Here is a 144,179-nt window from a genome sequence, read left to right as displayed (position 1 = left end):
TTATCTCAGGGAATGTAAATATCCCCTATGATAGCAATAGGTAGTGACGGGTACTCTTTTTTGAAAAAATTGGGGTCTATTAGACCCTAGATCTCTCCTCTGTCCTCAAAGCATCTGACCACACCAAGATTGGTGTGATAAAATGCTTTCCCAATCTCCCAATGGCGCTGTTTACATCCGGCGAAATCTAAGTCATGAAATGCTCGTAGCTTCTGGTTTCTTAGGCCATAGAGATGTTTGGAGCCACTCTGGTCTCTGATCAGCTCTATGGTCAGCTGGCTGAATCACCCGCTGCATTCTCAGGCTCCCTGTTGAGACAGGAGAGCCAGAAAAAAACATGGAAGACGGTGGGGGCATTCCCTCCCACTGATTGTAAAAGCAGTCTAGAGGCTAATTATCCGCTAGGATTGCTTTTACATGAAAGCCGACCGCTGGCTGAAAAGAATGATACCAAGATGATACCTAAACCTGCAGGCATCATTCTGGTATAACCACTCAAAGTCGTGAATGGCGTACCTGAAGACAAAAAAATGGTTAACAATAAAACACAGTAAACGGTAAAGTATAAAAAATTGCATACCTGAAAAGCAAACATGATAAAACATAATAACAATAAAACATTGCAGAATAAATACAGTAAAAAAGAGCAGAACAATAGAGAGAGAATAGAGAGAGAGAGAACAATAAAACGACAACTATTTTTTTTATTCTAATATTTTTTTTGTGGTTTTTTTTTTTTTTTTTTTTACACTTTTTTTTGTAACTGTAACTTTCATAACTGTAACCGGTTCCAGGTTCGGGTCTCTCAAATGCGATGGCATCTTGGGAGACCCTGTGAAAGTGTGCCTAGTCTGTGCAATGCTGTACCCTACGCTAATACTCAACTAGTGTATGGTAGCGTTCAAAACATTCACCAATGCAAAGACCAGCATTGCCAGGACAGGAGGTACAATAATAGCGGGTGTCACGCCTATATCCGCGCTTGCTGCAGACACAACATCTTATTGGGGGGGTTCGTTGGGTAGGGGTACTCGGAGGACATAAAGAAAATGCCTCTCATGCAGCCGACTGCATTTGGTTGGGATGTGAATGGGGGAACGGGCGCTGCAGAAGTGGTGGGTTCCCAATTCGGATTGGCGAATGCAACAGGAAGGGCATTATGGGCACGACGGGCCTGTGTTTGTCTTCTTCTTGGTGGCAGCGGGACACTACTTGAGCTTGCCACCTCACCAGCTTGAACTGCACTTATGGGACTCGCCACGTCACCAAGTGTTACTGCAGTGCTGGTTTGATTATGACCGGGGTGTACTAGGCCGCTGGTGCTTGCCAGTTCACCAAACGCTACCAAAAAAACTGTTAGCGATCGCAGGGATCAGGCTGACTCTTGCGAACGCTGCAGTTATGCGTTTAGTGTTTTGTAAGTGACAGTGATCGATCGATACTGCACTTGGGTGGGCTGGGCGGAGGGGCAAAATGCAGTTGCTGCCAGGTATCTGGGCTGATCCCGCTAACACTGCGTTTTTGGGAACCCTAAACTGCTGGGGACGCTAGTATAGATCTGGTCGGATCAGATATTGATCCGTTCAGATACTATACCACTAAGGAGGTGTACGGTGCGTGCGTGGGTGTTATCGCTACTGGCACTAACCTGATGCTGCCTGGGGCTGGTGCTTGCCAGTTCACTAAAACGCTACCAAAAAAACTGTTAGCGATCGCAGGGATCACCCTGACTCTGCGAACCCTGCAGTTATGTGTGTTTAGTGTTTTGTAAGTGACAGTGATCGATCGATACTGCACTTGGGTGGGCTGGGCTGGGCCGGGCGGAGGGGCAAAACCGCAGGTGCTAGCAGGTATCTGGGCTGATCCCGCTAACACTGCATTTTTGGGAACCCTAAACTGCTGGGGATCTGATCGGATCAGATATAGATCTGTTCAGATACTATACCACTAAGGGAGGTGTATGCTGCGTGCGTGGGTGTTAGCGGTACTGGCGCTAACCTGACGCTGCCTGGGGCGACGCAAACCCTATTTGACCCTAAAACCTAAGTTATATCACCGCCGGGCAATCAGGGGGCTAAACCTTTATTTGGAAATAACGGCGGGGTGCCCTGACACTATAAAAAATAAACTAACTAACCAGCGTCACCCGTAACAGTTATACGGTGATCACTGGTGAAAGGGTTAACTAGGGGGCAATCACTGGGTTAAAACCTTATTAGGTAGTATATGGGGGTCCCTGATGCTATAAAACGCTGACGGCGAACCTATATACTTACCTCCCTAACTAGCGTCACCAGTGACACTAATACAGTGATCAGAAAAATGATCGCTTAGTGACACTGGCGATGGGGGGTGATCAAGGGGTTAAAACTTTATTAGGGGGGGTTAGGGGGGTACCCTAGACCTAAAGGGGGCTAACACTAACTGCCCTACCACACTAACTGTCACAAACTGACACCAATGCAGTAATCAGAAAAAAAAAACTGCTTGGTGTCACTGTGACGGGGGGGGGGGGGGGGGGGGGGGGGGGGGGTTGGGATGATTGGGGGGGTGATCAGGGGGTGATTGGGGGATGATGGGGGTGTAATGTGTGCCTGGCGTGTTCTACACCTCTGATCGCTCCCGGACAGAAGCCGACCTCCTCGGGCACCGGGGGGGTGGGGTGGGGGTCCGATCGGACCCCCCGCCCACGGGAGGCAGATCACATACCAGGTATGTGATTTTTGCCTCCCCGTGCCATTCTGCCGCAGTATATCTGTGTGAGGCGGTCGGAAACTGGTTAATACTTTTTTAGTCTACTAAAATACGACTAAAACTAAAACAATTGAGATTACTAAAATACGACTAAAACTCAAATGACATTTTATTCAAAAGAGTATGACTAAAACTAAATTGAAATTTAATGTCAAAATGAACACTGGTCTGTAGTGCATGTTCAAAACTTTATACCATAAATAATAACATATTTAATTTTTAACTCCAGCAGTATATAATGAGTTTGGAAATTGTAGAGAAATGCTTAAATAATGCATTACAATTTAAAATGCGTTTTAGTTGACTAAAATGATTTTAGTTGACTAAAATGTACTGAGATTTTAGTTGACTAAAGTGTGGGACAAAACTAAAACAATTGCAGAAGACTAAAATGTGACTAAACCTAAAATGCCATTTAGTCAAAAGACTAAATTGAAATTTGTTAACAAAGTTAACACTGGCAGCTCACAGAGATCACAATAGTGAGCAAGCAGTCATGAATGAAAGCCTTTCATGACAGTTGTGTTTATTTGTTATAATGTGACCAATCACAGCAATCACATGGTACCAGGGCCAATCACAGCGGTCCAGTACCAACCACTGCGATTCACTCTATCCGCCGGACACGGCTATCACTGATCGCATGCCCCAGGAGGCACACAAGCAGGAGGACATCCAGGGACATCCAGGGATGTCCTCCTGGAACTGGAGAGCACCCGCCTGCCATATACAGTATCTCACAAAAGTGAGTACACCCCTCACATTTTTGTAAATATTTTATTATATCTTTTCATGTGACAACACTGAAGAAATTACACTTTGCTACAATGTAAAGCAGTGAGTGTACAGCTTGTATAACAGTGTAAATTTGCTGTCCCCTCAAAATAACTCAACACACAGCCATTAATGTCTAAACCACTGGCAACAAAAGTGAGTATACCCCTAAGTGAAAATGTCCAAATTGGGCCCAAAGTGTCAATATTTTGTGTGGCCACTAGGGTGGATAAAAATCAATGATTTAAAAAAAAAAATCAGATTTTTTTTGGGGTTAAATCAGATTTTTTTTTATTTAAATCAGATTTTTTTAATCTCAATCGGATTTTTTTTATTTTTATCAAATTTATTTTAATAAACTGCTTTTGGAGTAAAATCTATCTAAAGATAGTTTTCCATTTAAGATACATTAATAATTTCCTTTATTCAGCATGAAATGGAGCTTAGTTATGTAGCATGAAGCTGTATATTCTACAATATTTACATTTAAAAATGGTAAACTCATTCAAAGAATCCAAGCTCTGCAAGCTGAGATAACATGCACTGCATTGATGCATTCACACATTTTCACAGTAACTATGAGATAAAACAAAGTTCAGGAATATTCATTATTCTTCCAACTGTTCAATATTCTTCAAACTGTATGATTGTTTGAAGAGAAATGCATCTGTACCAGGCTCTAAGTGTGAGGAGGAAAGGCAAACAGTAAAAATGAAAGTGAAACCTTCCCAGCAGCTTATAAACCTTGTGAACTTTCTGCATATAGCTTAAGGGGTTTATTCCTCCCTTGAGGAGCAAAATGGCAGCAGGCCGTAAAAAAGACCCAGTTTGGGAATATTTACTATATTGACAGCTTATTATTCTAAATAGAAAACCTTCATTTTGTTTGCAAATATTAAAGATTCTAACTACCATCAAGAATGAGTCCTCACATTCAAAGAACACCTGTCATTTCAGATCCATCATGGCAGCACCTGCTAGCAGGCATCCACTCACCTGCTGCTGTCATGTCCCCTTTACGTTGTTGTAAACTAATATGAAAAAAGTACTAATGCACTACCAAAAAATAAATGTAATGATAACAGATAAAGTGTTAATTAAAAAGTGCGTGATAAAAGTGCTGAATAAGGCAAAAAAGCAGCTAAACTTCTATAGTGTTGTCAACACCCCTAAGTACGTTTAAATATGATGAAGTAGCGCTAATTAATAAAACACATCACTAAAGTGCTAAATATGCAAAAATAATATAAATATCAAGGGGTCTCTCAATAAATCTTTGTGAAGAGAGACACATTAATATGTGTTCAATATCCTATAAAGTGTATCACATCCAAGTAATATTATTATTATTATTATTATTATACAGTATTTATATAGCGCCAACAGTTTACGTAGCGCTTTACAACTTGAGGGTAGACAGTACAAATACAATACAATTTGATACAGTAGGAATCAGAGGGCCTTGCTCCTTAGAGCTTACAATCTAAGAGGGAAGGTCAAGAGATACAAGAGGTAATAACTGTGGGTGATGTGCTGATTGAGAAGATAAATGTACAGTTGTTAGGTGGGGGCCAGATAGGCTTCTCTGAAGAGATGAGTTTTCAGGGATCGTCTGAAAGTGGATAAAGTAGGAGAAAATCGGACGGATTGGGGTAGAGCATTCCAGAGGATGGGGGAGGCTCTGGAGAAGTCCTGAAGGCGAGCATGGGATGAGGTGACAAGGGAGTTTGAGAGCAGGAGGTCTTGGGAGGAGCGAAGAGAACGATTAGGTTGGTATTTTGTGACTAGGTTAGAGATGTAGCCAGGGGCCAGGTTGTGGATGGCTTTGTAAGTTATAGTTAGTATCTTGAATTTAATTCGGTGACTGAGTGGCAGCCAATGGAGGGATTGGCAGAGGGGTGTAGCAGACGCTGAGCGGTTTGTGTGGTGGATGAGCCTGGCCGCAGCGTTCATGATGGACTGAAGTGGGGATAGCATATTTAGAGGTAAACCAATGAGGAGGGAGTTGCAGTAGTCAAGGCGGGAGATGACCAGGGAGTGGATTAGAAGCTTTGTGGTGTCATTGGTTAGGAAGGGGCGTATCTTGGAGATGTTGCGAAGACAGAGGCGGCAAGCTTTGGATAGTGATAGAATGTGGGGTCGAAAGGTTAGTTCAGAGTCCAGGTTTACACCTAGGACCTTGGCGTGGGGAGATGGGTTGATAGTTGAGCCGTTGATCTTGACAGGGAGATCAGGGGAAGTGGCACCTGAGGGAGGAAATATCATGAGCTCGGTTTTGGATAGGTTGAGTTTGAGAAAGTGATGTGACATCCAGGCTGATATGTCTGCTAGTAAGTTGGTAATGCGTGAGGAGACAGATGGAGAGAGCTGGGGGGTGGATATAAAATTAAACATAAGTGCAATAAAGTCCAATAAAGTGCATCACATCAAGTATACTTCAAATAAATAGTTGCGTGGGAATAATCAAATTATAATGAAAAATGCCACCAAAGGAATCTGGTGATGCAGAGAGATGGTAGGTCCCAAATTCAGAGTGTAAACAAAGGTAATCCTATGTAAACAAATAGAGATGAGGGGGAAAGTGATGAATGTGGGAGTCCAATTTACAGATGTAAGCTGGTCTTGATAACTTTCTGCAATCCTCCCCCAATAGTGCTAGCCTCTCACCTTATGGATAGACCCCAAACGGGTATAGTGAATTATCGATAAATGACCAGACTGTTGCTGAATCTTCCTCACTGGATCCAAGGAATCACTGCAGCTTTTCTCCGGTCTTCTACGCTCTTTTCCTAGAGGAAAGTGTCTCTCAATCCACGAGATTGAAGGCAAAAAAGAAGGCTCTCCATAGTGTAGTAAGTTTAAAAACTCCAAGCTTGGTGACGTCACTTCCGGTTATGGCCGAGACCGGAAGTTTTTACATTGTTTGACACGTTTTTTGCTGCCTGGCTTTTATAAGCCATTGTTTGTGAAGGAGCATTTTAATTGTTAAAGATCTTTTTAATAAATACAAAGAACTAATTTTTAAATTTACTACACTATGGAGAGCCTTCTTTTGCCATGATTTAAATCGAATTAATTTAAATCAAATCCACCATGGTGGCCACCATTATTTTCCAGCACTGCCTTAACCCTCTTGGGCATGGAGTTCACCAGAACTTCACAGGTTGCCACTGGAGTCCTCTTCCACTCCTCCATGACGACATCAAGGAGCTGGTGGATGTTAGAGACCTTGCGCTCCTCCACCTTCCGTTTGAGGATGCCTCACAGATGCTCAATAGGGTTTGGGTCTGGAGACATGCTTGGCCAGTCCATCAACTTTACCCTTAGCTTCTTTAGCAAGGCAGTGGTCGTCTTGGAGGTGTGTTTGGGGTTGTTATCATGTTGGAATACTGTGGCCCAGTCTCCGAAAAGAGGGGATCATGCTCTGCTTCAGTATGTCACAGTAGATGTTGGCAATCATGGTTCCCTCAATGAACTGTATCTCCCCAGTGCTGGCAGGACTCATGCAGCCCCAGACCATGACACTCCCATCACCACGCATGACTGTAGGCAGTCTCATCAGACCACAGGACATGGTTCCAGTAATCCATGTCCTTAGTCTGCTTGTCTTCAGCAAACTGTTTGTGGGCTTTCTTGTGCATCATCTTTAGAAGAGGCTTCCTTCTGGGACAACAGCCGTGCAGACCAATTTGATGAAGTGTGCGGTGTATGGTATGAGCACTGACAGGTTGACCCCCCACCCCTTCAACCTGTGCAGCAATGCTGGCAGCACTCATACGTCTTCTTCCCAAAGACAACTCTGGATATGACGCTGAGCATGTGCACTCAACCACTTTAGTCGACCATGGCAAGCCCTGTTCTGAGTGGAACTGGTCCTGTTAAACCGCTGTTTGGTCTTAGCCACCGTGCTACAGCTCAGTTTCAGGGTCTTGGCAATTTTCTTATAGCCTAGGCCATCTTTATGTATAGCAACAATTATTTTTTTCAGATCCACAGGGAGATCTTTGCCATGTTGAACTTCCAGTGACCAATATGAGAGAGTGAGAGCGATAACACCAAAGGTAATACACCTGCTCCCCATTCACACCTGAGACCTTTTTACACTAACAAGTCACATGACACAGGGGAGGGAAAATGGCTAATTGGGCCCAATTTGGACATTTTCACTTAGAGGTATACTCACTTTTGTTGCCAGCGGTTTAGAAATTAATGGCTGTGTGTTGAGTTATTTTGAGGGGACAGCAAATTTACACTGTTATACCAGCTTTACACTCACTACTTTACATTGTAGCAAAGTGTCATTTCTTCAGCGTTGTCACATGAAAAGATATAATAAAATATTTACAAAAATGTGAGGGGTGTACTCACTTTTGTGAGATACTTTATATACACTGGCCAGACGGGAAGTGGTTAAAGAAAGTGACCGTCAAGTCCAGAACCCATATGCGAATGCGGCGGAAGGTGGAATGGCTATTGGAGTGTAGAGTGAGCACATGAAAGCACAGATTGAGTTTTTCCTGCAGAAGAAAAACCCTGGACAGAGCAGTATCCAGGGAAAGGCCTAGATCCGGCAAGTGAGTAAGTTCTGGTGCTGACTTCAGGACATTCAGGATCCACCCGAACCTCTGCAGTTTGTTGGTCATTGACTGGTCATTGACTGACAGGATCTGTGCCAATTGTTCCCTCAGAAGGTCATCTAGGTATCCCACTATGGGAATGTCCCCCAGAGTGAAGCAGAGCAAGTACAGGACCTAGCATCTTGGTGAAGACCTGAGGAACAGTGGACAGACCAGAAGGAAGGCAACAAATCAGTAATGTTGGGAAATCATAGATGAACTCTGGATCCTGAATCCTCTCTGGGCAATAAAGAGAAGAGGTCCCTGAGGGGACAGTGATCTGGGCTATCAGCGTTAAGTTCATTAGGATTGTAAGCTTGAAAGGTCTGTGGGACCACTTGCGCTTATAATCTGCTAATAAAATGTAAAGTGACAAAACAACTTTTCAAATAAATATTTGGGGATTAACATGACATGCTTTCTGAGTAGGTGCTGAACGGCTCATGGGAGGGAGGAAACAAGGCAAGAATGGAAATAAAGGTGGCACCCCAAAAGTAATAACAAAATTGTAATTCAACAGGAAGGGTGATGTTCAGGCAGGAACAAAGAATTTCTAACATGGCCTGGGAATAGGTGCCACCTACCCATGACCTGCATGTTCAGGGCAGAAATCTGGTCCCGATACTAGATACTGTACATGAAACACTGCAATAAGACTTCTCATAAAATGAGATATATATTTCAGCCTAACTGTAGCATGGATGGCTTATTGCCTTCGACAGCCAGCCCATAGGCAGAACCACCTTGAGATAAATCAGTCATTCGCTCTTGGATGCATGTTGCTTGTTCTATTGATATTCTTTGAATCCATGTATTACATATTAATCCTCTACAAGGAAAAAAAGAAACCTCTCTGGGTGAAGACAGCAGCTGGTAAGATTGTGATAGCCTAGTCATATTTGTAGGGAATATTCCAGTTCAGTAATCTCCTTGCAATAGAGGTAAATAACTTCAATAGTGTGCACTTCTTGTAAACACGTCATTACAACGAAACTGACGCTATCCAACCGCCCAGTCCCAAATGTGTGATTTCTGTTAGCTATAAGCCTCTGGTTTAGTCATATATGTGATAATGTGACAATGAGCTGCAATGAATAAGGCTTTAGCTAGCTTTGTGCTCATCAATATCAACATGAGACTAGACTTCAATGGTCACAATTCTCCAGTCGTGCTCAGCCCAGTACAAGTAATATTAGCAGTGAGTCAGATGAAACCTCACACTGACATTTCAGGAAAAAAAGGAAGAAAAGAGTAACTCTGAGTACAGGGTCAACTGGAGTTCTCTAAAGTACTGTATAATAGTCAGAACAACTTTAAATTGGTTGTACGAGTATTTAATAATTATTTGGCATAATGGTTGGCAAGCAGATAGAAAGCATTTGTCAACTGTCCACTAAAGCTAATCAGGCACCAGCTGAATGAACTGTCGCTATGCAAAAGTATAAAGTAATTTTGAATACAAAATGTGGGTGGCACTATTACTTATCAATTCCATATACAACTTGACAACTATACTGCTCCTGGGGGCTGTTCCTGGTAACCTTCCAGCAACCAGTCTTAAGCTCTCCAACTGGCCTATTATTAGTTTGATGGCCATACACTTCTGGCAAGTGGTATTTTAATCGTTTTTGTAGTTATGTTTAATCTGATTTTATCGATTTTTCAAAGAAAGAAGGTACAATCCACAGTGTATAAAATATACATCATCAGAGTACAAAATCCACAATGCAAATTATACCACAAAACAGGAAGAAATATACATTAGTTTTTGTAGTTATGATACCAATTCCGAAAAGCACTAGTCTACCCTCCCTAGCCCCTAACTTAAAGGGGTTGTAAAAGTTTGCATTTTCTAAAATACAAATAACAAACATGTCATACTTACCTGCTCTGTACAACGGTTTTGTACAGAGCAGCCCTGATCCTCTTCCTCTGTGGTACCCCACTAGTCGCTCCTGGCTCCTCCCCTTCATCAAATGCCCCCACGGAGATCCACTTTCCATGGGGGCACTCGTGCGAGTCCCCCTGCTGCGTCAATTGACACAGACAGCAAGACTCGGCCCTACCCCCCACCCTCCAATAAGGCTGGAGCCGCTGGGCTTGTGCACATCGCTGGAACGGACAGGTCCAGGTAAGAAAAAGGGGGGGGGGGAGTCTCTGGGGGCAGCTGTAGCAAAGAAGGTTTTTCACCTTAATGCATTGAATGCATTAAGGTAAAAACCTGTGAGACTTTACATCCACTTTAAAGTGTTACTAAACCCACAACAGTAAAATCAGTCTGTATATGCAGTAAAGCATGCTTGTTATACTCACTGTGGAACCTAAGAGGGTTAACCCTCTGCAATGTGTAAAAAGGCTATTTGATCCTCCACTCCTTCCACTGACTCCTAATAATTTCCTGATAACAGAGTTTATGGCGTCAGGCTGCGCATGCTCAGTTTGGTGTGTACTGCTAGAGAAGGATGCATGTGATCAGCACAGGGCCGATCAGCACTGTCCAGACAGAGGGTCAGGGGACTTGCACTCTCATAGCACAGTCAGAAAACCCCTCTACACACTTTAACCAGTGTTTGGCTGGACACTGATAGAAGTCACAAGATTGCTAACTGCTGATAAGAAAAGGTTATGTAACAAGGCTCATTATAATGCCCCATACACAAGATCAGAAATTCTGCCAGCAAAAGTTGGATGTGAGCTTTTGGTCAGAAATTCCGACCATGTGTATGCTCCATTGGACTTTTGCTTGCAGAATTCCAGCCAGCAAAAGATTGAGGGCAGGTTCTCTATTTTTCGGTCGGAAAAAGTTCCTATCCGAAAATGCGTTCGTCTGGATGCAATTTGGACGAGTAAAAAAACACTTTGACACATGCACGGAAGCACTGAACTTCATTTTCTCGGCTCGTCGTAGTGTTGTACGTCACCGCGTTCTTGACAGTCGAAAGTTCAGAGAACTTTTGTGTGTATGCAAGGCAAGCTTGAGCGGAATTCCGTCGGAAAAACCATCCAAGTTTTTTCTGATGGAAATTCTGCTTGTTTGTACAGGGCATTACTGAAATGTGCAGGTTTAGTAATGCATTATCAAAGTTAATCTTTATTGCAAGAAGTTCCCTTTTTCTGCCACAAGATGGAGCTTTGTAAACTTGGATTAATTATCAGTAAGGATGAGCTGAACACCCCCCGGTTCAGTTCGCACCAGAACATGCGAACAGGCAAAAAATTTGTACGAACACGCGAACACCGTTAAAGTCTATGGGACACGAACATGAAAAATCAAAAGTGCTCATTTTAAAGGCTTATATGCAAGTTATTGCCATAAAAAGTGTTTGGGGACCTGGGTCCTTCCCCAGGGGACATGGATCAATGCAAAAAAAAGTTTTAAAAACTGACGTTTTTTCGGGAGCAGTGATTTTAATAATGCTTAAAGTGAAACAATAAAAGTGTAATATTCCTTTAAATATTGTGCCTGGGGGGTGTCTATAGTATGCCTGTAAAGTGGCGCAGTTTTCCTGTGTTTAGAAAAGTACCACAGCAAAATTAAATTTTTAAAGGAAAAAAGTTATTTAAAACTGATCGCGGCTGTAATGAATTGCCAGGTCTTGGCAATATAGATAAAACTCATTGAAAAAAACGTCATGGGTCCCCCCCCAGTCCATTACCAGGCCCTTTGGGTCTGGTATGAATATTAAGGGGAACCCCGAACCAAAAATTAAAAAACAATTGCATGGGGGTCCCCCCAAAATCTATACCAGGACCTTCAGGTCTGGTATAGAAATTAAGGGGAAACCTGCACCAAATTTAAAAAAAAAATGGAGTAGGGGGTCCCCCCCAAAATTCGTACCACACCCTTATCCAAGGACGCATTCCTGGCAGGCCACAGGAAGAGAGGGGGTCGAGAGAGCGCCCCCCCCCCCCCCCGAACCGTACCAGGCCACATACCCTCAACATGGGGAGGGTGCTTTGGAGTAGCCCCCCAAAGCACTTTGTCCCTATGTTGATGGTGACAAGGGTCTCATCCCCACAACCCTTGACCGGTGGTTATGGGGGTCTGCGGGCGGGGGGCTTATCGGAATCTGGAAGGGGGGCGCTTTTTATAAGCCTTTAGACTGAGCACTTTTGGTTTTTCATGTTAAAGTCCCATAGACTTTAACAGTGTTCCACGGCTTTCGAATTTGCCGCGAACACCGCATGTTCGACTCGAACATCGGGCTCATCCCTAATCATCAGTAAAGGGGATTGCGTTTTGGGAGTTGTGGTCCCGGCCAGGAAGAACTCCATGGTTAAAAAGACACAAAACGCCTTCAAAGTCCAGCATTCAAGTTATATAAATTAGAGAACGCAGGAAGCCAGAGAGGAGTCTGGGAAAGACTGGTGTGTGTGAGGAAGAACAGGCCCTGTTGTGTGGGATCATCCTGAGGCCTAGTACTGGAGCCGCTGGAGACCCAGACCTGCTGGTATCTTCTGTGACGCTGCTGAGTCTAAAGGCTAAAGGCTGTTGCTGCAGAAATACACCTGGAATTGTTTCATTTTAAAAGGGGTCCCTGTTCATCACCGAAGGAGACCTGCTTCTACAAATACTGTGCTGTTGGTGAGTGGAATATTAATCCTTTGTGTCACACTGACTGACTCTGTAGTGAAATCTATTGAAAGACAAACCGTACTATCCCTCCTAAGGGCACCACCAACTATCCCTGTATGTTCTGCCACAGTCCTGCTGCTCAGAATTTTAACCCTGAACATCTGAGATACATCTTATATTCTTTGATAACGCCCTGTGGGAAGGGAGAAACGCAGTGCCAGACGCACCTTGCGGCACCGTGGTGACATGTCCGATGCCCGTTCAATTGCTGTTAGGTTGTAAGAGAACCTATTGATTAATGGACTGGTAATTGATGTTCATCCTTTTGCCCTCCACCTTGGAACCTTGTAAAGATTGATTTTATGATTGGAACCTTGTAAAGATTGATTTTATGATTGGAACTTTGAAAAGATTGATTTTAATGAATTAAACAAGACGTACTTTACTATGCGGGCTCTTTCTCCATATGTTTGTGCCTGAAAACACCCCAGCAAGGATCGCACCCAGGAGTTTTTAGCACAGCAGCACTTTTGAAAGGAACTTATTAACTGAGAACTGCTATATGTTTATGTGTCCGTCTTTCTTTGGACTTTCACTGGTCACATGCTTAATATTGATTTGCACTATTTCTAGCACAGCAGCACCTGTGAAAGGAACCTTCCAACTAGAAATGTATACATATTTGCACGTGTTTTTTAAGCTTTCACTGGCTACATGATTGATATATATATATAATTTTTTTTTTTAACAAGATAATATATATATTTTTTTAATTCATTTTGCACTTAATTTTGTATTCACTACAGTTGCACTTTATTGTATTTATTCAAGCTGTCAGTGCTGTGGTACTTATACCCTTTTTTCGATGTTTTGACTTATGTCATGTACAGCAGAGGCAGGCCTAATCAGTAATTCGTATCTTTAGCGCAGGGGATTGTTTTTTCACATCTTATATTATACTCCTGATAACTAAAGCAGGCCATACATGGTCGAATTTTGAACAAATTCTCTTTTCAAAATCAGAAAGTTCATTTTTTTTTGTGATCTGATGGCGCCACCATTGATTTTCGAAATTCGGCAGACCAAGCCTTCAATTTCACCTCATGTTGCTACAGAAAAGACTTTTCGTGGCCGGGAATCTTCTTTTCTCTCCGTAAATTTTCTTTTCTTATTACATTTCTCGCACGATTCTCCCATCAATGATTAGAAAATCGTTAATTTTTCAAAAAATTTCCAACATGTCTGATTCCTCAAATTTGATTGCCGCAAGAAAATCGGCCGTTGCTGCAGCCCACTAATGGTGCGAAATTCGTACGAAAATTCTTTCGAAATTCGAACCGTGTATGGCCGGCATAACATTGCATTTCCATGTTCTGTGTACTGTGGGAGACCAGATATTGTGAATGCAGGGTCCTGGGTTTAATAAACTAGACCCCCATCCCGCTCGACTGCTCTTTTGTTGTACCTTAGCATGACAGCACTGTCCTTTTCCACTGTGTATATTCCCTAGGTGAAAATCCTCAACCCAAGCCTAACCTGCACAGTGAGCTCTCACACTCCTGAATGGGGTTGTACTTTGAGAAAAAACATTTTCCTCTGAATTTTGGTTTTATCTATTGTCCACTGAGGGACATTATAACAATTAAGAAACCTAGGGCTATACTGCTGCCTACAGGAGAAATGGACACTAGGCACACAGCAAACTAAAGGCCAGACCCTAGCAGCTATAACCTCTCCCACCTTACATCTGCTCAGTTCTGCTTAGTGTCCTATAGTCCCTGTTCACATTGGTGCCGCTTTGAAATAGCGCTACTTCAGCCCTGGCGATTTCATTATGGCTTGCAAATTCATTTAACAGAAGTCAATTCAAGTTATTATTATTATTATACAGGATTTATATAGCGCCAACAGTTTACGTAGCGCTTTACAACTTGAGGGTAGACAGTACAAATACAATACACTTTAATACAGGAGGAATCAGAGGGCCCTGCTCCTTAGAGCTTACAATCTAAGAGGGAAGGTCAAGAGATACAAAAGGTAATAACTGTGGGCGATGTGCTGATTGAGAAGATAAATGTACAGTTGTTAGGTGGGGGCCAGATAGACTTCTCTGAAGAGATGAGTTTTCAGGGATCGTCTGAAAGTGGATAAAGTAGGAGAAAATCGGACAGATTGGGGTAGAGCATTCCAGAGGATGGGAGAGGGCTCTGGAGAAGTCCTGAAGGCGAGCATGGGATGAGGTGACAAGGGAGTTTGAGAGCAGGAGGTCTTGGGAGGAGCGAAGACAATGATTAGGTTGGTATTTTGTGACTAGGTTAGTGATGTAGCTGGGGGCAAGGTTGTGGATGGCTTTGTAAGTTTTAGTTAGTATCTTGAATTTAATTTGGTGACTGAGTGGCAGCCAATGGAGGGATTGGCAGAGGGGTGTAGCAGACGCTGAGTGGTTGCAATGAAATCGGTAAAAAGTAGTGCAGGAACCATTTTCATAATTGCTGCGACATGGAACTGTCAAATCGCATGACAAGTCACACTGGTGTGAAGAGGGACTAAGAGAAATTATGTCTTTTTCTGCTTTATTTTTTTTTTTGCTTGAGTTGAAAGAATAGGCCTGGAATGATATGCCCAGCATTAAGAGGAGGGCCTAAATGACTGGTGTGCAGCATAGGCTGTAGTTAGGCAGATTAATAAGTAGTTTTAAAAATAGTAACAGGCTTACCCGATTGGAAGTGAGCAGGGCGTAGTAGGGTGGAGCAAGCTGGGGCAGGGTGGGGCCAACGGTGGTCTAGGCAGAGAGGAGGAGTTTAATGAGGGTCAGTTGGAGTCGGGCGGACGAAGAGAACTTTTCCCTCCCCCCCTCCCCTAAGGTTAATGTTTGTTGTTTTGCCTTTTCTTTTTCTGGTAGCCTTCCCTATTGATGATTGGTCATGGGTGGTGTACGTTATTTGCGATTATATTCTGTGGAGAGGATCCTATGGAGTCATAGCAGTGGGCAGGGGTCTTAGGGTTTTGAAGGTGGGCATGGTCAAAATTGTCTGTGGAGAATGATGGGAGGGGCCCATCTTTGGTATGGGTACCTTCCTGAACAAGTGACGTCAGTAAGGCGATATCAGTATTGGGGCTGCATCAGGTGGTAATGTGGTAACTAATTGTCCCCGAGTCGGTGTATTTGCGGCTGGGGGCCGTGGTGTGGAACTGATGCATGGTACAGCCGATTCGGTAGACCATGTTCGCCTCCAAATACCTGCACTAAGAGTCAGTTAGTGTACATTAGTGGGGTAAAGTTTTTATCTTCATGGAATGTGGTAAAAAGATGTATTGTTAATGGTGTTTTTTGTTAATAAAAGGCTGCTATGGCCATTTAAATCCATTCTACAGTAGTCGTGTCTTATTCATATAAGGTGGGTAAGGTAGGAGTCAAGTGTTGTCATGGCAGCCGGTAAGTCAGCAATACACCAGTCAAGGCGTTTCTACTATCTATAGCTATTGGTAGATGCAGGATGAATAGTGGAAATCCTGGAAATGTCTCCAGTTAGCCAATAAGTGAAGGTTTTCCCAGTTCATTAAAGAGGAAGTAAACCCTGATGAGTTTACTTCCTCTTTGTTTCCCTGCAAAGGTAAAGCATAATGGGCTACTATGCATCGCATAGTAGCCCATTATTTGTCACTTACCTGACAAGGGAGCCTGCGATGTCACCGCTGTCCCTTCTCCTACGAAGTGTCCATCTTCTTTCCGTGTATCGCGGCTCCGGCGCTGTGATTGGCCAGAGCCGCGATGACGTCACTCCTGCGCATGCGCGCTGGTGTCGTTAGAGACGGCATGCTCAGTGCGCCTGCGCGCCGTTGTATACGGCGCATGCGCTGTAGACATCGGTGCCTGTCTTTTGGAAATATCTCATAAACCATGTAGGCTTAGGAGATATTTCTTGCACCTACAGGTGAGCCTTAATCTAGGCTTACCGGTAGATAAAAGTGGTCTGTAAAGGTTTACAACCACTTTAAGCATACAGTGACAACTTATCTGTGTTCCAGTTACACACGCCTTTGCTATTCAGGTCAAGCCAGTATTTCTGGGGTGTTCTTGCAGAGCTATTGTAACAGGTACTGTAGCAGTTGTTGATGTTATTCTGGTTTAGTGGATTTTATAGTGTTATAATATGTCATATAAAAAAATGTTAAATTGCAGCGCTTTAAGCCCAATAAAAAGTGAATAGAGTTCATATAGTTCTTGAACTAAATAAAAATTGTACAAGATCTTCACACTTTTCAGTCAGGTGGATGTCTCACTCACCGGAACTCCAGGCTGCTAAATTAAGTGCAGCAACAATGCATGTAAACCACAGCTCCTGGGAACAACTTAGATCTCCTCTGGTAACTACCAATCTCCAATTTCATTTAAAAAATGAAAGAAGACCATATAGCAGGGGTAGGCAACCTTTTGAGCACAGTGTGCCGAAAAATGTTTTCAAAGAAATTGATTGTGCCGATTTTATAACAAAAAAATGTCAACTTCACACTCTCAATCACGAAAAGGATTTTTTATGAAGTAAATGCTTTAAAGTACTTGAGTAGTAGTGAGAAATTAACATCCTGCACCTTCACACCTCAGATCAGCCCCAATTCATGCACCTTCACACCTCAGATCACCCCAATTCATGCACCTTCACACCTCAGATCAGCCCCAATTCCTGCACCTTCACACCTCAGATCAGCCCCAATTTCTGCACCTTCATGCCTCAGATCAGCCCCAATTCCTGTACCTTCACGCCTCAGATCAGCCCTAATACCTGCACCTTCACAACTCATATCAGCCCCAATTCCTGCACCTTCGCGCCTCAGATCAGCCCCAATACCTGCACCTTCACAACTCATATCAGCCCCAATTCCTGCACCTTCACGCCTCAGATCAGCCCAATACCCGCACCTTCACAACTCATATCAGCCCCAATTCCTGCACCTTCACGCCTCAGATCAGCCCCAATACCTGCACCTTCACAACTCATATCAGCCCCAATTCCTGCACCTTCACGCCTCAGATCAGCCTCAATTCCTGCACCTTTACACTTCAGATCACCCCAATTTCTGCACCTTCACACCTCATATCAGCCCCAATTCATGCACCTTTACACCTCAGATCAGCCCCAATTCCTGCACCTTCACGCCTCAGATCAGCCCCAATTTCTGCACCTTCATGCCTCAGATCAGCCCCAATTCATGCACCTTCACGTCTCAGATCAGCCCCAATTTATGCACCTTCACACCTCAGATCAGCCCCAATTCACCTGCACATCTGTCCCACCAATGTACCCCCCTGCACATCTGCCCCACCACTGTACTACCCTGCACATCTGCCCCACCTCTGTACCCCCCCGCTCATCTGTCCGACCGCTGTAACCCCCTGTAATTTGCTCCACCAATGTACCACCCTGCTCATCTGCCCCACCAATGTACCCCCTTTCTCATCTGCCCCACCACTGTAACCCCCTGCACATCTGCCCCACCACTGTACTACCCTGTACATCTGCCCCACCACTGTACCCCCCTGCTCATCTGTCCCATCACTGTAACCCCCTGTACATCTGCCTCACCACTGTAACCTCCTGCTAATCTGCCCCACCAATGTTCCCCTTTCTCATCTGCCCCACCACTGTACTACCCTGTACATCTGCCCCACCACTGTACCCCCCTGCTCATCTGTCCCATCACTGTAACCCCCTGTACATCTGCCTCACCACTGTAACCCCCTGCTAATCTGCCCCACCAATGTTCCCCTTTCTCATCTGCCCCACCACTGTACCTCCCTGCACATCTGCTCCACCACCGTACCTCCATGCTCTTCTGTCTCACCGCTGAACCATCTTCTCATCTGTCCTAACACTGAACTTATCTGCTCATCTGCCCCACCACTGTAACCCCCTTTTTCATCTGCCATAGCACTGTACCTTCTGCATATCTGTCCGACCTCTGTTCCCCCTGCTCCTCTGGCCCACCGCTGTAAGCCCCTACTCATCTGTCCCACCAATGTACCTCCTTTCTCCTCTTCCCCACCACTGTACCCCCCTGTACATCTGCCCCACCTCTGTACCCCCTGCTCTTCTGCCCAACCATTGTAACCCCCTGCTCATCTGTTTCACCAATGCACTTCCTTTCACATATGCCCCACTGATGTAACCCCTCGATCTTCTGTCCCACCGCTGAACCCCCTTCTCATCTGCCCCAACAGTGAACCCCCCTGCTCATCTTTCCCCCCACTGTAAGCCCTTTCTCATCTGCCCCATCACTGTACCCACCTGCTTTTCTGTCCCACCACTGAACCCCCTTCTCATCCCTCCCACCACTGTACCTCCTGCACATCTGCCCCACCACTGTAACCCCCCTGCTCATCTGCCTCATCAATGTACCCCTTTTCTCATCTGCCCCACCACTGTACCTCCCTGCACGTCTGCTCCACCGCCGTATGCCCATGCTCTTCTGTCTCACTACTGAATCACCTTCTCATCTGTTCTAAAACTGAACCCATCTGCTCATCTGCCCCACCACTGTTACCCGCTTTCTCATCTGTCTTACCAACTCCTGCACATCTGTCTCACCTCTGTACCCCCCCTGCTCTCCTGCCCCACCACTGTAACACCCTGCTCATCTGTCCTATCAATACACCTCCTTTCACATCTGCCCCACTGCTCTACCCCCCTGCTTTTCTGTCCCACCACTAAACCCCCTTCTCCCCTGTCCCACCACTGTAACCCCCTTCCCATCTGGCCCAACACTGAACCCCCCTGCTCATCTGACCCATCTCTTGGTCCCCAATTCTCCCCTGTTGTCTCCCCCCACCCCAATTATTCTTTACAAAATTACAAAATTATCAGCTCAATTGACATTGCATTTATACTACAGCACATACATACACAATAAAGAAAATAAATGTGAACTCCGCATGCACAAAATGACCACAATCGGAATCCTGCAACGACTCCAAAAATCACCTCGTTCATGAACAGTTACACATTTGCTAGCCTTTATATAAGTTTCTTTCTTTCTCTGGATCATAGTGCCCACCTCCTGTCATACTGCCCCTCTAATGTCACACTGCCCCCCTTCATACGGCCCCATCTACTGTCACACTGCCCCCTCCTGTCACACTACTACCCTACTGTCACACTACCCCCCAGCATACTGCCCTTCTACTGTCACACTGCTCCCCTACTGTCACACTGCCCCTCCCCATCATACTGCCCCCCTCCTGTCACACTTCCTAGGTAACCTTCTACTGTCACAATGCACTCCTTTTCTGTCACAATGCCCTCCTTTTCTGTCACAATGCCTTCCTTTTCTGTCACACTGCCCAGGTACCCTAGATGTGATGGCTGCATTGGTTTTCTTTTTTAGACTTTCTTTTTTTCATTTAATGATCCAGCCAGCTCTCCTGCAGATGTAGCAGTTAGAGGGATATGACAAACCATCTCCCACTGACAGAGGTGCATACAATGATCAGCTTTTAATTATTTATGTAATAGCTTTATACCAAAAGGAAAAATCTGTTATGCCCCGTACACACGGTCGGATTTTCCAACAGAAAATGTTCGATGAGAGCTTGTTGTCGGAAATTCCGACCGTGTGTAGGCTCCAATCGGACATTTTCCATTGGAATTTCCGTCACACAAAATTTGAGATCTGGATCTCAAATTTTCCAACAACAAAATCCGTTCTCACAAATTCCGATCGTGTGTACACAATTCCAACGCACAAAGTTCCACGCATGCTCGGAATCAAGCAGAAGAGCCGCACTGGCTATTGAACTTAATTTTTCTCGGCTCGTCGTACGTGTTATACGTCACCGTGTTCTTGACGTTCGGAAATTCCGACAAGATTTGTGTGTATGCAAGACAAGTTTGAGCCAACATCCGTCAGAAAAAATCCATGGATTTTGTTGTTGGAATGTCCGATCGTGTGTATGCGGCATTACTGTGACTAATTATAAAGCGTGAGGTGGAGTTTGGCTTCAGTTTGCTAGTGTATTTAAATCTGCTACTACATTTAACACCCCCCTCCCCCCCAGACTGAAGGTGCCCCTTGTGCTCCTTTATCCAGAGTGGGGGCACTCTAATACAGAAGATGTGTTACTGTGTGTGGCGTGTTTAGCAGGAGGATTGTTGGGGGGATGCTCCTTCGCCTGTGTAGACAAAAAAAATCCTTGCAACAGTCCTGTATCAAGGTTACTATTTTCCCTGTGTCCCCCCCTGATCCCAACCACCCCCCCCCCTACCCCCCAGCGCTGCAAGCTTCCCACCACCCCTTTCCCGCCGGCTGCTGCAGGGGATGTATCAGGATGGAGAGCGGGGCAAGGGGGCGATAAATATGTAGTTTACAGGCCCCTTCCTTTTCTGAACGGACAGAGTCAGTGATCTGTACCAATTGCCCCAGTGCCAATTCATAAAGGAAGCATAGTAAACATAGTTGAATGAACGGAAAACTCCATACAGAGCTATTCCTGTCCATTCATTCGGTGCTGCTGAGGCTGCAGAGATGAAGATTAAGGGCTGTATCCTTAATCTCCTTTCTCTGTTTAGACCCCTGATATTTCACCAAATTCCTAAAAAAATTATTAAAATTGGTAAAAAACTACTGACCACGTCCACTGCCCTACTGACCATGCCCACTGCATTACTGACAACGTCCACTGGGCACTGGTGCTCCACCACTGTGGGGGGCCCCAAGATGGCAGGAAGGGGGCCCGCTGCAAAACTTGTGAAAGGGATCCGACTGTAATAAAGGGCCCCAGGATGGCAGTAAAGGGCTCCTGGCTTGGATGAAAGGCCACATCCAGGGGTCAGGGGGGACTTATTGGTTTCTTGCACCGGGGCCCCGAAGGTTCTAGTTACTCCTCTAAACTTCACCTTGATAAACTTACATCTTTTTTTAACCTTGAGAACTATGTTATCGTGCTTTAATAATTACAATTATGATGGCAATAATTGCACAAATAAAAAGGCTATGCACTACTTCTCTAGTAATAGAAAAAAAACTCATGGTTATATAGAATGGATAGAAGAATAAACATCTATATAGTAATGTTGGAAATCATTAGACATATAAGGTACACCCTGGATGTGTCTTAGTTACTCCCCTCTCCACTAAGTTACCTACTAGTTCTGCTTTATGAATCCCCTAGTACCTGAACAGAAATTTGGATGCAGAAAATCCAAGCCAGCTAGAAAGTGTACAGCTATATGATAAAAATAAACATTATTATAGAAGGACTCATCCACACCCTACGTGTCACAGCATGCTTGCATTCCAACACGCTTTTCCATCAAACTTCAGAGCAAAATATATTTGTATAAAACAGCTGTTCTGATGTACTTTGCATGCATTAGAAAATCCAGATAAATAGATTAAATTGTTTATTTATAACAATTATAAGACATCGCATCATGTAAAGGTAAGACATTTCAACTACTGAAAATACAGAACAATACATAATGAACAAATAAACCTTAACAGGGATGCAAATATGGGTGAGTAAAAGCGACTTCCATCATTGGATCAGCTAAGCAAAATTTCCATACCGTATCTTATATCAAACATAATAATTAACGTATATGTTAAATTAGAACAGAAAGGTAAAGACTATTCAGAGGGTAGTTCTAGGGGGATTAGGAAGTTGGTTATCTGATTAAAGGGGATACACAGAATCATCCCAGGCTTTCTATATCTTATCAAATAAGGGTAAGTTTCCATCGATCTTTGCAGTCAGATGTTCCATCCTACGGATATCTGCTACTATAGAGAGAAAGTGATGGAAAGTGGGAGGGGAAGTAAAGAGCCAATGCCTAGGAATGGCTCTTTATGCAGCCAAGAGTATAAAGGACCCAAGTTTCTGTGATGCTTTACGGATACCCGGGATAGGGAGGCCTAAGAGAAAGTGTATGGGATTCAATTGAATGGGTGTAGAAAGTAATTTTTGTAGAAGATTCTGAATCTCAGTCCAATACGGGCCGATGATGTGGCACTCCCAAAAGATATGAAAGTGAGAGCCTACAGACTCACCACATCTCCAACATAGGTTGGAAATAGTGGGGTTACGGGCATGTAATAAGTCAGGGGTTCTGTACCAAAAAAACAAAATCTTAATGGCAGTTTCTCTCTGTGCTACACATCGTGAGATTTTTGACGACCATTCCCATATTTTTCCCCAGTCTAATAATGAGATTGGCTGGTGCAATATATGGGACCATTTTTTCATGTAATTATGTGTGGAATCCGTTAGAAGGGGAGTCTCATGCAAGATTTTATATATATAGATGAGATCAATTTGAGTTCATAAGGGCCATTGGCACATAGAATCTCAAAATCTGTGGGTTTCTCTAAAGATAGTGACGGCGAGTTAGCGAAGAAAAAATGTTTAAATTGTATGTACGAATACAACAAGGAAGCATGGGGGTTTAGGTTTTGCTTATAAATCTTGGAAGGACAGGCGTCTACGTGTAACCAGGTGTACCAGATGTCTCAACTGAAAAATTCCCACCTGAGTCCATGGGATTGGTCGCATGTAGGACATTCCATCAGGTATGTCCGGATTAAAAAGTATATTCAGGAATGGAGATCAAGGGGAGGAGAGAGAAAACGGGTCTGCACATTTCCTCCAGATAGATAGGGTGAAAAGCATCAGAGCCAAGCAAAGGGATCGCAATTGGGGCATAAATTTATTTGAGAAAGGCCATAACATATAGCAAGGGTGTATTGGAACAGTGATCCCCATTTCGATTTCAGCCCATCTATTTGGAGCTTTCCTAGAAATCCAGGAAATCAATACCCTGAGGTTGGAATCATAGTAGTATTTAATGATATCTGGTGCAGCCAGCCCACCTTTAGTTCTGAGAGCAAAAACTAGACATGTGCACACTGAAATATTTCGTTTCGGAATTTCGTTTTCGTGTGAAAAATAAATTTATTTAGTTACTCCCGAAATTCGTTTTTAATTATTTTGTTTTTCGTTAAAAACTGCATTCGTCTGAAAATACAAATTAATTAAGGTCGAATCTGTCATTGAAGGCTTATGGTGTCTGTCGAATGTTCAAAGAAGATTCGACGGAGCAGCTAAACTGTACGACGCCGTATAGTTTAGCTGCTCCGTCGAATCTTCTTAGGCTTTCGACAGACACCATAAGCCAAAGATTCAACGTTTGTATGTTTTTCGCTGCTTTGTCAAATCTTCCTTGTTCATGTTGAATGTATATAGTTCAAACAGAAAATGGACTGGTGATAGTGATCATTGATCAGACAGGTAACAAGATAGGGTATATAGAATCTATATAGAATCTCAATCTATAATATAGAATCTATAATAATAAATCCCCCCCCCCCCCACAACACGGGCAGCCTCTGAGGCTATCACAACACTAGCATCACTATGAAGTTCACAACACTAACACAATAGCAGCAGATTATTATGAAAAAGTTAAGTTGAACTGTAGCTGCTTGCTTCACTATTGTTCTGCTGCTGTGCTTATGCTTAATTACTAAATAATTCAGGTTCTCTGACAAACGGACCAGCTAAGATTGTCTGTCTTCTGAAATGATTCAGTGTGTGTGTCTCTCTGCTAGCAATCGTAAGTGAAAGTAAGTTGGCTGTACGTGTGTACTTAGTTCTAGCTATTTTACTGCTCCTCCTCTTTGGTTACAATCAGCCAATAACATTCATCGTTATCATTATTTTTATTTTACTTCCCCCACCCAATTCCAGCAGCGTTCTTTTCTCTCTATGTCGAATCTTTTCTCTCTATGTCAAATTTTTTCTCTCTATGTAGAATAATCTTGGACTAATAGAGCTAAGGTTAGGCACATTCGACCACAGGTTCGATAGACACAGATTGTTATTGTCAGCATCATGTCGAATCTCCTATCTATATCGAACTGTTGTCGCAACGAAAACAAAAATAAAGCATTTGTTTATGTCGGATCTTTCGTTTTTCGGATTCTGCACTTTCGTTATCGTTTGTTAAAATGAAACAACTTATAGTCCTGTTGTCGCAGAGGGACCCCCCGGATATCAGGATGAGATCTAATGGCCTATGCAAGAGGTTCAAGACTCAGTATAAACAACAGGAGTGACAAAGGGCATCCCTGTCTGGTGCCATTACTAAGGGTGAACCGCTGCGACATATAAGATGACATCTGAACCTGAGAGGTGGCGTTAGAGTATAGAGCCTGCAGGACCTGTACGAAGGGATCCAAGAATCCATATCTAGCAAGGACCGCAAACATAAATGGCCAGCTTAAACGGACGAAGGCTTTTTGTGCATCTAGGCTTAAAACAATAACGGGTTGTTTAGTTTTAGTCATTAAGTCTATCAAGTCTATGGACCTTCTTGTGTTGTTCCCTGCATGTCTTGTTGGGACAAACCCCACTTGATCTTTATGGATCAAAGTCGTCAGTAGGGGTGAGAGTCTATTAGCTCATATTTTAGTAAAGATCTTGTAATCCAATTTTAATAAAGCAATGGGGCGATAGTTGTCTGGCAGTGAAGGATCTTTACCCGGTTTAGGAATGACGGTTATATATTATTATATATATATATTATGCATGTAAAAATTGTGAGTGTGGGATGGAACCCTTAAGGAGAGAGGAATATAGGAACTGTAAGTAGGGGTTTAGAATCGGGGAGAAGGTTTTGTAATAAATGTATGGGAGAACATCTGGGCCTGGGGATTTGTGAGCCGGCAAGTTGTTGATCACCTCTGCTATCTCCTCTGTGGTGATTGGGGCGTTAAGCGTAGAAATTTGTTCAGTGGACAGTTTGGGTAATATTAGGGAGGACATGAAATCGTCAAACTTCGACTGTGAGAATTGGGAAGTCGAGTCAGAGCTTAAGCAATTATATAGCTGTTTGTAGAAATCACCAAATACCTTAGACATAGCTTTAGGACAATATGTAGGAGTACCATCTGACTGCATCAGGTGGTCAGGTATTGATAAAAAGGGACGTGGTTTTAGCCTGGTAACTAGCATCCTATGTGGCTTATTTGCAAATTCGTAACATTTTTGTCTTGCCCATAACATAGATTTGGAAATCTTATTCATGTCAAATGAATTAATTTGATTCCGGATTAAGGTAACAGCTCTCAATCTTTCCACCATGGGGGATTCAAGTACATGCATTTCTGCAAACTGCAGTTGAGCAACGAGGTCAACTGTTAATTTGGCGGAATCTCGTTTCAGGCGAGAGCTTGTAAATATGCACTCGCCCCTGAAAAAAGCCTTATGGGCTTTCCACGAGGTGGAAATTTCTGCAATCGACCCATCATTTAATTGAAAAAATGTGGTTAGCTTTTGTTGCAAGTGAGCTTGGGATACTGGGTTTTTGATCAGAGATTTGTTAAGACGCCATTGGCACATCTTGGGATTTGAAGCCGTCAAAACAATGTCGAGTTCAATGGATGCATGGTCCGACCAAGTGATAGGATTTATCTCCGAGGAGACTACATAAGGAAGAAGAGGGGCTGTAATGAAAAAAAGGTCTAATCTAGAATATAGTTTAGGGGGGGGAGTAGAACATGTAACTCTTCTGAGTGGGATGCTTCACTCTCCAGGTGTCAATGAGGTTATGTGATCTATTTATTTATTTATTTATTTATTTCAGGTACTTATATAGCGCCGTCAATTTACCCAGCGCTTTACGTATACATTGTACATTCACATCAGTCCCTACTCTCAAGGAGCTTACAATCTAAGGTCTCTAACTCACATTCATACATACTAAGGACAATTTTAGACAGAATCCAATTAACCTACCAGCATGTCTTTAGAGTGTGGGAGGAAACCAGAGTACCCGGAGGAAACCCACGCAGGCACAGGGAGAACATGCAAACTCCAGGCAGGTAGTGTCGTGGTTGGGATTTGAACCAGCGACCCTTCTTACTGCTAAGCGAGACTGCTAGTTAATTTACAAAAAGAAGCGGACAGTTTTTGGGTAGCGATCCATGCAGTATCTTGGAATAAGGCTCGTCTATCCTTGGTCGAGGACATGCACACATTGAAATCGCCTCCCATGATCATAGAAGGCTGAGAAAAGGAATGTAACCTCAAAAACTGTTGTGAGAAAACTGATTTGTCCTACATTTGGAGCATATGTGTTAGCCAAAGTGAATTGAGTGTTCAGATGACTACAATTCAGGAGTACGAATCGACCATGGGGGTCTTGGTAGGATGAGAGAATCCAGATCGGGAAGGATCGTTTGATGAGGATTGCCACACCTGCCTTTCCAGATGGGTCCAAGGCCATATAGGCCATGGGAAAATGCTTGGAAGCGAACTTGAATGATCCACCGGGTCTGAAGTGAGTCTCCTGAATCATAATCACCTCTGCGTTGGAGGACCTAAACTCCCTCAGAGCTTGCCATCTCTTCCCAATGGAATTTAGGCCCTTTACATTACATGAGTATATCTTAAGATCCATAACAAAGCAGGTGTGAATATTGCTAGCATAATATTGAATTTAAACAAGTATATGAACATTCATGGGGTAAAACACATATAGGCATATAGACATAGAAGTTGAAATGGTGTCATAAGATTAACATTGATAACCGTAGAAAGGTCAAAAAAGAGACCTGCAAAATGAAACATCAAGAAACAACAAAAAAAAGAAAAAAATTGAAAGAAAAACACAAAAATATTTTTTGAAAGACCTGAAGGTATCAAAAACTTCAGAATACCCAGGCAGGAGCCAGGGGTTATGGTGAGGAGCATAGCAGCCTGCAGGAACCGACGGACGGTCCTCGTCTCTTCTAAGGTAGCAGTCAAAACCGATCAGTGGTAAGAAGCTAGTTGAACAAAAGGGAAATAATGAGCTTCATGAGAAACATGGGTGGTGAGACTTACCAAATAGGGTAAGGGAGATGTCTCTAAGTAAGAGAGGGTGACCCGTCTCCAATAGGGTCACTGGCATAACCGAATTAAACATTGTCCGGCCATGGTATGAGAAAACTAAAGAGTGATGAGGGAAGGGTCTCTTCAGGTTGGGAATCTGTGAGGGTTAGCCCGCTGAGGGGTGGAAAAGGCCTTCTGCAATCGTTGTTGAACTGGGGTCCAGATCTTGGCCGGGGTCGTGAGCGGCTTGGGATGCGGAACCTGGAGCTGGAATTCTTCAGGGATGGGTGGGAGAGGTTGTGGACAAAAGCTTTGCTTTCATAAAGGTCTCTCAGCGAGAACTGGACTCCATCTTTGGAAGCGGACAAGCGGAAGGGGAACCCCCAGCGGTAAGGCACTTGATGGTTTTGTAGATGAGTAGTAACAGGGCGAAAGCTGCACCTTTTTGCTAAAGTAATTGGGGAAAGATCGCTGAAAATTTGGATCTTGGTTTGTTTCAAGTCAATGCGTGATTTGTTGCGGGTTGCAACTGTGAGGGCTTCCTTACTCTCATAATAATGGAAATGGACAATAACGTCTCTGAGGTTAGAGCCAGGGGGGGTTTTGGAGCCAGAGATCTATGGGTCCGGTCAAGGCGCCAGTCTATGTCTGGGGTGTGGGGAGCTAAGGTAACAAACAGGCCCAGAAGGTAAGGGCGCAGCTCCTTGTCACTGACCGTTTCAGGGATCCCTCGGATTCTCAGATTCTGGCGCCTTTCCCGATTCTCCAAATCTTCCTGCTGTAACTGGAGCTGGGAGACTGTGTGCTTCATGGTGTCATTATCTTCCTCGAGTGCATGGACATACTGAGTTAACTCATCGAACTTGCTCTCCAAAGTGTCAGTGCGCTCTCCCAATTGATCTATCTCTCCCCGAAGCTCTTGTGCTATTTTACCCACCTCTCTTGCAATATTGTGGGTCAGGTCCTGGAGTAGTGATTGCAGCCTGAGATCCAGTACAGCCACAGTCACTACAGCTGTATCGGGTGGTTGGGAATGCTGGGATCTGTGTTCCACCGGAGTTGCACTTTCGACCATCAGGCAGGATTCGATGGTGACCGATGGGCGGGTCAAATCACTCGAGACTGGGGATTGTGGCCTGTACAAGAAGCGCTCAATGGTGTGGTTAGGCCGCGACGGTGGTGGTGGGATAAATCCTCTGTAAATCTCTTTTTGAAAGCTGATTTTTCCCATATGGCACCCGGGAACCACTGGCAGTCGGCAATGTCACTCCTGGAGCTAATGATGCAGTGTGAGCTGAGCAGGAGCTGAGAATGGAGAGACGGGGACCGGGGCTCTTCTCTCACACGTCCGCCATCCTACACGCCGCGCATGCGTCCTCATAAATAGATAGTTCTTAAAAAACAACTGCACCTTTCACTAAACTTTCAGATACTCCCTCTCCCAGCTAGCTAAAATAAGCAAAAGACAATCGGTGCAATCTAAAACAATGTGAATATTTAATAATAAAGTAGCTGCTGTCACTTAAAGTGATTTAATTCCACCTGCAAAAAAATGTATACCAAAAAACAGTGCTGCGCTAAGTGACTCAAAACCAGTGTCAATTTTGTTAACAAAAACGTTTTCGTCATAATTTTCGTCAGAGGCTTTTTTACAGTGATGAAAACGAAACTAAAAGGGGCTGGGATCGGGCGGTTCGCCCCCGGGTGCCACCATTTGGGGGTGGTCAAGCCAGCCGCCCCGCTTCTCCTGGCCCTTGGACAGCACTGCCAGCAAAGTCTTTCATTAGGAAAAAATCATTACCAGCCCCTTCTCCTATACTGCTCCTCCTCCTGCGTCACTCATTGTAAGCTGAAGCTTCTAACCTCAAAAGCTTTGTTCTTATTGGCCCCTCTCCTCCCCCGGGTGTTGCTTTAGATTGGAGGAGGAAAGTGGTTACATGACCATCCATGAATCTTCAGAGGAGAGTAGTCATGTGACCAGGTCCATGCAAGAACGAAGCTATGAAGTAAATTTAGAGACTTTGATTTACAATGAGAGTGACACAGGAAGAGCTGTGTATGAGAAAGGGCTGGCAGTGATTTATTTTTAACTTTAGAGTACGTTGGCAGTGCTGTCCCAGGAGATTGGGGGTCTCCTGGGAATACAGGGGGGGCTGTGTATTGTGGGGGTTTTGTATTGTGCAGAGGGTGGGGGGCTGTGCTGTGTATTGTGGGGAGCTTTGTATTGTGCAGAGGGTGGGGGGCTGTGCTGTGTACTGTGGGGGGCTTTGTATTGTGCAGAGGGTGGGGGCTGTGCTGTGTACTGTGGGGGGGCTTTGTATTGTGCAAAGGGTGGGGCCTGTGTTTTGTGTATTGTGGGGGGCTTTGTATTGTGCATAGGGTGGGGGGCTGTGTACTGTGGGGGTCTGTGTGCTGTGGGGGGCTGTGTAGTTATGCAGGTGGGTCACTAAAATTTAATAAGAGCTATAAGCTAAACAGAAAGCCTTTATCATGTGATTATTCATCTAAAAAAATTGGTGTAGCGAAGTTTAGTGGATTAAAGCTTAGAGGGTTAAAATGTTAGGATAAACACTCAAAAGTTTTTTATCCAAATAAAACATGATTTATAGAAATGATTAGTTCACCTAATTCATCCGGCTATTATGAGTTTTTACCAGAAGCAAGCTTTGATCACAGTAGTAGGAAGTACAATTGAGCCCATCTCTCTTGATTTAACAAGTCACTTAATCTTAATCTTTATCTTGATGAAGAATATATCTTAACCCATTAACCATTAGGCCATACTACTGATGGTAGTGGAAACAGGCCTCAGGGACCAAAGACACTCGTTGTTTTATTGCTATTACTCTACGTGATGTATACTATAAGGTATTTTAGTGCCTGCAGTACAAACAATTAGATGATAAAATTCAAAATGTATTATATAATTTTCTAATTTAAAGAGATGATAATGATTCTAGCTAAGACATGAGCCGCCCAAGGAACAAAAAGGAGTGCCTCCGAAACTACCAGTTCAGAAGAACTCACCTCAAACTACTGTCCTGCCAGGACAAGTTATAGATGCCAAAACCTAAACAAGAGACCTAAACAATATAGGCAGTTGCTTTATGACCCTTTGATTATATTATTTCTACCTAGATGGAAACACAGCTAAACAGCCTTGGGTATGGAATATCCCAGCATACATAGGATCTCATAACGCAAATACACAAGAGGAATGGTCGACTCATGCCTTGTTTATCTATCCATACATTTACTCTTTAATGAGAAACATTGGTGGTTGGGTTCTAAAGCACAAAAAAAAAACACTGACCTAAGGCAACCAATCATATCTGATCAATTTAAATCAAAACATAGAAGTAATTAGACTGGATGCCACAGGCTTATTCATTTATAAACAAAAAATAAATCACACATTTTAATTTATTTAGGTAGTGAGGTAGTGAGTGAAGGTAGTGAGTTTATGTCCTACTCCACACCTGAAAACTCGCAGAATGAGGCAGTGGTGCAGATAACATAATATTGAACTACTGAAGCACCCAAAAAAAATGGAAAGCAACTAGTATAGAATCTAGTACCTATAGTTGGATTGGAGAGGATGCGTTTCTGTACGGCATCCATCCATGGAAGGTCTGTTTACTGGCTCAATTGGAGGCCAAAAGAACATATTGGGCATTGCTGCCATAGTTTCTGGGAGTAGCAGTGGAGCTCTGCTGGGGTAAGAGGGAGGTGAGAATTGCTGTTGTTAAGTTAAGTTGCAAAACCCTTCTGTGGGACTTCAATACCCAAATATTTTTCCTAGTACAAGAAGCCCTCAAACAGTTTGGGATTTGATACTGTGACGCTTACTGCATCTTCTGCAAGCTATGAACTTCAACAAGGTGGGAAAAAGAGCTGATACAGAGTTGTCCTGGAAACAGGCTTGCAGGAGGATGGAACAGGTATAACGAACTACAGAGTTGGGGCATAGCTTATGAATCTGAACATGGATGCACTTCTATCCCCCCCCCCCCCCCCCCAGCACCATTGTTGCTACTGAGGTACCTTATCTGCCTACCAATTGGTCTGGCCCTTTGCTCCTCTGCAGGTGTAGAGCGGGTATAGGGCAGGAAACTGATGCTCTCCTTTTATCCACTACCCCTGTCAAATACCCACTATTTGAAATAATAAACATTTCCAAAAACTGTACTATATTTCCTGTTTTGCTGAGTTAGCCAGTAGAGAACATTCCGTCACTGCATTTTTTCAGGTTAGTAAAAGCCGTACAGAGAATTAGAGAGAAGTGAAAGAAAGGTAGGGATAACTGCAGAGTTGAATATAGGGGAAAAAAAAAAAACTAGATATAAGGGAATTAGGATTATGGTAACAGAGATGGAGAGGGGTGTTTATTAGAATGGGGTTGTAGGGAAGTGCACATAAGTGCAGAGCAGGAAAGACTTGGCTCTTGCAAAATGTGGCTTTAGGGCCAAGAAAAGTGACACAAGTTAAAAAAGAAAGTCAGTAAACTGCTAAGATTATCTAAAAAACTGTAAAGCAATATTGTGTTTGTGTTGAAAATAAATATAAATATAAAAGCAGGAACAAATATTGTGAGATAAAAAACAAAACAGAAATATGACAAAGAAAGATAAGTTGCGCTAAAATCATAAACATAAATGTTCAAAATGTGCATAAAGGTGTAGAAAAGAGTTTCTATGAAGTCCAAACGCACAAAAGACTATGATCACAAAGTAAAATGGCTATGGAACAAACTAAAGTAACTCCTCATAAAGTGTTAAGAAAAGTGAACTTGAAAAGGGATTCCTTCACCTTAAGAGAGCCACCGACACACAAGTTAAGATGTACTCTTACCGCAAAACAAGGACCCTCTAATTACGGAAGGTCACATAAGCCTTAATACATCCACCATTGACTAGGTTCAAGGAAAACAGCGGTGATGGTGTGCAATCCATATGGGGATCTTTTGATTTGGACTCTGGTCATGTGGACAATCCGGCAGTGAACCAAATTAAAACAAAAGGAGCTCTAATAGTGTAAAACCTTCTTACAGGAGTTTTTATTGGGCTAAAAATTGCACTTGCACATTCCCAACGAAGTACAGGCAGGATAAAACCAGCAACAATCTGCAGCAGATACAGGAATGCGATTACAGGTATGTGTTCTTCCGCCCGGTTTAGTTACAAATGGACTTCTTTCGGGGCATAGGAAACAGTTCCTGTCATCACTATTTAAGCAAGGAGATCCAGCCAAGCCTTGCTTTCACTAAAGTAACCATGCAGCTCAAATCCAAGCCTCGTTCTGGACGCAACATTAAATTCAAGCCTCACTTTCAATAGCGGGACCCAAATAAGGGTAAAATATCACTATGCACACCAGACATGACGTCTGTTTACACAAAAACACTGGCTAGGCACACAGTTAACCCTTTGATCACCCTAGATGTTTAACCCCTTCCCAGCCAGTGCCATTAGTACAATGACAGTGCATATTTTAGCACTGATCACTGTATTCGTGTCACTGTTTCCTGCAAAGGGTCAGTTAGTATCCGATTGTGCACCACAATATCACAGTCCCGCTATAAGTCGCTGAATAAATAAATATTCTATAAATATATCCCATAGTTTGTAGACGCTATAACGTTTGCGTAAACCAATCACTATATGCTCATTGTCATTTTTTTTTACCAAAAACATGTAACAGAATACATATTGGCCTAAATTTATGAAGACATTTGATTTTAAAAAATGTTATTGGATATGTTTTATAGCAGAAAGTAAAAAGTATTGGGGTTTTTTTTTCAAAATTGTCTGTCTTTTTTGTTTATAGCGCAAAAAATAAAAAATGCAGTGGTGATCAAATACAACCAAAAGAAAGCTATATTTGTGTGAAAAAAATTACATACATTTTATTTGGGCACAGTGTTGCATGACCACGCAATTGTCAGTTAACCACTTAAGGACTGGAAGGATTTACCCCCTTAATGACCAGGCCATTTTTTGCAATACGGCACTGCGTCTCTTTAACTGACAATTGCACGGTACTGCGATGCTGTACCCAAAAACAAAATAGATGTCTTTTTTCCCACAAATAAAGCTTTCTTTTAATGGTATTTGATCATCTCTGCAATTTTTATTTTTTGCGCTATAAACAAAAAAAGACCGACAATTTTGAAAAAACGCAATATTTTTTACTTTTTGCTATAATAAATATCCCAAAAAAATAAAATGCCTTCCTCAGTTTAGGCTGATATGTATTCTTCTACATATTTTTGGTAAAAAAATAGCAATAAGCGTATATTGATTGGTTTGTGCAAAAGTTATAGCATCTACAAAATAGGGTAATAGATTTATGGCATTTTTATTATTCATTTTTTTTTAACTTAATAATGGCGATGATCAGCGATCTTTAGCGGGACTGCGACATTGCGGCGGACAGATCGGACACTTTTGACACTTTTTTGGCACCAGTGACATTTATACAGAGATCACTGCTATAAAATGCACTGATTACTGTATAAATGACACTGGCAAGGAAGGGTTTAACACTAGTGGTGATCAAGGGGTTAAATGTGTTCCCTGGGAGGTGTTTTAACTGGGAGTACAGTGAGATAGCTGCTCCTACTCACTAGGAAGAGACGATCACTCTGTACTATATGTACTATATGTGCCCTTTTTACGACATACATAGTGTTGACTAAGCATTCAACTTTTGTTTCACCAGTCCACAAAACATTTTCCTAGTAGCGTTATGGTTTGCTAAGCTGCTCTTTGGCAAACTTCAGGCACATAGCAATGTTTTGTTTTTTTTTGGAAATCAGCAGCTTCCTTTATAGTGTCCTGCCATGGACATCCTGCCTATTGAAAGACTTACATATGGTAGACTCATGAACAGGGATGTTTGCCAGTTCCAGTGATATCTTCAAGCCTTTAGTTGTTACTCGTGGGTTCTTCTTTACCTCTTTGAGAATTCTGCATTGTGCCTTGGCAGTCATCTTGGTTGGGCGCCCACTTCTTGGAAGAGTAGCCACAGTACTAAACTGTCTCCATTTATAGACAATCTAACTGTTGAATAATGGATGCCTAAACAATTTGAGAGTGCTCCCTTACCAGCCTTATGCAGATCAACTACTCTTGATCGTATATGTCTTCTTGCGAGGCATGGTTCATGTCAACTGATGCTTGTTATGAACAGCAATCTTATAATGTTTGAGTGTCTTTTATGAATCAATGTAGCTCTAAACCACACCTACAAACTCATTTCATCAAATGGACTCCAGGTGTGCAAATGACTAACTCCAATTAGCTTTTGTTGAAGTAATTAGTCTATTGCCGCGTACACACAATCGGACTTCTCGCCAGAAAAAGATTTGACGGCTGTTCCAACGGGATTCTGCTCAATGCTTCCGAGCATGCGTCGAATTGTTTCCGAGCATGCGTAGGAATTTTCAGAATTGCCACAGACAATCGCATTTTTGGATAGGAACTTTTTCCGACCGAAAAATTGAGAACATGCTTTCAATCTTTTGCTGGCTGGAATTCGGCCAGCAAAAGTCTGATGGAGCATACACGCGGTCGCATTTTCCGACGAAAAACTCTGATCGGTCTTTTGCGGGCCGAAATTACGATCGTGTGTACGCCGCATCTGGGTTCACTTTTTCCTCCAGCACTGTGAATGTTTAATAGGTGTGTATAATAAAGACATGAGAAATTAGAACTGTCTGTGTGTGCAACCCAATGATATCACTGGGTGACTCTGCCCCTTCTCCCTACAGGCTGTTCTTTTCTTTTTTTAATTTTGAGGCCCTCTCCTCATTTTTATAGAGAGTTATTAGCTTTGAACCTGGTCATAGACCAGTCATCCACTATCTTGATGACAATTCTTCATTACTTCATTTATTTATGGGTCCTACGAATTTTGATGTTTGTTGAATGTATTCCCTAACATATGTGAAAAATTCAGTGTCCCTTTAGCTCCTGAGAAAACCAATTTCCTGACTACCTGTTTACAGTTCCTTGGTATCACTAGCGATACAATCAAAATTAAATTTATCAATTTAATAGAAAAAAATAATCATGGGTTCCAACTGCAGTTTTTTTAAGTAGAAAGAAGATATTGCTAAGAAAACTTTGTTATGGTCCTTGGTCTTTGCCCCAAGCATCCTGCCAATGAGCAGAGTTTTCTCACAGAAACCATATCTTGCTATGACAGGTTTTAATGGGGTTGTACACCCTCGTGTTTTTTCACCTATGCATTAAGGTGAAAAAACACCTTGCAGTGACCGCCCTCTCCCAGCCCCCCCGTTTTACTTACCTGAGCCCTGGAACTTCATCCGTCGGGGACACGCTCAACCTCTGCATGGGGTTCTCGGCTCTTGAATGGATAGATTTATAGCAGCACAGCCATTGGCTCCTGCTGCTGTCAATCAAGTCATATGACGTGGGCATCGGGGGCAGGGCAGAGTTATACATTGGACGGCTATGGACACCGAATGACAAACTTGGTAGCGCGCCTGCAAGGTAACCCCCCGGGAGAGCGCTTCTCCTAGGAGGTTATCTGATATGGGGGGAGCCGCAAGAGCTGCCGAGGGACCCCAGAAGAGGATGTTCTGTGCAAAACGAGTTGCAGAGTGGAGGTAAGTATGACATGTTTGTTTTTGTTTTTTTTAAACAAAGCTTTACAATCACTTTAAATCCTTCTTCTCACATTATTATTTTTATTATTATACAGGATTTATGTAGCGCCAACAGCGCTTTACAACATGAGGGCAGACAGCACACCTACAACATAAATCAACACAGGAGGGATTAGAGGGTCCTGCTCATTACAGCTTACAATCTAGAAGGGAGGGTCAAGTGGAAACAAAAGGTAATAACTGTGGGGAAGAGCTGATGGAGAAAATGAAAATAAAGTTGTTAGGTGTGGGTAGGATAGGCTTATCTGAAGAGAAGGGTTTTCAGGGATCGTCTAAAAGCTAATAGAGTAGGAGATAAGTGGACAGATTGGGGTAGGGCATTCCATAGGATTGGAGAGGCTTTGGAAAAGTCCTGGAGGCGAGCATGGGAGGAGGTGATGAGGGATCTAGAGAGCAGAAGGTCTTGAGAGGAATGAAGAGAACGAGTAGGTTGGTATTTAGAGACTAGGCTAGTGATGTAGCTGGGGGCTAAATTGTGGATGGCTTTGTACATAGTTGTTAGTATTTTGAATTTAATTCTTTGGCCAAGCGGAAGCCAGTGAAGGGATTGACAGAGAGGGGTAGCAGACACATGTCAGTATGAATAGGGATCTAAAGGATGAACTGTCTGTTAAAGTTCCCTTAACTGTAGGTCAGTATGGCAAAAGAGTTTTGTGGTAGATTAGCTTTTTATTTTTCTATGGGTGCCGCCAACTCCGTTGGCTATGCCTTCCTTTGGAATGGATATTGATGTTGTGTGGCAATTGCTATAGTAACATGAGAATCATATCAAGGGAGCTATATTTGCAGTTATCTGCTTATCCTTCTTATTCTCTAAATCCCCATTTGTCATTAATCTATTGCAACATCTGGTCTTACTATATCTTAAAAAGAACATTTAGCTAAAGGCTATGTATGTGCCAGGAAAATCAAATGTTACAGCAGATGCTCTATCATATTTACAGATGGATCTGTCCAGGAAGCTAGAGCCTGTTGTGGACCTGGCCAACGTTCACTGCCCAGATTACCTTTGTGATTTGATGTAGGCATTATTGCTTGAAATATTAAAACATCCATATCACTGGGAACACAGTTGCTTGGAGGGAATGGTGTTAATTTTGAAATAACACGGGTATTAAGCCTGTCTAGTGATCCAAAGCATTGGTCTTGTTATTTTAATGCCTACTGAAGGGCTTATTCCAAATCCCACATTGTGATAACCCTAGCTAATGATTACTTTTTTTAGGCTTTAGGGTCTTGCAATAGTTACTTTGTTGTGAAAGGAATGCTGAAGGGTTACAAACAGGCAACAGCCAAACCCAATGGTAGAAGACCTATTATACCGTATAGTCTAACAAAGCTTTATGAAGCAGCAGGCATTGTTCTAGTTATAAGGTAGTTCTATTTAAAGCCGCATTTGTTTTAGCGTTTTTTTTCCACCACTGTGCATTTCCGACCTGACAGCCCAAAGTAGTTTTGCACACATCCAGAAGAAAAGGAACATGGATTAATTTAAAGCAGCATTAAGCCCAGAAGCAAATGTGTATTATATTGCAGCTTTCCAATTCTTTGATGTGATGCCTGCAAAGGTTTTCTTTTTTAAGCTTTCTTTCTTCTATTTTCATCTGGTGATCTGGCCAGCAAGTCTGTTTTTTTTTTTCAAAAGAACAAGCTCTCTTCCAGATGTATCAGTTAACAGGGATGAGACAAACCATTTAACACTAATGGGGTGCTTATAATGATCAGCTTTTATTTATTCATGTAAAACCTTTATCCCCAGTTTGCTGTAACTCATTATAGAGTGTGAGCTGGAGTTTGGCTTCAATTTGTTAGTGTATTTAAATCTGCTAGAGAATTTAACACTCCCCCACCCCCAGACTGACAATGCTGCTGTCTGCTGTGCCCCCTATGTTCATTCATCAAGAGTGTGGGCACTCTAATACAGAAGGTGTATTACAGGCCAGACCACCAGGTGAAAACAGAGGGAAAAAGCCTATAAAAGAAAATTAATAGAGCCATCACATCTAATGATTGGTTAACTGCAATATATTACATTTTTAGTTTGGGATTTAATACTGCTTTACTACTACATATTTCTAGGTTCAATCCTTTGTCCAGTTAATAACATAAAAGCCTTCATAGCAATTAGGCCTCTTGTGCCAGTTAGTTTCTTTGTACATTCCATTCGGGCAGTTCACCCTTAACAAAATTCCAGTTCAATATGGTGTTAAGGAAATGTGTGGAAAACGGTTTTAGAGATTTAAAAATGTCTTCTCACGTCTTGATCAGTACTGCAATCACAGCTAAACTTGGCCAAAGTCAAAACATAATTAACCACCTGCTGACCACTTACAGTAACTATACTGCGAGTGTGCCCTCTACAGACCTGTACTGTGATTGGACACAGCACGAGTTTATGAGCTGATTTCAGCCAATGATATTGGCTAAAGTCAGCTGATAGGCTGTGTGTGATTGGACACATACAAAAACACAGAACTCTGTATACATAGGAACAGCAATCTGTGTGTTTCTTCTCCCTGAAAAGCTGGGAGAAAAAACAGACAGATAGTGAAGTAAAGGAGCACACATTACACATTGTTAGGCATACAGTTAACCCCTTGATTGCGCCTAGATGTTAACCCCTTCCCAGCCAGTGTCATTAGTACAATATTATCACTGATCACTGTATTAGTGTCACTAGCGACGTCAATGTCAGTTAGTGACCCTCCCATCCAGTGTCTGTAAGCGTCAGATTGTCCGCCACCCCTATCACAGTCACACTTTAAGTCATTGATCGCCACCATTACAGTATAGCGTCAAGTATATACAGTGTACTAGAGTTTGTAGACACTATAACTTTCACTCAAATAAATCAATATACACTTATTGGGGTTTGTTTTTTTTGTTTTTTTTTACCAAAGACATGCAGCAGAACACATTTTGGCCAACATTTATGAAGAAATTAGATATTTTTGATTTTTTTTATTAGAAAATATAATTTTTCTTTTAAACTTTTTGGTCTTTTTTCATTTATATAATAAAAAATAAAAAACCCAGTGGTGATCAAATACCACCAAGAGAAAGCTCTATAAAGAAATGATAAACATTTCATTTGCATACAGTGTTGCATGACTGTGCAATGGCCAGTTAAATTATCGCAGTGCTTAAAGAGGAAATAAAGTCTTCCTCTTTAATTGTACCTACAGGTAAGCCTATAGCAAGGCTTACCTGTAGGTACTGCAAATATCTCCGAAACTTGCACAGTTTAGGAGATATTTACTATATATCGTTGCCGCCGACATCATTGGCGCATGCCGTTTCTTCAGGACCCGTGCCGTGACTGGGGAATGTGTGGGAGTGACGTCTTTGCGGTTCCAGCCAATCACAGCGCCGGATCGCGCGAACCTGGAAAGTAACTCCGGGAAACGTGGCGGCTGTGGGAGCGGAGTGCGGGCGGCACTCCAGGGCATCGTTCTAAGGTAAGTATTTCATAATGAGCTAGTATGCAATCCATACTAGCTCATTATGCCTTTGTCTTGCAGGGCTTTTTTTCCCCCCGGAGATTTACAACCTCTTTAACAGCAAAAAATGGTCTGGTCATGAAGGGGGTAAAACCTTCCGGAGGTCAAGTGGTTAAAGGTATAGTAAGATAGGAGTCTAAAAAAATTCAAAATTTATATTTTGGGTATGAATAGTTTTTCAAGGCACAGTATAGTTCCAGAAGGCTCTAATTATTGAACTCAAACAGACTTAAATGAGAACAGCATGCAAAGTACCAGAAAATAAGAGCATTTATAGATTTCAAACCAAATTTGTATGAGAGAAAAATAAATATATGGACAACTGTTTAATTGAAGAAAATATTTTCTGCTTGTTGTTTCTTTATTCAAAGCATAACTCCAGGCAGATACAACAAAAGCACCAATTAATGTAGTTATGTTTTCATTTAAAAATCCCTAAAGCCTAATTTCAGCTGCATTTTTAATGCACCACTCCTTCATATAAAAAACAAAAAAACAAAAGAAAACTTTTACCAGCCAGTACTTCCCCTTTCCAAGCTCTATCACTGCTCCCTCTTTGGCCCAGCACTGGTTCTCTTCCCATTAGAATGATGTCCTTTAACCACTTGCCGACCAGCCGCCTCAGTTTTACTGCGGCAGAATGGCACGGCTGGGCGAAACTACGTTATGTTACGTCGCTTTGCCCTGTAGCCACTAGGGGCGCGTGCGCTGCACCCCCCCCGAGCCGCTGCGAGTCCCGCTGAGACACTGAGAACTGGGATCTGTGTGTGTAAAGTTTCCAGTTCTCTGAGGGGAGAAGTGACAGATTGTCTGTTTATGCAGAGTATGAACAGTGATCTATCTCTTTCCCTACACAGTCCCCTCCCCCCTTCAGTTGGAAACACAAACAGGGAACACAATTAACCCCTTGATCGCCCCCTAGTGTTAACCCCTTCACTGCCAGTGACATTTTTACAGTAATCAATGCATTTATAAAGCACTGATGGCTGTATTAATGCCAATGGTCCCAAAAATGTGTCAAAATTGTCCGATGTGTCCGCCATAATGTCGCAGTCCCAATAAAAATCACAGATCGCCGCCATTACTAGTAAAACAAAATTAATAATAAAAATGCCATAAAATTATCCCCTATTTTGTAGACGCTATAACTTTTGCGCAAACCAATCAATATACAATATTGTGTTTTTTTCAAAATGGTCGCTCTTTTTTTGTTTATAGCGCAAAAAATCAAAACCGCAGAGGTGATCAAATATCACCAAAACAAAGCTCTATTTGTGGGAAAAAAAGGACGTCAATTTTGTTTGGGTGCAACGACGCAGGACTGCGCAATTGTCAGTTAGAGCGACGCAGTGCGCAAAAAGTGCTCTCGTCAGGAAGGGGGTAGAATGGTCTGGGGCTGAAGCAGTTAACCTACTACATGTGAGTCTAGGGTATTAAGGGCATGCCTGCAGCGGGTGTGTCATTAAGCTGCCCTGGACTCACAGAAGATAACTCTTGCATGCATCATTAAATGGTTTGTAAAGTCCGAAGGTTTTTTTATCTTAATGCATTCTATGCATCGATGCTGTCGACATTATGTCAAACTTTCAACAAAAATTAAAATAGCTGTCTGAGTGACTAAGTAAAACAGAAAAAATCGAGTATTGTATAATCAAACAAAACAAATTACAAAGTATTAAAACCTGTGACTACACAAAAAGTCCAAACTCAAAAATAGTGATAAAATCCAAAGCAAGTGAACAATTGATGAAAAAAGCAAAGGTTCAGCTGAAAAGGTGAGTGTGCCACAAATCTTCAACCGCTATACATGTACGCCTCCACCACACCGATTGTGATTGTGGTTCCCCCTAGTGAAGCCGCACTCACCGAATATTTATGCCTTGCATTCTCATGCGCGGCACATATGCTTTGTGTAGGGCCCCCCAAGGGGTGACATGAACTGGGGCACGTTGGACCCGAACAGAAGGACTTCCTTAATGGGCTAAGCTTCTCATCAGGTAGGGCGATGTTATCATGTAAAAGAAATATTGTCTCCAATAGCGTAATACAGCTTAAAAACGTTTATTGGATAAAACCACAAAAGTCTCCTCTCATTATACTCACATTAGAATTAATATATAAACGCAAGAGTAAGACATTCCATACAATAGATGATGGCAGTGTATTAATGGTCACGGCGGACCCGGGATGCTGTGTAAGGCTTCTCACCCCTCTCCTCGATGGATCCTCAGTGCTACGAGGTAGTCCCAGCCGACCAGATACAAGACCCAGAACGCCAAACGTCATGCGCAGATGCTAGGTTGCCATACAGCCACGCCTCCGACATGTTTCGTCATATCGAATTCTTCATAGGACTTTTGCCTGGCTGACTTCCCTTTTGGTTCCTGATCCTGTTTGCTGCCTCTGACTATGCTGATCTCTGGATTCCTGTTTTACTGGCTTGTTCTGACTACCTGCTCTGATTACCGAACCCTGGCTATGTTTTGACTATGTTTGCACTGTTTGTACCATTTTACCATTTTATTAAAGTGTGATTTTTACTGCACTTCTGTCTCAGTCTGATTCATGGTTCCTGACAAACACCCAGGCTGGGAGAGGAAGAAGTAGCTAGGGACCATGCTGACAAAAGGAGAGTGCCAAGGAAAAAGCTTATTGGTGTGCGCTGTTCATCCCAAGATAGGGGCAAAAAGTGACCCGTTTGTACTGCTTAACTACTTTATTTCTTATTTCACTCCTCCCTCCTGTATTAGAAAAAAATCCTTACCAAACAGTACTCACCCTCTTCACACATGTAGGCACTGCCCCACATATCCGCCTCTGTGTTCCAACACTGATTCTCTTCTGAGCTGAATGACACCCATTATCATTAAACTCACTTCCTGTAAGGATGGAGCTTGAAGGAAATGCCCCAAAGGGTTTATCAATAAGCTAGCCTGGGATTACTTCAAACTGCTGAAGAAAACAATGTTTATTAGGTGAAGTTTTCTGCAACATTTGGGACCACTCACTTTCAGAGAGGACCCCGTGATTGAACTGAAGAACTCAAGAAAAAGAGTATGTATATAGAAAAGAAAATGGGCATCGGCATCTTGTAACCCCTGTTGCTAGTCAGAGGATAGGGACAGGAAGTCACCTAGTTGTATTTTCTGCTTGTAATAGAAAAAAGTGGGGTCACCAACCTGGCTCTGGCTGTGCTAATCTCAGGACAAGTTGGACAGAAATGCAAATTCTTTGGCAGGTACATTTATTTTTCAAAGAGTTCAACTTCAAGAAGAAAAAATGTTTTCCATTGCTGTACCCTAATACTGGACTGGCAGTACTCTCAACTTCTTCTTCCATGAACCAAATTAGTATGATAGAGAAAGAAATACATGGGCAGCAGTATAAATGAAAGGATTCATCTTTACTTAACATAAATAAAAAAACATTCTACTAGGTGGGTTGATAACCAAATGTACCCACTATAAGCTAAATCAGATAAAATAAAACAAAAAAAACAAAACAAAACATAGACGTTGTTAAATATCATAGGGACACTCGTATGAATCAAATACTGGATTGGTGCAATGCACCCGCTCATCAGTCCAACCCTAAAGTGAATACTAATATTTGCCGAGCAGTATAAATATAGCGAAATAAAAACACCAAGTGACTTTCTACGCCTGTGTATCTCTAAAAAAAAAACTACCAACAGTTAATAGAAATCTTATGTCAAAACAAAGAAAGAATAATTGAAGTCAGTACGCTTATTCCATAGTGCTTGCGCTGACATACTTCCAAATTTAAAATTGTTTACTGGTAACAGGCGGTCCATGTTATCAGAACAAATACCGTTGCGCATGACCCCTGTAGTAGGCCAACCCCAATTTCAACCAGGTAAACAGGAAGAGGCATTTCTTCCCCTTCTTCATATGGACAAATATCTTCTTCACTACTTCCTTGCGGACTTTAAAATGAAACCCCTGTCGGAGATGCAAGGTATGTTTGATCCTCCACTCCCCTTATGGCAAGCATTGTAACTGCACTACTTTCTCTCCCAACTAAGGAACAAACCATGTTTCTTCCCCCCATTCACGCCATTTGAGGCATTGTGTCCATTTGTGGCATTGTGTTTGGAAACAGAACTAGCTCTGCATGGTCTATCCCAATTTTATCGTACTCTTTCCGTATTCTCCGCAGGATTAACCCAGTGGCTTAGGTTGTATATCCGAAGTATATAGAGAAATGGGAAAATGACTTATGCCGCGTACACACGGTCGGAATTTCCGACAGCAAAAGTCCGATGGGAGCTTTTGGTCAGATAATCCGACCGTGTGTATGCCCCATCTGACTTTTTCTGTCGGCATTTCCGACACACTTAGACAGAGAACATGCTCTAAATTTTTCCATTGGAAATGCCAACGGAGTTTGTCCCGTTGGCAAGTCCGACCGTGTGTACGCGGCATTAGATGTCATCTTTAACAAGAGGACAGGATGATGCAGCTGACCCATAAAGCATCTATCTCATGTGCTATACAGGAAATCGGTTATAAGATATTATCACAATGGTATAGGGTGAGGGTCCTTATCCAGTCAATCGAGACCGCAGGCAGGTGACAGGTAGATCTGGTATGGGGGGAAGGGGGGAGGCAGAGGACACTGGTATAGGGGGAGGGGGGGGGCAGAGGACACTGGTATGGGGGGAAGGGGTGGAAGACACTGCTATGGGGGAAGGAGAGGCAGAGGACACTGCTATTGAGGGTTAGAGGATACCACTGTGGGGGAGGGATGTTGAGAAGGGGCAGAGGACACTGCTAAGGGCAGGACCCATGCCAGTATAGGGCTACCTAGGGTGCCAAGGTGGGGTGGAGGGGGGGTGCAGTAAAATTTGATTTTCCAGCCACTTGCTGTATTTGAACCCCCACCCACCCACCTTGTAATCCCCTTTCACCAAAGCCCCCCAACAGGGCTCCTAAAAAATAATAAAAAATAATATTATAAACATGAATTAAAACTAAAGTCTACTGACACTATCCACTGCTCTACTGACATCATCCCCTGCCCTACTGACACTGTCCGCTGCTCTACTGACACCAATGCCTGCCCTACTGACACTGTCCACACAACGTTCACTGCCCTACTAACACTGTCCACTGTTCTACTGACTGACACTGTCCACGTTTAGGTTAGGCTAAGTTTATATTTTTACAGTGACATTTGTTTTATTATATTTTTCTACGCTTTCCTTACTATTTAGTTAGGCCTTGCTAGTTAATTTCTTAAAAAAAAAAAAAAGGGGGGCGCCAAACCCGGGTAATCTTTGATCTCTTTTATGTTGTTCAGGTAGATCGCTACCTCTCCAAGGTTGCCCACCCCTGGTACCTCAATGCTTTCTATTGTGTTGGAGATGTCAAAAGAGGTAGGCAACATGCCTTAAAGTAGCTGTGTAGCAAAGTCTTTTACCACTTTTGGTCTAATGAGAACTTCCAAGGTCAAAAGCTGACATCCTTCAATATGTGGTGGGTTGTGAGGCATAGTAGGTGCAAAGATGGTGAAATTTATTGGGCGCCAGACACTTCTTGGATGTAAAAGAGGTTTTATTTCTTTTGACAGTCCTTTTTATATATTTTGGGGGAAAGAGGGTTAGGGCCAGGACAACCTTAGATAGTTGCAATCTCAACTGACAGACTCGGAGACTTCAATAGGAGAACAGCTGTACAGGGAAAGGCTCCAGCAAGGCGCCACTTCTGCACGTGCAGGATTTCCCTGTACAACTGCTCCTTGTAGTTCTTCAATACTGAGCTCCTGTCTCTCACTAGACCCACTGATTCACTGACTATGAATCCCTTGAGCTCCTCCAAGGTTGGCGGTGGTATCTCCTCAAGCGTCACCCCGCTTTTCTGCTGGGTTCCTAACTTGACACTCCAGATACTCCTCAAGCTTCACCCCTGCTAACCAGCTCGGTCCCTAGCTTGACACACAAGGCTGCTCCGCAAGCGTCACCTCCACTGATTGGGTCCCTGATTTGATCACCACCTGAAGTTTCCCAATTCTCCACCCTGCCCTACGGTGGGAATATGATTCCGGTACTTGCTTCAGTTACTCACTGTGGTCCCTGGTAAAGGCGATTGGTACCTTCGTGGCGACAGCTTCCCTTCTACCTCCGACCACTGACAGGTTCTCCGGCCGAGAGAACCGTCACTTTTGGTTTAACTGCAAGCCGCGGTCTCAACCCTGCGCTGCCCTCTTACTTCTGGATAGGCCCTCACACAGCCTGTTAGCCAGATGCCCCTGAGATAGACCCAATCTCCGGCCTAGCACACCGGGGCAGACGACACACGTCCATCCAGACGGCAGTCCGGGTGGCACACAACACAAATCACCTGACCTCACCTGAATATATAGGCTTTCCCAGCAGGCCAAGGGATTAAAGAAAACACCCTCCCATTGGCTGGGACACCCACATACCCATAACCTGACCTTGGGTTGCCCTTCTCATATCTAGTACCACCAAGTGCCCGCCCACCTAGTGGTAGAAGGGAAAAGTACAAGGCCAAACTTAGGGAGAAATCAATGGATCTCTAACAATTTAACTATGGTAGCTACTCTTGCTAAGGAATTTGGTGAGGAGCTCCCTGACTAAACCCCAGGGCACTACAGTTGTAAAGGCAAAAGGTTATTTATTTTAATGCATTCTATGCATTAAGATAAAAAGCCTTCTGCATGAAGCAGCCCCCCTAATACTTACCTGAGCCATATCTCAATCCAGCAATGTTGCACGAGAGAATCGGCTGTCTGGGACTCTCCCTCCTCATTGGGTGAGACAGCAACAAAGCGTCATTGGCTCCCACTGCTGTCAAAGTCAGTGAGCCAATGAGGAAAGGGAGGGGGTTGGGTCGGGCCGGGCCACGGCTCAGTGTCTTAATGGACACACGGAGCTGCGGCTCGGTTCAGGTGCCACTATAGCAAGCTGTTTGCTGTGGGGGCACTCAACAGGAGGGAGGTGCCAGGAGCGCTGAAGAAGGACCAGAGAAGAAGAGGATCTGGGCTGCCCTGTGCAAATTTACTGCAACAGACCAGATAAGTATAACATGTTTGTTTTTGTAACAAAAATAAAGGAGACTTTAGTATCACTTTAATGTCTTCTGGCCTTGCACAGGAATCACAGGCTTTTAGAAAAAGGTTGCACAGGTCATTCTCAACCTGCTGGATGTCCAGATGCCATGGCAGAATTTTTTGTTCACCTAACTCCAATGTCTACAGGTTATCATTTTTAATAGATTTGCTAAATGCAGCCAAATGTTGTATCCTAACTTATTGGAAACAAACAAATCCTCCACCATTCATCCTATGGTTGTCCAAGGCCTCCTTGACCTCCAAAGCTTGGAGGAAATGATGGTGGCAGCTAATTCTATAAAGGAACAAGTTCACAAAACGTGGTTCTATTGGTCCTGTATCGATCCAGTGCTGTGCCCATCTGCAGCAGTGCTAGTCTCTCTCCCTGTTATGTTTTTACAGGCACAGAGGCAGCAGCAGGAGCCATTGGTTCCTGCTGCTGTCAATCAAATCCTGTGAAGAGGGATGGGGCCAAGCTATGCTGTGTGTGTCTATGGACGCACATAGCCTAGATCGGGAGAAAACCCGCGCGTATGGCCCCATAGCAAGCGGCCTGCTATGGGGCACACAGAGAAGAGGAGGAGTGGAACGTGCATTCAGGGGACCCCAGAAGAGGAGGTAAGGGGGCATTCTGTGCAATACTAGTGCAGAGAGCAGGTAAGCATAAACCTCTTTTTTTATTTTATAAAAAACATTCAAGACTTTAATATCAAGTTCAGTTGTAGGATCAGGGATTAGGGGGTTTACTTTTATGGTTAACATTAGGGTTAGCTTTTTAAGACTGCAATGAATGGCAAGCATAGAAGTATACTGATAAAAAAAAAACCTGTACTCATAGAACCTCCAGTTTTACTGAAGTGTTAAGGCAGCCCATTCAAGTGATTGTGTTACCAAAACAGACCAAAAATTTAGAGGTGAAGTGTTCTGCTGGCCATACATGGTTAGTTTTTTTTCAGCTAGCAGGCTGAACAAAAAAAAAAACATATTCCTCTATCCACACAAAAAAGGCAGATGGTTGTATTCCCCCTTCTGGGACATTGTCTTCTGACAGTGGCACCTGTCCCTATCAGAATACATTGATCAGCGGCTGCAGCTGATTGGCTGCAACCACTGATCGGGGAACATTTTTCAACATGAATTTTGATAAGTATATGGCTAGCTTTAGTTTCAATGGTTAGAGTTAGCAGGTAATTGTTAGGCTTTCAGGCAGGAGTAGGGTAAAAATGAGTAATGCTTTATAGCCCTTTCACACAAGAAGAGTCTGCAGTGGTGGGATTAGCGTACGTTAGTTTGCTTGTTAATGTGCGCTGTGTTAAAGTGGATGTAAACCCGAAAAAAAAAAAATTTAATTAAGGCTTGCACCTTGTATAGAATAGGATTTCATGTCATCTGTGCCCAGTCTTGCCACGAAGAGTTGATCCATCTCTGAGCAATCCTCTTATCTTTTTTCCATAAGAGAGAAAATGACACACAGAGAAATAGTAGTCAGTTCTTCTCCCTTGCTGTGAGTGACAGGTGATTTACATATCTCATACACGAGCCTGAGAAAGACATTCTGTGTACTTCAGATCCCCTCCTCCTTTCTTCTCCAGCTCTCCCAGGATCGGCTGCTCCACCTCTCAGCATGATTGGGCACGCTGAAGTCATGTGGTGACCTTTCTGGGTTTTGACTGGATGTTAGTGATCATAGCAGAAGTTCAGTGTAAGAAATACACAGGAGAAATGCATATTGACAAGGGGAGTGTAGAGGTGGGCGGGGAGTCTACTGACATCACGACTCCACCCACGAGCTCCGGACAACAGACCCACCCACAGAATCTGCAGTTTTTTGGGTCTCATAACAGACAGAGGAGACATTTGACAGGTAAAGATACATGCAGGAGGCATGTATATCCTTATAGATAACCCCTATGGCAGTAGTTTAGAAAGGATGAGAGTGAGTTTAGATCCACTTAACAGGCAGCCAATTTATTTGAATGAGCTGCCAGCACACCACAGGGGCTCAAATACAGATACGCAGCAAGTTTAGTGAGCACAGTACACCATAACGCAACATTGTGGTGCTCTACAACAAAGGTGTACTAGAAAGGTATGCTGGGGTGCCATAGACAATGAATGAATACACAAAAATAATCTAAATTATTATGATCTATGAATAAATATCATAATATTTGCATAAACTTTGCACACTAGAATAGAGCAGGGGTCTCTAAACTTTCTACACAAAGGGCTGGGCTACTGCCCTTTAAACTTTAAAGGGGCCAGACTGTGGCCAGCAGGAGTGGAAAATGTCCTACTGTCAGTGGGAAGAATAGTGCTTCATGGTTGGGGTCGGTAGGAGGAATAGTGCCCCATTGTTGCTGTCAGTGGGAGGAATAGTGCTCCATTGTTGGTGTCAGTGGGAGGAATAGTGCCCCATTTTTGGTGTCAGTGGGAGGAATAGTGCTCCATTGTTGGTGTCAGTGGGAGGAATAGTGCCCCATTGTTGGTGTCAGTGGGAGGAATAGTGCTCCATTGTTGGTGTCAGTGGGAGGAATAGTGCTCCATTGTTGGTGTCAGTGGGAGGAATAGTGCCCCATTTTTGGTGTCAGTGGAAGGAATAGTTCCCCGTTATCTGTCAGTGGGAGAAATAGTACCCCATCATTGGTGTCAGTGGGAGGAATAGTGCCCCATAACTGGTGTCAGTAGAAGGAGTAGTGCCTCATCATTGGTGTCAGTGGGAAGAAGTAGAAGAAGTAGTACCCCAACATTGATGTCAGTGGGAGGAATAGTGCCCCATTTTGTGTGTGCCAGTGGCAGGAACTATTAATATTATTAGTATTATTATACAGGATTTATATAGCGCCAACAGTTTGCGCAGCTCTTAACAAGATTAAGGCAGGCATTACAGTTATATTACAATTTGGTACAAGAGGAATAAGAGGGCCCTGTTCATTAGAGCTTACAGTCTAAATGAACTATGCCCCACTGTTGCTGACAGTGCTGTGGGGGGGTGAGAGGGTAATAATGCCGGATAAAAGCAAGCAAAAGACCTCATTAGGCCCCCGAGCCACAGTTTGGAGAGCACTGGTATAGAATAACAAATAAACTGAATTCTCATAAATATTAGCAACTTCTCTTACGTCACACAATTTAAAATATCTGTAAACTTATTATTATATTATGTATAAGCAATACTTATACATAATTATAATGGTTACACTGTGCATGTCCAACTGGGCAGATCAAACAGCTGCTTAGTGTTGCTTAGTGTCCAAGATATTTTGGAATAAAGATTTTTGACTAGTAACTGTGTTATAGTTTGTTAAGGAGAAATTGTCATTTGGCCAAGACAAGTAAAAGCTTGCGATGTGATAAGAAATTACTCATTCATGGTTCTAGAGTGCCACCTACAGTTGAGTGACTCTGATCTGACTAGAATCTTTGAAGATGAGAGGACTAAAACAAACTAAACTGCTTATTTAGGCACCAGACAAAGCAGCATCAAGTGACCTGAAATGAACAAAATAAGAAGAAAACTATGGAGCATCCTGTCATCTAGAGATCCATGGTTTACAGATTTTGTCCCTTCGCAAACTCTTAACTCATGACCAAACAACTCAAAGCATATGTAAACCCGAAAACAATAATTTTACATTGTGCAGCTTACCAATTCTTAGATAAGGTGGCTGCATTTGTTTTTCTTTTTTTTCCCTTTTTTCAAGAAAGGGCTTTCTTAATGCAGTGCATGTTAAAGTGGAACTTTAGGTAGAACATAAAAATGGACGACCAGGCAGGATTTTTAATGCAGAAGAGACGTGCTTTGTCTCTTCTGCAATAAAATTACCTACCTGCCTGCCCCGTACAATGAACTGCTCACTCAATGTGGAATTTGGCAATGCCGGAGCCAACAGAACTTCCACGCATGCACGGGAGGGACATCATCCCCGCCCAGCCACGTCAAGCAGACGGCGTTTGATACCTAGAAGCCGGTGTTCTGCCGAGAAAGTTCCGCTCGGCGTATAAGTTCCCCACTCTACTGCGCCTGCGCAGTAGGTATCGGCGGAAATAGCCGAAGCACAACAGCTGAAAATCAGCTGTACACGGCACCTGGAAGAGGGCCGCTCGCCATGCTTCGCTCGCCACGCTTCGGGCACGGCCTCGCTGCGCTCGGCACTTTTAGATTTCCCCTCTAGGTCCACTTGGATGGTGGGGAAGGAACCTGGACCCAGAGCGCAGGCGCCGTGTACAGCTGATTGAAGCATTTGAGCTTCGGCTGTCTCTGGCGGCTGAGATAAGTATGTACTGCGCAGGCGCTGCGCCTGCGCAGTACAGGGGGGGAACTTATCCGCCGAGGGAACATTCTCGGCAAGACACCGGCGGCTCGAAGATGTCAGCGGATGGCGGGGAGTTCTAGGACAACGCATCACTGACCAAATAAGTCTACCAATTACTGATGTGACATTTACATTTTTATGATTCCTATACTGAATTAACATTACTGTGTCAATTATTATTCAGATTCAGAGATCAGCCACTAGAGGGAAATTTGTATTTCACTAAAATCATTCAGAGTGAAAAATTGTAAGGTACACCTAATGTAGTACTGCTAGCAGAAACTAGAGTCTGTCTTTTTTTTTATTTCCAGATTTTCCTCTCTTGTTGATGTGAAATTTACCGCTGTAACAAAAATGTTTGTCTTCTGTGTATTTTTTTTCCTGGCCAACACTATATATTACTTTTGCCTGTTATAATCATGAACATCTAAGAAAAAAAAAATTACCATAGTTTTACTATAGTCCAGGACCGGATAATTTGCTGTCACCAGGTTGCCATAGTGATTGAAAAAATAAACTCTCTGGCGGCCAGGACATTGAGAACTATTGCAGTTCAAAGAACACAGAGATCAAGCTTTTAAAATGCTTACATGTACCACCCAGGAAACACTGGATATGACAGGGACTGCAGAGATCTGCCCTCTAAGAAAGCAGTTGAAGTCCAGAATGTACCCAACCTGAGGACTGAAGCAAAAGAAAACAAAGCAGTCCAAATTCACCTAGCTTTATTCAAAACCTGTTGTAGGATTTTTATATATAAAACTATATATATATATATATATATATATATATATATATACTGTATATATATATATATATATATATATATACACATATGAAACTAGTACCCCCCCCCGGTGCGAAAGGGCAAACTTATTATATCACAACATAAGTATTGATCCAAAAAATAGAAAAATAGAAAAATTTATTAGATAAAAAACACTGTCATACAATAAAAATAACAGTGATACATAGAAAAATGTACAATATCCAATACAGTATATAAACAATGAAGCACTTCTCCTGTAACCCAACGGGTTTCGGGAATTCAAAATATATCCCTTCTTCAGGAGCATGAGGGAGATAGTAATTGGAGATGCTCAATGCTGTTTCATGGAGTAAAATATTAAAAGTTTTTAGATGATACCAAATGGGAGTTAGAGCGAATATCCAGGTAAGAAAGATGATTGCCCAAACATGGGAACCTTAATCCTCAAGACTCAAGATATCCCTCACAAGGGTCCCCAAAAAAAACACAGAGTGAGTCCTCACAACAGAAGCGTGCAAGCCATTGTGGTTACACTTGTTGAAAGATCAATCCTTAGTGGAGAACAGGTGGTGTTTGTCACACAAGTACCCCAGACGATGGCATCCGCTCACTGTTGTAGGATTTTTAGATATCAGCTTAGAGAAATAGAGCCAAGCCTGATCAGTCTCTTCCTCTTAGGACAAGAAACTGGAAGAAATAAACAAGGGTTGACTATTTGCAACATCCGACATCTCATCCGAGAGAAAGTGCTTCAATTCGATAACCTGGTATCTAAAAGGAGGTGCCATTGCCCGTTTGGCTAATGCGGAATTACTGCAATAATTGCCAGGGTCTTAAGCAACAGACCCCAAAAAACTGTATATGTATCGGACTAGAGGGAAAGCATATGACTTGGGAGACTGTTCCTGATCTGTCACAGCATCCGCACCCAGGGCTTGGCCCAGGCCCCTAGGGAAAAAGCTTTTAAGCTTCTTAGCTTTTAGCTAATAGTAAGGAGATGCTAGCAGATCTAACTCTGAAATCTTGCCCAGAGATAATATCTACTTGAAGGAACCTGAATGTAGGAACCGCTTGTTGCCCAATTGGGCCAAAAAATATGGATGCTTCCCAGAAGTTCTGAATGTAGACTCAATGAAATGTTAGAGAGATTCTTCCCCACCCAGATCACAGTCATCTCTACCTCTCCCAGTGGACTGAACCTGCAGGTTCTGACCTGCCCCCGATGTAGGACACCATTGTGATGTTGTTCAGCCTCACTGGAGACTAAAATCAGGTTACGAAAAGCAAAAGGAGCATAAAAGGGCTGGCCAGACAATCAGAATGTTCAAAACAAGGGGAGTTCCACTGGCAATAGTTCTGCAGCACAGAAAATGTATTACTGTGCTAGCAGTCAAGGCTTAATCTGCCTGTTTGCGAGACCTGAATAGCTGGGTACATGATCAACGTTGGAGAAAAAAACCCTTTCAGGACAAGAAGTCTTTTCCATTAGGCCCACCTCAATATAGGGATGGGAGAGACCATGGTCCTGAACATCAGGCATTGGGACGCTGACAGTTGAAGAAAGGCCAGGATAACCCAGCGTCCTACCACCAGAATGCTCTAGTGGCAAAAACAATGTATCCTGAACCATAATGAATTAAGCTCCCAGATATAAGCGCTGTGTAAACTGTCTGCGCTATATATATCCTGTAGAACAATAATAATAATAAAAAGATACACAAGGATTTGGGTAGGTGTCAGATGACCCTTTTTGAAAGACTGGCCAGCCAACCTCTTGTAGAGTTCTGAGGACTCCGTCTTTATTCTTGACAGGGCTGGACTGGGACAAAAATTTGGCCCTGGACTTCATCCAGACCGGCCCACTTTCATTTTGAGTGTCCCCACCCCCCACTTGCATCAGAGTGCCCCCCCCGCATCAAAATGTTCCCCCCTTGCAATAGAGTGTCCCCCCCTTGCATCAGAGTGCCTCCTTTGCATCAGAGTGTCCCCCTCTTTGCATCAGAGTGTCCCCCTCCCCCTTTGCATCAGAGTTTCCTCCCTTTGCATCAGAGTTTCCCCCCTTTGCATCAAAGTGTCCCACCCTTTGCATCAGAGTGTCCCCCCCTTTGCATCAGAGTGTCCCCCCCTTGCATCAGAGTGTCCCCCCTCTCCTTCCCCTCCCACGTGTACTCACAGGTCTCCAGAATAAAGGCAGCTTCTCATTCCTCACTGGAGTCATGTGACAAGTGATAAGGGGAGAGAGGAAGAAAAGTCTGCCGGCTGTCTATCTCCCCCTACAGGCTGGAGGGAGCAGTAAGCCTAATCCTCACTCCAGCAAGTGTCGGCAGCTGCTCCTTGGTGACAGGAGTGAAATCATGATCACTCACTGTCAGTGAGGAGCAGCTCCAGGACTGCGCCTGACCAGCCTACTGAGCCATCAGCCCAGTGGGAAACTCCCGGTAGTCCAAATGGCCAGTACATGCCTGATTCTTGACAGGGATCCCTGTTTAGAGAAGGAGTGGATCGAGAATCCAACCAGCAGATATGTAAGTTGCATAATGTCTTGACCCATGTAGAAACAAAGGTATGTCAAAGAAGACAGCTCTGGGAGTTGGAAATAGGCATCCCTCTGAGCAACAATAGTACTCATCTTAAAATCACATCTACTGGAATTGGAATTACCACGCCTAGAGATGGTAAGATTGGCGTTGGCTAGCAGAACTTGTCATTATGTCACCTGTTATTGTTGCTGGAGCAAAGGATTTCTCTGGCACAGTTAGAGGCTTCAAGTTGACTGATTGTCCAACCTGCCCTGATGTGCTTGTCCTGAGGGTTCAAGCATCTGAGACCAAAGCTGCACCCTCCTATCAGAAGAGGAGCAGCAAGGTACCCATAAGATATGTATGGGTGGCACAATTGGAAGAAGTCCAGTAAGCAACCTCTACCCCAGAAGTGGAGCTCTTTGCTGGCTTCATGGTTGAGGACTCTCTCTTTTTCAATTCTTTCTGGACTCCAACCAGGAACTGTAGGAGCAAACCACTTTGGAGTTAGACACCAAATCTTGAACTGCAGTATTCTATAATTCAGCAGATATTTACTCTGAGGCAGGAGGCCAAACTAAATGCAATCCCAATACCAAACACATCACGCTTTAAAAGTGTACATGCCCATGGAATGTGACAAACTATAGTATATTCAATTATCAAATTATCCATAGGCAACACTTTAAAAGCCTTTAGATGTTACCACTTTAGATTTACACAGGAGGTCTGGTTTTAGAATTATTGCTCTTGATCTGATGGTCATGGTGATACCTCAGTTGTGTTGTACGATCACAGGGACCAACGCATGAGTTTGCCTTTGCGTGTGAGCACGGGGGCTCTTTCAAATTTTTTTATTTTGTTATTTATTTTATTTATTTTTTTTTTTTTTACACTATCTCTTTCATTATTATTTTTTTGGATCAACTTTATTGCTATCACAAGGGATGAACAACATTCTGTGTGATAGCATGGGCAGTGACAGGTACTGAGAGACTAATCTCCCCTCTGCCCTTAAAGTGTCACTAAACTCACATCATAAAAAACTATCAATAAATGGTGTATTACATGCTGTTCATACTCATTCAGTCTCTATGAGAATCATTCTCTGTATTCTGCAAAAAACCTGGTTGATCCTGCTGCTCTCTATCTCCCCTTCTGTCCAAATCCCCAATTCAGCTAGGAATTTTGCAGAGCAGTGTTGGCAGCGCTGCACATGCTGAGTTTTCAGTGAGTTTCTATGCTGAGCATTTCCTCCCTATCACATCTAAGCAGCCCATGTGATTATAGAGTCACACATGTGGGCGTATACCCAGTGGTAAATGACAGCCCACTCCCTCCCTCCTCCTCCATGTCTACTAACCAGTGAAACAAAATGGGGTGGGATATTACATGTAGATTAATGAAGGCTTCACCTCCCTCTTATTCTAAGACAGGCTGGAGGGGTGTGTCACAGACTGACTGGCAGAAATCCGCCCACACCATTTTATTGCTAAAAAATAATAGAGATTTTATTTAAAATATATATTTGTGTGACAATTTAAAACAGGTTATTGATATGAATTATTTATTTTTACTCTGTATTCCAAAAGCAGATTTTTTTTTTAAATTTTGAACATGTGACCAGTAGCAGAGGACTATAAACTCTTCCTGTTAATGTTTCCATGCAGACAGCCTGGGAAAGATCTGGGTTACTGATGGATGTATATCAATTGGGAAAAGGGACTTAGATTTTTTTTTTTTATGAAAATAATTACAGTGCCAGCATCCATATACAGAAATTAATGGGACCATGTAAATTAAACAGTGTGTGTTTAGTATATCTCCTGAACGGCGCACGTTTAGGAGATATTTACAGTACCTATAGGTAAGCCTTATTATAGGCTTACCTATAGGTACAACTTCCCCATGGAGGTTTACAACCTCTTTAAAGTGATACTAAACAACATCCTTATTCTACAAAAATAATCCATACACATTTACTACTTAAAGCGGAGTTCCACCCTAAAGTAGAACTTCCGCTCTTCGGATTCCTCCCCCCCTCCGGTGCCACAATTGGCATCTTTCAGGGGAGAGGGGGGTGCAGATACCTGTCTAATACAGGTATCTGCAGCCACTTACAGGCTTAGACAGCTGCAGAATATCCGCAGATGCCCCCCCCCGTTGTGTTCTGGGAAACACACAGTTCCCAGCACACAACGGAGACCAGTGCAGAGGCGCAGCGCAACACGTGCATGCGCAGTAGGGAACCGGGCAGTGAAGTCGCATCGCTTCACTTCCCGATTCCCTGACCGAGGATGGCGGCGGTGGCATCCGAGAGCCCAGCGATAGTTCGGCTTCGGCTGCCGACATCACTGGACCCTGGCACAGGTAAGTGTCCATTTATTAAAAGTCAGCAGCTGCAGTATTTGTAGCTGCTGGCTTTTAATAATTTTTTTTTAAGGTGCAGCTCCTCTTTAATGTTTTTCTGCATCCTTGTAACATCCTCAGTGAGCTTCCAAACCTCTCCTTTTTCTTCCTCACTTCTGTTTCTTTGAAAGGAGAAGTGCACGTTAGTTGTGGTCACATGTGCTGCTCTAAGAACACTATAAACCCCATAGTACATGTTTCATAGTCCATCTTGGGAATGAGCAAGAGAAGGTGGCTACATTCCTACATCATAACTCCCAACTTTTTGAGATGGGAACGAGAGACACCTTTTAGCAAATGTATGTAGGCATAGGACACACCCCTTGTCAGGCCCTCTTAAAGAAGAATTATATATATATACAGTGGGGACGGAAAGTATTCAGACCCCCTTAAATTTTTCACTCTTTGTTAAATGATTTTAGCAAATAGTTGCAATATAAGTTCATTTTTTTCCTCATTAATGTACACACAGCACCCCATATTGACAGAAAAACACAGAATTGTTGACATTTTTGCAGATTTATTAAAAAAGAAAAACTGAAATATCACATGGTCCTAAGTATTCAGACCCTTTGCTGTGACACTCATATATTTAACTCAGGTGCTGTCCATTTCTTCTGATTATCCTTGAGATGGTTCTACACCTTCATTTGAGTCCAGCTGTGTTTAAATATACTGATTGGACTTGATTAGGAAAGCCACACACCTGTCTATATAAGACCTTACAGCTCACAGTGCATGTCAGAGCAAATGAGAATCATGAGGTCAAAGGAACTGCCTGAAGAGCTCAGAGACAGAATTGTGACAAGGCACAGATCTGGCCAAGATTAACAAAAAAATTTCTGCTGTACTTAAGGTTCCTAAGAGCCCAGTGGCCTCCATAATCCTTAAATGGAAGACGTTTGGGACGACCAGAACCCTTTCTAGAGCTGGCCGTCCGGCCAAACTGAGCTATCAGGGGAGAAGAGCCTTGGTGAGAGAGGTAAAGAAGAACCCAGAGATGCAGTCAGGAGATGGGAGAAAGTTGTAGAAAGTCAACCATCACTGCAGCCCTCCACCATTCGGGGCTTTATGTCAGCGTGGCCAGACAGAAGCCTCTCCTCAGTGCAAGACACATAAAAGCCCCCATGGAGTTTGCTAAAAAAAACACCTGAAGGACTCCAAGATGGTGAGAAATAAGATTCTTTGGTCTGATGAGACCAAGATAAAACTTTTTGGCCTTAATTCTAAGCGGTATGTGTGGAGAAAACCAGGCACTGCTCATCACCTGTCCAATACAGTCCCAACAGTGAAGCATGGTGGTGGCAGCATCATGCTGTGGGAGTGTTTTTCAGCTGCAGGGACAGGACGACTGGTTGCAATTGAGGGAAAGATGAATGCGGCCAAGTACAGGGATATCCTGGACGAAAACCTTCTCCAGAATGCTCAGGACCTCAGACTGGGCCGAAGGTTTACCTTCCAACAAGACAATGACCCTAAGCACACAGGTAAAATAACGGAGTAGCTTCACAACAACTCCGTGACTGTTCTTGAATGGCCCAGCCAGAGCCCTGACTTAAACCCAATTGAGCATCTCTGGAGAGACCTAAAAATGGCTGTCCACCAACGTTTACCATCCAACCTGACAGAACTGGAGAGGATCTGCAAGGAGGAATGGCAGAGGATCCCCAAATCAAGGTGTGAAAAACTTGTTGCATCTTTCCCAAAGAGACTCATGGCTGTATTAGATCAAAAGGGTGCTTCTACTAAATACTGAGCAAAGGGTCTGAATACTTAGGACCATGTGATATTTCATTTTTTCTTTTTTAATAAATCTGCAAAAATGTCAACAATTCTGTGTTTTTCTGTCAATATGGGGTGCTGTGTGTACATTAATGAGGAAAAAAAATGAACTTAAATGATTTTAGCAAATGGCTGCAATATAACAAAGAGTGAAAAATTTAAGGGGGTCTGAATATTTTCCGTCCCCACTGTATATATAAAAAAAATAAAAATAAAAAGTTAAACCCACAAGTGCTTTTTTTTAACACTAATATTCTTTTATATTGGCTTTTAAAAATTGAATGAAAGGTTTAGCACTGGGAAATAGTTTTTGAAAGATAAAAAGTGCATTTTATATACAACTATAGATCAGACCAAAATGAGGGACAAATGAGGAGGAAAGAGGGACAGAGGGACTTTGTTCCAAATCAGGGACAGTCCCTCGAAATCAGGGACAGTTGAGAGCTATGCTACAGTGGGACCATGGAGGACCAACGCAGCCACCCTCTAACAGGAAGCCAGATCACAGCAACAAAAACAGGAATTTAGGAGGCAGAGGGCAACAGAAGGTACTTTTTGAATTAAGAATACTGTACATCACAGGTGTCAAACACAAGGCCCGCAGGCCGAATCCAGGCCTTCCAGGCCATTTCATGTGGCCCTCACACCTCTCCTGCAGCTGCAGAAGAGCTCCAGCCCTCCTCTGATCCTCCTCCAGACCCCTACTTTCTGCTCTCAAGCAATGCATCCAGCTTCTTCCCAGCAGCAGCATAAGGAAAGGGGGTGCACTGTGATGTTAGGGAGAGTAGGGGACTCAACTTCTGATGGTGGGGTGGCTCTTGACATCTAATGTAAGGGGAGGGGATGCGCTGGACATCTAATCTTACAGATACAACCAGCCCTTTTGAGGACAATCATAATGCTGATGCAGCCCACGATGAAATTGAGTTTGACACTCCTGCTGTACATACTTTAGTAGAATTGTTTTCTCCTATTAATTAATCTACAAAGTTTGTATCTCTGTAGATAATAGACCATTCATCCAGAAAACTACATGTTTACAGTTGGCAACCATGGCTGTATCACACCTATCACTCACAGTCTGTGTTATTTATATGTGCATTATCATTTCCTACCTCATTGGTGAGAAAAGACATTGTCCTGCTTCTCCTCATTGTGACACTTGTCAATATACTGATCCCTGGAAAGAGAAAATAAAATCATATACAGTACAAGAATAATTATACATGTTTACAGCCACTAGAGGGCAGCAGATGATGGCACTCAAGTTGTACTTATTGAGGTATACTGTGATATAGTTTTCCCAACATGTTTATTCATTTTTAAAAACAAGGTAACAAAAGATGGAAATAACAGGCATTTATGACTGTAAAATTGTACTCATTTTCACATTTAATCAACTTAACCATTTTCCTGCCACAATTATATGGCAAACTGTATAGTTTGGAGAAATATATTCAGACAATCCTGTGCTTCAAACATACCTAACATGGATTGGAAACAAAACAAAAGAAACATTCCCAGAGCTCACAGCCCTCCTTTCTCCGGGACAATGCTTTTCAATTAATCAGTTGTATAAAAGAAATAGCATTTTAGTAAACCTTTTGATAATTGTTCCCTAGCAAAATGACAAATAAAACATCTGTATATATACACAACCTCTGTAATATATTTCCTTTAATTAAAGTACCTAAAATAGGACCATTTGCGGCCTAAGTAGATCTGGAATCTAAATGCCAACAAAATTGCTTGTGCCCCAATATGGCTTTGGAATTAAAAGAATCCATAAAGAGAATTGTTTTTTTTAGCTTTTATGCTATAATAAATATCTTCCAAACATACAATAAGTTGTATTGCAACAACATCTGAATGAATGAGCGAATTAATTAACTTTGTTTTACTTGAGTGCATTTCATATTTTCATAGTTTAAATTTAATGCTCAGTCTTTTGAAGCCTAATTATAGCTAATGCTTACTTATATACCGATCAGAAGATCAACAGATACAATACACTGATGTATATCATCCTTAGTACAGCATTGCCTATGGACAAATACAACTAATGAAATGGGGGGTAGACTGCAAGGGGTTCAGAATAATTTTGAAGAAAACATTGAAACTGACAGTAAAAATCTGGTTTTCAATGGCATGAAGTAAAATTTTGTCAGTTTATTCATTGTTTAGGGCAAGGTTTTCTTTAGTGGTAGTAGTTTCAGAGTTAAAGCGTTTGTTACCCCATAAAAAAAAAAAAAAAATTGGATCCTGTTTCTTTAAAGCTTGTTATACATCACAGTGTTTGTGTTGTGTAATTTGGCCCCCTGTATCACCTAAAATAGCCTGGCTGATCCTGCCTGGTTCTGCCCTACCCCCTGTAAACTGACCACGGTTTATCATGGCTGCTGAGCCCTAACACTGTGGTCAGTTCACGTGCCTCCGTCATGCGCAGCTCTCCTCTGTCCTCCTCTGTGCTCCTCACCCCCCTCCCGGCCTGTCAGTTCGTGACAGTGCCTGCCCCTGCGCTCCTTCTGCCAAAATAACTTTTACTTTTTTATACAATCCTCTGTTTTCTAATGCTAAGTGCCTCTGTGTACATGCTTTATAAAAAGAAAATGCTGTCTATACCTGATTTCAAAGCGCTGCTTGGCGCTCATATGAATGGCTGGCTCTCTCCTCCTCTCCTCCCGACTAACGTCAGCAGGGGATTCTCGAGCCCTCCCCCTGTAGGTAAAATTAATTTCTCTTTAACCTGCATGGTTTAGAGCAGTGGTCATCAACTCTGTCCTCGGGGCCCACTAACAGGCCAGGTTTTATGTATTACCTTGGGGAGATGCAGACTAGAATACTGCAATCACTGAGCAGCAAATGATATCACCTGTGATGTATTTCAGTTATCTTGCAAACCAGGCCTGTTAGTGGGCCCTGAGGACAGGGTTGGTGACCACTGGTTTAGAGGATAGTCGCGCTTCATGCAGCCGCTGACATCAGCATTGTATGCGCGCTGAAGGTCTGGCGGCTCTTGCCGCTCGTGCCTGACATCGTCGCGGCTCCGGCCACTCACAGCGCCGGAGCCCGCGAACCTGGAAGAAACACCCCCTTGGCGGACGACCAGGCAAGCTGCGGGAGCTTCTTTCTAAGGTAAGTATTTCATAATGTGCTAGTATGCGATGCATACTAGCACATTATGCTATTGTCTTGCAGGTTTTTTTGGGGGGAGGGGGGGTTTGGCGGTTTACTACCGCTTTAACTGAAGTCCTGATGAAGGGGGAGTTTCTTCGATCCAATGCAGCCATTCTGCTATGGGATCTGAGTACCTGGAGAAAAACCTTTGTAAAACGATCATTAAAGGATCACTAAAGCTATCTTTTTGTTTGTTTTTTTAAATAACAAACATGTTATACTTACCTCCACTGTACAGCTCGTTTTGCACAGAGTGGCCCTGAACCTGGTCTTCTGGGTCCCTCGGCGGCTGTCTCGGCTCCCCCCCCCGCAAGGACTCAACAGCTTCATGCGAGCTCCCTCGCATGGTGTTGAGTGCTTGCAGGCGCGCTCCCGTGATACAGCCGACGGCCATAGCCGCTCACTGTATCACTCGGCCCTGCCCCCCGGCGCTGCATCATTGGATGTGATTGACAGCAGCGCAAGCCAATGGCTGCGCTGCTTTCAATCCATCCACTCTAGCCAATTAACAGCCAGGCTGAGCAGCGAAGAGGATGTCGGGAGCGAGCGCGGGACTTTTGAGGGGTCAGGTAAGTAAGACGGGGGGCTGGGGGGGGGCTGGTATTGTTGGATTTTTTTTCACCTTAATACAAAGAATGCATTGAGGTGAAAAAACTTATACCTTTACAACCCCTTTAACTTTATTGTTTTACATGTAGGTAATTTGGGTCTCCTAAAAAGCCTGGCTAAAAAGCAAAGGGAAAAAAAGCCTAAAATTGAATGATTGGTAGGCTGCAATATATTACATTTTTGTTTTGGGGTTTAATACCGCTTTAAAGCAGAGCAAAATTGCATACAGAAAACATGGTTTACCAAACTTCAATGCTATGTTTACAATTCAACCACCACAATATAACTTTGCCCATAGTAACCGACTGACACCACAATGAAAACTAAATACCACTAAAATTAGCACAGCACAATGCTCCACCATATCATTTCATTTGTCCAATTAACTTTTTGGCTTTAGATGGTTTTGAGAAAAACATTTTGTATGACATGGATTATCTCTAGTTCGTATGTAACAATTATTATATCTAACAGAGGGTGAAAAAAAGAAGGCCATTGATATCTAATATTATTATTATTATTATTATTATTATTATTATACAGGATTTATATAGTGCCAACAGTTTGCACAGCGCTTTACAACATGAGAAATATAAACGGTGCCATGCGTTTTCATTTCTAAAAATGTTTTTTACCAATATGAGGCACACATAAAGTAACAAAAAACATTTTGCAAAACTATCCTGCTGTAGTTTATAACAAAAGAATTGTCATTGAGACAAAATATGTTTATAAATGGCAAATATGCACTTTGAAAATTCAACACTGTATGCTAAATTGAAAGAACGTGTCCAGTTACTTTAAGTAGTGCTGTAAGTGATTCAAATGATTTGGTAGCAGGCAAACCCAGATCTATTTTTATCCTATGATAATAGAAAGTTTTGGTCCCCCAATCAACTGCAATTTCCTTAAAAGGCCAGAATCACACAAAAGACAGTTGGAAGCCTACTGTTCCTTTAGTGCACGACACAAATACAGGGCGGATAAGAGCGCGAGATTACCATCATTTAACATTTCACTTTCACCCTGACAGAAAGCTTTAATACTTTCAACATCATGAGCCAGATCAAGTAAACATACTGTAATTAAAGTATATTGATTGCAGCCAATTTCACTGAAGTGTAGAAGCTATGCCACATTCTAAGCTCTAACGAGCAGGACCCACTGATTCCTCCTGTATTGAATTGTATTGTAACTGTACTGTCTGCCCTCATGTTGTTCTAAAGCGCTGTGCAAATTGTTGGCGCTATATAAATTCTGTATAATAATAATAATATAATAATATTAATAATAATTTTAGGGCTATCATTTAGTTTCACATAGGAAAATTCTGGGTCTTTTACCCAAGACTGCTGAAAAAATCAACACGTGAAGAAAGAAGCTGTATAGCTCGCTACTGTCCCTGATTTTGAGGGACTGTTCCTGATTTAGAACAAACTCCCTCTGTCCTCCTCATTTGTCTGTCCCTCATTTTGGTCTGATCTATATAGTTGTATATAAAATGCACTATTTATCTTTCAAATGGTGTTTCCCAGTGCTAAACCTTTCATCCAATTTCTAAATTGCTGCATTTGTAAATTTCAAAAGCCAACATAAAGGAGTAGCAGTGGTAAAAAAAAATCACTTGTGGGTTTACCTAATTTTTTTTTGTATAATTCTATTCTGCGTGGCAGGGTGTGTGTCCTATCCCAGATAGCAAGTAATTGTGCTGCAAGTTTGAAAATGACTTGCTAAGCTATTGCTAGCCTTGCCAGGCTTCACAGGTTTGTTGCACAATTGCAGCAAGTCCACATTGCATAACTCCAGATCAACTTTCTTTGCAAACATTTTGCAAGTCTGCTGCAAGTTCTGGTTCAGTTATGTTGTGCAATAGTCATCCCACCACAGGGGTCACTGTGGCTGAATATTCATGCTGTAGACTTGCAGAGCTCTTGTTGTAGACTCAACACTGCAACTTTGCTCTTGCTAGAGACTTGCCATGCAAATTTGCTTCAGATTGGAAAAGTCTCAACTAGAACTTGTGCTTCACCTCCTCTCCAGCGCTGCTCACTGTAGTCATTTCCTTCTACCATTAGATGTTGTCAATCTTCTAGGTTCAATGGTATTCAGGGTCACTGAACTCAACAATGCTGTAATTTGCAAGTATGTTTGAATGAGGAAGTGTGCTTGCTCCAACAATGCTGGGGGCGAGCGTCCAACAGTTACAGCATCCTAGCAATAGGACAGGATGGGGTACAGACAGCTATGGGAAATTCTGGAGGAGTGGAAATGATATGCAGATATTGCAATTACATTATAATACACAAAGGACCTGCACTTTAGTTCAAAACCTATCCCCTAAAGTAGCTAGAAAACCTATATCCCCCTGAATAAAATGTTTTGAATATATCAATATACCAGTGCTACACCCCTGACAAAGCTAAATAAAGAGCAATATTAATTACATTTTAATGAAAATAATCTACTCATCAGAACAAACCCCACAAATTGTCTTTCTTCCCTTAGTATTCCACCTCTGGGTATAGTGCTAGTAGATACAAAGAGCTCACCAGAGCCTCTTATTCTTAAGAAGGTCATAATAACTCCAAATAATAGCAGGGACGAAACACTGCCGGAACCCTTCTCCTCCAGTTAAGGCTTGTTATTGTTATTATCCAACCTTTCACTCAGCACCAAAGGTTTAGGAACAAAAAACCATAGGGCGATACGTAAAAAAAAGAAAAAAAAAAAGCTTTTATTTAAATGATTAAAGTACATTCACATACAACAGTAGACTGACCTCCCATACTGTATAAAGTAAAAACCCAACAATTTCGGGTTCCCCTCAGCGTTTGATGTCACATCTGCCCTCAACCCAATTTTCTCACAAGTCCATGTCTGTTTAAACTATTCTTCTTAAATATATTGACAATCTGGGAGGGAAAAAAATCTCTCGGCTTCCTCCAATACTGCCTCAATATAATCCTCTTCATTGCTTTCTGTGTCTGCGTCCTCTACGACCAGCATAAGGAGATCCAACTCAGGTTGGGAAATGGAAGTAGTTGAACAGGTGTGGCATTTTTCAGCCCTGGGCAACGATGACTGCGTTAAGTCCATAATCTGTCCAAGAAACTGTGACATACAGTAAATGCAGAGATTTCTGCTTTAGTCAGTAGGCTGCTTGTTCCATGCTTGAAATAGAGCTAGAATCAGTAGCTGAGATTTGTGTTTGACTACTTGCCTACTGGGCACTTTTACCCCCTTCCTGCCTAGGCCAATTTTCAGCTTTCAGCGCTGTTGCATTTTGAATGACAATTGTACAGTCACCCATCACTGTACACAAACTAATTTTCTTATCATTTTTTTGGGTGGTATTTAATCACCATTGGGTTTTTTATTTTTTTAGCAAAAAGACCAACATTTTTGATTTTTTTTGTAAATAAGTATTTTTTCTCCTTCACTGATGTGCGCTGATGAGGCTGCACTGATAGGCAGTGATGAGGTGGCGCTGATGAGGAGGCACTAATATGCAGCACTGATGGGCACAGATAGGCGGCACTGATATGCAGCACTGATAGGCGGCATTGATGGACACTGATAGGCGGAAATTATGGGCATTGATAGGCAACAGGGAAAGGCGGAACTGATGGGCAGCACTGATGAGCAGGCACTGATGGGTAGCACTGACTGGCATCACCGATGGGCACTGACTGGCATCACTGATGGGCACTGATTGGCATCACTGCTGAGCACTGACCGGCATCACTGCTGGGCACTATTGGGGCTGCAATGATAATCAAGGCACTGATAATTAAAGCCCTGATTATCAGTGCAGATCTCTCTGTGAGGAAATGCCACTGATCGGCTTTCCTCACCTCACACGCTGTCAGTGTGAGGAAATGAATGCCAGTAACCGGCATGTCCTTGTTTACATGTGATCAGCTGTGATGTGTGGACACAGCTGATCACATGGATAAAGAAGCTCGTCATGGGCTATTTACCGAGATTGGTGATGCACCGTGTCCCAGAGACAGAGCACACCACTGATCACCGCCCTGCGTGCCCCTGTGGGAGCACAAGTGCAATGAGGGTGGGATGCCGTCATATGACATCATCTGTCAATACGGCGGGCGGGGCGACAGCTCTATTGTTCTGGGCCAATGATTCTTGCTTCAGTGCAAGGGACGCATTGGGGTAGATTTACCAAAATTGGAGAGTGCAAAATCTGGTGCAGCTCTGCATAGTAGCAAATCAGCTTCCACGAGTAGGGAGACACTATTCGCACACTGCACTGCTGAATTACAAGATTTGATAGAACGCTACAGCCTGATGTAAGATGTTTCTTCCTGGATTGGCATAATACCTGTAACCAATGTTCCATCTTCAGCCCTCTCCCTAGTCCTGATGCTTGTTGCATGTTGCATCTAGCAAAAACATTTACAATTTGAATTAGCCTATCAGTCTGTGGCTATATTGGGGCATGTTATCACCCCTACACTCAACAATGCTGGGGGCGAACGTCCAACAGTTACAGCATCCTAGCAACAGGACCATATACTGTGCTTGAGATCTCAAGAGTCATCACCAAGAGTCAATGGTCCTTTATTTGACTTGACCCCTTTCCGGTCTGGGACTGGGTCCTGTCTGGCAGTGTTGTCCCTCCTTGCCTGTTGGCACACCTTTTAGCGTTTTTTTATCTTGCTCTTGAGCTATGACTTCCAGTCCTTGAATCAACAGCACATAGGATTAATTTTGAGAAAAATTTGGAACTGTATAACCTTTTATCTCTGAAGAAGACCTCCACTATTTCTGTTATAACGTGTTGGAATTTCTTTTGTCTTATACCTATGGGCAGTTCATCAATAGGTTATTCCTTGCTTTATTTCAAAGTTGTCATATGCTATGTTATGTGCTTGTTTTTATTGATCCATTTTATTTGAATTTTCCATAAATAAACTTTGTTCTTTTGTATTATACCATTCACTGTTTCTGGTCCATTTAAAACCAAACCTTTGAGGAACCCTTTTTTGTTCATTTAATTTTATTTTATATACTATAGAAAGGTTATATTTTGTTTGATTTAATTGTGTTTGGCTGATAATAACATGATTCAAAGGAATATTTTATATTTAATGATGCGCAAAAACATTTGAGGCCCCGTTCACAACTGAATGACACCTTACGATGCTGTATCACTTTTTTGCGGATTTTTTGTGGCACACCAAAGAAGCTCATGTACCAAATTTTGTCACTGAGCCAGGAGCGTTTGGCGTTGCATGTATGTTTTGCTCCAATTTTCATGCATTCTATCGCACTACAATTATGGCAAAATGCACTGCATTTGAGGTGCCATTAAGAAATATTGGCATTGCAAGCGCATTGTTTTGTTGCGATTCTGGAGTCTGCCCCGATGTAAACATTAAAGCATGTCCCGTTTGCTGGTGGTTGTTGGGTTGGGTCAGGTTGAGTTGAGCACTCTATGAATAGAGGAGGTGGACGTTTCATTCATCTGCCTGTCCTCCATTTTCATTGCTGGAAGCTGTAGTACAGCTTCCATGCATAGAGCATGGAGGCAAAAAGGGCAGGCAAAGTCAGCACTTGATGAGTGACTTTCACAGGTGCAGCCGCTTATACTAACCCAGCACTGGAAGATCACCCCTGCGGAAGTATCTGGGGGCAGAGGACTTCAAATTTCAACTGAACACAGCAGTCACCAGCACACGGGGAACTCTTCATTCATGCAAAGTACTATTCCTGGTGCTGTTTTTTTTTTTAAAGAAAATCGTACTTACTAAACATTAGCTTTAACTTAAAGTCATGCATTTTTCAAAGTGGTGAAATGAAAGATACTAAAAACGGCAAATAAGTAACACTATTTCACTGACATGGCTTTACTCTAAAACAGGGGTCTCAAACTGGCGGCCCTCCAGCTGTTATGAAACTACAAGTCCCATCATGCCTCTGCCTGTGAGAGTCATGCTTGTAACTGTCAGCCTTGCAATGCCTCATGGGACTTGTAGTTTCGCAACAGCTGGAGGGCCGCCAGTTTGAGACCCCTGCTCTAAAATGATGCTCTGGCAACTATTCTAAACACTCTAAAGTGTATTTACATAGATACTGACACACCTGCTCTTCAATAGGGGACTATGTATTTGCAATTCACCTCCTATTTGCCAAGGAGTGATGGTATCGGTTGCTATGATCTTAGTTTTCTTCATGTTCAATTTCAGACCAGCTTTTGCGCTCTTCTCTTTCACCTTCATTAAGAAACTCTTTAGTTCTTCTTCACTTTCTGCCATTAGTGTGGTATCGTCTGCATATCTCCGGTTGTTGATACTTCTCCCTGCGATCTTAGTTCCGGCTTGTGATTTGGCATTTTGCATGATGTACTCTGCATAGGAGTTAAATAAGTAGGGTGACAATATACATCCTTGCCGCACACCTTTCTCAATTTTGAATCAGCCAGTTGTTCCATGTCTTGTTCTAACTGTTGCTTCTTGACGTGCATACAGGTTTTTCAGAAGACAGGTGAGGAGGTCTGGAATTCCCATTTCTTTCAGTATTTGCCACATCTTGTTGTGATCCACACAATCAGAGGCTTTACTGTAGTCAATAAAGCAGAAGTAGACATTCTTCTGGAACTCCCTTGCTTTCTCCATGATCCAGCGAATGTTGGCAATTTCGATCTCTAGTTCCTCTGCCTCTTCGAAAACCAGGTTGTATTTGTGGTAGCTCTCGGTTCACATGCTCCTAGATCACGGCAGACGGTGACCGTAGCCATGAATTTAGGAGACGCTTGCTTCTTGGGAGGAAAGCAATGGCAAACCTAGAAAACATTATAAAAAGCAGAGACATCACCATACCAACAATGTGCCGTATAGTCAAAGCTATGGTATTCCAAGTAGTAACCTATGGCTGTGAAAGTTGGACCATAAGGAAGGCTGAACACCAAAGAATTTATGCTTTTGAACTATGGTGTTGGAGAAGACTCCTGAAAGTCCCTTGGATGGAAAGAAGATCAAACCAGTCAGTCCTGAAGAAGATCAACTCTGAATATTTACTGGAAGGACAGATCCTGAAGCTGGAACTCCAATAGTTTGGCTACCCAATGCGAAGGGAGGACTCATTGGAAAAGACACCAATGCTGGGAAACATGGAAGGAAAAAGGAGACGAGGACGACAGAAAGCAAGATGGATAGATAGCATCATCGAAACAATGAACATGAAGTTAGGAAGGCTTTGGGAGGCAATGAAGGACTGAAAAGTCTGGCACGCTATGGTCCACGTGGTCACAAAGAGTCGGACACGACTAAACGACTGAACAACAACAACAATGTATTTGCATCCATATATACATGTGTGTTTTAATACATACAGGTATCTTCCTTTCTTTTAGCATCTTGACATGTGATAAAGGTACCATTCCCTGCAGTAATCAGTTTTAGGTTATCATTTTTCCTAAGTATCCAAAACCCAAACAGCTTGAATCATGCACGTCATAGATTATGACTACCTACAGAAATGCCTCACGTGCTTCCCAAAATAAAAGATAGCTGCTAGGTAGCAGGAAAACAAAACTTTTGATGTAGTTGTGATGTGATCTTTTATAGAACAGTAAACAAATGAGTATCCTGATGGGAATTGCTACTGACAAATGGAGGAGGTCACATAAGGCAGACATAGACGTAGCAGCCAGGAACAGTTTCAGTGATTTAGATAACAGAAAACAAATAGGTCCCTGGTGTATAATTCATCCTACGACATGTGATAATGTAAGTAGGAGGGGTACTGTACATAGACAGATGAAAGCAGGCCATAGGTTCTTTGAAGAAGCACAGTAGTCAAGGTTAGCATATACCCAGTCATAGGACACAAGAAACATAACATGTTTTTCATCATAGTCTAAAAACATCAGAAACAAAGGCCTGGGAATTAGCAAATATTAGCTTAATCTTATACACCAGGTATATTCTACCTGATAAATGAACACTATGTAGGTACTGAAAATAAAATGACATCTAACTGTATATACTGTATACAAATAGGTATAAAGTAAAAAAAGAATTATCAAGTAAAAAGAAAATCAAATGCACTTGCCCAGCTGGATGTGTTTGTTGTCATAGAAACTAACTACATACAGTTAGCCCCCCCCTTCATCAATAAATTGTATCCAGCCAAAACGTTCTTATTTTAGGATAGAGTTGAGAAGGGTCTTGTCAGGTTTATACTGCTATTTAGGACACTTCTTCACAGAAGTGGACAAAATGATCGAATCTATGAACTTTTAAAACCCATCAATTTCATCAAAATTATTATTAAGTGTAAGGCGCATCAAACAATCTTTTTGATCTTCCAACGGTCTTGTTCTCTATGACTGCAAAAGTAAGGGTAACTCCCTAACAGCAGCACAGACAGAAATAAAAATGATTTTCTTAAGTAGAGTAGGGAAAGGCTTGATGCTTGTGTGGGTACATGTCCCCAAACGCCTAAAAATGTAACATTAATATTAAAAATAAAACACATAAATATGCATGCAAATGCACTGTATATCACAAATATAAATACATAAATCACCAATATTCTATGAAGCACTACAAAAAAGAAATCAACTACATATAGGGGTTGATTTTCAAAAACTGGAGTGTGCAAAATCTGGTGCTACACAGGAATCAGGTGGAGCAGGCAGGAGATTAGTCCGAGGAGCAAGCCAGGGTCATACATGGTTATTCAGGAGAGGCACAGTCCTTAGAGCAAGCCAGGGTCAAACCAGGAGTCAGGCAGCAGAATTGTCCAGGGCAAGCCGGGTTCGGTAACAGGAAGTCCAATGAATGCGGGATACACAGAAGCAAGAGTACTGATAGCTGAAAGTGGTTGTAAATAGGGATGAGCTTCGAGTTCGAGTCAAACTCATGTTCGACTTGAACATCGCCTGTTCGACCGTTCGTCGAATTGCGACCATTATGGGCCGTTCGCGCCAAATTCAAATGGCGCGTCACGGCCCGTAATTCACTGCGGCATCGCAGTGCATTGCTGGCTGATGATTGCACAGTTAGCTGCACTTATAGTGTATTGTGTATATATATGCATCCTAGGAGTTGTATATACATATATATATATATATATATATATATACATACAGTCTATATATATATATATATATATATATATATATATATATAGACTGTATTCAGTTTAGCTAGATCCGTTCCTGTTATTCTCTTCCTACTGACAGGCAGGCAGGTGTTTTTACAGTATTTACAGCTACCTGAAGACAGGGGCGGACTGACCATTGAACCACTCAGGCACTGCCCGAGGGCCCTGGGCCACTAGGGGGCCCTATCAGGGTTGCCAGCCTCAGTAAAACCAGGGACAGCATGTATAAATCTGTGTTTTTTTACATCTGTCTGTGTACACTGTGTGTACATGTATGTGTATACTGTGTGATTGTATACTGTGTGTGTGTATACTGTGTGGCCCCATAATCTCTGATTGCCTGGGGGCTCCATAATCTCCTATTGCCCGGGGGCCCCATGAGTTATCAGTCCACCCCTGCCTGAAGAAAATTGCTGGTGTTCTTCTGATCCTATTAGTACCACAGGCAAGCAGCTACAGTATTTACAGTTAGTGTACTGTGTCCTCTGCACAGTGTGCACCTAAAGCTACCTGAAGACAATTGCTGTTGTTCTGATCCTATTAATACCACAGGCAGGCAGCTGCAGTATTTACAGTTATGCCCCGTACACACGGTCGGATTTTCCGATGGATAATGTCCGATCGGAGCGTGTTGTCGGAAATTCCGACCGTGTGTGGGCGCCATCGGACATTTTCCATCGGATTTTCCGACACACAAAGTTGGACAGCAGGAGATAAAATTTTCCGACCGTGTGTGGCCTGTTCCGACGCACAAAGTGCCACGCATGCTCAGAAGAAATTCCAACACGGGACAGCTCGTTCTGGTAAACTTAGCGTTCGCAATGGATACAGCACTTTCGTCACGCTGCAATGTTAAAAATGGTTTAATACAGCGCACTCTCTTCTTCTTTATAATGTGACAAGAATTAAGTCGTTTTGCTGCTCGTATTCACACACACTTCTCACAAACTTTTATTTGTGTTGTTTTAGTGGGATTCCCTGAATATATTGTTATTAGTTGTCACATCTGACAGTTTTATATATTTTTTTTTTTTTATTTTGGATTTTAAGCCTTTTTTTTTATTTAATGTTTGGATTTTTTCCAAGGCTGATCTTTGTTCAATGTTATTTTTATTTTTACTCCAGAATATTTTTGGGTGTGTTTTGTGTGTCAAGTTACCCCAACACCATTGATATCTTTTATTATTTAATCTCAAGGAGATTGTTTGTTGTTGGTGTCCCTTGTTCATTTCACATTGTATATTTGAAATGTACCTGAATCCTCACAAACAAACTGTCATTTTTGAAGTAAAACACATAGGAGAGTATAATTCAAAACAAAAATCCTTTATTAAGGGATCAGAACCAAACAAAGAGGAAGGCAACACTGGATCAACATGAGAAATTAGCGAAGCCTGGGACCCCCACGGCAGACATCAATTCTTCAACATCAAAATTGGTGGCCTGAGGAGTCCATATGTAAGGGAGGGCAGTCTGGTCCGGGATTCACAGAGACTTGGATAGCAGCAGATGACATCTGTGTCCGCAGGCTGTGGTACCACAAGAGGCTGCATTTTTTGGCCCACCAGACTGAATCCAGGGTCCTCACTGTCTGGTCTTCCTTTCACACTTCCTTCCGGGCTGTGGCTGTGCAGTTGGAGATGTGGCAGGAGGAGGAGTAGGACCTGGAGGAGGAGTAGGACCTGCAGGAGGAGGAGGAGGACCATCCCAAAGCTGTGTGTGAGGTGTAATTTGGCCCCTCATACCTTTCGCCAGAGCCTCAGATATGAGGGCCTCACACATGGCTTTTTGGCCCTCCTCCATCCTCTGCATTTTATATGCAATGAAGGCAGCAAAGTTCTCCTGCCTGGTGTGTGGTGCTCCCAGGACCTCTGTAGCCCTCCAAAAGAATCTGATAGCCGTCTCCTCTAGGGCACTCCTCCTACTGCCACTTTCTGTTTCCAGGGGGGGTGGAGGGACCTTGATATCAGCCAGCCGGCTCGGCCCGGCCACCTCCTGGCTGAGACTTCCCTGTGTATGAAAAAGGGACATAGTTGTAATGTTTTGCATCATCAATCACAATCCTTAATTAGTACTCCCAACTAACATATAGTTCACATCATTAATTGGACAAGCAGAAATATTTAGAGGAATGCTATACCTGGCTCAATCTGGGCTCCTCCACATGTGGCCTGGAAGGCCCAGGTTGGGCGTCAGAAGCCTCAGCCGGGGGGGAAGGAAGCGTGGAAGGAAGACTGGAGAGGGATGGCCTGGGTTCAGTCTGGCCTGCCAGAAAATGCAGCCTGTCGTAGTACAACATCCTGGGGACATAGATGTCACCTGCTGCTCCGGATCTCTGCGAATCCAGGACTTTATTGCGCTCCCTCAGATATGTGCTCCTCAGGCCACCAATGAAAATCTTTAAATAAGTGATGTCTGCCGTGGGGATCACCTGCTTCACAATTTCACACAATTGCTCCAGTGCTGCCTTCCTCTTTGCTTGGTTCTTGTAATGGGGGTGGGTAATCTCCCACAGACAGGGCAGCTCCCTTAGCATCTCTATGAAGACTGAAATGAAGTCCTTATCTTTCAGTACCATATCCATGTTCACTGCAAGACACAACACAAGACAAAGCCTAATGTCACACAAAACTCTCCTAATCTTGTTACAATATAGGCCTCAATCTAGAAGCAGTATAGGCACAAGTTTGTCTCTTACCTTCGTTCTTACGATCGCCGTGTCCAATGCTCCTTCCTCCGCTCACAGATCAAACGTAATACGCACGCGTGTTACGCTTTATATACACTGCGCATGCGTGTAACTCCGCCCGCCCCTGACGTTCTTTCTAGTGTATTCCCCGCCCCTTTTCATTCGGCGCAGTGGGGGAAGAGCATGATGGCGGACATACAGCAGGTGCGGGCTAATTGTAGCAACGAGGAGGAAGAGGAGGAAAGCCCGGATCCAGGCACGTCCCGATCCAGAAGGAGACGTTTTAAGGCCACAAATATGTCGTTTGGGGAGATGTTGGAGATGGTCGACATCATGAGGAAGTCCGACTATGACGGAAAATATGGGCCTTACCCCAACCCGAACATCCGAAAGGCCAAGATCATGGCGAAAGTGGTCAGGAGTCTAGAGCGGAATTTAGGGGTACGAAGGTCTAAAGATCAGCTCAGGAAGCGGTGGTCGGACCTCAAGTTGAGAGAGCCAGAGCAGTACCGAAAGATCCGGAGAGTGCTGCAAAAAAGTAAGTAGTTGTGCTGTGTTCCTATTCTTTCTGTCTTTATTACGTTAGTTCTGCTCCATATGCTTTTATTAGTTGTAACGTTTCAAAAGGTCAACTTTAATGTTCATGGGCACATTATTCGTTCGTATCAAACATTTTTCTTTCGGCCTCTAGAACACCATTGTTTAGGCCATATGCATTTTCACACATTTTTGGAGGCCTACTTGGATGCCAAATATTTGTTTGTGTAGATGGGTTTGTTACTAGAATGAAATGCAAACTAGATTGTGTGTAAGGAGAGGACACTGAGCAGCTGTTTTCACATCTGGACACTGGAGCACTAGTGTGGGACACAAGAACACCATTTTTATTAGGGGGGGCCACACAGGTGCTCCACTGTATACTATAGGGGGGTCTCCATCTGTGAAGCTTGTACCAAACAGGTAAAGTATTGCAGCTTGACAAAGGGCAATAAAAAATATACATCTTGGAACTCTGCTAAAATAGACAATTGTACCCCACTTCTGAGCAATGTTTCCTATTTCTAGTTCTGCCATCAAATATCTGTGTGCTACGTATACCATTTTTGTTTTACATAGGGGAGAAAAGACTCGGACACCCCTCATCCCAGGAGACCAGAGACCCCCCCCCCTCTGGAAGAAGGGGAAATACCAACACAAGAAGAAGAGCAGGAGGAAGAAGAAGACGTGGTGGAGATTGGCACCACAACAGGTGAGTGTCTGCGACCACAGGCTCAGGTAAAAGAGATGGATGGTGGCAGATTTTTGAGACCTTTTTTTTGTTCTTTATCTCTTTTTAGGTGATCGTGATCCAGAACGCTTTACATCTGAAAGTGCCCAGATACTGATCGGGGAGATCATGGGGTGTAATCTCCAATTGCAAAACATCCAGCAACAAATCAGTGATGTTATTAAAAAAAATAATAACATCATTGATGTTTTGGGGCGAATTTAAACCCCACAAAATCACCTGTTTTATCATACCAAAATTTTTTAAATGTTTAGAAAAGCCAAATTTGGAGGATGCACACAGTGTGCCAACATGTGCTATCTGCCATCACGGGATATCAATGGACGCGTTTTGGGGGTGCAACCCCTTCCTCAATTATAAAGTAGCGTTGAGGAAGGGCTTGCTCCCCCAAAACACGTCCCTTGATCCCCCCTGATGGCAGATAGCACATGTTGACATTCGTAAATTGGTGTGCATCTTCCAAATTTGGCTTTTCCAGGGGTGATTTCCCCCCATCTGAACGCTATATCAAACACAGTTCATAAATACTCATGTCTGATATAGCCTTCAGGTTTTACCATATGTGAACTTTGTAAGTTCAAGTTTTTTGGCTTTCTTGTTGGTTTTACACAGGCCTGTTTTATCTGAAATGGATATTTTGATTTTTCATAATGCTACTGCAAACATTGATACACAACAAACATGTTGATTTGTTTTAAAAACCTTTGGGAAATGCATATGTGATTGTGCAGGTATAAAAAAGTGCCTTACTCAAGAATGTGTGGATTATTGTCTCAACACTACAACACTTTTGGGGTGATGTAATTGCTGTTTTATGCAAAAATGGGGGTAATTTCCTTAGGGCAAATCCTCTTTGCACTACAAGTGCAGGTTCAGTGCAGTTGCAAGTGCACTTGTAGTGAAATGTGTTTTTGCATTTAGGAAGTACCAGCCAACACTGTTTTTGATAAGGTTACCCAATCACGACATTTTCTGCACTCAACACATTTCTGTCAGGGTCAGCTAAAACAAACACAAGCAGTAAATGTCCACAAAGAATTTCTTTTGGTTGTTTTTTATTTGAAAAAGGTGTCACAGATTGTCTGGCATATTGATAGCCCCCCTACCCGCAAAGAACTCCAGGTAGCGTAACCGGACATCACGGGCATTCAGGGAGGGCAAGCCAGGACGGCCACTTTCAAGCGCCGTCAGTGTTGATGGATTAGGGATTCCGGCCTCAGGCCCAACTGAGCCAGCATAGTTGGCTGAATGTTTTCTTAAAAAATTATGGAGAACACAGCAGGCAAGTATTATATGGTTCAGTTTATACTCCGCCATATGGATGGGTGTCAGAAATAATCGGAACCGGCTGGCCAGGATTCCAAATGTGTTCTCCACCACTCTTCGGGCTCTGGCCAGCCGGTAATTAAAAACCCTCTGTTCCGGGGTGAGGGTCCTCATCGGGAATGGCCGCATCAGGTGGTCCCCCAGCGCAAATGCTTCATCAGCAACAAACACAAATGGGAGACCTTCAACATTGTCCTCTGGAGGTGGCAAGTCCAAGCTGCCATTCTGGAGACGCCTGTAGAACTCCGTCTGGGCGATCACTCCACCATCGGACATCCGGCCATTCTTCCCCACGTCCACATACAAGAACTCGTAATTAGCCGACACCACCGCCAACATCACTATACTATTAAACCCCTTGTAATTATAATAGTACGACCCCGAGTTGGGTGGTGGGACGATGTGGACGTGTTTCCCATCAATTGCCCCTCCGCAGTTAGGAAAGTCCCACCGCTGGGCAAAGTGGGAGGCCACAGTCTGCCATTCCTGTGGCGTTGAAGGAAACTGTTGAGGAAAAAAAAATAAACATTACTATTTTTTCACAGAAACATGGCAAGCAGATTAGACACAAACATTATGGGGCAACCTCCAGATAGCATTTACTAAAGGGAATTTAACAAGGCCAAAGTATAAGGTACACCTATCATATTCCCCCTCCCCCCTCTCATGGGCCATTTCTAACATTATGGGGGGGGGGAACTCTTGGACAGGTAACCCTCTTCACTTCATTGAGAGATGAATGCCTAAATACAGGGTATTACTTGGAACAGCCCCTCCTTAGTTACACTATTGGCAGACCACTGGACAGGTAAGAAGTGTCATAATACAAAGATATAAATAGACACTGTACACATTTGAGGACATTTGAACATTCTGCTATTACCTATCAAGATAATAATAGGATACAAAAACTTTAAACAGTACCATTGGAAAGTATACAGGCAGGCCCTTGCACTACATGCTTTGGGGAATTCATCCATAAATCTGACCAGTAAAGAGATGGGTATAGTGTGTATGGGTTTGGCAAAGTCAGCAGATAGATGATTGAGGATAGAGAATTGGGATCAGCTGACTTAGCAGTTGAGGGGGGAGGGTTACCAAAAATTTGGGGACACCACAAAAAAAAGCCTCTGGCACTCTGCCTGAATTTAAATCAAAAATAACATTTCCAAACATTTTAGGGGGTGTTTGGGGTAAAGCACTACTATGGAGCTGATAAAATACATTGTTAAGTGACTACATGAGGTGAATATAGGGCCAGGAAAGACCATGCTGGGGAGGTTAGTGAAGGGCAAATATGTATGAAGGACATAAAATAATAATTACCTAAAAATCCAGCATGCATGAGAACAAAGGGGACATTCACAGCACATTACAATCATGGTAATTAGGGAATGAGGGAAGAAATACAATATATTATCAAACATTCAATACAATAAAATGTGATATAAAAGGATAAAAATCTTACCTTCATATACTCCTTCTGCAGGACCTGTATGATGGCAGAACAGGTCTCTGGGATAATGATCCCCAGAGCCTGGGGGGAGATGCCTGTCGAGAACTTCAAGTCCTGCAGGCTTCTCCCTGTGGCCAAATACCGCAAGGTAGCGACCAACCTCTGCTCCGGAGTGATTGCTTGCCTCATGCAGGTATCCTGCCTGCTAATATAGGGGGTCAGCGAAGCCAACAAACGGTGAAACACGGGGTCCGTCATCCTGAGAAAGTTCCTGAAATCATCAGGATTATTCTCACGGATCTCACGGAGCAAAGGCATATGACAGAACTGGTCACGCTGAAGCAACCAATTCTTGGTCCATGAACTCCTCCCCACCCTGTTCATGGACTGGACTTGTGTCAAGGTCAGGACCCCAACACCAAGCCCCCGCATAGCACGAACTCTACGAGGAATACGCATACAAAACATGGCTAGAAAACGGTCGGCTGCTCAGAACGAAGTAACAGAACGCACTGAAGAACAGCAAGGCCTGTGAAGAGCGACCTGAAAAACAGCAACGAGCAGGCATGATCACACAGAAAACTCCGATACGAACTGACTGCACGCACTGAAGAGCAGATACAAACCCACAAGCACAAACTGAACGGCAGAAAACGATCTGAAGGCCACGAGTCTGAAAAAGCGCGAATCGTCTCTCACCAAACTTTTACTAACACGAGATTAGCAAAAGGAGCCCAAAGGGTGCCGCGCTTGGTCCTGAACCGGCCTTTTCTAGTCTCGTCGTACGTGGTGTACGTCACCGCGTTCTTGGCGATCGGAAATTCCGACAACTTTGTGCGACCGTGTGTAGGCAAAACAAGTTTGAGCCAACATCTGTCGGAAAAAATCCTAGGATTTTGTTGTCGGAATGTCCGAACAAAGTCCGACCGTGTGTACCGGGCATTAGTGTAGTGTGTCCTCTGCACAGTGTGCACCTAAAGCTACCTGAAGACAACTGCTGTTGTTCTGATCCTATTATTACCACAAGCAGACAGCTGCAGTATTTACAGTTAGTGTAGTGTGTCCTCTGCACAGTGTGCACCTAAAGCTACCTGAAGAAAATTGGTGGTGTTCTTCTGATCCTATCAGTAGCACAGGCAGGCAGCTGCAATATTTACAGTTAGTGTAGTGCGTCCTTTGCACAGTGTGCACCTAAAGCTACCTGAAGAAAATTGGTGGTGTTCTTCTGATCCTATTAGTAGCACAGGCAGGCAGCTGCAGTATTTACAGTTAGTGTAGTGCGTCCTCTGCACAGTGTGCACCTAAAGCTACCTGAAGACAATTGCTGTTCTGATCCTTTTAATACCACAGGTAGGCAGCTACAGTATTTACAGTTAGTGTACTGTGTCTTCTGCACAGTGTACACCTAAAGCTACCTGAAAAAAATTGGTGGTGTTCTTCTGATCCTATTTGTACCACAGGCAGGCAGCTACAGTATTTACAGTTAGTGTACTGTGTCCTCTGCACAGTGTGTACCTAAAGCTACCTGAAGAATATTGCTGGTGTTCTTCTGATCCTATTAGTACCACAGGCAGGCAGCTGCAGTATTTACAGTTAGTGTAGTGCGTCCTCTGCACAGTGTGCACCTAAAGCTACCTGAAGACAATTGCTGGTGTTCTCATACTAATAATACTACAGGCAGGCAGTTGATTCTGCTAGCTGCAGTATCAGTATATATATACATCCCAGCTTTGTGCAGCTACATCTCACTGCAGGCCATTAGTATGTCTGGAAGGCCAACAAGGAGAGGCAGACAGTCACAAGCCTATAAATGAGGGCAAGCAGGCTCTATGTCTAGAGGCAACAGTGCTGGTTGTGGAGATGGTGCATCCTCATCAGCACGTGGCTGTGGGACATGCTTGTCCTTTTTTTCGGCAGCTGGCCGTGTTGAGCCGCAACATGCGGAAGACTTGGTAGAGTGGATGACCAAGCCGTCCTCATCCTCCTCATCCTCTCTCACCCAGGCTCAGGGTACTTTGTCTGGCAAAGCAGCTGCCAATGCGGCCTCTTCCCTCGGCTCAATGACATCAGTCACTCCTTCCCTAGCCCCTCCATGTCCTCCTGAGGAGTCCCCCAAACTGTTTGACCACAGTGTTGGGTACATGCTCCAAGAGGACGCCCAGCGTTTTGAAGGCTCTGATGATGGTGCCCAGCTAGAGGAAGGCAGAAACATGAGCCCAGAGAGAGGGGGTGCCCAAGAAGGACAGCAATCTGGCAGTCATGTTCCCCCAGCTGCAGCATACTGCCAGGTTTGCTCCAGTGATGAGGAGGGAGGGGATGATGAGGTCACTGACTCCACGTGGGTGCCTGATAGGAGAGAGGAGGAGGAGGAGGCACATCTCCAATGAGGCAGGATGCCCTCCAGGGGCCAGCTTAATGGCAGCACACCGACTGCATCACACCGCAGAGCTCTGCATGGGCAGGGCACTGCTGTCTCTGCGCGTTATTCCAAAAGTTCTTTGGTGTGGGCCTTTTTTGAGACGATTGCATCAGATCCCAACGCTGCTATTTGCAACATATGTCTCAAGCGTATCTCGCGTGGCCAAAACATCACCCGCTTGGGCACCACATGCTTGACCAGACATATGTCGACCTGCCATGCAGTTCGTTGGCAAGCGTACCTAAAAGACCCACACCAAAGAACAAAGCGGACCTCTCCTTGCTACTCATCAGCTGGGATCTCCAACCCCACTATACCCTCAGTCCTCTCTGAAACCTGTACTGAGAACAATGAAGGTGTAGAATTAGATGTGTCACAGCCAAGTACTTGCGGGCGATCTGCTATTGGTCAACCGACCTCAGATTGTACCAGGCAAATTTCCCTGCCCCAGCTGCTGCACCGCTGAAAGAAGTTCGTTCCCAGCCATCCACATGCCCAGCGGTTGAATGCTAGCTTGGCTAAATTGCTAGCACTTCAACTGCTGCCTTTTCAGTTGGTAGACTCTGCCTCCTTCCATGAGTTTGTGGAATGTGCGGTTCCTCAGTGGCAGGTCCCCAAAGGCCACTTTTTCTCACGGAAGGCGATTCCGGCTCTCTACCGGCATGTGGAAGGCAATGTCTTGGCCTCGCTGGACAGGGCGGTCAGCGGTAAGGTGCATATTACCGCTGACTCATGGTCCAGCAGGCATGGACAGGGACGTTACCTATCTTTCACCGCACACTGGGTGACTCTTCTGGCAGCTGGGAAGGATGCAGGACAGGGTGCAGTAGTGTTGGAGGTTGTTCCGCCACCACGCCTCCAAAATTCTATTAGTGGTGATTCTGCCACACCTCTCTCCTCCACCTTCTCCTCTTCTTCTTCCTCCATGGCCTCTTCCTGTGTGGATTTGTCCTCGGAACCAGTGGTGCTCTGTAGGCGTTCAAGGGGCTACGCAAGCACGCAGGCAAAAAGATGCCATGCGGTGCTTGAGCTGGTGTGCTTGGGGGACAGGAGCCACACTGGGGCAGAGATTCTGTCATCTCTGCAGGGGCAGGTTCAGAGGTGGTTGATGCCACGCCAGCTTAAGCCAGATATGGTGGTTTGCGACAATGGCACCAACCTCCTCTCCGCCCTCCGACAGGGACAACTGACCCATGTGCCCTGTTTGGCTCACGTCCTTAACTTGGTGGTGCAGCAGTTCTTGGGCTGGTACCCGGGATTACAGAATGTCCTGAGGCAGGTCAGGAAAGTCTGTGTGCATTTTTGCAGGTCATATAATGCCAGTGCTCAGCTGGCTGACCACCAAAAGGAATTTAACCTGCCCAAGAACCGCCTAATCTGTGACATGCCCACCAGGTGGAACTCAACGTTGGCCATGCTGCAGCAGCTGGACACGCAGCAGAGGGTCATCAATGAGTACCTATGCGACTATGAAACCAGGACAGGGTCAGGGGACCTTGTTTTTTTTTCCCCATGCCAGTGGGCTATGATCAGGGATGCATGCACTGTCCTGTCACCATTTGAGGAGGCCACGAGGATGGTGAGCAGTGACAGTGCATGCATCAGTGACACTGTCCCTCTTGTCCACCTGTTGGAGCACACGCTGCGTAGAATAATGGACAGGGCACTTGAGGCAGAACAGAGGGAGGAAGAGGACTTCCATACCTCTCAAAGCCCCCTTTATCCAGACAGTGTTCCTGCGTGCCCGCCAATCACACAGGAAGAGGAAAAGGAGGAGGAGGAGTGTGTCAGCATGGAGGTGGAGCCTGGCACTCAGCATCACCAGCAGTCTTCAAGGAATCATTTACAGTCCAAAGAGACCCATGGACTTGTATGTAGCTGGGAGGAGGTGGCTGCGGATCATGTCATCCTTAGTGACCCAGAGGACTCTGGACCGAATGCCTCACTGCAAGCCTACACTGCATGGCCTCCCTGATCCTGCAAAGCATGCGGAAGGACCCTCATATTCATGGTATCAAGGGGAGGGATGATTACTGGCTGGCAACCCTCCTTGATCCACGTTACAAAGGGTAAGGTTGCGGACCTTATCTTGCTGTCGCAAAGGGAGCAGAGGATGAAACATCTTCGGGAGGCCTTGCAGAAAGGTTTGTGACGAGCCTGGGAGGTTACAATTTCCTGGTCCTCCTGGACAACATGTTGCTGAGGCTTCGGTCAGTCACAGAAGGAGTGGTGGAGAAGGTGGCCGTCTGACCGATGCGTTGACAATTTTTTAGTCCACAACCCCAAGGTCTGATCGGTTCCAGCAACCTACGCCAGCGTCTGATTCACATGGTGCAGGATTACCTAGGGGCAAGATCAGACTTGGACACCTTTCCCACTGAAAATCCTCTGGGTTACTGGGTCTTGAGGATGGATCACTGGCCAGAGCTTGCACAGTATGCAATTGAGCTACTGGCCTGTCCTGCATCCAGCGTTCTTTTGGAATGCACATTCAGTGCTGCTGGAGGCTTTGTAACCGATCACAGGGTGCGCCTGTCCACCGAATACTAGCTCATTATGCCTTTGTCTTGCAGTTTTTGTTTTTTTTGTAGGATTTTTTTACAACCACATTAAGATCATCCAGCAATCTCTGGCCACAGCCACTGTCCTTAAATATGGCATTTGACGCCAGGTGTGCGTGAATGTGTGTCAGTGGGCACAGAAATTTGCCTGCACACATTCCCATGCAAAAGAGCACGGCCATGTACAGTGGGTATAGAAAAGATTCACCCCCCCCCCCCCCCTTTAAAATCACATTTTGTTGCTTTGCAGCTTGAAATGAAGACAGACACAGTTTTTGTTTTATTCAGGCAAATTTACTAGTGCAACTTATAACATCCAAGTGAAAGCTATAACACCAACATTTCAGAAAAAAAATCAAAAACAGAATCACTGGGTTGGTAAAAGGATCACCCCCTTATGTCAGTATTTTGTTGAACCACATTTTGCTTTAATTACAGCCTTTAGTCCATTGGGATATAGCTCTACTAACTTTGCACATCTAGACTTTGCAACATTTGCCCACTCTTCTTTGCAGAACTGCTCAGTTCAGTTAAGTTTGATGGTGACCGTTTGTGGACTGCAGTCTTCAAGTCTTTCCACAGATTTTCAACGGGGTTTAAGTCTGGGCTCTGACTAGGCCATGCAAGGACATTTACTTTCTTCTCCTTCAACCACTGTGGTTCATTTTTGCTGTGCGTTTTGGGTCATTGTCATGTTGGAAGGTAAACCTTCCTCCCATTGACAACTTTTTTGCAGAGGGCAGCAGATTTTCCTCAATAATTTGACGGTATTTTGCCCCATCCATTACTACATGCATGCTTTACTGTAGGAATGGTGTTATTTGGATAGTGAGCTGTATTGGAATTCCACCAGGCATATCGTTTAGTGTTGAGGCCAAATAATAACATTTTTGTTTCATCTGACCATAACACCTTTTTCCATGTGGCCTCAGAATCTTTAAAGAAGAAGTAAACTCATAAGAAATATTCACAGTAATCATATGGCCACTATGTATAGCATTTATAGCATTTATAAACTCACCAGGATAAGAATTAGCATTCTAGAATCTTTCTTACTGTTTCTGGAACGTAGTTTCTTTTTTATCTGTTCCTGCCTAAGCCGGCGCCATATTTGCGGTTGCCTTCCGATTCCAGCCTCATCTGTACTTCCGCCCTTTCCTCTCTGTCAAAGCCAGAATCTCGTGCATAATCAGTAAGACTAAAATTGAATTATTTGGCCTTAAAGTGTTTAAGTCAAACATGAAAATCACTGGCAGACCCTCTATTAGAGCTATGCATAGCACACTGTATAAGTCTTTTATAAAAACGAGGCTTATAAATATCGTTTTAGAATGATCTTCAGGTCGGTCACGTGACTTGCGGACGCTATACAGCTCCGATACATGACTTCTGCAGAAGCGGCCGAGATCTCCCTCTGACGTCAGCCGGGGAGATCACATGGCCGCTCAGCCCCTCCTGCAATAGCCCTGTAAACCGGTCGAGAGTCACGTGACCAGCATGAAGATCGCTCTAAAAAGATATTTGCATGCCTCGTTTTTGTAAGACTTATACAGTGTGCTATATCTATCTGTAATAGAGGGGCTAGCAGTGATTGTTTCTAATTTTTTATTTTTAAGAATAGCGGCGGGGGGGGGGCAGAGACACAGACACGGAGCTGACAGGCAGGGAGGAGGGGGTGATGGGGAGAGGAGAGCAGGACTGCGGATGGCGGAGGGATGTACACTGACCACGGTGGTCAGGGCTCAGCAGTCCTGATTATCGTGGTCAGCGCAGAGAGGAGGATACAGGAAGTTGCAGGTTCAGACAGGTTTTTTTACCTTCTAGAGAGGGGCAGATTACACAGCATAAGTATTGTGCTGTTAAATCTGCTTTAAGGGACCAGAATCTCTATTTTTTTTTCTTTGGGTTAACAAACTCTTTAACACCAAACGATATGTCAGTAAAGCTTCACTTTGCAAAGAATTCCCAACCACATGCAAGGAAAAAAAATGCATTTTTTCATTGCACTGAATGGTATGATGGAAGTCAGCAGAGCTTCTGCTAATTTACTATGCTCTGGAACAACTGCCCTTTGTAAAGTACACAGTCGATTTGCCTTTAGTAAATCAACCCCAATGACTCCAAAAAACTGCAAATATGTCAGTTAATAGAAACAGCTTTGAGAAATGGTTGTTATTTACATTGTTATTACAGTGTGCTTTAAATTGTCCCTAATTATCCTTTAGCATTAGTACAGGCAATACAGTTATTCAAGATAAGCTTACCAATAATTATATAAATCTACATTTTTTGTACTAGATGTTGGCACAAGGAATCAAATGAAGCAGGTAGTCACTGGCCAAAGGTCTCTACAAGATAATCAAGTTTTTTTATTGTTGGTAATGGCAGCTGTTTGGGCTATTATCAACTCATTATTTCCTTGTTAGTCTTATATAGATTTATGGGTTCATAGCGTCCGCATTTCTGTGACGAAACCCTGCAACTGCATGCCACAACTTGAGAGTAGAAGATTTAGGCTGGGTTCACACATATACGATGCGATAACCAGCGGGATTCCTGTGTGGGTTCTCACATCGCATGTCACTCGCAGGCAGTTCACACTGCCCTCTACGAACCGCTGCGGGTGTCAACAGAGTTAATGACACCCCCAGATCGATTCACAGATCGCAGTGCGAACTGTCAGATGGTACAGGAATCGGATTGGGTGGGTGTGAACACCCACGCGATCCAATTCCAGTGTGGACCAAAAAAAAGGGTCCTGCACCATTTTGGTGCAAAAGCAATGCGATTTCAGCCATACAGTTTGTACGGCTCAATTTGCATCGCACAGACATCGCATGTGATCTGCACAGCAATGCGGTGCGAATCACATGCGATGTCAGTCATCGCACAAGTGTGAACCCAGCCTTAAGTCTTTTGCTTTAATGTATCTCTGTAATAAGGCTAACTATCCACAGGCATACCAGTGTCCTGTGGATCAGAGCTGTGTTCCTTAAAGCCCAGTACCGGAACTCTTGTTCTGGCACTCATCTCCACTAATGGTTCTTGCAGAGCAGTTCTGGGGAAGATTGCCACCTCAAGCCCTTATCCAGCTCAGGGGGGGCTTCCATGGTGATGGAGGAAGCGCGGAGAGCGCCTGTCCACATCCAGGAAGTGTAGCGTCACTTCTCCTGCTGTGTGTGGCACCTCACTATTATCTATGCGATAGGTAAGGTGGAGACTAGAGGAAGAGAGCAGGGACCTCACTCCAAGTAGAAGGTTGATTTACTAAAGGCAAATAGACTGCAGCTGCTCCAGAGCTTAGTAAATGAGGAGGAGCTCTAATGACTTCTATCATCCATTCATATGCAAGAAAAAATGCTGTTTGTTTTTTTAAATTTTCCTTGCACGTGATTTGATAGTCTTTGCAAAATGAAGGTTTACTAAGCTCTGGAGCAACTGTCCTTGAATAGTGCAACTGCATTTATACACAGTTTATGTGCCTTTAATTAATCAACCCCAATATGTAAGTCTGACACACAAAATATTCAGTACCTCATACTGTACCCTGAGCAGTATATTCCTTATTCCACGTTGCCTCATTATGTACTCTGCGCTGTGCATTCCTTATTCCACATCGGCTCGTTCTGTAGTCTGTGCTGTACAATCCTTATTCCACACCACCTATTTCTGTACTCTGCACTGTGCATTCCTTATTCCACACCGCTTCATTCTGTACTCGGTGTTGTACATCCCTTATTCCACATGATTAAATGTAGGCAAAACGGTCATGAATGGCTTCCATTAAGCTCCTGCTTACTGGGCACTTATACCCCCTTTCTGACCAGGCCAATCTTTAGCTTTCAGTGCTGTCGTACTTTAACCGCTTGCCGACCAGCCGCCACAGTTGTACTGCGGCAACATGGCTCGGTTGCGCGAATCACCGTCATGTTACGTCGCTTCCTGATTTGGCCACTAGGGGCGCGCACCCCCTGCTTGCCCATGGAGCTGATGCGAGTGCCCGGCGGTCGCGATCACTGCCGGGCTCCCGCGTTCACTCGGGGCACACTGAGAACCGGGATCTGTGTGTGTAAACAGTTTCTGGTTCTCTGAGGGGAGAACAGACAGATTAGACAGACAGTCTATTCATACAGCGTATGAACAGCGATCTGTCATCTCCCCTACACAGTCCCCTCCCCCCTTCAGTTAGAACACACACTAGGGAACACAATTAAGCCCCTGATCGCCCCCTAGTGTTAAACCCGCCCCTGCCAGTGACATTTTTACAGTAATCAATGCATTTTTATAGCACTGATCGCTGCATAAATGCCAATGGTCCCAAAAATGTGTCAAAATTGTCCGACGTGTCCGTCATAATGTCGCAGTCCCGATAAAAATCGCAGATTGCCACCATTACTAGTAAAAAAAAAAATTAATAATAAAAATGCCATAAAACTATCCCCTATTTTGTAGACGCTATAACTATTGCGCAAACCAATCAATATGCGCTTATTGCGATTTTCTTTACCAAAAATATTTAGAAGAATACATATCGGCTTAAACTGAGGAAAAAAAATGTTTTTTTATATATTTTTGGGGGATATTTATTATAGCAAAAAATAAAAAATATTGCGTTTTTTTCAAAATTGTCGCACTTTTTTTGTTTATAGCGCAAAAAATAAAAAACGCAGAAGTGATCATACCACCAAAAGAAAGCTCTATTTGTGGGAAAAAAAGGACGTCAATTTTGTTTGGGTACAACGTCGCACGACCACACAATTGTCAGTTAAAGCGACAAAGTGCCAAATCGCAAAAAGTGCTCTGGTCAGAAAGGGGGTAAAAACTTCTAGGGCTGAAACGGTTAAATTACAATTGCGCGGTCATGCAACACTACCCACTACCCATATGAAAGAAAGAGCTTTCTTTTGGTGGTATTTAATCACCACTGGGTTTTTTTATTTTTTGCTAAACAAACAAAAAAAGATGGAAAATTTGGAAAAAAATAAACTTTTCTTAGTTTCTGTTATAAAATTCAGCAAATAACTAATTTATCTCCTTCACTGATGTGCGCTGATGAAGCTACACTGATAGGCGGCACTAATGGGCACTGATAGGCGGCACTGATGAGGAGGGACTGATGGGCAGCACTGATGGGCACTGTCGGGCAGCACTGATGAGCACTGGTGGGCACTGATGGGCAGCATTGATGGGCAGCATTAATGGCATTGATTGGCACTGATGGGGCTGCACTGATCATCAGAGCACTGATGATCAGTGCCCTGATTATCTAAGTGCATGTCCCCTATCAGGATTGCCAATTACCAGCTCTCCTCTTCTCACAATGTGACAGTGCGTGAGGAAAGTACTGCCTTTAACCGGAAATTCTGTTTACACTGTGATCAGCTGTGATTGGACACAGCTAATCATGTGGTAAAGGGCCGCTGTGATTAGCCCTTTACCACAATCTGTGATCAGCTGTGTCTGAGGAATACAGCGATCACAGAGCGTGCCGAATGCATGGTTCCGGGAAGAACGAGAGAGCCGCACTGTAATCGTGTTTCGGCTATAGCGTGGTAAAGAAGTGGTTAATGACAGCTTGCTTACTATTATGATTCTGTAATTGCCCCACAGCTACCACATGGTACCTGGGCCAATCACAGCACCCTGTACCATGTGATTAGCTGTAGCCAATCACAGCATCACAATAGTAAGCAAGCTGTCATGAATGAAAGCCACTCATGAATGGTAAAACTATTGCTTCTAACAGTGATCATTACTGTTAAGCAAAAACAGTGTAAAAAAAATCCCTGATCACCCCCCAGTGTAGTACAGTGTCACTATGTTGACACGAAACCACTCTGATAACAGTATGTAAAAAAAAATCTTACAAAAAGAAAAACATGTTTACAAAATTAAATAAAAAAATATTTATTTTTTTGTTTTGTTTACATACAGCAACCAGTCAGTATTGCTGATCAACGCCACACCAGTCATATTATGACGCTGTACTTCACTGGTGACAGTATGTTTGTTTCTGACTGCTGCCCCTCCTGGTCCTGCTTCTAGCTCCTACTCTGGTACCAAGCTGCTTCTGCATCCTGTTCTGAGGACTGCGACTACCAGCTCCACCCACTTGAAGAGTGAACATCACCAGCCAGCTACTCTGGCACTCGTACCACTCCTTACCCTCTTATTGTCTGTCTCCATTTCAAGGTGGGTTGGGCGGGAGGTGCAAGAAAGGCCTCCACAACATTCAAGTCTTCAACAGATATGTGCTAATGCTTTACTGAAGAACTTTTAATTTAAAGGAGAGCTAAAGTCATAGCATACACTTCCATTTTATATCATATATTATATTATCAGCATTGTAACATATGTAACAAAGAAAAATATTCTCTCTCTCTCTCTCTCTCTCTCTCTCTCTCCCCCCCCCCTCACATTTTTGTAAATATTTTATTCTATCTTTTCACGTGTCAACACTGAAGAAATTACACTTTGCTACAATGTATAGTAGTGAGTGTACAGCTTGTATAACAGTGTAAATCTGTTTTCCCCTCAAAAAAACTCAACACACAGCCATTCATGTCTAAACTGCTGCCAAAAAAAGTGAGTACACCTCTAAGTGAAAATGTCCAAATTGAGCCAAAAGTATCAATATTTTGTGTGGCCACCATTATTTTCTGGCACTGCCTTTGGACATGGAGTTCACCAGAGCTTCACAGGTTGCCACTGGAGTCCTCTTCCACTCCTCCATGACAACATCACAGAGCTGGTGGATGTTAGAGACCTTGTGCTCCTCCATCTTCCGTTTGAGGATGCCCCACAGATGCTCAATAGGGTTAAGGTCTGAAGACATGCTTGGCCAGTCCATCACCTTTACCCTCAGCTTTTTTAGCAAGGCAGTAGTCGTCTTGGAGGTGTGTTTGGGGTCGTTATCATGTTGGAATACTGCCCTGCTGCCCAGTCTCCGAAGGGAGGGGATCATGCTCTGCTTCAGTATATCACAGTACATGTTGGCAATCATGGTTTCCTCAATGAACTGTAGCTCCCCAGGTCCGGGAGGACTCATGCAGCCCCAGACTATGACACTCCCATCACCATGTTTGACTGTAGGCAAGACACACTTCTTTGTACTCCTCACCTGGTTGCCACCACACACGCTTGACACCATCTGAACCAAATAAGTTTATCTTGGTCTCATCAGACCACAGGACATGGTTCCAGTAATCCATGTCCTTAGTCTGCTTGTCTTCAGCAAACTGTTTTCGGGCTTTCTTGTGCATCATCTTTAGAAGAGGCTTCCTTCTGGGACGACAGCCATGCAAAACAATTTGATGCAGTGTGCGGCGTATCGTTTGAGCACTGACAAACTGACCCCCAATCCCTTCAACCTCTGCAGCAATGCTGGCAGCACTCATACGTCTATTTCCCAAAGACAACCTCTGGGTATGATGCTGAGCACGTGCACTCAACTTCTTTGGTCGACCATGGCAAGGCCTGTTCTGAGTGGAACCTGTCCTGTTAAACCGCTGTATGGTCCTGCTGCAGCTCAGTTTCAGGGTCTTTGCAATCCTCTTATAGCCTAGGCCATCTTTATGTAGAGCAACATTTTTTTTTCAGATCCTTAGAGAGTTCTTTGCCATGAGGTGCCATGTTGAACTTCCAATGACCAGCATGAGCGAGTGAGAATGATAACACCAAATTTAACACACCTGCTCCCCATTCACACCTGAGACCTTGTAACACTAATGAGTCCCATGACACTGGGGAGGGAAAATGGCTAATTGGGCCCAATTTGGACATTTTCGCTTAGGGGGGTACTCACTTTTGTTGCCAGCGGTTTAGACATTAATGACTGTGTGTTGAGTTATTTTGAGGAGACAGCAAATTTACAGTTATACAAGCTGTACACTCACTACTTTACATTGTAGCAAAGTGTCATTTCTTCAGTGTTGTCACATGAAAGGATATAATAAAATATTTACAAAAATGTGAGGGGTGTACTCACTTTTGTGAGATACTGTGTATATATATATATATATATATATATATATATATATATATATATATATATATATATATATATAATATATATTAGGGTTTTTTTTGCTCCCCACATTGCTTGGGGATATTGTTCTTGGAGAACACTGTTTGGCCAGAATGACCTTCACCTGCGTGTACTGGTTTTGTTTCCATTTTGAAAAATAATAAAGAGTTTATTAAAAAAAAAAGTATGATTTTACATTTTTACCCTACAAACCCTTTAAAGGGAATAAGCTACAGCGCAGAATACTTAAAACATACTGTACATTGGCAATCCTGATAGGGATTCACAAGGGCTACCTTATGCCCACCCCTATATTCTGCATAAAGCAGACTACAGTCCATGTAGGCAGACAGTGATGCTGTGCCATCACATACATACTAACTGAACCTTCTGTTGGCTACCTCACTAAGAAAACAGCCCCCATATTTACTCTTTACTAGACACTAACAAGGGATCATTGGGCCTTATGCACACAGACGGCTTTGCCCATCAGCATCAAATCCCGGCATTTTTGGGCACATGTTCAGCATCTAGCCCCACTTCCAGCATTCTGACAAGATCTATGATGGGTTGAAATATTTGGGGGCTGGATGCTGTAGCCAGCAGTACTCATGTTTAGCATGTTTGCAGCCATATGGATTCAATGATGGGTGCCCCAAATGCAGGAATTCTGCAGAATCCACCAATCTCTGCCTTCCAGGCAACCGGAAACGCTTTGATGATGATGACCCAAACCACCCTTTCTGGCTTCTTTAGCTGCAGGCACCACGGAGCAATTCATCCATTAAAGCAGAACTAAACTTAATGGTTAGTTCCATTTAAACACTCCCCCTCCAAAAGAAAACAAATGTATGATCCTCCACATTGAAGAACTACCCTTTGAAAACACAGGTTTGTAATATATTTTGTCTATGAAATCATGCAAACCTTTTTTTTTCTTGACTCATTCAAAGAAAATTTAATTACCCTTCTCGCAAAGCTTTATCTTTGTCGTCAGACATAGCAACTGATAAACTGAAACAGTCACATGGTAATTATGGTTATTGTGCACAATGTTCCATCATTGTACAATAGCTCTAAACAGCAGATGCTTTCCTTCCACATCAGTGACCTCTGCCTTGTCAGGCAGTACTGCCTGAGAAACCATTAACACTTTCATGCTTATTGTATAGAATTGGTGTTTCCCATTCCCCTCCCACGGTGAGCTGCTTGTTTTCTGTGCACATTACTGGCTTTCCCACTGCCATCTTAGCATCAGTGACTGGGTGGCATTCCACCCTCTGCTAGCTGAACTGCAGTACAGGCTCATCTCAGCACGTCAGACATCACCGAAGGGGCCAATACAAATTATTTTCAAGGCTCAGTCCACCTTTTGCAAAAATTCGGCAACACTGATCTAATATAATCAATGTGCATTTACTAACTTTTTGCATTGAAGTCTGAAGAGCATTGCATTCACCATCAGTGCATCGTGGGTGCAATTCATAAGCTCTTTAAGGCTCGATTCACACCTATGCATGTTGCTTTTGAGCATTTTTGGAGGTTTTTTTTTCATGCTTGCCACGTTTTTGAGCAGCGTTTTTGCCGCGTTTTTGCCGCGATTTGCGTTTTGCGTTTTTTTTTTTTTTTTTTTTACAGTTTTTTTTTACAGTCTAAAAAAAAAATTAAAAAAGAATAAAAAAAAAAAAACGGCAAAAACGCATCAAAAACGCTGCAAAAACGGTGCACTTGCATTTTTGATGCTTGTCCATTGAATTCTATTACATGCAAAACGCTGCATTTTGCATGAAAAAAAGTCCCTGACCCTTTCCAAAAATGCAGAGAAACAAAAAGGCATTGATGTGAACTTGTTCCATAGGAACCCTTGTTAAAAAATTCCCGTGCATTTCTGCAAAATGCAAAATGCATCAAAAAACGCGCTAGTGTGAATGGAGCCTCAGGCCCCGTTTTGTAGCTTGAAGCTCAAAGCTCCAAAATGCTGGGGGAGAAAAAAACAGTAAGGCTCCATTTTTGCAGTGTTTTTGCAGCGTTTTTGATGCGTTTTTGATGCGTTTTTGCCGTTTTTTATTTTTTTTTTTTTAGACTGTAAAAAAAAACTGTAAAAAAAAAAAAAAAAAAAAAAACGCAAAACGCAAATCGCGGCAAAAACGCCGCAAAAACGCTGCTCAAAAACGTGGCAAGCATGAAAAAAAAACCTCCAAAAACGCTCAAAAGCAACATGCATAGGTGTGAATCGAGCCTTAGGGTCTGGTTCACACCTATGCAGGTTAAAGTTTGCATACCCCAGGTGCATTTTGCATTTTTCAATAAACGTTTTCGATCCATTGAAGTCTATGGAACCAAAAACCAGAAAAAAGTTCCTGGCCCCTTCCAAAAAATGCACAGATGTGAACGTGACCCATAGGAAACCATGTTAAATGGACTGTAGTGGGTTTCCGCAAAACTGAAAATGCACTAAAAAAATGCATAGGTGTGAACCAGACCTAATTCTTCCTAATTGGTTTTACATCTCCACTCCAAGTTACCTGCAGCCACAAATGTCTGAAGCTCAAAAAAGTTCTGGAGCTTTTTTGGTAGCTCAAATTGGGTAGATTTGTGTGTTTTTGTGCATTTTTGTGCGATTTTCTGCTCAAATGCTAAGAGTTTTAAAAAAAAAATAGTAATATATGAATAAATAAATGTAAAAAAAATACACAAATAACTAAAAATCATCATCAATAAATAAATAAAATAAATCAAAACCAACCCTTAAACCTAACCCTAACCTAACCTTAACTCTAGCCACTTACCCTAACAAAAAATAATAATAATAATAAAAGAATAATAATAATAATAATAATAATAATAATAATAATAATAATAATAAAAAATAATAATAAAAGATGATGGAAAAGCTAAAACAGCTGAAAAACCTAGCAACAAATGCTGCAACGGATAATAGTTTTCTCTATTGGCTAATAAAAAAAAACACTAAACCTAAAAAACACTGTGTAAAAAACGTGCATAAAAATGCGCCAAATTTGTGCATTAAAATGTGCAAAAAAAACGCCGGAAAAACGCTCAAAGACGCTATGCTCAGGTGTGAATGCAGGCTCAGTGTTTTTCCCTTGGCCTATGGTCTGTATACAGCTGTGCAGGTGGAGCCAAATGAAGACAGACCCCATGATTCCGGCAAGGGGAGGTTTGGGTTTTTGGAATGGTTTATGCAACTATGCTTCATATTACACCCTATATATGCATGTAACATAAAATATGTCCTAAAATGTAGACATAACCTTTCAGTATCAGCATCCGAGCAAAACATTCCTGCAGTTTAGTAGTATTTCCAACTTATGAAAAAGGGCTGGAGAAGGGGACTTTAATGGTCACACAAATATACACAGAAAATGTATTAAATAAAATTGAATATTTTATTCTTAATAAATATTAAAAAGAGTACACAATGTTAACTCTCAAGGACAGAGAAACACATATAAAATTGTTACAACACAACAGAAAACAATATTATGCATATGAAGCTATATAAATGCCTGGTTGCTCAACATGTTTCGCTATATTGCTTCTTCAGGAGTTTTGAGGCATATGTTAGCAATGTGTGTGATAAACAAATTTAACAGAATCCTGTTGTTCAAGTAATACAAGCAGAAAAGGGGAGCATCAAATCCAACAATGGAGATCGCAGGGTGAGCACCAGAAAAAAAGAGATCAATCCTTAAGGCTCGGTTCACACAGGGGCAAACCGATTTACAGCGCGACTTTGCATGGCCATTTGGAGGCGACTTAAGCGCGACTTCAGCATGACTTTGCGCAACTTACAATGCGACTTGAAGTTGCCTCCAGGACAGGCGACTTTGGCTGTGGCCAATCACAGAATAGCTCTGTGGGAGGGAGGGGGTTGCCTGGGTAAACGTTTGAAGTACCTGGGTAAATTATTTTCTTTTTCCTGTAAAGTTACTTCAATATAGATGGAGATCCGACTTGGAGGCAACTTCCATTGAAATCTATGGGTACAAGTTGCCTAGAAGTCGCCTTGAAGTAGTACAGGAACCTTTTCTGAAGTCGGAGCAACTTCAGTAGTGTACATTAAGACGGCTCTCATTCACTTCAGTGGAATTTCTTATGTCCAGCAACTTGGGGCAACTTGAGGTCTGATAAGTCAGATCCCAAGTTGCTGTAGTGTGAACCGGCACTAAGTCAATATCCAGGGAAGAAAGGGGTTGTAGCATTATCACGTAGATATATAAAACAATGAATGTGTTCCCAGCGTCAAACATCCAGGTAAGGAAGGGACATACAACTCCAATCAATGCAGCCCAAAACAAATTAAGGTTCACAAGGGGAAAAAAACCCTATCAGCAGGCCCAACCAGGATGAATCGACAGCGCCCCCCCCCTGCTCCAAACAGGTGCTGTGCACTTGTGCACACTGTCTGCATTCACGGCCACTCAGCTGTACGCTTGTCAAATTATAACGAGGAGCTGTATTCGTGCAGCCGCTGCACCCTTTCTACCCCTACAGTATTTTCCTGCATGTAGCATCTGCTGTTGTAACCACTTGCCGGCCACAATACAAATATATACGTTGCGGATTGAAGATATAAGCCAAAACCCAGGTATCGTTTTTTATAGCCGGTGGCTGGCTTTTTCATAAAAGCGTTTCAAGCAGCTCATGAGCTGCTGGAATGCTTTCAGAAGCAGTGGGAGGGGACATCCCTGCTTTGATCACCTCTATGGCCTTGGAGGACCGGAGCGACGCCATGAAGTCACTTCCAGTCCACGCTGGAAGTAAACACTTTTTTTCTTAAAGCAAAAGATCTTTTTTTTTATTTTGCTATTAAAGGTTAAAAAAGAGATTTGGGGTCTTTTTGACCCCAGATCTCTTCATAAAGAGGACCTGTCATCCTTATTTCTATTACAAGGGATGTTTACATTCCTTGTAATAGGATTAAAAGTGATTACAAAAATGAAAGGGACAGTGTAAAATAAATAAGAAACATTTTTTTTTAAGCGCCCCCATCCATTCGCAGCATACGTAAGTCGCGCATGCGTATGTAAACGGTATTCGCACCACACATGTGACGTATCGCCGCAAATGTTAGAGCGAGAGCAATAATTCTAGAGCTAGCCCTCCTCTGTACCTCTAAACAGGTAACCTGTAAAGGTGTTTAAAGCATTGCCTATGGAGATTTTTAAGTACCGTAGTTTGTCACCATTCCACGAGCGTGCGCAATTTTAAAGCTTGACATGTTAGGTATCTATTTACTGGGCGTAACATCATATTTCACATTATCCCAAAAAATGGCACTAACTTCACTGTTTTAGTTTTTTTATATTCATTCGAGTGTATTTTCTCCCAAAAAATTGCATTTGCAAAACTGCTGCGCAAATACCGTGTGATATAAAAAAATTGCAACGATAACCATTTTTGCTAAAAAAAATGTATAATGTTTGGGGCTTATAAGGAATTTTCTAGCAAAAAGAACGGATTTAAAAAGTGCCAGAAAAAGCCTGGTCTTAAACAAGCACCTTATTCACGATCTAGGGGGCCTCAGCGCTCGTGTGAATGAGGCCTTAGACAATCAGATTCAGAAAAAAAAAATTACATCTGTTGCACTCATCAAGAACTTAACAATCCGTTTGGAGCAAATTTACATTAAAATGTGATTTCCTTAAAGGTAAAGATTTTTGAAAAGTAAAGCTCCAGTCTCATACGTGTTATATGAACACGTTTCTTTCCTACAATGCTGATTTTGGCAGCTATTTAGTTACTAATTCTTCTATAGCCTGCACAATACATATTTTATGAGCAGCAGGAATGACTGTAAATATTATCATTTGAGGTGTTTATTCAAACCCCTAGAGGCAAGCTTCTCCAATAAACATGACAATTGTTGCACTAAAAATATTTATCTACATGAAGTCAGACAGAGGCACAGCAGCTAAAACTTGTATATTATGTTAAAGCAGAACTCCGGGATTTTCAAAAAATCCCCCATTAGTACAACCCCCCACACACTAAACACTAAACAGTTACAGGTATTCACCCCCCCTGGCTTTTTACCTATTCTGTTACATTACAGCCTTTAGTTCAATGTTTTTTTTTAAATATGAATTATATGTGATGGATCAGAACACAATAGTCTAAGTTGGTGAAGTAAAATTAGAAAAATCTATACATAAAACTATTTTTCAGAACTAAAAAAATGATAATTGGCATGTGCGTATGTATTCACCCCCTTTGTTATGAAGCCCATAAAAAGCTCTGGTGCAACCAATTACCTTCAGAAGTCACATAATTAGTGAAATGATGTCCACCTGTATACAATCTAAGTGTCACATGATCTGTCATTACATATACACACCTTTTTGAAAGGCCCCAGAGGCTGCAACACCTAAGAAAGAGGCACCACTAACCAAACACTACCATGAAGACCATGGAACTCTCCAAGTATGGGACAATGTTGTTGAGAAGTACAAGTCAGGGTTAGGTTATAAAAAAATATCCAAATCTTTGCTGATCCCTAGGAGCACCATCAAATCTATCATAACCAAATGGAAAGAACATGGCACAACAGCAAACCTGCCAATAGACGGCCGCACACCAAAACTCACGGAGCGGGCAAGGAGGGCATTAATCAGAGAGGCAGCACAGAGACCTAAGGTAACCCTGGAGGAGCTGCAGAGTTCCACAGCAGAGACTGGAGTATCTGTACATAGGACAACCATAAGCCGTACGCTCCATATAGTTGGACTTTAGTGGCAGAGTGGCCAGAAGAAAGCCATTACTTTCAGCAAAAAACAAAATGGCACGTTTTGAGTTTGCAAAAAGGCATGTGGGAGACTTCCAAAATGTATGGAGGAATGTGCTCTGGTCTGAAGAGACTAAAATTGAAATTTTGGCCATCAAAGAAAATGCTATGTCTGGTGCAAACCCAACACTTCACATCACCCAAAGAACACCATCCCCACAGTGAAACATGGTGGTGGCAGCATCATGCTGTGGGGATGTTTTTCAGCAGTCGGGACTGGGAAACTGGTCAGAGTTGAGGAAAAGATGGATGGTGCTAAATACAGGGATATTCTTGAGCAAAACCTGTACCACTCTGTGTGTGATTTGAGGCTAGGACGGAGGTTCACCTTCCAACAGGACAATGACCCCAAACACACTGCTAAAGCAACACTTGAGTGGTTTAAGGGGAAACATGTAAATGTATTGGAATGGCCTAGTCAAAGCCCAGACCTCATTCCAATAGAAAATCTGTGGTCAGACTTAAAGATTGCTGTTCACAAGTGCAAACCATCCAACTTGAAGGAGCTGGAGCAGTTTTACAAGGAGGAATGGGCAAAAATCCCAGTGGTAAGATGTGGCAAGCTCATAGAGACTTATCCAAAGTGACTTGGAGCTGTGATTGCCCCAAAAGGTGGCTCTACAAAGTATTGACTTTAGGGGGGTGAATAGTTATGCTCATAGAGCTGGGCAATTTTCTCCCAAAAAAAACTCGATTCACGATTCGAATAGAGTTTTTTGATGGACACCGAGCCGATCTTGAGGAGCTGCGGGCAGGAGTTTTTAGGCGAGGCCGCGGCTTCGGCCTAGTCCCCGGCGTCTGGCTTTGCAGACTAGGCCGAAGCAGCGGCCTCACCTAAAAACTCCTGCCCGCAGCTCCTTAGGACCGGCACGGTGTCAGCGCCGGTCCTGGGGAGCTTCAGGCAGGAGTTTTAAGGCAAGGCCGCAGCTTCGGCCGGTCCTGGTGAAAAAAAAAAGAATCTAAAAAATTGATTTGCTGAAAATTTGAATCGATTTGACCTCTCAACTCGATTCAAGATTCAAATCGATTTTTTTCCCCAGCCCTATATGCACATTGACTTTTTCTGTTATTTTGTCCTATTTGTTGTTTACTTCACAATAAATAAAAAAAAAACCATCTTCAAAGTTGCGGGCATGTTTTGTAAATTAAATGATGCAAATCCTCAAACAATCCATGTTAATTCCACGTTGTGAGGCAACAAAACACAAAAAATGCCAAGGGGGGGTGAATACTTTTGCAAGGCACTGTATTACATTTGTGAAATTTCTTACCATTTAAAAGATAGGACTGACTGAATTTTCAGGAAGTCAGCTTTCTGATTCAAAAAATGCATCATCTTTTCTGGCAGGGAGGATCTCTTAGAACAGGGATTACATCATATCCTCTTCTCTCTCTCTAACTGTAATCACTCTACATTTCCCATGAATCTTTGGAATGGGAGTGAATGTGGGAGCTACACTGGGCCTGTACATGTAAATATGAACTTGCCCACTTCAACATAAATCAAACCCCTCATTCTGCAGCCAGGAAACCATACATAACACACAGTATGATAGGTTACAGCCTTATTAATGCAAAGCATTTTAATATAAATGCCAAACCAGTGCAACGTGTCCGGGACCACCAGAGCCGAATGTCAGGGACCACCACCAGAGCCAAATGTCAGGGACCACCATCAGAGCCAAATGTCAGGGACCACCACCAGAGCCAAATGTCAGGGACCACCATCAGAGCCAAATGTCAGGGACCACCATCAGAGCCAAATGTCAGGGACCACCATCAGAGCCAAATGTCAGGGACCACCATCAAAGCCAAATGTCAGGGACCACCAGAGCCAAATGTTAGGGACCACCAGAGCCAAATATCAGGGACCACCAGAGCCGAATGTCAGGGAACACCAGAGCCAAATGTCAGGGACCGCCAGAGCCAAATGCCAGGGACTACCAGTGCCTGAATGCCAGGGACCACCAGTGCCTGAATGCCAGGGACCACCAGGGACCACCAGTGCCTGAATGACAGGGACCACCAGTGCAGAGTGGGGATTATTATTAGAAATCACTTGTATGACACAGCGGGGATGTCCCGCTGTGTCAGGTATAGTATACCTGACACAGCGGGGATGTCCCGCTGTGTCAGGTATAGTATACGAGAAGACTGAGTGCTGATGTCCTGCCCCCCGCCGTTATTATGATTGACAACGTACTGTGTCAATAACGGAGGGCGGCAGAGATCAGCGCTCGGTGTTCTGAACAGCGGGAGGCAGGACATCTATCAACTATCAGTGTTCTGATATACTATACCTGACACAGTGGGACATCCCCGCTGTGTCATTCAACTGATTTCTAATAATACAGAGAAATCTAATAGCATGGAGATAGCAGGCGGGGGCAGTGCAGGAAGCGGTGCGGCAGGGACAGTGGAGGGCGGATTGCTGGCAGGGAGGAGGGAGGAGAGAGAAGGAGGTTACCTCCTCTATGGTCGGCACAGCCCAGGGGCTGTGAGACCCCTTCTGTCTGCAACATGTCTGCTTCCTTCCTGCTAGAAATACAATGGGGCGTGCCAGACCGCAGGCTAAACTTAGGAGAGGGATAGCAGCCAGCAGTCTTACAAACATGATTTCAGCAGGCAATAACTGTTTTTCAGCAAGTTCAGCAGCCTATTACAGAGGAACTACAAAGTTTAGAAGAACATGGATGGCAAGGTTGGTGAAGGTAGGAGATCAGCAACAAGGATATGGATAAAAATGTTTGGCTGGAGTTCTGCTTAAAATCTTGCAGCTGAAAGACTTTTATCCAACAGCTTAAAAAAGAACACGTTGCCATACATACAGTACAGTAAGAAACATTACTTGGTAACAACGTTTAGACAGGAGTTATTGATTACAGATAATATAACTAATAATTTAAATACCATCAGTCATGGTAATGTGACAATCACAATCTAGAGTATGCAGGAAATGGGAGCCGCTGATGTAAGCCGTCAATGTATACCATTCTGCTAAAAGCAGAGCTGGAGTTTTTAAAATGATCTTTAAAATAATTTAAAATAATTAGTCTAGAAATGTTTTTAAAAAAGCATTTTTTTGCTGCTATACTAACCTTTTTTTGAAGCTGTCCCATGAAAAAAGAAATACACATTGGCTGTCATTGAATACCCCCTGGGGCGAGTTACCACAACAACTTGGGTTTGTTGTGTTAAGCTTTAAAGTGGAACTTTACCCATTACAACTTGATAAAAACAATGTTCTTGAGCAAGGAACATGCATTTATGTTCCTTGCTCAAGAACATTTATATGATTATGCTACCTAAATTTGTGTGTACTGTAAATTGCCTCCACCATTGCTCCTGTTTCTTCTTGCTGGAGGTTGCTATTTTGTTGAAACCCAGAGCCCCTGAGCAGCAATAAATCTTTAGACTGTCAGCCGATCAGCCTCAAGCGCAGTGGCGGCCTGTCCATTAGGGGCACAGGGGCGCCATCACCCCTAGCCATGCATCCAGCCCCCTAATCTACATGTGGGGCGCTGGACGCATGGATTCCAATTAGGGTTTTTTTTTAAGCATGTGATTAGAGCCAGAGGCTGTAATAGGCTTCAAAAAAGGGTGGGCAGAGCACTGTGCACTGAGCCCACCCAGTTGTGTGACAAAAGCATATGAATATTCGTTATTGTCACACTGATTCTCCTCTTAGCCAATCAGGAAGCGGGTCCCATTTCCTGATTGGCCGAAAGGAGAAACCATCCTATTGGCCTAGGAAGGAGGAGGGAGGAGACGTACGGACGCCGTGATGCCGACAAGACGCAGGGTAAGCCCGACCGACAGAGGGGGAACACGGAGGAGACTGAGGGGGGAAGCCGCCGTCGTCTCCACATGTCAGTCCGGGGGCAGCACAGGGTGAGTGAGTCAGCAACCATAGTGTGTAGTGCGGGCTGGAGCGACGGGGTTGTCTGTGGTCAGGTCTGCCGCCCCTCCCAACTGATTGAGCACCAGCTGCCACTGCTCAAGCGGCTCTGATTTTCAGCACAATGCCAAAAATATCAACTGAGCATGTGCAGAGCAGGGTGAGACAGTTGGGTTGATTTAATAAAATTGGAGAGTGCAAAATCTGGTGCAGCTTTGAATAGAAATCAGTAAGCGTACATTTTTTATTTATTTTTTGTCAAAGCAGAGATACCAAAGTCTTGTTTTTTTACTATAAAAATAACAAACATATTATACTTACCTGCTCTGTTGCAGTGGATTTGCACAGAGCAGCCCCAATTCTCAGGTCCTGCTTCGGTGCTCCTGGCCCCTCCCTCCTGTTGAGTGCCCCCACGGCAAGCAGGTTTCTCAACTCTAGTCATCAAGACGCACCAACAGGTCATGTTTTCAGGCTATCCATTATTTTGCACAGGTGATTTGATCAGGTTCACTGCCTTAGTAATTACCACAGCCATTTCATCTGAGGGAAATCCTGAAAACATGACCTGTTGGGGCGCCTTGAGGACTGGAGTTGAGAAACACTGCTATAGGGGCACCTGAGCCAAGCTGCAGCTCTGTGTGTGTACATTCAGACAGGGAGCTGCGGTTCTGCCCCTCCCCTTCTCTCTCCTGATTGGCTAACTGACTTTGACAGTAGCGGGAACCAATGGCGCCACTGCTGTGTCTCAGCCAATCAGGAGGGAGAGACAATCCCGGACGGTCAAAACACTCGTGGACATCGCTGGACAGAAATGGGGTTCCGGTAAGTATTAGGGGGCCGAGGGGGGCTGCCACACACAGAAGGCTTTTTATCTTAATGCATAGAATGCATTAAGTGGAAGTCCATGCACAAACTAAAATCCCTGCATCTATAGCCACCAACATTCTAACACTGACCTATCTAGCCCTGAAATGAAAAAAATCAGTATACATACCTTTTCTACAGACGATCTGACCTGATCTCCAGCGGCGGAAGCTCTGCTGAGTACACGTCCGACAATGGCTGGGAAATGAATGGGAAGTGACATCACCCATAGACTTACTATGGGGCTTCTGTTGACGAACGTGTCCTCTGCAGCCGCCTGCACAGCGAAGCCGCAGCTGACAGTTCAGAGTGGGATCAGAGCTTCCGCCGCTGGAGATTGGTGATTAGTTTAACCAGACACTATTGCAGCCCATACACAGTGCAAATTTCTTTCCTGTAGCCATGGAAAATGCAGCAATTTTTGGAAGTTTTTATTTTTTGTCATAAGTTTTTGGAAAATTAAGAAATGATTTCAATTTTTTTTACATACTGTCATCGGTGCAGTACAATGTCATCATATAACGGGTGTGGCGGTGATCAGGGACACTGACTGGTGACAGTACGAAAAAAATAAATAAATGTTACCATAGTAACATTGTACAAATCTGGTGAAGTGATGTTTTTTTTCATATTATGTTTGCATATAGCAGTGCATTACATTGCTATGTGCAAGCATTTTGTTGTGATTAGCTGTGGTCAGAGTTAATCATATGGTATACATGGGCTGTGATTGGTCCAGTCTGTACCATGTGATCACACTGACAAATCACAGCTAGCAGCACAATTGTAGACAATGGATGGCTATCCTTTGTGTACAACTGTCGGTGACCTGCTGTGATTGGTTACAGCGGTCACATGGTACCAGTAGTGGGCTAGTACAGTAATCAGTCATCGGCTATGTCTGGTGGACGCATCCCACCGGAGTCATTATGCCATATGCTGGGCGGGAACCGCTTAAAAAGGCACCAGACACGGATACCCATTGCATCTTCTCCTTTTAAACCTCTCACTTGAAAACTTATTTAGATATCTCCTACACATTTCAAAGCTTTGCGGAGTCACTTTTGTAAAATCTGAAATACAGTCTGGGTTGTTCGCAGACAACATCCTTCTTTTCACCTCTAGGCTTGTCACTGATATTCCTAACATTCAAAACATCTTTAACCACTTCAGTACAGGGCACTTAGACACCTTCCCGCCCAGGCCAATTTTCAGCTTTCAGCGCTGTTGCAATTTGAATGACAATTGCACAGTCATACAACACTGTACCCAAACAATTTTTTTATAATTTTGTTCCAACAAATAAAGCTTTATTTTGGTGGTATTTGATCACTTCTGTGGTTTTTATTTTTTGCGCAAAAAATAAAAAAAGACCGAAAAATTTGAAAAAAAAACAAGTTTTTCTTTGTTTCTGTTAAAATTTTTTGTAAATAAGTACGTTTTCTGACGGGCACTGATATGGCTGCACTGACGGGCACTGATATGGCTGCACTGACGGGCATTAATACGGCGGCACTGATGGGCACCGATGAGGTGGCACCAATGAGGTGGCACTGATGAGGTGGCACTGACGCGCACGGATGATGGGCACTGATAGGCGGCACTGATGGGCACTGATAGGTGGCACTGGTATGCGGCACTGATGGGCACTCATAGGTGGCACTGATGGGCACTCGTAGGTGGCATTGATTGGTACTTATGGGTGGCACTGATGGGTACTTATGGGTGGCACTGATAGGTGGCACTGATGAGCACTGATAGGTGGGCACTGATGGGCATTGATGGGCACAGATGGGCACTGACAGGTGGCACCGATGGGCACTGACTGGTGGCACAGATAAAACTGATTGGTGGCACAGATAAAACTGATTGGTGGCATTGCTGGGCAGAACTGAAACATAATGGTGCCAATCAGTGCCCATTTGTGGGCACTGAATGGCACAGATTGGGCACATTGGGCACATGTGGATGGCCATGGGGTACATATCTGGCCATCCACATGTTGCCCCTTCTCTGGTGGTCCTAGTGGCGATCCCTGGTGGTCCAGTGTGGTCATCTGAAGGGGGGCTGCGCTGATAAACAATCAGCGCAGACCCCCCCTGTCGGGAGAGCCGCCGACCGGCTCTCCTCTACTCGTGTCCGTCTGACGTCATATGACGCCCAGTCAGGATAACTGAACCACCGCCCGGCCGTCATCTGCTATGGGCCGGGCGGGAAGTGGTTAAAGAAAATGGCATCTTAACATGGCTACATATACATTTTTTAAGGAGTGAAATTCTCCCACTTGGAAAATTGGCTTCATTGGTGGCAGATGTGGAATCTTGATCAACTATAGTTAAACGCAGTATAACGTATCTAGGTATTAAGATTGGCAGAACACCTTAATCCCTTTATCCACTCCATTTCCCTCCTCTTATATTCAACATTGTAATGGAATTGGAGACATTGCATTAGCTCCTTCTGTTGCTCTTTGGGAAGTGTTACCTCTTTAAAATGACTAGCTTTGCCTGTTAATTGTAACCCCTGCAGACAATACCTCTTCTGCTGAAACACAAAGATATACTAACCTTGCAAAAAGCATTGATTAAGTTTATATGTCAAGGCAAACAATCAAGAATTGTATTGACAAAATTGTACCTCCCGAAGAGCAAGGGTGGATTAGGTATCCCAAACTTTAGAGTTTAAAACCTAACTTGTTTGAGACGACATGGACATGCAATGGACTGGAATTCCAATACCTCTAAATAGAGTATTTCAGTACTGAGTTGGAAACAGAAATGATGACCCCAAGGTCCCCCGTAGGACTCCTACATTGCAAGCTTAGCATTTTTTCACCAGAACTACACACTAATGTTATTTTAAGATTATTCCAATGTTATTCTTTCTTGGAGGGAAATCAGAAAAGCGATGGGACTCTTACCTCAACTCTCTTGATTCATTTACATTCATCAGAACCCAATGTTTTCTCCAAGCTTGGAACACCAAGCATATCAGTTGTAGCATCAAGCATTCTTTGCTATTTTTCATTGCTGAGCCCACTTATCATTTGCAACCTTTCCATACTCTGGCTCAACTGTATCGTCCATTATCACCAGCTATTGGAAATCACACACCAGGAATCTTAAAAATCACTTACAGCCAAAGGGATATGGCCAATGTGTTTTTTGTTTTTTTCCGAGTGTTTTGTCCTATTTGTGGACCTTGAGCAGCTTAGGGCCCCTAGAGAGGAAACCTCTCTTTTTATAAGTCCCCACCCCCCTTTTTTTTTTTTAAGATGGCTAGGGGGTCTTCCTCTGCATCTCCACTGAAACTCTGTACCTATAATGTCAAAGGTTTAAACAACGAGTCAAAAAGAGGACAGATCTTATACAGTTTGCATAAAGCTAAGGCAGATATAATACTCCTCCAGGAGACCCACTTCCGCACCGAAGGCATCCCTGCATGCTTAGTTAAACATTACTCTCAATGGTTTCATAGCACTATGTCTGGTTCGAAGGCCAGGGGGGTCTCCATCGCCTTTCATAAAAATTTACCGGCTCAATATTTGGAACATATAGCTGATACCAATGGTAGATACCTTTTACTTAAATTCTAGATATGGAATAAACTCTTCACAATTGCCAATTTTTACCAAACCATGACCATTTCTCGTTATCTTCATCTTTTAGCGGATTTCGCTGAAGGCGTTATTCTTGTAGGAGGAGATCTCAATTTAGCCTTGGAGCCTCAGTTAGACACCTCTGCCCAACACTCCAATATCTCTTATTCCCAGCTGAGGACCCTGAAGAAACAATTGTTTGACCATAGGCTTCTTGATGTGTGGCGGATTCTATATCCCACAGATCGTAATTTTTCATATTTCTCATCAGCACATAAATCTTACAGTAGGCTAGACTATTTCTTCTCGCATTGATGCAGGCAATTCAGATCTCTCAAAGATAGCATTATATAATTTGAGCAGCCTAGGGATCAGCAGGTCCGAATAAGTGGAATAGAATTCCACAGGCAGACCATCGGACCCCGGGGCTTTAGATCTGGGGAATCCTGCTATGGCATTGGATATCTCATCCAATGTCAGTGGGGCTTCCAGTTCCTCCACCTGCTCTGTATTTAGTTGAGGAATTGTCAGTCCCTCTAAGAAGGATTACATAGTGGATGTGTCATCCGTAACTGTGGCCATGTATAGGTTACTAAAGAAATCCTTAAATAAATCAGAGACTTTGCTAGGTTCCGTCTCCAGTACATCATCAGAGGAGCGTAGTGAAATCACCACAGGAGGTCTCTCCTCGCAATGCACTAGATGGGCCAGAAGCTTCCCAGTCCTCACCCCATGTTCAAATGAGTTCTGTTTGTGGAAAAAAAGTTTCTGTTTGGACTTTTCATACTGTAATTGATCAAGTGTTCTCAAGCATAATTTAAGATCATTTGCTCTATCAATAGTGGGATCATTAAGAAATCCTCTCTCTGCTTCCCGTACACTTTCCTCTGCCCTATCAATATTTAACTCAGATTCTCTTTTAATTTGGTTAATGCGCCTAGTGAGAGTCATGCGGGCGTGCAGTTTAAACATTTCCCACACTGACTGTACTGTGGCCGAGTCATCATTTGTCTTGAAGTATTGTTCCCATTCCACTGGGAGGTCATCATCCTCCGGGAGCAACGTCAGCCAAAAAGGATTTAATCGCCATGAAGCTGGCGGACGGCCACAAGACAAAGAGACCGAGACCCAGTAGGGACAGTGATCTGATAGTGATCGAGGAGAAAATCCTGCGTCTATAAGTCTAGGAATAAGAATTTTAGACATCAGTATGAGATCTATTCGGGACATAGCATGGTGGGACATGGTAAAGCAAGAATAGGCTTTGGTGGAGGGGTTTCTGACCCTCCATGTATCAACAAGGTTAAAATTATTTAATAATCTAGCAAATCTTGTTAAATAAGAAGAAGGTGGCAAAGGTATTGAACTGCTCATTCTATCCATAGCGGGGTTTAACACATTATTAAAATCCCCCATCCATATCGCTGGAATAGTAGGGTACATAGCCATATAGTCAAAACCAACAGTGATTACCTCGTAGTTGAATGGTGGAGGGACATAGAATGCCAATAGGAGTACCAGTTCCCCATATATTTTGGCCCTTAGGAACACATATCGACCAAGTGGGTCAATCTCCGAACCCTGAAGCTCAAAGTGTGTGGTTTTAGTAATTAAAATGGATACACCCCTGGAATGTGTGGTATGTACCGAGTGGAAAGCCCACCCCATCCAAGGCCGTTTGAGTGTTCTGTGTGCCATGCCCTCTGCATGGGTCTCCACCAGAACCATTACATCCGCCTTTTGTTTTTTTTAAGCTGTGTAAATATTGCTGACCTCTTGATCGGGTCTCTAATACCACGGACATTCCACGTGAGCAATTTCAGGGTGGCCATTGAGGTAAGTAATAGAAATGACGAGCCCCAGGGCTCAGAGAGCCCACTACAGTAAACACGGCGACACAGATCTCCGGGTAATAAACATCTTCTAATAATAAATTGTATCTGTCATGGTGATGCAAACATGTGGTTAGTACATAGCAACATAACGTTTTTCTCCATTTTTGAAAACCCCCCACCCCCCTCCCCGCCCTGCACAATCCCAAACTGGTGCGGGCTTCCATCCCGAACTGCCAACATGGCATGAACAATGTCCAACCTGAGGAAAAAGGATTTAGTAAAAACCGACTCATAGATGTGATCACTGCGGTTAGTATAAACTGAATAGTGTTACAGGTATAAGAGCAGGTCAGCACAACAGTGAACAGTTTGTTCCATCTCAGGTCATGGGTTTTGATGTGTGGGGCGAAACTACGCTGAGTAACGTTACACATCTCAGGACTTGCTCACTTTCATTAGTGAGGTTTTCAAGGGGGAATCATCCTCCGCCGGTAATGGATGTGGACTATTTACTGTCAAATGAGAATAGTGGTCTGATTGACCCTGAGTGAGGTTTGTAGACAAGGTATGTGTTCCAATAGGTAAGGTGGGAAGCAGGTGCCCAGCGGGTATATGTCAGGTATATACCTGTAATGCCTGTTTAGGCGTCCAGATTGTTGCATTCGTGGGCTTAATACCAGTTCAGAGCCTTACCCTGACGAGCAAGTATTTATGCAGCAGGATGTAGAGCACACAAGTATGTTCCTTTGAATAGCATAGTAGGGGGTAATAGTAGCTGTGTGCTGTGCTACGGCCATGACCCACTATTGCGCTGCTGGGGGTAAAGTGAGGAAAGGAATCAGAGTCAGTGTGTGCCATGGCCAGTAAGGGTAGCAACTTTGCTAAGTTGCAGAAGATTTGTGTCCTGCTTCCCCCGCAAGCAAGTGAGGGTTCAATAAAAGACAAGGGAAAGTAATAATGTCACTTATCTGTGTGCGTCCCTCTGCTCCAGCCATGCAATAGCCGCCTCCGGATCCTCAAAAAAGTGCGCCCGATCCTCTCCTTCAACGCATAGGCGTGCTGGGAAGAGCATAGCATACTTTATATTTTTTATTCGGCGACACCTTTTAACTTCCGTGAAGGTTCGCCTTCTGCGCTGTACTTCAGCAGAAAAATCTGGAAAAACAGCGATCATCTTATTTCCGAAGGGAATGTTGCCTTTTTTCCCTGCTGAGACGAAGAATGGCGTCACGATCTCTAAAGTTAAGGAACTTTGCTATAAACGTGCGTGGGGGCTCTCCAGCAGGTGGTGTTTTCCCCCGACAAACGGTGCGCACGTTCGACTACAAATGTAGGGGAGAGGGAATCTCTCCCATAGGTATCACAGAGCAAATGTTCCAAGAATGTGGGGGGGTCTTTCCCCTCTGCTCCTTCTGGGAGGCCAATAAATCTTAAATTGCATCACCTCAATCTATTTTCAATCTCATCCTGCCTTTGCAGGAGCTGATTTACCTGGGATTGCAGTTTTGCAGTGGAGTTCTGCAGCGGGGGGAGTGAGTCTTCCACATTGCTCAGTCTGGTCTCTGCCTCTGTCACTCTCTCTCTCAGCTTCTGAAAATCCTGTCTTACAAGAGAGATGTCCACTTTTACTTCCTCAATCTTCGCTGTGACAGTGGTCTGGCAGGCTGTTACTGCTTCTTGGCATGCTGTTATAGCTTCAAGCACTTTGGTGGTATCTGCTCCGACGGCCCCCTCCTCCCCCTGCATGGCGGCGCCATCTTCCCCCTGGGACTGCAGCTCCTTGACGGCGGTACTGTCCCAGCTTTGCAACCGCAGAAGTAGGTTTTTTCGGCGGCGACATGATCCAAGGGGGTTCCCAGAGCAGTAGGGATGATTTTCGGGTATTCAGCTGTTCAGATAGTCCCAGGATTTAATAGATCGGATAGACGGCCGGCGGAGCTCTGTTCCCTAGCGTCCTACACCATGCCGCTCCAGGCCACGCCCCTGGCTAGACTATTTTTTATCAGGTCCAAAGGTTTTGGAGTGGAACCCCTCAATGGAAATAGGGTCATTTATTTGGTCTGACCATTCACCTCTATTTCTATCAATATATCTCCCCCAGACTCGAGGCACAAGCTGGTCTTGGCTTTTAAACGATAGACTTATGTCTGATCCAATCTGTCATAAATCAATTATAGAAGCAATTGATTGTGTCACGTCTCCAATCCTTCATACCTAGCTTGATACATAATGACCAGACCGGATTTGTGCAAGGAAGGGAAACACGTGACAATACAATAAAAACTTTCTTACTAATGGGCCATGCCCAAATGGCTAAAATACCAGCATGCCTCCTCTTGGTCGACGCGGAAAAGGCTTTCGATCGGGTTGGGTGGCCTTTTCTCGAGCATTCACTAAAGCAAACAGAGATGGGTCCAAATTTACTTAATGAGATTTTGGCATTATACACTAAACCAAACGCTAGAATTTGGATCAATGGCTCACTGACCACAAGTTTCCCTATAAAAAATGGCACACGTCAGGGATGCCCCCTATCTCCTTTGCTTTATGTTCTAGTAATGGAACATTTAGCAATAGCAATCAGACAGAACCCCTCAATTACAGGTATAAAGCTAGACCAACAGGAAATAAAACTTGCTTTGTTTGCCGACGACCTGCTACTTTATATTACCAATCCACATATTTCTATGCCCTCTATTCTTTCGGAATTCCAGCGCTTTGGAGCTCTGAGTAATTTTAAGGTAAATGTTTCAAAATCTGAAATTCTCAATGTGTTACTTTTACCACATCACGTGACGATATTGAAAAATAACTTTTCATTTATATTTTGCTCTTCTGCATTAAGGTACTAGGCATTAAGGCATTAATATTCCATCAGATCTGACCCAGCTATATTTAACAAATTATATTCCCTTAATGCAACGTACTCTACAAGAGCTAAAAAAATATAATTCAAAACAATACTCATGGTTTGGGAGGATCAATATATTGAAAATGGACATAATACCGCGATTTTTATATCTCTTTCAAAATATTCCTGTTACTATTCCTAGATCCTTTTTTTCTACTCTACAATCCGCTTTAGTTTATTTGGGGTAATAAGAGATCTAGATTAAATTGGAAAATGCTAACATTACCTAAAACGAAAGGAGGAGCGGGTGCATCGAATCTATATTTTTACTATGTGGCGGCAGTCCTGACCAGATTAGTAAGCTGGTTTCATCACGCGGATACCAAACAATGGGTATCAATAGAACAGGGGCTGAATCAGTTTGACCTTCAGGCTCTTCCTTGGTTAGATTTACCCTTTCAGGGTAACCACCGAGATACGACCCTTTCTCCACCCTCTCTTTCATCTCACCTATTGAGCCTGTGGTCCAAAATAATCTTGCGGTTAGGGCTTTCATCACAGATAGGACCAATGACACCTTTATTTGGCAATCCACAATTCCCACCTGCAGTAGACCAGAATCATTTTCTCATATGGAATAAGGAATCTCACCGAAGAGTGAGCCAGATTCTTTGCCAGGGTAAATTACCACCCATATTGAACCTAATATCAACGCATCAACCTTCATTTATGCAATGGATGGAATATCAACAATTATTGTCATTTCTATCTTCTATTTCTCCAAACCAATCCCTCAATAGAGACCTAAATATGTTCGAGTCCATCCTATTGCAAAGTAACAGACCAAACATGTTTTATCAGCAATATATAAGATTCTTATCCTAAAAAAACCACCCTGAGCCCCCAGAATTCACAAATAAATGGGCACGTGAACTTAATACTTAAATTGGAACAGAAGAGTGGGAGAAATCATTTACTTACACACATTGTCTGTCATCAACAATTAACCACTTGAGCCCCGGACCATTATGCTGCCTAAGGACCAGAGGTCTTTTTCCAATTTGGCACTGCGTCGCTTTAACTGCTAATTGCGCGGTTATGCAATGCTGTACCCAAACGAAATTTGCGTCCTTTTCTTCCCACAAATAGAGCTTTCTTTTGATGGTATTTGATCACTTCTGCAGTTTTTATTTTTTGCGCTATAAACGGAAAAAGACCGAAAATTTTGAAAAAAAATGATATTTTCTACTTTTTGTTATAAAAAAAATCCAATAAACTCAATTTTAGTCATACATTTAGGCCAAAATGTATTCGGCCACATGTCTTTGGTAAAAAAAATGTCAATAAGCGTATATTTATTGGTTTGCGCAAAAGTTATAGCGTCTACAAACTAGGGTACATTTTCTGGAATTTACACAGCTTTTAGTTTATGACTGCCTATGTCATTTCTTGAGGTGCTAAAATGGCAGGGCAGTACAAAACCCCCCCAAATGACCCCATTTTGGAAAGTAGACACCCCAAGGAAATTGCTGAGAGGCATGTTGAACCCATTGAATATTTATTTTTTTTGTCCCAAGTGATTGAATAATGACAAAAAAAAAAAAAAAAAAAAATATTTACAAAAAGTTGTCACTAAATGATATATTGCTCACACAGGCCATGGGCCTATGTGGAATTGCACCCCAAAATATATTCAGCTACTTCTCCTGAGTACGGGGATACCACATGTGTGGGACTTTTTGGGAGCCTAGCCGCGTATGGGACCCCGAAAACCAATCACCGCCTTCAGGATTTCTAAGGGTGTAACTTTTTGATTTCACTCTTCACTGCCTATCACAGTTTCGGAGGCCATGGAATGCCCAGGTGGCACAAAACCCCCCCAAATGACCCCATTTTGGAAAGTAGACACCCCAAGCTATTTGCTGAGAGGCATATTGAGTCCATGGAATATTTTATATTTTGACACAAGTTGCGGGAAAGTGACACTTTTTTTTTTTTTTTTGCACAAAGTTGTCACTAAATGATATATTGCTCACACAGGCCATGGGCCTATGTGGAATTGCACCCCAAAATACATTTAGCTGCTTCTCCTGAGTATGGGGATACCACATGTGTGGGACTTTTTGGGAGCCTAGCCGCGTACGGGGCCCCGAAAACCAATCACCGCCTTCAGCGTTTTTAAGGGCGTGAATTTTTGATTTTACTCTTCACTGCCTAACACCGTTTCGGAGGCCATGGAATGCCCAGGTGGCACAAACCCCCCCCAAATGACCCCATTTTGGAAAGTAGACACCCCAAGCTATTTGCTGAGAGGCATGGTGAGTATTTTGCAGCTCTCATTTGTTTTTGAAAATGAAGAAAGACAAGAAAAAACTTTTTTTTTTTTTCTTTTTTCAAATTTCAAAACTTTGTGACAAAAAGTGAGGTCTGCAAAATACTCACTATACCTCTCAGCAAACAGCTTGGGGTGTCTACTTTCCAAAATGGGGTCATTTGGGGGGGTTTTGTGCCACCTGGGCATTCCATGGCCTCCGAAACTGTGATAGGCAGTGAAGAGTGAAATCAAAAATTCACGCCCCTTAGAAAGCCTGAAGGCGGTGCTTGGTTTTCGGGGTCCCGTACACGGCTAGGCTCCCAAAAAGTCTCACACATGTGGTATCCCCGTACTCAGGAGAAGCAGCAGAATGTATTTTGGGGTGTAATTTCACATATTCCCATGGCATGTTTGAGCAATATATCATTTAGTGACAACTTTGTGCAAAAAAAAAAAAAAAAAAAAAAAAATTTGTCTCTTTCCCGCAACTTGTGTCGCAATATAAAATATTCCATGGACTCGACATGCCTCTCAGCAAATAGCTTGGGGTGTCTACTTTCCAAAATGGGGTCATTTGGGGGGGTTTTGAACTGTCCTGGCATTTTATGCACAACATTTAGAAGCTTATGTCACACATCACCCACTCTTCTAACCACTTGAAGACAAAGCCCTTTCTGACACTTATTTTTTACATGAAAAAGTTTTTTTTTTTTTGCAAGAAAATTACTTTGAACCCCCAAACATTATATATTTTTTTAAAGCAAATGCCCTACAGATTAAAATGGTGGGTGTTTCATTTTTTTTTTTCACACAGCATTTGCGCAGCGATTTTTCAAACGCATTTTTTGGGGAAAAAACACACTTTTTTAAATTTTAATGCACTAAAACACACTATATTGCCCAAATGTTTGATGAAATAAAAAAGATGATCTTAGACCGAGTACATGGATACCAAACATGACATGCTTTACAATTGAGCACAAACGTGCAGTGGCAACAAAATAAATACATTTTTAAAAGCCTTTAAAAGCCTTTACAGGTTACCACTTTAGATCTACAGAGGAGGTCTACTGCAAAAATTACTGCCCTCGATCTGACCTTCGCGGCGATACCTCACATGCATGGTGCAATTGCTGTTTACGTTTGACGACAGACCGCCGCTTGCGTTCGCCTTAGCGCAAGAGCAGGGGGCGACAGGGGTGCTTTTTTTTTTTTTTTTTTTTTTTCTTTATTATTTTTTTGCTTTTTTATCTTATTTTTAAACTGTTCCTTTCATTTTTTTTTTTTTTTAAATCATTTTTATTGTTATCTCGGGGAATGTAAATATCCCCTATGATAGCAATAGGTAGTGACAGGTACTCTTTTTTGAAAAAATTGGGGTCTATTAGACCCTAGATCTCTCCTCTGCCCTCAAAGCATCTGACCACACCAAGATCGGTGTGATAAAATGCTTCCCCAATTTCCCAATGGCGCTATTTACATCCGGCGAAATCTAAGTCATAAAATGCTCGTAGCTTCCGGTTTCTTAGGCCATAGAGATGTTTGGAGCCACTCTTGTCTCTGATCAGCTCTATGGTCAGCTGGCTGAATCACCGGCTGCATTCTCAGGTTCCCTGTTGAGACAGGAGAGCCAGAGAAAAACACGGAAGACGGTGGGGGGGGGGGGCATTCCCTCCCACGGCTTGTAAAGGCAGTCTAGAGGCTAATTAGCCGCTAGGATTGCTTTTACATGAAAGCCGACCGCTGGCTGAAAAGAATGATACCAAGATGATACCTAAACCTGCAGGCATCATTCTGGTATAACCACTCAAAGTTGTGAATGGCGTACCTGAAGACAAAAAAATGGTTAACAATAAAGCACAGTAAACAATAAAGTATAAATAATTACATACCTGAAAAACAAACATGATAAAACATAATAACAATAACAATAACAATAACAATAAAACACTGCAGAATAGAATACAGTAAAAAAAGAGCAGAACAATAGAGAGAGAGAATAGAGAGAGAGAACAATAAAACGACAACTATTTTTTTTTATTTTATATATATTTTTTTTTTTTTACACTTTTTTTGTAACTAACTTTTATAACTGTAACCGGTTCCAGGTTCGGGTCTCTCAAAATGCGATGGCATCTTGGGAGACCCTGTGAAAGTGTGCCTAGTCTGTGCAATGCTGTACCCTACGCTAATACTCAACTAGTGTATGGTAGCGTTCAAAACATTCACCAATGCAAAGACCAGGATTGTCAGGACAGGAGGGACAATAATAGCGGGTGTCACGCCTATATCCGCGTTTGCTGCAGACACAACATCTTTTTGGGGGGGGTTCGTTGGGTAGGGGTACTCGGGAGCACATAAAAATGCCTCTCATGCAGCCGACTGCATTTCGTTGGGGGATGTGAATGGGGGAAGTACGGGCGCTGCAGAAGTGGTGGGTTCCCAATTAGGATTGGCGAATGCAGCAGGAAGGGCACTATGGGCACGACGGGCCTGTGTTTGTCTTCTTGGTGGCAGCGGGACACTACTTGTGCTTGTCACCTCACCAGCTTGAACTGCACTTATGGGACTCGCCACGTCACCAAGTGTTACTGCAGTGCTGGTTTGACTACGACCGGGGTGTACTAGGCCGCTGGTGCTTGCCAGTTCAATAAAAAGCTTCCAAAAAAACTGTTAGCGATCGCAGGGATCAGGCCTGACTCTGCGAACGCTGCAGTTATGCGTTTAGTGTTTTGTAAGTGACAGTGATCGATCGATACTGCACTTGGGTGGGCTGGACTGGGCCGGGCGGAGGGGCAAAACGCAGGTGCTAGCAGGTATCTGGGTTGATCCCGCTAACACTGCGTTTTTGGGAACCCTAAACTGCTGGGGACGCTAGTATAGATCTGATCTGATCGGATCAGATATTGATCCGTTCAGATACTATACCACTAAAGGAGGCGTATGCTGCGTGCGTGGGTGTTAGCGGTACTGGCGCTAACCTGACGCTGCCTGGGGCCGGTGCTTGCTAGTTCACCAAAATGCTACCAAAAAAACTGTTAGCGATCGCAGGGATCAGGCCTGACTCTGCGAACGCTGCAGTTATGCGTTTAGTGCCTTGTAAGTGTCAGTGATCGATCGATACTGCACTTGGGTGGGCTGGGCTGGGCCGGGCGGAGGGGCACAATGCAGGTGCTAGCAGGTATCTGGGCTGATCCCGCTAACACTGCGTTTTTGGGAACCCTAAACTGCTGGGGACGCTAGTATAGATCTGATCGGATCAGATATTGATCCGATCAGATACTATACCACTAAGGGAGGTGTACGGTGCGTGCGTGGGTTTTAGCGGTACTGGCGCTAACCTGACGCTGCCTGGTGCTTGCTTGCCAGTTCACCAAAATGCTACCAAAAAAACTGTTAGCGATCACAGGGATCAGGCCTGACTCTGCGAACGCTGCAGTTATGCGTTTAGTGTTTTGTAAGTGACAGTGGTCGATCGATACTGCACTTGGGTGGGCTGGGCGGAGGGGCAAAACGCAGGTGCTAGCGGGTATCTGGGCTGATCCCGCTAACACTGTGTTTTTGGGAACCCTAAACTGCTGGGGACGCTAGTATAGATCTGATCAGATCAGATATTGATCCGATCAGATACTATACCACTAAGGGAGGCGCATGCTGCGTGCGTGGGTGTTAGCGGTACTGGCGCTAATCTGACGCTGCCTGGGGCGACGCATATCACCGCCGGGCGATCAGGGGGCTAAACCTTTATTAGGTAATAAACGGCGGGTGCCCTGACACTATAAAAAATAAACGAACTAACCTGCGTCACCCGTAACGGTTATACGGTGATCAGTGGTGAAAGGGTTAACTAGGGGGCAATCAAGGGGTTAAAACATTTATTAGGTAGTATATGGGGGTCCCTGTCACTATAAAACGCTGACGGCGAACCTAAATATTTACCTCACTAACTAGCGTCACCAGCGACACTAATACAGCGATCAGAAAAATGATCGCTTAGCAACACTGGTGACAGGGGGTGATCAAGGGGTTAAAACTTTATTAGGGGGGGTTAGGGGGGTACCCTAGACCTAAAGGGGGGTAATACTCACTGTCCCAACACTGTAACTGTCACAAACTGACACTATGCAGTAATCAGAAAAAAAAAAAAAAAAAAAAAAAAACCTGCTGGTGTCAGTTTGTGACAGGGGGGGGGGGGGGGGTGATTGGGGGGGGATCGGGGGGCGATCGGGGGGGGGGATCGGGGTGTTTTGTATGCCTGGCATGTTCTACTGTGTGTGTAGTGTGTTGTGCACTCACATTGATGTCTTCTCCCCTCGGCGCTGGAACGGAAAATACCGAGCCGAGGGGAGATGACATCATTTCCTTTGCTGCTGTTTAGCATACAGCAGCAAAGGAGTGTTCCCATTGGCCGGCGGCGATCGCGAGGGGGGGGCCACGAACGGATGGCCTCCCCCTCATCTCGGATCGCCGGGGAACAGAACGGGACCGCTTCGGGCACGGGGGGGGGTCCGATCGGACCCCCCACCCGCGAGAGGCAAATCACGTACATGTACGTGATTTTGCCTGCCCGTGCCGCCTTGCCGACGTAAATCGGCGTTAGGCGGTCCTTAAGTGGTTAAAGCCCAAGAGACAAGCTATAAGCTTGTCTCCCGCTGGTATTGATGTCCAACAACCATGCAACGAATATATCCAGACACATCAGATAAATGTTGGAGATGTCATGCTGCCAAGGGATCGCTGCTACACATATGGTGGGAATGTCCCCAAATTCGACAATTCTGTGATATGATCATGCAGCTGTATACTACAGTTACAGGGGAGTTAATCCCCAACACACCTCAAATTACTCTGCTATCCATTTTACCAGGTCCATATAAAAATATCAAACAAGGTTTGCTAAGACATTGGTTAATAGCAGCCAGACTGGTTATTCCGCGATATTGGCGAACTAAACAAGCCCCTTCAGTTAACGAATGGATAGCAGAAATGGACCTAATTGAGAAGATGGAGACCCTCCTGTCAAACGAATTGGACACATATGAAAAATGTTGTCAGATATGGGCCCCCTGGAGAACATTTAGGGAATCGCCTGGAAATTAGGGGGCAAATGGTTCCTAAGTCTAAAAAAAAAATGGGGTATGCGTAGGAGATGTCTTCATGTTGTACCCCCTGGCCATCCTTTTGTTTGTTTGATGCTATAGTTATGATAGTCTGCAAAATGTTATTATAAGATGTTTTTTTGTTTTTTTGTTTTTTTGTTTTGGTGTGGATATACCACCAATTTATGTTTGTATTGCCTATTTGTAAAAACTTAATAAAAAGATTGAAAATTAAGAAGGTATGCAGCTTCATACCATATTTCAGAGCGCCCGCATGACCGCTCGCCGCTCTTTCCTACTCTCCTCCCAGCTGACATCAGCAGGAGATTCTCAGCCCCTTCCACTCTAGTTCTGAGATCTGGGGAGGGGAGCGGCGGGCAGTCATGTGGGCACTGAGCAGAACTCTGGGATGGGGTATGGAGCTGCATATTTTTTCATAAAAAAAAAAAAAGAAATTACTTACAGCCTACATTCCTGGATACTTTGCTCAGCCAGGGCTCTACCTTCATCTCAGCCATTTACTCTCCTCTTCTCAGAGTTTTTGCTAAATGCTTAGAGGGGTCAAATTTCATCAATGTGCTATCTACCAATAACATTGTAGGCAAAATGCTGAAGGCTTACTGCTCTGCAACCACTGTAGTAGCCAGTGAAAAAAATGGAACAAAACCCGTTTTAAAATACTCACTGGGCATATGTCCTGTTCTTTATCAACAAGGACCCTAGTTCTGATTTCCCCACATTAATATGCCTGAAGTGCAACCATCCAAAACCAACACTGGCTCACTGTCTGGGGACCTGTCCTCTGGCCATCAGCTTTTGAAACCAAGTAAGAGTGTATCTTAGTCACATGTGCTCTCCAGCCTCACAACCCTCTTCTCCTCTTTACATACGAAGATGAACAAGCCCCCCCCATCTCTACTCGTATTTGTGCAGGGACCCTCATCTGCCAACTTGCCACCGGTTCCATAACCTGTAAATGGAAATCCCCCACTTTCTACTGTTTCGGATGTCATAGCTGCTATCCACTATATCTGAATGAAAAACTTGATGCAGGACTAAACCATCAAACTGAATCCTCTCACTTCTTGTCAAAATGGGGGGACTATGTTAAATTGATTACTTCAACACATGGAACCGATCAGACAATTTAGCCACCGTGCTTGCACCACTCCTTAGTCTCAGTTGCAATCCCATGTCATTCCAGCGGGTTCTCCCACTATAGTTATTATTTTGTGTCTAAAGGTCATGTTTTTATTTCTTTGTTCTTGTCAAAACCCTAATTCCTCTCTCCCATATTGTTTTTATTTATGTTAAAGGGGAAGTACAGCCAAAATGCGGTTCGTTCTGCACTCCTATGACCTGTTTTCAGCCAGCAGTTGGCTGAAGTCCGTTGTCGGCTGACATCAAAGAGTCAGTCCAGGCTGCGGAAAGATCGCTACCATGAAACGCACCTGGATCAGCCTTTCAGCGAACCACTGAGAGCCTGAGCCAGCCCCTCCTGCCCTCTCCACAGCCCTGAGTATGGGGGGGGGCAGAGCAGACAGCAGTGCCTGCCAGTCACCAGCTCTCTGCTCATGGAGAACTGAGCGATTAATGGTCTTTGATCCAGCGGGGGACAGATGCAGCATCAGATTGATGCTGCATCCACCTAGATAAGTATGATTAAAAAAAAAAAAAAACAACTCATATTTCTCTTTTAAAAGGGACTATGAAAATGCTATTTTGATTCAAGAGATAGCATTTGACTTCCTGCAAGCTTGTAACATACTTTGCTTTGTATAATGTTCCCTAAGTTTATACTAAAAATTTATTAACAAAAATTGTGTTTAAAAATTACATTCTATGTACAATTTTCCTTTCCCACACTGTTCTGTTTCAAATGCTGATATATGCCATTCAGTACATACCTCCTTAGACCCAGCCAATGCAGACAGTATGACCACAAGCTGACTTGGCAGCTTAATTCTTCAATAACACACAGAAGTTAAAGGATAAGTTCACCTTTCGTAACATGTTACATGGTACACCCATATTCAGAGTGTAACATGTAACATGTTAAGAATGGACCGGGCCCCAAACCCCCTCACTCCCAGAACTGACAGCTAGCGGGGATCTTCTCTATCCCCGCTAGCTGTCACAATTTAAAAAAAAGTGGCAGAGCGGAGCCCCGCCCACACAGCCGCAACACTCAATAACAGTATCCCGTCAATGGAAAACAACAGGGTCCAGCAGCCTTTGCAGCTGTCAGCTTGTAGTTTTCAATGAACTACCATGGCGCTGGGATAGCTGTGGTATTTCATTGAGTCTTCCTGTCAGAATGTATTGGCTTCCTTGTACAAGGTAGTAATGTTTTTATTTTAGTTTTTTTGCTTTTAAAGGTAAAGGAGAGATTTGGGGTCTTTTTGACCCCAGATCTTCCCATAAAAAGGATCTGTCATCCTTATTTCTATTACAAGGGATGTTTGCACTCCTTGTAATAGGAATAAAAGTGATAAAAAAAAAAATTAAAGGGACAGTGTAAAAATAAAATAAATAAGATTTATTTTTTTAAAGCACCGCCATTCCTCCGTGCTCACGTGCAGAACACATACGTAAGTCGCGCACACATATGTAATCGGTGTTCGCACAACACACGTGAGGTATCGCCGCAAACGTTAGAGCAAGAGCAATAATTCTAGCACTAGACCTCCTCTGTAACTCTAAACACGTAACCTGTAAAGGCGTTTAAATCCTCGCCTATGGCGCTTTTTAAGTACCATAGTTTGTTGCCATTCCACGAGCGTGCAAAATTTTAAAGCGCGGCATGTTAGGTATCTATTTACTCTGCGTAACATCATCTATCATACTATACAAAAAAATTGGAATAAATATTGTGTTTTTTTTTTTTAAATGTATTTAAAAAAAAATTGTGTTTGAAAAACCGCAATTGTGCAAATACTGTGTGACATAAAAAATTGCAATGATCGCCATTTTATTCCCTAGGGTCTTTGCTAAAAAAAAATATATATATAATGTTTGGAGGTTATAAGTAATTTTCTAGCAAAAAATATTGATTTAAACTTGTAAACAAGAAGTGCCAGAAAAGACCTGGTCTTCAAGTTTAATAAAGAGTGGAAATGGATTATAATAGTAACCAACACCTAGATTCCATGTATGATAGGAGCAGTGAGTCCTGAGCAAAGCTATGGATTTGGGTATGTTCTTTGCTTAAGTATATTACAACATTTATGCATGGATGCCACCGATAGATTGCAGCTATTGGGTATACTTGAGGAAGCAAAATGCCCTTGATGCTCAGATACTCCCGACAACTATATTTCATCTATTCTGGACTTGTCCCACTTATATGTAGTGTAGCACCCTCTAGTTTAGGGCTAAGCCTGAGCTATGGAATCTGGGTCAGGGTTCAGTGAGTCAGGGCTGGATGACCCATCCTGACAGCTCCTCTGGTGCCTCCCGTTTTTCTTTGACATTAGAGAATGTTCTAGAGCTAGTGGGTGGAGGCTAGGAGGAGCTGCCTTGAATATTTATGAGGCCTCGGGCAATCCCCAGTAGTGAGCTGGCAGGAGGCAGAGCTTGCCTCATAAATATAAATAGGAATAGGAAGATGGAGATATAGTGCTAAAGAAGCTGTCTGGGGGGGGGGGGGGGTGTCTTGCCTTAGGCCGGGCTCGTGTGCTGGAAGTACCCTGCCATAATACACAGGAGGAAGCCCTTCCTGGAGGCACGGGAGCAAGAGAGGACAGCATGAGTAGATCAGCCAGATGTAGCCAGTCTCCCTGAAGACAGCGGTGTACTTAAGTCTTCATCTCTCCCTAGGAGAGCTCCTGAGAGTCAACCAGGTGGGCTGGTGGAGAGTCAGCCAGGTGGGCTGGTGTGAGTCAGTCTGGAGGACTGATGTGGAGAGTTAGCCTGGAGGGCTAGTGAAACAGGTATCTGCAGCAAGGTGGGTTGGCAGTGCCTGTAGAGGTGGTGCTGGGATCATAAGCCACAGAGGAGACGTACAAGCTGTTCACTGTATTTTTTGCTACACACCAGGGTTCTGCGAGTCCCTGCCTGTAAAGGACCATTGCTAAAATCTGACTGAGAGCCTGTCAGATCAATTTACAGTGATTCAGCTAGAGCCAGAAAGCGTGTGCAGGAGGAAAGTAGAGAAGACTGTATATAGACTATATATAGGAAAATGAAGTCAAGTGGGCATCCCATAACCTCTTATCCAAGTTATTAACCCTTAATAAATAACAAAAACAAAGTCACGGACTGTTCTCTGACTCTGGAGTGCTTATGAAGATTTGGTGTGCCTGGCTGTGCAGAAGTGGGGGATCCAGTTCATCAGCATTCCCTACAGGGGTGTGCTAGACTACCTACTTGACCAAATTACACAACCTGTTAGAAGATAAAATGCCCTTCTCTGGTACAAAAACTTCTGGCATCTATCATTTATATACAGGAACTTTGCTATTCCTCTTCCAGGCCAAGAAAGCCATTTTGCTTGAATGGAAATATTCACTTGCTCCAACTGTTGAACAACTGATCAAGCAAATACAGAGGATCCGAAAATAGCAAAATAATATACACTTGCAGGTTGTGTTCACAAAAATTCTACAAAATATCACAGCTATAGCTGGACCCACCCAAACAAACACACTGCCGTCAGTTATATTACTACTAAATAGAATCGGATCTTCACTACTAAGATTGGAATGTGAGAGGAGAGCGGGTATGTGAATGCATTTTATTCATTTGTTGGGCAAATGTGTTTTTATAGCCAAACAAGGTCAATTTTATTATTTCCTTGTAAGTTTAGACATGAAGCTACCATTGCGACCTGCGGTGGATTGCTTTTCACCATTGTGCATTACACATGGTTGCAAGACGTTTGCAGTGTGGCCTTATTCACTCAAATGGGTTGTGTTCGGTGGCAATACTGTGATAGAGGGTACCACGAAGCAAAACATTGTGGCTGTGGCTTGTGTATACCCTGTCCGGCTGCCACAGGGGGGGTGGGGGTGGGGGGTGGTCGACCAATACGTGGCTCAACTATCTGTATTTGTGGAGCCTACCCAAACGAAAGTTGAAAATGAACCCTAAATGACATGGTACTTGCTATGTGTTCATTTGTTTGTCCCGTGCACCTTATTCCACTAAGATTAGCATTTAGGTATAGGCTTTAACCTTTATTTCTATTTGTATCTTAGGCTGGCCACACAAGCAGACATTGCACTGAGAATGCCAGGACATTGGAAATAACAGGGTACTATTAATAGTCTGTCTATGACACATGAGAATGGTACTAAAAATAAAATAGATCTGTAACTATTTCCTAATAGAACAAAATAGATAAGCAATTTTAAAAATGCTGTCAGACTCCAAATATTTTAATATGTAGGTGTAGAAGCTTAGGGAAAAAAATTTAAACTTAATTTTAAACAACAGTCAAGGGCATGTTTTTTGAATGCTGTGGTCTTATGAATGTGCTGGCACCTGGATAGGTAATGATGGCTGATAGCACCCCTGCCAACCTTCACCCCCATACCAATGACAAAAACACACAGACCTTCTGTCACTTCTGGACTACTAATGGCTTGTACAATTCCCTGCACCCAAGGCCCGATCACAGCAACTCATTGACCAGAATATGGCACCGGTTCGAACCAAATAATTCCTACACTTGAATTGATGTTGATGACTACCACTTAAATTGAATTGAGGATCCATCTGCCCCTTCTGACCGGACCTTTGTTACCTACACTCACATCACCCCATCAAATTGTGCATTCATACATTCAAAATCTGCCACTATTCCTTTATCGGGAATGTTGCACCTGCAAATTCCACCATCAACCTATTCGACCCTGGCTTAATCATTTTAATCTGACATGCACTATAATCCAATACATCTCTATTTCTTAGCCTTGTGTAAATAGCAGAACAGTACTGCATTACTTCTGCACATTTGCCTTTAAAGAAAAGAGCACACTTTAGGTCAATATCAATACATTCAACTTCTTTGCTGTGGTAGCACCCTCTCTATTCGCCCCAAATTACTATACAGCAGGCCTGTATAAATCTTAGGCAGAATTAGGAACCTGTTTTTAAAACCTAGAAGCCAGCACCACTCCACCAAAATATAACAATATAAGTAGCAACGTTGGTGTGTGCTGAAAAAATGTAGGTTAGTTTGCGATACAACGCATCTCAATGCTCAGCTTTCTGGGAACACTCCCTCCTCATTGGCTGAGACAGCTCACTGGCTATCAATCTCAGTTACTGAGTGTAAAGGGCTCCTTCACACGGACGTGTCCGTGTATGGAGCCCGTTCTACTCAGCGGGGGATCGCTCCGCCGATCCCCGCTGAGCAGGCAGATGACAGGTCCGTCGCTGCACAGTGTGCAGCGACGGACCTGTCAGAGTGCCGCTCTCCCCTATGGGGGATCAGATGATGATGGACCGTAGAGTCCGTCGTCACCCAATCCGATCCGAAAACGGATGGAAAAGTAGGTTTTTCCTCCGTTACACTTTTTCGGATCGGAGTGGGTCGGATGTCAGCGGACATGTCACCGCTGACATCCGACGCTCCATAGAGATCTATGGAGGGTCCGTTCAGGACCGCCTAAAAAACTGACAGGCGGACCTGAACGGATCGTCAGTGTGAAAGAGGCTAAAGAAAAAAGAAAAAAATAATGCAGCCACCACATCTAAGGATTGGTAAGCTGCAATATATTGCATTTTTGGTTTTGGGGTTGAAGTGGTTTTAAAGCCTTATGTTTTTTTTTTTACCTTAATACATGTTATGCATTAGGCCCCTTTCACACGATCGGTCCGCTCGGATCCGCCTGTCCGTTTTTCAGGTGGATTCAAGCAGGCCACCCATTGACTTTTATGGGCAGGTGGATGTCAATGCAGATGTGTCCACTGACACTCGCCTGCCATCCGATCTGACGAGAACCGCTCAAAACAGATGGATGGTGATACATTTGCCATCCGTCCAGCGGATCGGATGGGATCAGATGAAAACAGGCAGGCTGTCCATTTTCATTCGATCTCCCCATAGAGAACAGCGGGGCTCTGACAGGTCCATTCCTGCACAGTGAGCGGAGACGGACCAGTCATCCGCCTGCTCAGCAGGGATCAATGGAGTGATCCCCCGCTGAGCTAGCGGAATCCATTCAGCGTATCTGCCCCATGTGAAAGGGGCATTAAAGCGGAGTTTTACCCAAAAATGGAACTTCCGCTTTAAGTACTGTTGACCCCCTGACATGCCACATTTGGCATGTCACTTTTTGGGGGGAGGAGCGGGTACCCTGTTTTTACAAGCACCCAGCTCCCACTTCCTCCCTTGGCTCCGCGGCGCCAGAAGGAAGATCACCTCTCCCCCCTCCCTCCCTGCAATCATCTGGGACACGTCACAGGTCCCAGAAGATTGCCCGGCCATTCACAACGCGCAGCTTGGCTTGCGCATGCGCAGTGCGCGCCCGGCTGTGGAGCCACAGCCGGTCGCCCACAGTTAGAATTCCGGCGCCTCGGAGGAGGGGGAGAGGAGCTAGGGTTCCTGCACCTGCATCGCTGGACCATGGGACAGGTGAGTGTCTTACTTTTAAATGGGTGGATCCCTGCTTTAACGTAAAAAAACCCTTCCTTACCTGAGTCCGATTTTAGCCTGCACTGTGTTCGAGAGAGGTGGCTCTCTCCCTCCTCACAGGGCAGATTAATAGCAGCAGAAGTCATTGGCCCCTGCTGCTGTCAATCAAATTATGCGACGAAGGAGTGGGGGATGGGGCTGAGCCATGCTGTCTGTGCCTATAGGCACAGACAGAGCAGTTCAGGATTAAGCCCATACGACTGCCCCCACAGGGGAGCACAGGCCAAAGAGGAGGAGCCAGGAGCACCCACTGCTGTGTGAGAATGAGGAGAGAGAAACCCCGGAGAGCCGCTGCTCTCATACACATCGCGGGATCGAGATGGGACTCAGGTAAGTATAAGGGGGGCTTGGGGGGATCTGCTTGTTTTTGCTGCTGTAATCCAATGTTAGATGGTGGCTACGTTTGTTCTCCATGGTCCCACTGTATGTAGAAATGTAGCCACTCTCTCTTGCAAACTTCCGAGTTGGACTATGGAATTTGTAGTGTGCATAAAGCAGCACTGTGTGGGTGAATATGTATTTTTAAGATCAGTAACCACCATGTCAGACCTTCTGCACTCCTCTCCTGCACATACTACCCATCGGGGCACAACTACCGCCATAGAGACCCACGCGGGCGCTATGGGGCTCGCAGCCAAGTGGGGCCTGGTGAGGATGAGAGCACCACCGGCGAGAGAAGAGAGGAAGAGGCGAGCTATCCGTATCAGCAGAGAGCGGAATTGCCCAATGTAATAGCTTTCATTAGAACTTCCAGTGTTCTCGGGGCTCACGTCACATAGCTCCACCTCTTGGCCCAGCGCTTTTGATAGACAGAACGCTGGTCCAATGGGGGACGTGTGACGTCATCAAAGGCGTCGGGCCAAGAGGTGGGGCTATGTGACGACGAGCCCCAGGAAGACAGGAAATTCAAATGAAAGCTATTATAGCGGGCAATCCTGCTCTCTGCTGATCCGGACGGCTTGCCTCTTCCTCTGCACAGGTGAGGCTGTATGGGGCACAGGCAGGCCAGGCTGTATTGGGCACAGGCAATGCTGTATTGGGCACTGGTCGCGCTGCATGGGGCACAGGTCACGCTGCATTGGGCACAGGTCACGCTGCATGGGGCACAGGTCACGCTGCATGGGGCACAGGTCACGCTGCATGGGGCACAGGTCACGCTGCATGGGGCACAGGTCACGCTGTATGGGGCACAGGTCACGCTGCATGGGGCACAGATCACGCTGTATAGGGCACAGGTCACGCTGCATTGTGCACAGGTCACGCTGCATTGTGCACAGGTCACGATGTATGGGGCACAGGTCATGGTGCATTGACAATAGGGCAGTTGTGGGGGGGGGGGCTAAAGGAATAATAGTGGTCAAAAAAGCAGTTATTTTTTGTGTAATAATTCTTCTTGCAATGGGGATGGGCCAGGGGTTTGTCATTTACCTACATACTTTTTGCTAATAGGTGTCCCTATTTCCTATCTTAAAAAGTTGGGAGGTATGTACAGTACATGGCCCCCAAAGACACTTTTCTAGCATTGCATGTTATACCTCCAACCTTTTTGGTTTTGGGACAGGCACACTTTTGCTAGTTTTTATATGAATGGTTTGATATCCAGATATGGATAGTTCTTTATTTAGTGCATGTTGTCTGAGAAGAGCCTGGACAAAAGCAATAGCATGAGATCCTGCTCCCCTCTGGAATTCTGCCAACCCCATATTATTCCAGCTTTGGTTTTTTTGCCCTCCTAGATAGAACAGCATTTTAACCTGCCAATTCAGGACTGCACTTTATCATCCATGCTACATTGGGCATTCAGGAGCAATGAACTCTTTTATAAAAAAAATATGTTTATAAATGTAAAGGTTAAAATAGTAATGCATTAGGATAGTACACTTTTTTATTGGTTTTAAAGCCCCAAGGTTTTTTACCTTCATGCATTCTATGCATGAAGGTAAAAAAACCTTGTCTGTGTAACAGTTCCCCCTAATACTTAACTGAGCCCCATTGCGACCCAGTGATGTGCACGAGAGCCTCAGCTCTCCGGGGACTCTCTCTTCTCACTGGCAGACACAGCAGCGAGAGCCATCAGCTCCCATTGCTGTCAATCACAGCCAGTGAGCCAATGAGAAGAGAAATGGAGTGGGACCTAGCTGAGGCTCTGTGTGTGAATGAACATGCAGTGGTTCAGGAGCCAGCCTGCCCGCCAGAGCAAGCAGCACTAGACAGGGGTGCCAGCGAGGGACCTGAGAAGAGGAGGATGGGGGCTGCTCTGTGCCAAGCCACTACACAGAGCAGGTACGTTTGATATGTTTATTACTATTGTTTTAACCACTTACCACCCGGTCAATAGCATATTGATGTCCGGGAAGTGGTTCTGTTATCCTGACTGGGCATCATATGACGTCCAGCAGGATAACATGCCGGTGCGCGCCCGCAAGGTCTGACACACCGCATCTCCGATCTTGAGAGGCTCTGTCAGAGGCTTCTTACCACATGATCAGCTGTGACCAATCACAGCTGATCATATCGTGAACCAGGAAATGCCGGTAAACGGCATTCCTCGGTTTGCGCTAACAGGGAGAGCCGATCGGAGGCGATCGGCGGCTCTCCCTGTCGGGGGGGGGGCCTGTGCTGACAAATCAGCACATTGATTATCAGCACAACCCCATCAGATGTGGAAGAAAGGTACCCAGGCAGTGCCCCCTCAGGATTGCCTATCAGTGCCCAATAAAGTGCCCAAAAAAGTGCCAATCAGTGCCCTCCACAGTGCCAGTCAGTGCCCATCAGTGCCCTACAGTAACACCTGTCAAAACCTCATCATTACCTCATCATCAGTGCTGCCCATCAGTGCCACCTGCCAGTGCCACCTGTCAGTTCCAATCAGTACCGCCTATCAGTGCCGCCTGTCAGTGCCCATCACAGTCGCCTGTCAGTGCCCATCAGTGCTGCATGTCAGTGCTGCCTATAGGTGCCCATCAGTGCTGCATATCAGTGCCACCTATCAGTGCCCATCAATTCTACATATCAGTGCCTCCTCATCAGTGCCCATCAGTGCCACCTTATCAATGCCACCTCATCAGTGCCCATCAGTGCCACCTCATCAGTGCCCATCAGTGCCGCCTCATCTGTGCCCATCAGTGCCACCTCATCTGTGCCCGTCAGTGAAGGAGAAAACAAAATTCTATAACCGAAACTAAGAAAAATTGTTTTTTTTTCAAAAACGTCTGCCTTTTTTAGTTTGTTTAGCAAAAAATAAAAACCCCAGTGGTGATCAAATACCACCAAAAGAAAGCTCTATTTGTGTGAAGAAAATGATAAAAATTTTGTTTGGGTACAGTGTTGCATGACCGCGCAATTGTCATTCAAAGTGCGACAGCGCTGAAAGCTGTCCTGGGCAGGAAGGGGTGAAAGTGCCTGGTATTGAAGTGGTTAAACTTGCAAAATGAATGGTGCTGTTGCAGCCTGCAAAAGGGCAGTGTGTTTCTGCAGGTGCAGAAAGGGTTACATATTCCTTCATCTACTGATATTCTGATTCCATAAAAACACAGTAATGCCTTTCCAGCTAATTTTTTTAAATGGTGTATGGAGTTCAAGTGGTAAAAAATAAAATTGCAATGAGCAGTGAATAACAAGAAGTCCAGTAGCAAATTATACTGCTAAATATTTTTTTTATGATATGTTATCCTTTCCTACATCTGCTTTAAACCATATTTAATATTTAATGCTAGATAATACTTGGTACCACTGTTCTTAGTAACTGCTACCAATCATATTAAGAATTTCATGGAAAATCTAATGCTAAATTGGTGGCCAAGGAGAAGAAAATGTATTTTTTAGTAAGAACAAGCTGATACATTAGGCCCTTAGAGGAGTTCTATGGTCACAGAATGCACTTTCATTTTATAACATCAGCATAGTAACAACAATACTTACTTTAGAAAATCCAATATTAGATTACTTGAAAAATCTCCTCTCATGTTGCAAGGGCTGCCTGCCTGCTGCCTGCTGCCTGCTGAGTTCTCCACAACTTCGTGAATTCCCAGCATGCTTTGCAGCTTCTCCTCTGCTGTTACTTTCAGTTTCTAAGGACTACATATCCCATGGTACCTTGCTGCCCACAAGCACTGATTCCTGTACTGACTGTAAACGCCTCCTCTCAGCACCTCTGTAGTTCAGAAGGCACTCTGTGAATTTTGTGACACAGCAGTGCCTATCAATAGGACATAATGAGCATGTCACTGAATTCAAGGAGTTAATGTGAGAGGATCTTCACAAAATAGGTTTACAAACAGAAGTAGGCTAGAAAAAAAATGAAATACAATGTGGAAATGAATATCTGATTTTACATTTTGACCATAGATAACCTTTAAAGTAGTATTAAACCCTCAGTTTTTTTTTCTAACTAACATTCCCCAGTAAACTACTTGTTAAAAGTCTCCCCTCCCCAAACCCCAGCACTCACAGTTTACAATGTTCAATGCTGCTGGTACTGGCTTTCTCAGTGCTGCATCCCTGAACTTCTGGTCTTCACAGAAAAGAGTTAACATTGGACCCATCAGTCTCCAGCCAGTCAGTTAGCTTGGAGAAGGCAGGGGTGTAGGAGGGAGGAACAGGGTAGTGCCTTGCCATCCTAGGTTAAAGGGGTTGTAAAGGTTCTTTTTTTTTTTTTTAAATAACAAACATGTTATACTAACCTCCTCTGTGCAAGGGTTTGCAAGGGCAGCCCCGATCCTCTTCTTCTGGGGTCCCCCAGCGGCGCTCTTGGCTCCTCCTCTTCTCGAGTGCCCCCACGGAGAGCCACATTCAATGGGGACACACATATAGGTGTGCTCCTGAGTCCTGCTGCTGCGTCCATTGACACAGGCAGCAGGACTCGGCCACGGCTCCCATGTCACTGGATTTGATTGACAGCAGCAGGAGCCAATGACTCCTGTTGCTATCAGTCTTTCCAATGAGGACCCAAAACAGTGGCTGGAGCTGCTGGGCTCATCCCCGTCGCTGGAACAATCGGGTTCATGTAAGTAAAAGGGGGGCTGCTGCACTACAGAAGGTTTTTCACCTGAAAGCGGAGTTCCACCCAGAAGTTTCTTATTTATTTTTTTGTTCAACCATTCTGCTATACTGCATTAAATACTTTAATGCGTCTGATTAATTAAATTGCCGTTCAATTCCCGTTTTTTTAATTCACTCACGTTTGATTTCTTCATTGCAGAGTGCTTCCATCTTCACTGTGGGCATGTGAAGCCCACTAGGAGTCTGTTCCAGGATAAGGAGCTGTTGGCTACCCAGCATGCACCTCCCAATCTTGTGCGTGCGCAGTCTACACAGGGCGTAGTGCAGGAAGATTATCTTGTTGCCATAACGGGCGGCGACGGAAGAAGTGCCCGCCCCGTTGTTATGGCAATGCAGCAATGCCCACTGACTCCTGGGAACGATGACAAACATCTCCCAGGAGCCAAGGCATATGACGTACAGTGCTGTGGCCGAGAATAGGCAGATTACAAGGGACACCTTAGCAACAAGGCACGCACAGTAAGTAAAAAAAAAAAAAGTGCCAAATGTTGTTAGACTGGCAGCAAGGGACTCACACAGATGAAGTTTAAAATATGGGTGGAACTCCGCTTTAATGCATAGAATGCATTAAGGTGAAAAACCTTGAGGGTTTACAATCCCTTTAAGGTGCTGTGTGTTTGATGTGTGTTGATGCACACAGTGTAGAGAGAAAAATTATAAGCCCTACATGCAAGGGTGGCTCCATTGGAGGTGTAGCGCCACATATGGCGACCCATCACATTTGGCTACCCGCTGGACTGCAAATGTGCAACGCCGCCATATGCGTTCCAACACTGTGGCGATCTGCGCTTGCGCAGAATTTTGTGGCAACACCCCTGAGTCCAGGTTCAAGCCCCACCATCCAAGTGGAGTTAGATTATAATTATGCAGAGCGAAGCAAGGCCGTGCCCAAAGCGCGGTGAGCGAAGCGAGCCCGCAATGGGCCCTGTGGCAAAGTGGTCTTACAACAGTGTTGGAACGCATATGGCGGCGTCGCACGTGCGCACTCCAGCGGGTAGCAAAATGTGATGGGTAGTTTAATGTGACGTGACAGAGGCTGCAAAAGAAAGGAGCCATACTGATACATGAAATCTGGGGCTAGGGTCAATCATCAGTTTAAAGTAGTTGTAAATGCTGAAGGCTATTTTACCTAAGGGCATTCTTTCCATCAAGGTAAAAAAAGTTCATGTTTTGCTCCGCTTTAGCCCCTCTAAATACTTGCCTGTGCCCGATCCAGCCTGATAGCAGCAAAGCTGCCGTCTCTCTCTCCCCTCACTGGCTCAGAGACTGCAGGGGAGATCACCAAAACAGAAAGTGAAAAGAAACTCAAAATTTTAGAGTTGTCTCCAAAACAAGAAGTGAAGTTGTTCTGGGAGGACAAAAAAAGGGAATTCCCCTCACTTTGGGTTTTCCTTTAATGTATTGTTGAGTCTCTTGAACAGGAAGTGAAAAGAAATTTTCCTAACGGCATACAGACAGAAAATAACTTGGCAGGCGGTTTAACCCTTCCATATTCTATCCAAGCAAAATAAAAAGTGTTGGCTATACATACACTTGTTATGAAAAGCTGTCCAGAAAAAGTGGCAGTTAGAGACAAACCATTTACGACTGGTTCACATTACCTGCGCAATAATACACTGTGACACTGCATTAATTTCTATGCACCACAGCTCAGCTCAGTGCATACAAATGCAGCAAGAAAATAATCTGTGGCACAGGATGGAAAATCTCAGAGGGAGAGGGAGATTGAGGGAGATTTCTGTACCACACCACAGTTTACACAAAGGCTGTGTTCAAGTGTGAACGAGGCACATAGAAAACAATTGCTTTCTGTGTGCCTTTGTGGATTACTGGCGATCTTTGCACAACTGTGAATGAGCTCTAAAATTGGAAGAAAAAGCTAATGCCAGCCATACACTAGACGAAAAATCATTCAAACTCGCATTAGAATATCGAAAAATCTTTTGTTATAGCTAACAATACTATCATCATGTAGTAACCAAATTCAGAACGAGCAATAATTTCATGGTAATAAATTAATCAATTTCTAACATTCGTTTTATTCACATAAAAGGAAGTGACAAAATCGATTTGACCTGGAGCAAACACACCACATCATTCTGTGTGAGGATTTTTTTGCTATACAGCGGCTTGCCTTTATTACCCTGTCTCCTATGGGAATACTGTCATCATATAAATGAAATTCTTAGACTGTCCATATCTGAGAACCCATAATTGTATGCACATAAGGGAACTCCAACAGTAAAATACATAGGAGAAGATACTCAATATATCATTGAATTAAGATGCAAGTCTAATGTCCACTTTATTATATTTTGATATAATCACTTTTGAAAAGAATTGCTCAGTGGGTGCAGTGTGGGCCCCGCTTCACTTTCCTCCCACTCAGCAGATGTGATTTCTCATAGGCTCAATTTGAGCCCCTTTGTGTCTATTTGCTGGTGACCCTCCTGAAACCTGAAACCTGCCTGGGTGTTTTTTTGTTTTTTTAGCATGCTCTGGTTACCTATAACCTCTTCATTAAAGATGTCCTTATCCCCCTGAGGAAGATTTGAACTAACATAAATCGAAACGCGTTGGAGTTTTTTGAACAGTATATCGAGTTAGAAAATTTCATGCACATAATGTTGTTTGTCAATGCCACAAGGTCATCCTCTGTAGTATAGAGGGTATATATACCAGAGCTCATGTTTTTATAATTGCACTTTCTTTTTGAAACATCATGTCATTTTGTACCAATAAAATATACTTTGACATATCTAATTGATTTATTTTGTATTTCTTGCTGCCTAAAAGCCCTTGGGAGCTTTCTGTTTTTGGTTTTGTTACAAATCTATTTGACCTTTCCACCTGGGCTCTCCTTCCTTTGTATTTCTGGTACACCTGTGTGGAGGAACAAGCGTTCATAACGGAAAACTTTTTGTGTGTTTTTTTTGTGGACATCTCCTTTCCAGCATCCATCACCTTCATCACCACCACCTTCAGTATGGAATATATGAGGATCATTGCCATAGCAATGCTCGGAGTTATGGCTATACAACATGAAGAGGAGAATACAGTAAGTCCCCTACATACGAACATTCAACTTGCAAACTTTCACAGATGCGAGCATGTGTTCGCATGTCCAATCCTGTAAAGCTAGGTACACACACTCGGTCTTTTTCGTTCAACCCAGTGGGCTAAATGAAAAAAAACTGACAGATTGTTGTACCAACACAAGCAATGTTGTGCAGCAATCTCCTATGCTGTGCCTTTGTGTTCTGACAGGGGAACTCCCCTCGCCAGAACACAACGATCAGCACTCTCAGCCTTTGTCTACAAGCACTGATCTTTTCTGGACTTATGAACAAGTTGAATTTACGAACGAGTTTCCCGGAATGGAACTAAACTAGAACTAAATTAAAAAGGTTATGGAGCAGAGTGGCCCAGAACCAGGATACCTTTTCCTGCATGAAATTGTTACAAGAGCTGAAGGAGAGTAATCTAGAGGATTTTTCGGAACTATTTGAGGATGACTGATGAGGCCTTTCAGCTGCTACTGATTTGTGTTTTTTGGCAAAGTCTAATCTGGCTTTTCTATTCTTCGGGCTTATGAAAGGTTTGCACCTGGTGAACCCTCTGTATTTGCTCTCATGAACTCTTCTCTTGGTTGTAGACTTTGACAATGATACACTTACCTCCTGGAGAGTGTCCTTGACATGTCTGGATCTTGTGAATGGGTTTTTCTTTACCATAGAGAGGATCCTGCGATCATCCACCACTGTTGTCTTCCGTGGACGTTGAGGCCTTTTTATGTTGCTGAGATCACCAATGCATTCCTCTTTCCTCAGAATGTACAAAACTGTTGAGTTGGCCACTCCTAATGTTGCTGCTATCTCTCTGATGGGTTTGTTTCCTTTTTGAAGCCTTACAATGCCTGTTTCACTTGATTTGACAGCTCCTTTGAACACGTGATGTAGGTTCACAGCAATAGATTCCAAAGGCAAATACCACACACTGAGAATAAACTCCAGACCTTTTACCTGCTTAATTGATGAAGAAATAACAAAGGAGTAGCCCACACCTGGCCATGAAACATCTTTTGATTCAACTGTCCAATTACTTTTGGTCCCTTGAAAAAGGGGATGGCTATTCTTAAGAGCTGTAATTCCTAAACCCTTCCTCCGATTTGGATGTACATACCCTCAAATTAAACCTGAGAGTGTGCACTTTCAGCCCATATCCATTATATACCTATAGCTTGAATATGTTTTGGTAAAAACCTGTATAAAAAATAAAATTGTGCCTGTGTCCAAATATATATGGACCTAACTATATTTTCACAGAAAGTCAAAAACGTGAAATCAGTCGCTACAACAGGAAAACCAGAAAAGGATGTTCTTCTAGATGACACTGCTCAAGATGACATTAATGAAGCTCCTGATCTTGCTTTGGAACCATTCAAAGTATATCGGATGTGGAAACAGAACACTTACAAAATTTGCACAAAAATTGGTATCTGATCTTTTGATGTGCTCATCTGAGTAGAGAAAACTAAAGATTATTTGCGCTCTGTTAAAATAAAAATTACTGGGTGTAGTTGACATTTTATGTGAGATCTAACACTTTGAATATGATTTTAAATGTTTTCTTTTTCATTTTCTTATGACGTTGTTTAAAAAAAATATATATGTGGGGTTTGAGAAAAAATACGAAAGGAGGACCTCCACCTCCTCTTAGATTTTTCTTTTGTTAAAAACAAGCAATTTATATATGATGCAAAACATGCAAAATATTTTAGGTGCACGCTGTACATATACAGTATCTCACAAAAGTGAGTACACCCCTCACATTTTTGTAAATATTGTATTCTATCTTTTCATGTGACAACACTGAAGAAATTACACTTTGCTACAATGTAAAGTAGTGAGTGTACAGCTTGTATAACAGTGTAAATTTGCTGTCAGCTTAAAATAACTCAACACACAGCCATTAATGTCTAAACCGCTGGCAACAAAAGTTAATACACCCCTATGTGAAAATGTCCAAATTGGGCCCAAAATGTCAATATTTTTTTTGGCCACCATTATTTTCCAGCACTGACTTAACCCTCTTGGGAATGGAGTTCACCAGAGCTTCACAGGTTGCCACTGGAGAACTCTTTCCCTCCTCCATGATGACATCACGGAACTGGTGGATGTTAGAGACCTTGTGCTCCTCCACCTTCCATTTGAGGATGCCCCACATATGCTCAATAGGGTTTAGGTCTGGAGACATGTTTGGCCAGTTCATCACCTTTACCCTTAGTTTCTTTAGCAAGGCAGTGGTCACCTTGGAGGTGTGTTTGGGGTCGTTATCATGTTGGAATACTGCCCTGCGGTCCAGTCTCCGAAGGGAGGGGATCATGCTCTGCTTCAGTATGTCACAGTACATGTTGGCATTCATGGTTCCCTCAATAGACTGTAGCTCCCCAGTGCCGGCAGCACTCATGCAGCCCCAGACCATGACACTCCCACCACCATGCTTGACTGTAGGCAAGACACACTTGTCTTTGTACTCCTCACCTGGTTGCCGCCACACACACTTGACACTATCTGAACCAAATAAGTTTACCTTGGTCTCATCAGACCACAGTACATGGTTCCAGTAATTCATGTCCTTAGTCTGCTTGTCTTCAGCAAACTGGTTGGGGGATTACTTGTGCATTATCTTTAGAAGAGGCTTCCTTCTGGGATGACGGCTGCAGACCAATTTGATGCAGTGTGTGGCGTATAGTCTGAGCACTGACATGCTGACCCCCCACCCCTTCAACCTCTGCAGCAATGCTGGCAGCACTCATATGTCTAATTCCTAAGAAGGCTCGGTTCACACTAGGGGCGGCACGACTTGCAGGTCGCCTCACCGAGGCGACCTGCACACGACAGGGGCGGCGACTTGCAAAACGACTTCTATATAGAAGTCTATGCAAGTCGCCTCAAGTCGCCCCCAAAGTAGTACAGGAACTTTTTTCTAAGTCGGAGCGACGCGCGTCGCTCCGACTAGAACGGTTTCATTTTACAGAGCGGGACGCTACTTGTCAGGCGACTAGGTCGCCTGACAAGTCGTCCTAGTGTGAACCGGCACTAAAGACAACCTCTGGATATGATGTTCAGCATGTGCAATCCTTCTTTGGTTGACCATGGCAAGGCCTGTTCTGAGTGGAACCTGTCCTGTTAAACTGCTGTATGATCTTGGCCACAATGCTGCAGCTCAGTTTCAGGGTCTTGGCAATCTTATTATAGCCTAGGTCATCTTTATGTAGAGCAACAATTCTTTTTTTCAGATCCTCAGAGAGTTCTTTGCCATGAGGTGTCATGTTGGACTTCCAGTGACCAGTATGAGAGAGTGAGAGCGATAACACCAAATATAACACACCTGCTCCCTATTCACACCTGAGACCTTGTAACACTAACGAGTCACATGACACCGGGGAAAATGGCTAATTGGGCCCAATTTGGAAATTTTCACTTAGGGGTGTACTCACTTTTGTTGCCAGCGGTTTAGACATTAATGGCTGTGTGTTGAGTTATTTTGAGGGGACAGTAAATTTACACTGTTATACAACCTGTACACTCACTACTTTACATTGTAGCAAAGTGTCATTTCTTCAATGTTGTCACATGAAAAGATGTAAAATATTTACAAAAATGTGAAGGGTGTACTTTTGTGAGATGCTGTACATAGAAAAAAAGCAATATGAAGAACAATAAATTAAATAAACTACGCTACTTTAAATATACCCTCCAAAAACACGCTCTCCAAATAAAGAAAACAAGAATAGATTGCATAAGCAACTCAGTGAGTGTAACTGAAAGCTTCCATTGTGGCATTACTTGGCCAACAGTTATCACTTTTCCACTCATCTTTAATGCTGCCCTAGGCTTATATTTTCATTAAATAAAGTTCTTTGCCATGAGGTACCATGTTGAATTTCCAGTGACCAGTATGAGAGAGTGAGAGCGATAATACCAAATTTAATACACCTACTTCCCATTTACACCTGAGACCTTGTAACATTAACGAGTCACATGACACCAGGGAGGGAAAATTTTCACTTAGGGGTGTACTCACTTTTGTTGCCAGTGGTTTAGACATTCATTGCTGTGTTGAGTTATTTTGAGGGGACAGCAAATTTACACTGTTAAGCCCCTTTCACACGATAAGCCCGCTTGGATCCGCCTGTCTGTTTTTCAGGTGGATCCGAGCGGGCCACCCATTGACTCCTATGGACAAGCGGATGTCAGTGGAAATGTGTCAGCTGACACCCACCTGTCATCCGATCCGCTAAAAACAGACGGATGGTGACACGTTCAGCCATCCGTCTGGCGGATCGGATCCGCCAGACTCTGCTGAGCGGATCCGCCTCCTGTGGAAGGGGCCTTATACAAGCTGTACACTCACTACTTTACATTGTAGCAAAGTGTAATTTCTTCAGTGTTGTCACATGAAAAGGTATAATAAAATATTTACAAAAATGTGAGGGGTGTACTCACTTTTGTAAGATACTGTATGCTGCAGGGCTCAGTTCCTATAAGAGCCTTACAGCACATCTATACATGCAACATTTTTACTCAACTACAGTATATGTGTTTGAGATACACACTAAAACTATGCTACCTGTGAAGCATAGTATCCTTCCCTGTCTTTAACCATGCACAGAAAATCACATGTACAGAGGAGTCACTGGTCTATTTCAGGAACCCAAGGCCGGATAAAGCCTTTGGCCACATCTGCACATGCACTCTTTCCACTATAGAATGGGGGCTGGCTTAGCAGACTATACATTGCTGTAAAAACTTATTTGCCCCCTTCCTGATTTTTATTTTTTTTTTCATATTTGTCACACTTAAATTATTCAAATCATAAAACAAATTTTATTACACAAAAATAACAGCAAGTAAATACAAAATGCAGTTTTTAAATGAAGATTTAATTTATTAAAGCAAAGTTCCACTCATATAAAAGTCAGCAGCTACAAAAAGTGTAGCTGCTGACTTTTAATAATCGGACACTCACCTGTCCCACGGACGAAGACCCGTTCCTCTCCCCCTCCTCTCCTCGGCGCCGGCATTGTGACTGTGGGCGCCCGGCTGTGGCTTCACATCTGGGCACGAACTGCGCATGTGCGAGCTACGCTGCGCGCTGTGATTGGCCAGGCAATCTTCTGGGACCTGTGGCGTGTCCCAGAAGATTGCAGGGATGGAGGGGGGAGAGGTGAACTTCCTTCTGGTGCCGCGGAGCCCCGGGAGGAAGTGAGAGCTGGATGCCCCTAAAAAGAGGTCTATGGGTCAGATAGGTCAGTGTATGTGTCAGGTAGGTGAGTCAGGTAGGTCAGTGTAAGGGACAGTTAGGTCAGTGTAGGGGTCAGGTAGGTCAGTTTAGGGGTCAGCTAGGTAGGCCAGTGTATGAGTCAGGTAGGTGGGTAAGTGTATGTGTCAGGTAGGTCAGTGTAGTGGTCAAGTAGGTGGGTCAATTTATGTGTCAGGTAGGTCAGTGTAGTGGGCAGGTAGGTGGGTCACTGTATGTGTCAGGTAGGTCAGTGTAATGGTCAGGTAGGTCACATTTGTTACGAGAGCAGGGCAAAGGGGGTGGAGTCAGGGGTAAAGCCAATGGGGTGGCAAAATGAGGTTTTCGCCTAGGGTTTCAAAAATTCTTGCTCCAGCCCTGGTGGTGAACCTTCCCAGGGGTGGCGGGCCTACCAAAATTACTGCAAGAGCACAACAATGACTCATCCAGGAGGTCATAAAAGAACCCAGAACAACATTTAACCACTTCAATACAGGGCTTTTATACATCCTTCCTTCCCAGACCAATTTTTAGCTTTCAGCGCTCTCACACTTTGAATGACAATTACTCAGTCATGCTACACTGTACCCAAACCACATTTTTATCATTTTTTTCTCACAAACATAGCTTTCTTTTGGTGGTATTTTATCACCGCTGTTTTTTTATTTTTTGCAATATAAGCGAAAAAAGAGAGAAATTTTTGAAAAAACAACACTTTTTTTTAGTTTCTATTGAAAAATGTTGCAAATAAGTACTTTTTCTGCATAAATTTGGGCCAAAATGTATACTGCTACATATCTTTAGTAAAAATAACCCAAATTAGTGTATATTATTTGGTCTCTGTGAAAGTTATAGAGTCTACAAGCTATGGTGCAAATCATTGAAAAATGATCACATCTGATCACACCTGATGTACTGAAGGTCTATCTCATTTATTGAGGCCCTAACAAGCCAGGAAAGTACAAATACTCCCCAAATTACCCCTTTTTGGAAAGCAGACATTCCAAGGTATTTAGTAAGAGGCATGGTGAGTTTTTTGAAGTTGTAATTTTTTCCCACAATTCTTGGAAATTTTTTTTTTTGCACAAAATTGTCATAATAACAAGTTATTTCTCTCACACAGCACATGCATACTTGCAATGACACCCCAAAATACATTCTGCTACTCCTTCTGAGTATAGTGATACCACATGTGTGAGACTTTTACACAGCCTGGCCACATACAGAGGTCTAACATCCAACTAGCACCATCAGGCGTTTTACGAGCATAAATTGCACATCTCATTTGATGACAACCTATCACACTTTTGAAGGCCCTGGAGCACCAGGTCAATGGAAACGCCCACAAAATGACCCCATTTTGGAAAGCTAAAACCCCAACGTATAATCTATGAGGCATACTGGGTCTTTTGAACGGTTCATTTTTTTCCAGTAGTTTTTGGAATATGTGGGAAAAAAATGAAAACGCATTTTTTTAATACAAAGTTGTCCATTTATAAGATATTTTCAACACATACATAGTTGCCAACAGTCCCGATTTTCCCGTGATAATCCCGATTTTGGGACCCTCGTCCCGATTGGAGGCTGTCCCGAATCGGGATTTCCATCAGGAAAATCGTGAATGTTGTTTTTTTTTAATTTTTGGAGCAGCTGGCTCCAGCAAAATGTCAGCCGGCGCTTCCGCTCGATCTTCCCCCTAGTGCTCAGTGGAGAGAGGAAGGGGGCTCGATCCGTGCAGCCAATGAATCGGCTTCTTTAGCTGCACGGCCCCTCCCCTCTCCACTGAACACATGGCGCCGTCCGTGTCTTGCCGAAAAGTTCCCCAGCTCGGGCAGAACACGACACCGGCCGCTCCTGGACGAGGGGAGGGGCTGCACTGAGGGGGGCTGCACTGAGGGGGGGTCTGCACTAATAGAGGGGGGGCTGCACTAATTGAGGGGGTGTCTGCACTAATAGAGGGGGGCTGCACTGAGGGGGGGTCTGCATTAATAGAGGGGGGCTGCACTGAGGGGGGGGCTGCACTGAGGGGGGCTGCACTAATAGAGGGGAGCTGCACAGAGGGGGGGTCTGCACTAATAGAGTGGGTCTGCACTGAGGGGGTCTGCACTGATGGAGGGGGTCTGCACTGATGGAGGGGGTCTGCACGGAGGGGGTCTGCACTGAGGGGGTCTGCACTGATGGAGGGGGTCTGCACTGAGGGGGTCTGCATGGAGGGGGTCTGCACTGATGGAGGGGGTCTCCACTGAGGTGGTCTGCACTGAGGGGGTCTGCACTGAGGGGGTCTGCACTGATGGAGGGGGTCTGCACTGAGGGGGTCTACACTGATGGAGGGGGGTCTGCACTGAGGGGGTCTATACTGACTCTGCTGGGGGCACCTGATGCAAGGACAGACTCTGCCGGGGGCACCTGATGCAAGGACAGACTCTGCTGGTGGCAGGCGACGTGGCTAGTGACACGCTCAGGGATCCCACTGATTTGGCATTATGGTGAGTTGAATGATTTAATTTTATATTACAATGTAATAATAGAAATAATGCGCTTCAATCATCCTGACACCATAACAACCATGGTGCCGGGATGACTGAAGCGTTAACACCAGGTGTTTGGAGTATCTTTATCTGCTGATTGTTAAACTTTCTAGAATACACATATTTTTATTGTGTAGGATCTGGGGCTGCTGTCCCGTCATTCCCCTCTCCCCCTTTCCTTCTCCCCCCCTCATTCATCTCAGACTCCAACCACACCCTCTTGAGCCACGCCCATTTAAGCCACGCCCATTTTTCACCGCGGCGCGCTAACCACTTGTATTTTTTTGCTAAGCCATGCCTACAAAAGAATGCCTCGCCCCCTAATTATTGTACGGCTCCGCCTACAGCCAAAAAAGTGTCCCACATATTTTTTTTGCAATGTTGGCAACTATGCACATAGCATGCACATAGCAAAAAGGACACCCCAAAATACATTCTGCTACTGCTCCTGAGTATGGCGATACCACATGTGTGAGACTTTTACATAGCCTGGCCACATACAGAGGCCCAACATCCAAGTAGCACTGTCAGTTGTTCTAGGAGCATACATTACACACAAATTCCTGCCAACCTATCACATTGTTGAAGGCCCTTCATATTTCTAACACATAGCATGTACTGTACATACCAATTACAAACCAAAATACATTCTGCTGAGTAAAGGGTAAAGAAAAGATTACCTGCGGTTTTAGTAGTGCAGTGGTCCACAGAGAAGAGCATCGGTCCAGGCAGCAGGCAGGAACGTGGACAGCGACAGCAAAACAGGCAGCAGGCAGGAATAGTCAGTACAGGTAGAGATGTCAGCACAGCCAAAGCATTGGTCCAGATAGCAGGAAGGGATGTGGTCAGCAGCAGCAAAAGGATCAAAGGATCGTCCATGCAGAAGGCAGGAATACTGTGCATAGTTAGCACATGCAGCAGGCAGAGGTATGCTCAGCACAGCCAGAGTATTTGTCCAGGGAGCAGGCAGTACCATCAAGCTTAGGGCATCGGTCAGGAAAGAATGGGGACAGGGGTAGAGGCTTCTCCCACCCAAATCGCTTTGAAGCCTCCGGGCAACCAGACCCTGTTATGGGAACACAGAAAACCAAAAACTGGTTTTCTGAACTCTGAACACTATTCTGGAGCCCCTCACATATGTGAGACCCCTGTGTAGCAGGGTGAAAGCTCAATCCAAGGGGCAGGCAAAAACATGGTCAACAGGCCAAGGTCAGTGGAGGTAAAAGGCAGAAATAGACGGTAGGCTGAGGCATAGTCGATACAGTCCAGGGTCAGTTCATGTGAAAGGCAAAAACATGGCGGAAAAACAATGCAGACGGTAGGCAGAGGCATAGTCGAGAAACAGGCCAGGGTCATTTCAAATGGAAGACAATGATATGGTTGGTTGAGGAAGGGAAATATTCAGGACAGAAATTGAAAACGGGGAAATGGCAGTATTAGAAATATGGGCTAATAATTTTCCAGAGTGTGATATCGCTTGAAGCATTCTCCGATGCAAAGGCCAGGTTGAGAGGGACAGTCGGGACAATGGAAGCTGGTATCTTTCCCAATTCCTCTTTTGGTGCACGTGTAAAAAAAAATACTGCGCTAACACAATAAATTGAGCTGCGACTAAAGGTAGTAAACCGTAAATCATATATAGTTCAAAAAGTCGCGCTAAAGGAATGAAAGTGGCAACAACCTAGTGCCTATAACTTGACAAAAGGTAAATTCAATACAAATGAAAAAAAAAGGGATTGAAAAAAATTTAAATATAAACCAGTGTCTATAAACACCACAGTGAAATGAAAATAAATATTAGATAAATAAAACACAAATGATGTTTGCTATGCAAAAAAATGAAAATAAAAAATAAATTGAGTGGTTAAATGCAAACAGTAAAAATGTTTACCAGAACACTATTGCCAAACGCAACAGTATATAGGAACTGTGCAAAGACAATAAACATATACCTAGTGAAAAACATAAATTATGCAGTGTAAAATTGAGAGCAAACTTATATGATCCACAAAAAGTCCATATCCAA

Source organism: Aquarana catesbeiana, linkage group LG01 (genome assembly GCF_042186555.1).
Source record: "Aquarana catesbeiana isolate 2022-GZ linkage group LG01, ASM4218655v1, whole genome shotgun sequence".
Taxonomy (NCBI): Eukaryota; Metazoa; Chordata; class Amphibia; order Anura; family Ranidae; genus Aquarana; species Aquarana catesbeiana.
Note: the sequence above shows the minus strand (reverse complement) of the source record.